A 144,179-nucleotide genomic window follows, 5' to 3' on the forward strand; every position below is an offset into this window, starting at 1 on the left:
TCCACTGCAGAGTAGAAATCTGTGCCCTGTAAGTGATGTCTAAGACCCCCTATACACTTCATGGGAGACTGACTGATTTCAGCATGTGGTCTGAAACGTCATTGTTTTGACCAGGAAATGTTCTTGGGAAAAGTCAACTCTAAAATTCCCTATCGCATGCTACCATTAAGTACCTCAGCATGAGCTGCAGCTAGTTATCTTCACCAGCTTGAATCCAAGTTAGTGTTTTCCCTGGTAGAAAGACACCCACAGTATTTTTTTTAAAGAACTGAATGGTGTTGGTTCTTTTAAGGCACCATCTTCAGGACGGTGTTGGTGCTGCTTGTAACTATCTTCTGTATTACTAGCTTTATCTGACATCCAGCTGAGTACCAGGGTGTGATTCCCACAACAGCCTGAACAGGCTGAGTCCATACCCGTCTGCCCAGGCAGCCCATTCCTTCACCTCACAAACATGTTGGCTGAGAAAAATCTTCCTTTTGAAGAATTCAAGACTCACTGTGGCAAGACAGGAAAAGTGGAGACTTCAAAGCCTTGCAGTTGTCTCAAAAACTTTTTACACATTTATTTGGAAAAAATCCGTAGATAAACTACATAAACAATCTTGAAAGGAAATTTGAAACCCATTTCTGTAAGACTAAAATTTATGCTTTCTCTCTCTAGCCCAGTCGGTTGTCATTTCTTCACTTTGCAATGTCCTGGCTACAATGGAATGGGAGTGAATGTCGTGTCCTTACTCAATGATCTATGTCCTGGGAATCCCAAGTCACCAATGAGACCTAATTTTTATCAGCTGGGAATTAGGTGCAGATGTCTCACATCAGGGGAAGATTTTTTAATGATTATGCTCTTACAAAGATACTACTTCTTCCAGCACAAAACTGTTGACAGAGTCTAATCATGATCACTTGAACACAGGTCATTCCAGCAGAAATTCCTTTATTTTATAATTAACACCCAGATACAACTGACAGACTACAGTGTCACTAGGAAATATAAATCAAAACAATATATTTTACAGGTATAATAGAGGAAATGTACTTTTCCATTAAGCAATGAAGTGAGCTGTCATGAAGAGAGCCTGTAAAATTGCAAAAGCAACATAATAGCCACAAATATCTTGCTGTCTTTCAAAGTAAATCACTTGTGTGTGTGTGTGTGTCTAAGCACGAAGATGAGTAAACTTTCTAGTATCTAATTATAAAAAAAAATTTACATGACAGAAAGCTAGAGGAGATGTTTTTGATTTAGGTTTAGTTAAATCTGAATATGAATGGATCTCTTAAAATTCTGTGACAAACAGGGTTCAGCATTGAAGCTTTTGTTTTGAAGTCAGACTGAAAAACCAACACAAGGTTTGCTTCATATGTGCATTTCCCATCTAAAGAAATTATTTTATCCAACACTGTATTTTCAACATTTTATTTGGTTTGAATTTTTTAATCTTCACAGTTTTATGATCAAGAGTATTAATACACTACTTTCAAAATACGTACATGGTGGGAGGTAAACTAAGTGCTGCAAATTGCTGGACTGATAAAGGAGATTGTTTTGATTTGCAAACTAATCGAATTTGCACTTTTCTGATGTACTTTTGTCCAAAGGCTGATTTAGTAATGAGATATCATTTGACTGCAAATCTGGAAGGAATTTTTGGGCTTATGCCGATCCTAAAGAAAGAGGAAATGCCTGTTGTAATAATTGCAAAAAATTTCTAAAACTCTCCCCAGCAGAACTGCAAACCTATTATTTTGCTCTCACACTAAGCCATTTCACAAGCTACCCAAGCCAGCAGCAAAACTCACATTGAAGAGCAGAGACATTCCTGCTGTTCTAATCACACAATAAATTTCTAGCCCTAGCTCTGAATCAGTCACAGTCTAAACTGGAGCTGAATTCAGTGAAACCAGTATTTAATTCCTGATACTGTGTTGTGTTACATTTAGTTACATTAAGTTACATTTAGCTGGGAATTCAGACATAATTCAAATTAATCAAATTCAAAATATAATTAATCGGGTACTATCATAACAAGACAGGTGCGTATGCCATTCATGGTAACAGTCATGTAAGAAATGCCAGTCCATTATCCTGTGCTGATCAGAATCAGATCATTACAAGGATATAACTATGACAACCAGTTGCTAGAAATTTAAGCTAGATGCTTAAATCTAGCAAAATATCTTAGCTACAGGAAGAAATCCAGAACTCATAACCAGAAAGTGGGATCCAGACTGGTGTGTTAGGGACCATGACTCCCAGTACAGTGGACGGGGAGAATTAGGCACTTCAGGCCTTGCCTAGAGACAGTGAATAGAAAACATAGATGATGAGATGGGTTGTATCTTCTCTCAAGAAGCAGGCAGTTCAGCCCCAAGCAAGTGGCTTTCTCCACTGGGCATTAAGACCACAAAATTATTTCTAAAATTACTATATTGAAGTTGTCAAAGATCCTTTGTTTCTCATCAAAGCATATTGGAGGAGAAATCAAAGTTTCAGCAACAATATACTGAGGTCGAAGTATTAGCCCCAGTAGTTTTATTCTTATTTATGCTGAAAGGGATTGGAATCCTGATCTTCTCCTATCCCACAAGTGTTCCACCATCAAACTACAGTCAGCCCACATGTGACTGCTGCCTTACAAATATTGCATCAGGTCCTCGGTACATAGGAACCTAGTGTACAAATGTACTTTTTAACAGCTCTCTTCAATGTTTCTGAGTGTATTTTTTTTGTTTCCCTTTCCACCAGAATAGTTAAGATCAGAAGGGCTGGTTTCAAAGATTGTCACTGCTAGGCAGATTCACGCTGATAAAGCATTTATACCATTGTTGTGTGCATCTGGAGATGTAGGAAACGTGCAGCTCAGGACAGATCTATGAATCTACACAAATAAGAGAGAGTACAGTTCTACTTTTGCTTAGCTTTAATGAGAGTTAATAAGTACAAACATCTTTTGTATGCTCAACTACAAAATTCCGTAATTTATAGTAGTTTTTCTAATATGTATTTTATTATTGCATATGTACAACAGGCTGGCTTTCAAGAATAGCCTTAAAAAGCATAAGCAACAGAGTAGTTCATCTATGACTTTTATAATGGACCATAAATGCTTCAGAAGAATGGTCTGGCGAGGGACTTCTTGACTCATGTTTTGTTCTGCAGGCTCTAAAAACAAAGAATGTGCATGTATTTAGCAATAAACTATACAGCTTTTTGTTTGAACTTTGGCTTAATTGAAATCAGTGGCAAAATTCCCTTCATTTTATGATGAACACTGTGGTATAAAATAATTCCCTTCACTATTATAAATGCACTGTTCTTTCTTCCATCCCCTGTATTCTTTAAATCTGAGTTTTATTTATATGCTGATGTTCCTGTAACTGTAAACTTAAAGAGAAAGCCTCTGTTCCTATATATCCTTGCCTTGCCTTTTGCATTTTTCTGCATGATTCCTCTTTGATCTGCCTCTGAATTTAATAATGAAATTCGACTCAATATACCTCCCACTATATATAGCTCCTGCTACATCATGTTCTGTTACCTATCATCTGACAGTGTAATTCTTGAAATCGTGCCATTTAATTTGGTCCAAGAAAATGTATCATTTCAGAAAAGGCCATGTTCATTTGACTAAGTGAATGCACATTTCTGTTTTCTTACCAAGCATTGCTGTCTGGGCAGTTTCTCATAGTGTGTGGAGGGGGACGTTTACAGCATCCTATCAGCAAAAATGGCATTTGGCAAGAATATTAACTACAATAACAGCACTCATGGTTTGGTTTCTAAATATGTTATAGTGCTGAATATTCTCATTTCCTTTCTGCGTTACCTCTGCCTACTACAAGGCTAGGAAGGTAGGCTCGCAGAATTTTTGAATTCAGATTTCACCTTCTCCTGCCATGGGACAGGAAATGAAAGCTCCTGAAGCCTGGAACCTCTGCATGAATGGAGGCCACTGTAGAGGCTCATCGTATTTCACATTTCCCTGCTGACACCCACAATGTCAGTTCTTTCTATCACTAGGAAATGCTGGACTGTTTTTGAAGATGATCACAGTTTCCACCTCTTAACTAAGGCAAAACATTTTATTTTCTGCTTTTCCAGTTTCCTAGAGACAGTGATTAATATCCCTATCAAATTACCTGATCTTTAAGAGAGTCAACAGGACTATTCCTAAGATGAGAACTATGCAGGAGGAGTAGGCAATAATGTAGACTGTTTCACCTATAAGCAAAAAACAGAAAGCAGACATGAATCAGTTATTTCTTCAGTAATAAGAATATGATTTGAAATCTCAATTGGAATGCACACATATGTAAGTTAAATTAGCTATCAGTTCTGACAAAAGTAATTAAAAGGAGAAAAAAGCCAATGGCTGGAATAACTTCCTTAACCAAAAATAATTTGCAGACTCCTTCCAGTAAATGCCAGCCCCATTAGCACTTCATATGCGTAGCACTACCTTTGCTCTATGCCAAGGGGACAGCTTGTTACTCTGATTTGTGTTTTTGGAGTATTTTCCCCATTTGTTTTAAAGTGTTAATTTAATTCCCTATATCAGAGGAGACCTGGTCCTTACTTACCTGTTAGATCTCTTATCATTTTTTACATATTGCCATAATTGCAGTACGCAGCAATACTTGACCTAGAATCAAATTAATGTAACATGGGATCTAGCACCGTGTTTCTGGGCCCTGGGCCCATGCCATTTCCTCTTTCTGTTAGGCTTCTCACCAAAAAGTCACTTAGGAGGCTTATGTGCTAAAAATTCCAACTGTTGAAAAACTGGGAGTTGTTTCAACTTTTATTTTCCAAATAAGGAGAAACTTATTTTTCTTTTTTTTCCTGAAGAAATTAATTTATCAGTTTTGATCAGATATTCTAAGGAAAAGTTTCAGTTGAGACTGTAACATACGCCCCAAGCCTGGGATAAAGAGATGCAGAGGTTAGATGATTTGACAAGAGGACTCAAAATCCAGAGCCGCAAGCATAAAGCGTGAGACCTGTTGCATTGATTCTGCCATGTTTATACAATCACATAAGTTTTATTTATATAGGAACTCAAATTCAGAGCTGTTTCCAAGCTGCTCCACCTTAGTCAGTGAAACATTAACTGAGGAAAAGATGGGGTCCTGGCCACAAATCTGGGCCACTTCTCTGGGTTGAGAAGGCCAAATTCTGATCTGTGGATCATGAGACAAGGGGGGGCACGAAATTACAAAATGGGATATAGAAATCTTTAGTTTTCTATATATATCCTTTGTTGGCAAAACTTTGTTGGCAAGTTTGTTCCTGGAGTTTTCTCCAAATCAATTAGCTACTAGTTATATGTTCTGTTAGATTTGTGCATATGCATGCACACAGACCCTAAATGAGCCATTTCTGCATACAATGCATACATGCAATGCAGGCAGTATGGAGCAGAGCAGGGGTTTGGAACTTCCTGGTTTTTATTCCCAGATGATACTTCTTCTCAAAAAGCTATTCAAAAGTCAAGTTTTCCAGTAAAAGAAAAATGAAAGCACTGATTGAACCAGCACAAAATGAACATACCTCTTAATGCAGCAAGCTACTAAAGATATGTAATGTGGTGAATTTTTGAAGGAAGAGGGGTGACGTTTATCTGAGTCTCAGTGCGAAACAGCTAACAACATACATTAAAAAACATGAGCAGTTGGCCCTCCTCTCAAGTTACATTTATTTAAAGTGGTGAGCTTTAGGAAAAGAATCGTTTCTAGGTTTTCCTTTAGGCTTCTTCCCCCCCCCCCCCCCCCCCTTTTCTGAATCTTAATTACACACTCAGTTGTTTGGTTTTTTGTATTTTTATTGTTTTTAAACTGTAGAAAGAAAGACATGCATAGACAGAAAGCCGTAGAAAAGCTGCAGGAGCAGCTGTAGAGGCAAAAGTTTCCCACTTTTTTAAGTGAAGGGTGAAGTTCATACATATTCAAGGCAAAGAGAAGTTTTTAGAGTATATCACTTCCCACAAGACTAGGAAAATTATTAGGAACAATGCTCAAGGATGGTTAAAAATGTGATAATATAATTTCACCAAAACATTGTAATATTTTTCTTTTAAAAGCTGGAAAAGCTGTTTCATTTTGATAATGCAAAACATTCTGAAATGAGTAAATGAAATTAAAACGTTCTATTTTTGCATCAAAATCTTGTAATAGGCTATGGTTCTGGTGAAGCAATTCCTGGTAAAAGAGCTGCTGATTGTAACATTTTCAGTTCTATGAGGAACACAAGAAATATGTTAATGATGAGATCATTATAGAAACCATACATTTTCTCCTACCTTCTGAGAAGTGAGGGAATTTGTATAGCTAAGACAGGGTGCAGTTTTATGCCTGAAGAGCTAATTCTTCATTTTATATACTCTTTTTTTTTTTGTGATTTAACTACCTGAATGTGCTTTTTCATCTTCCCTTAAATATATCATTGGGTGTGTGTTTCTTGATAGGCACTCTGCTCTTCTTTAAAAACACAAAGGATATTTTATAGAAATATTTACTATTAACCTATATCAAATCAGTTCTTGAAACATGAAATACTGCTAAGGCAGTTAAGAAATACAGATATGAAGTATAGTGTACATAACCTGCCTATGGCTTTACTCTTCTAAGTAACAGCTGTCACTCTTTCAGTACTTCTCTTCAATTGACTGAGGTTTGGGTTGTCTGCGGAGAAAGGGACACAAATGTATGCATGTACCACAAAGAAAGGAACATGCAGTGTCTAAAGTCTTATAAAAGGAGGTGGGTAAAATACAAGCTGTTTCCAGCTCAGTCCTGCAGAGAATGAATTGACACGAGAGTAGTCATTTCCGTTGCAAGGGGAAGGGCTGTGAGGTGCTGTGAGGGCTGCTCTGTCCCATGGTGGTGGCTTGTAGTCATGAGAAGCTTGTGGACCTTCTCACTTTGAGGCAGGTTTATAGCAGGGCCACTGCAGCTGCATGATGCATGTCTTGCCCTTCCTAGGGCGGGCTGCAAACCTCAGGGATGCAATGACTTGGGCTACAGGTACCACTGAAGCATTAGCTGGAGCTGTCTGCATAGACACAGACATTTGCAGGGCTGAAGTTCAGTGCTGTGGGCTTAGCAGCTGCAACAATTAGTGGGATTACAGTCCTGTGTCAATCTACCTGCTTATAGTGAAATCAGACAGATCAATTCCAGCTGGTGCCGAGAGGCTTCTTGGCTACTTGCAGCTTGTTGCACTTTTTTCTACATTTATAAAACAATCATTTTGACAATTGCCCTGATTTCAGCTGGGATAGAGTTAATGTGCTTCCCAGTAGCTGGTGCAGTGCTGTGTTTTGGATTTAGTATGAGAACAATGCTGATAACACACAGGTATTTTAGTTGTTGCTGAGTAGCATTTACCCTGATCAAGACTTTCCAGTCTCTCATGCTCTGCTAGTGATTAGGAGTTCGCGAAGCTGGGAGGAAGCAGAGACAGGACACCTAACCCAAACCTGCCAAAGGAGTATTCCATACCACAGCATGTCAGGACCAGTATATTAACTGGGAGGGTGTTAGGTAGGAGTGGCTGATTGGTGCTCATGGATGGGTTAGGTGTTAGTCAGCAGGTGGTGAGCAATTGTATTGTGCATATCTTGGGTTTTTTGGGATTTATTCCTCTCTATTTCCTTTGATTATTATAGTTATTATATTTTACTTTATTTCCATTATTAAACTGCTCTTATCTCAACCCACAAGTCTTACCTTTTTTTATTCCCTCGGTACTCTTCCCCAGAGGGAGTGTGCCAGCTGCATGATACTTGGTTACTGGCTGGCTTTAAATCACAACAGTGTCTCATACCTTACAAATTAAAATTTCTGGAGCTGAACTAATCTCAGTTCCCTCAGCAGCTGGTATAAGTATAGATAAACCCTGCCAATTACTTGTTTATCTAGATTCTTAGCACAGCAAAACTCCTCAGTAGGAAATATATGATAACTCTACAATTTAAGATGAAATGAGATTAATTTCAACATTTTTGGGTCAAGCCCAATTTTACTGTATCTCACAAGAACAGGATAAGAATACTGTATTTATAGCTTTCTCTTCCAGCCAAAAAATACCTTAGCTCCAAAGCCCTACGCTGATGAAAGTGAATGTTTATCTTCACACATGAATCATTTTTCAAATTAAAGTAGGGCAAGCAATCTGTTAAATTATGTGAAACTGTAGAATCATTAAGATAATTTGCATAGTTTTCAGTCAAAACCATGCTGAAAGTGCATAACTAGGTAGGCAATAACAGTATTTTTTAAGTTTGGACAATTTTTGTTTAATTTATCACTTTTGGATGTTGTTTCCAAAATGACATAAAATTCTGGCCCCATCTGAGCTTACAGCAAGTCTCATTAACTTTTATGTGCTTAGGGCTCTGCCCACATCACAGTCCTGTCAGCAGGACTGTATCAGCCCACAAGTAACTGCATTGGCCTGTACCCTGCTGGGTGTGTGAATGACTGCAAATCTAGTCAAGATTTTTACACAACCCTGTTATCATATGGTTGCACCAAAAGCTGGAATAATATTCTTCCAACTGAACAGGGTTGTATTTATTAGCCAATATATATGAATATATGCATATATGTTTAGATTTATTATTTAAAATGAAATATTCCTTTTATTGAAACAAATCTTATACAATGGCATGATTTGCAATGCCACTGAATACAATGGAGAAATCTTATTGATTTTGGACAGCAAGTGGGTTTTAGTTTGTGGTTTTGGTGTGTTGTTTTTTTATTATAAAATTGAGAAAAAGCTGAAGAAATACTGAGTTTCTTCTGATCACGCTCATCTGTAGATGGTCATTAGTGTGAATTGGTGAAGACATCATTGTGTCTTTCAATGACAAGCTAACTAAAGGATTCTTCTGAGGTTTTCTATGTAGCAACAAGACATCAGCACATTATATCTCCTGCTTTCCAAGCAGAAAATAGCCAAGAAGCAAATATCTCCAAATACCTTCACACACATAATGGCTGTATTTGACAACTTAACCATTTTGCCTCTGCACCCTGGGATTCTTCCTAGGATTTGATTTCAGTACAGATAAATATTTTGTAAAGATGATAACTCCCTTTGCAGCCTGAGTAATGCACGTTTACTAGCATGTGAATCTAGGACCCTGGGATAGATTTTTGCCAATTGGATTTATGAAACAATTTGCAATATGTTTTTTATCATCAGGTAGATACTGTGAATCAGATTCTTCTCCTTGACCTGGCTTCCTATGAGATGCTTATATATATAGCTTGGAGACTTCTCATCTAATTTACATGACAGCTCAAATAGACAGAATATTTTATGGTATGGTTCAGGCTGGTCAGCATTCTTCTTATTTTTCTAAGGCCATCCAAAATTCTGTTTAGAGTTCAAGGACAGATTTTTGGAAAGTATTCAGACCTCAGTGGGAACAGAATTAACTGGGTGCAGGCTGCTTTTTGCAAATATTTCTCTGAATCTCTAAGGGAAAGTATAATACTTTTTACCCACTGAAAGGGTCTGCAGTTAGAACTAGTTACAGGGGTGAAATATCTGACATTTTACATTTTCTCACTTAGAGCAGGATTTCTTGCATTCTAACCTGAATTATTTAACCACTGGCATCTTATTCCAGCTAAGATTCAAGCTCTCTCTGTAGCTGACAAAGAAGATGCAACACTCCCAGAAAAAACAGTCTGAAAAGGGGGGTAATTTTCCTCTGAGGGTCCCTGACTTTCTTCTCTGGCTACATAGAGCATTTGGATGACATGCATGATTCTTAAGCAATGTTAATGCTAAAATTACAGCTGATTGCTTGATTATTCACATACAAGTTTCAAGAATCCCATTCCCATGAATACTTTCCAGGTTGCTCACTTCAGCAATAGTTGAAAGATGGAGATGATAAGAAGTCCCTTCATTTTGTACTGCATAGAGAATTTGATTTATTTTTTTCACTGTTTAAGGTGTTCAGTATGTGCAGTTCTGTGAGCTAATTTGTAGTAGTGTCAGAAGTATTGTAATCTGTCCTATGCAAGGTAGAACAGGTCATTCTTCTTAGAGTTGGTATTCGAGCATTAAGCTCTCTAGTGTTCTCACTGTATAATTGGGTCCTTCAAAAGGAAATACAAAATTAATATTATTTCAACCATGAGAAAATTTGTATATTAATTCAATATATTTTAATTTTATGTCAATTGCTTACTGTAAATTCATGGAAATAAAACCAGATGCAGCTCTTTAGCCCATGTGATATCCTGATCCACAATTGCATGCCTTTCTGTTGCATGAGTAGGTAAAGTCTGATGGAGTGTAATACGAGCCCCTTCTCAAACCACTTACTGTTGCTTCCTAGTTTCATTGTTGTAACTACTACGGTACAAAAAGTCAAGAGAGATACTAGAGAAGTAGGTGTGACATCAAAGCTAACAATTTGTATTACACATTATGACTACTACTCTCTGATGACTGTACTGAGAGTCAGGCTCTGGCGGGCTTAATAGCTTAATTTTCTTCAATTACAATACAGTGATTGTGAGACATCTATTTCAAAATCACTTATCAGAGAAATTGGTTCAGTCTCATTATCTTTATTTTGTGGTTATATAAACTAAGCCAAACAGGTAGAGAGATTTTTCCACATTATGTTGAATGAAGGAGAAACAGGTAGTACTCACTTGCCTGAACCCATCCAAGGGACAGAATCTTTAGTCTTCCCTATCATACACAAGGGAATTTTTAAGAGTACTTCTATTGAAATCATGGAGTGGTTTGCCCAAACTTACCATTAATTGAAGAAGAATGGAGCTGTGCTCTGGAAAGCTTTTCTCCTGGCATTTCTGTATTTACCCAATGAAAACCTTTCTTCTTAATGGAAATTTGACCTGAATATTGGAAAGAAAATATAAATTCAAAATATTAGTTTAAAATAATAATTTAAGAGAACATTGCTTTGTGTCTTGATAAGAGTTGAAGAATGTATAAACGCAGCTATCTAAAAGCATTGTTCAATGATACTCAATGAACAAAGTGAGTGAGTGAATGACCATTCTTCCTTTCACATCTTAGTTAACCTGCCCCTGTACTTTGTCTTATGAGGGACATGCATGCTTTAAAAATATTCTCTGCCTCAAAACAGCTTAATTCTTTAACTTAAATTATTGTGGAAATCAGCACAGCAAAATAATTGGGTTCACCAAACCAATATAGAAGTGATGAGAAATGAGTAGTAGTTTCAAATAATTTCCAAAAGGCAAAATTTATTCTTCAAATGAATTGCTAGACCTCTATAAACTCTTTTGCAGAGGCCTGTCCTCTTAGTTGGCATGATTTAATCAGTGTATCTGAAAATATTTATCTTCTGTTGAAATGAAAAACAAAAAGCTTACCTAAGTAGATTAGTTTACAGACCAAGACTGTGTAGTCACTCAGATGAGCTGTAAGCTGAGAAATTTTTATTCCCTAGCTGAATGAAAACAATATAACAAAGGCTCATGTTTGTAGCCTGGAACATTGTCTAAATAACAATGGACTAAATCTCCTTGCATTGTATTTTTTCTGTGAGATCCAAAAGTAAAACAGAGTTAAAGTATTTTTGAGACTTAACTTTTTAATTTCTGTCACAAGCATTTTTGCTTATTCCTGTTGTGACACTGATCCTTCATTGGCACTGATTCATATTGTGCTTCCATCTCATATAGCAGCCAGTTATTCACACTTCCAGCCTTTTACCAAGTTTGCAGCAAACACTTATAGCAAGGCAGGATCATATATGAGTAGGAAGATGTGATGGTGGAAATGCTGCTTGCAGATCTAGAGGTAAAGATCCCTTTTCCTAGCTCTGGCTATTTACCTATTTGGAAGGACTTCAATGTTAAAAATCACCACTGTAAGAGTGAAACTTATCCAAAGTTCCCACCCAGGCCAGATGAACGAGTGAACAGAAGGGGTTGGACGAGGTCTGCAACAGAGCACTCACTCCATGTCTCTGAACTGCCATACAGATAATAGCATTTAACACTGTGCCTTGCAATGAAACCCATAATCATATTTCTCTTCAGTTTAGCTGTATTACAATTAGATATCTAGAAAAAGCAAACGCAAGATTCATGAGACTCAGCAAATGTTCAGTAGCAAAGGTGCCGATTCTTTACTCAGCCACAGGCCTAGAATCCACAAACTGTTTAACTAGCAGGAATTTATTGCACCACAGAAGCAAGCATGTTTCTGTTCTTCAATCCAAATTGGGTTAGGGAGGTTTCCATCACAAGAAAGCCAAAACATTTTATCCTGAGACTGCTTCAGGGAATGGCAAAAGCTCATGAGCAATTATTTGATTATTATGACATGAGGGTCATCTTTTTGTTTCGTAGGTAAAGAATAACTAACACAATGATGTGATCACTCATTTGGACCTTTAAATGCAGCCATAAAGCAAGCAAACAAATAAATAACATTCACCAGCAAAATCACCTCCAGTAGTCTCAAATCTAAGTGTGTTATGGTATCACTTTTCCAGGAGAGTTGTTACATGATTTTTAATATTTTCTTACAGGCTGAATTTTAGCAGTGATTAAAGGCACCACTTCAGCAAATTGATTTTAATTTCTGGGCAGAATTTGAGTGACAAGAAAAAATTTACCCTTATCCGTGGTAACATCTTGGCTGCTGAAGTTAACATGAAATTACTGCATGTTTTTAAAAGACAGCCCATCAGATGGAACTATGAAATAGTAATTTTTTTTTAACTGAAATCTTTAAATATAGTTACCTCTCCCAAGGTAGGTTGAGAATATATATAATTATGTATAGAAGATGACTGACATAAGGTGTGACGCACTAGCAAGTAGCACAAGTAGCGCAAGAGGATTTATGTAGCAAAATAGCTGGTAGAATAGAGCAAAGGTCTGAGGAAAAGAGAATACCTTGGTCTTTAATCTGGTTCATGATCTATGCCTGAATGTAGATGGAGCATTGCCGAGGTGGCAAATGAATCTTTCAGTTCAGTTTTAGGCTACAGGAGTCCAGGAACCACCCTGTGATTTAGAACTATCCTCTGATGTGGAAACACCTTGTGATGTGACCCACAGCAAAATAGGTGGTGACAAACAGGAAGTTTGTCACAAAGGCACAGTCATGGCTCAGACTAAAACGCTGATATTTGCTCCTGTTTTGCCATTCATTGCATGAACAGTTCTACCTTAAACAAAGACTTGGCAAGGACTTTTATATTTAACAAAAATAAGTAGCTGATTTAGCACATGAAAGACTGCTGGTTCTGAGAAAGCACATCCTGTTTGTCTTGAGTTAAACTGAGTGTTTTTACTAAAGGCCAGATCCTGAAGCCTCCATTCCCAGCAGCTCTTTCTTTCAGATTTGAATCATTCAAGTTATTTTCTGTGTAATAAAGTCTATTGCAAAATGTGTGTCAGCAATGCTAATATTTAGACTCTAAGAAGAAAAGAAAGAAAAAATCAACTTCGTATCTCATATTATTTATAAAAACAGTGCACCAAAGTACAACATTAATCCAATGACAGGAAGACTTTGGACTTTTCTTATCTGTGTAATTGTATAGATCTCAGAAATTATTCTTTTATTGCTATTCCAGCAAGCTCATATAATGAGACATGTAGTCAATTTTATTGATTTACTTCTAATATAAATATTTCTCAAAACCAGAGGAAAAAATCTGTATGTGTAATTTGTAATTTGGATTAAAAGAAATACAGATAAAGATCTTGCTGGAATCAGTGACAGCAACAATATAGCAAAGATTTGGTGTAAATCAGCAATTTAACACTCTTTAAAAAGAATTATTCTGTAAAGTTTTATGTGTTACTCACGTAACTCATTGAAGCAGGATTTGCTGTGAAGCATGTGGTGGAAGAGCTCACACAAAGAGTGCTCTGCAGCAGGTAAATTCTGGCAGGTACACTCCACAAGCAGCGTTGTGCCCCAGTTGCTAATGTAGGCTGCTTTGCAATCAGCATTTGCAGAACAGGGCATGTCATCCTTGATTAAAGTTTCAAGGCAAGCCTCATCATTGTAGCATTCTTTTGTCACATGTTTCCAACATTTTGACTGAAAAGCTGTGTATTTTTTCCTGGTGAAAGAAAAAGAAGTGTAAAATGACAGTTCAAAACCTCTGTGATTTCACAAAAAGACATTTAAGAATCGTCATGAAAAGAAAGTGTATTCCGGAAGTACTACTTAAGCCTTAAAGATCATGCTACTTAGTGCTAGGTGGCCTAAATTCTGCTCTGATTTGCACCTAATTGGTTTGAGCAAAATCTGCAGAATTGTAATTTCAGGAAAAACTTGGGTTTATTTAAACGATTTTGTGAATGAAATCACATTCCTACTCAGCACCTGTGGGGATTTTACCAGGGGTAAAGTGAAAACCAATGTGAATACCAACAGTCTCAGATCCTCAGAGAAGAAATGCAGATAGAGGAATTAGGCCTGCATCACAATGAAACTACACCAGGCACTGTTTTTCATTTTGTTTGTCATGAAGGAAGAATGAATATTCAACTTATTTAACATAAAATAATCCATATTCAATGCCAACTCCTCCTCCTCCTGAATGCTAATGAAATGAAAAATGCCCAAAGCTCAAGAAAAAATTAGAAGTAACTTAGCTGACCTTAAAGTTTAATTGATAGCAGAGATAGATCACAAGAACTATCTTGTTTCCCAGTTTAATAATCTCAAATTATTTCAGTTGATTTGCTCTTAGGATAGAACAAAATTGGCCTTGAATGCACCATGTATAACAATAGAAAACATCTATTAAAAGTTAATGAAGAAATCTGTAGATATTAAGGAGAAACCAATTTATCAGTTACAGTAAATATTAGGAGACAATAAAGGTAAACTTTTGTATATTGTACATTAATATATTAAAACATTTTTGCCTAATAAAATTAGGTTATTAATTTACTGTTGATATTGTGTAGTTGTTATAAGCATGTCACATGGGAAAGCATGGACTATTACAAAACCAGTTAGGACATTATCATAAATATTTTCATTACACAAGTAAAGGTTTCAAAGCAGATGCCACCTATGTGCTCATGGAATTGGTTTTATTCACCTCCTGATTTATAAATATGGCTAGCCATAATTCACAGACTAATTTTGCTAATTATATCCACTTACTTTCAGTGCCAGGAAACATTAATGTTCCCAAAATAATAGGTAATTCAGCAAGTCTCCATTATGATATTACATGTGTCCACATGCACAGAATTTGTAGCCCGGTTCTTATTGACATAAAAAGGGTCAGTTCCCATTGATGTCAGTCTGAATAGCCTGCACGTAACTGGAAGTGTCACTTGGCCTCCCGCTTTGTTGACTGAAGGTTAATTTGAGCACAGCTTGGAGGTAAAATTCAGGACTAATCCACAAGGGACCTGGTGACTACAGAGAAAGCCAAAGTGGACCAATTGACCATCCACAAATGGTGACAATTAAGTAGAATTAGGAATAAGAGCTAATCCTGTTGTGTGTTTTCTAAAAAGAAAATCAAATCTGAACACTGTGTTATTCTTCATAAGATTGCTGTTCTGTGCATTTTTCAGGGCAGCCTTTTTTCAAGTATTAGTATGCTTGAAATAAAGAGAAGATGAAAGTCGCCTGAATGGGCCAAGCTGGTTGTACAGCTGTCGGGTACAAAGGGTCAGACTCTACAGTGGAAAAGGTAATTACTTTAACCAAACAAACTTTGTCCAGTCTGCTGCACAATTTGTGCAAACTGCTAGAGGTCAAAGATGCAGACTGGCAGGTGTTATCTGAAGACAGTGGTAATGAAAATATGCAGCAGCACAGTTTGTCCATCAGAGAAGGTGTTAAGGGTCATGAAAAAGGCAGGAGAAAAGCCCACATTAGATTCCAGACCTTTCTGAAAATGAAGCTTTTCAGTTTACTGGTGGGATTAGTTGTGGAATTACTACAGTCAATGCAGATATATGTGAAGATGTCGAATACAGGTGTTGACATACAGTAGACACAGCGCAGGAAATAATTTTGTTATAGATAAGGTATATGACATAAAGATAAAAATTGTTTGATCAAATCATTATTCAAAAGCAAGATTTTTTTTTTTTGCTTACCTGCACAATTCATTCTCTTCACACATGTGGATTACATTCAGACATGATGGGGGTGGAACTGCAGTAACTGCACAGGGCTTGCCATGGAGAAGTTCTTTGGCTCTGTGGCAGGACTCATCAGGCTGGGTACAATCACAAAATATCATCATTTGGGCAACTTCAAAAGGCATGTTTTCATAGAAGAACCTTAGGGCTGCTTGACATTCGTCCATGTTGCACTTCTTATTTACTGAGCAAGCCTTAAGATACAGGGACAACTGTTTGTTACACACTTCATCTTCAACACACTCTCTGTTCACATCCAAGCAGGTGCTGTTTGCTGTGTATGCTAAAAAGAATAAGTTTTTTAAATGAAATCACAAGAAAACCTTTCTCAAGTGATGATTAGTAGTCATCCTGCATGCAACATTCCCATTAAAAACAATTTTGACTCTGATCCAGCCCTTCTAACATTGCTTCCTTTAAGACCATTGTGTGAACTTCACACTTCTTCCTTCCACCTCTTGGACCTCTTAAGCAACTCTCCTGCAAGTTTCTGCCCCTGTCAGATAAATAAGGGAGAAGAAAGTGAAAACTGGCAAGATGGGAGTGACTTCATGGTATGTAACAGTTCGTAGAAGCTAGTGTCTAGTAGATACCTGAAACTGCTGAAATCTCCACCATGCAGTCTTATGCTAGGCTATGTAATAAGTAACGGAGCAGAGAATATAAATAGCCTTTCTGTGTTTTTTAGAGCTATTTTAGGTATTTGTAGCCTATGCTATAAACCTTACAAAAAGATCTAGACAGTTCTAACCCTAAAATGTTTATGGGATAAGATTTGTTTCTGTGAATTTAACAGGATCAGGATTGTTACCTGACATTTTAAGATTCTTTTCTACCCAGTAGCTTAACTGAAAATACACTGGATTGACTCTTCAGTAATTTGAATGAAAAGTATTCATTTTAATCTCAAGACACTTTGTATACTATCTGAAAACAGAGCTAAAATGAGTTATTAGGATTCATAGGTAAATTCTGACTTACCTTGTTTAGAGAGTGCAGATAAACTCCATTGTAATTTTGTTTCTGTACTAATATTGTCTGAAACAAAAACATATGGATAGCAACCATAAGTGATAAATCATGTCTTAGCTTAGTTTTAGTTTTTAACTTTAAAGTGTTGACTGTGTTGCTGGCATAGTGCCAGTAGTAAAAATAAAGAAGAATAAAACTAACTAACTTGACAAAATAAGACCTATTAACAAATTATAAAATCACTGTAACATATATTCATAAGTTTTGGGGTGAAAACACAGTTCATCAATGGCTGCTGATAACATTCTTACATAATTATAGATCCTGTGAGTTCAAGAAGCATTTTTAGAGCTGCTCAGTGCAGAATAAAGTCAGATTTCTTGTGGCTTAAGGCCAAAGGCCTTAATGTGTTCATCAGTGCACCCAGTTTGTAAGCTCAACTAATTGCTTGTCCTGATCTAAAGTCAAGGCAATTGCTGTTAGAAAATTGTTATTGGTCTTATATTGTTTCTATTTATAGTGTAATGCTAAGAGGGATTGATTTGGATTGGGTTGTATCAAATTAACACAATGAAGAACAACCGTATCTGTGCTCAGGCTATCATTTTGCTATTACATTATTCACGTCTAAATAAGCCTCTTAAAGTTATCCTGTTTTCAATGTTAAACTGCAAATTATTAAGAAAACCTTTTTCACAAACTTGTGCGCACCACTGTTACGTATGAAAGTATTCAGACTGCTGGAATAGCACTAACCTGTGTCAGTGTCCTGATTTTTCCCATTTTCAACATCATCATCATCATAGTTGTCATCACCATCATCATCGTCATTTTCACTAGCTGCTAAAGCTTGGCTCTCTTGAGAGTATTGTAAACAATGGTTGTTAAATATTTCCTTCCATATTTTAACACATCTCATCTGAAGTGGCTCTGAGCACTTGCACTCTCCCAGCACTGTTTTCCTCAGCTCTTTCCACACTGACAAACATGCCTGGTTGACCATTGGGAGCATGCATTTTGCTGTGTCTGCCTGGCATGCTCTCTGGAAGCTCTTATACACTGAAAAGCAGTAAGAGTCGTCTTGACAGAGTTGTTTTGCAGTGCTGCAGTCGTTCTCTAATTCTTCCAGGTGTCCTTGGTCTTTGGGGTTTCTGTGTTGCCTAAAATTCAGTTCAGTATCTGATCTTGAGGAGGTTTCCAAATATTCTACACAAATGGGTACAAACAGAGATATAATCAAATAGAAGATAGATCATCATCACTGGTCAGCTCAAAACAAACTCAGGAAAAGGATAATTCTCTTAATGCAACAAAATGAATGAAATAGCCTTAGTTTCATTCTGAGCTGTATGTAAATACATAATAATTTCAGAGTCTTGCAGACTAATGAATCTTTCTCATGCTTACTGTGTCTTGTTAGCTGTATAATACAGTCTAACAATTCAGCTGCTAACAGTTGAATGAAACCCTCATTAAAATTACTGCATAATGGGATTTATCTCACATAATTTTAACCACCTACAGGTTGGACATACAATAGATAATCATTTTAATTCAGTGCATAATTTGTAAAGAGAGAATGGCAATTCCAGCAGATCATCCATTCATTACCTAAAATAGTAATTTAATTTAGGCAGGGAGAAATAAGTCCTAAAAGTATCTACAAACACCATAAGCTATCATATGTAGGTAAAACTGATACGAGCATAACTCCATCAAAACTTTCTGCTATACTGGTGAGAAATGTAATCTCAACCATTAAAAATAAAAAAATTACTTCATTTTGATAGAAGCAAAAATAACTGTTCCAATGACATCAACATCAGATTTTAGATACCCACTCTTGTTTGCAGAAAGGAGTAACAGATGAGGATGTTATTATTTCCACTGCACTGGTTCTCAACACACAACTGTTGTGGTTTAAGCCCAGCCAGCAACTCAGAACCATGCAGCCATTCACTCAGTCCCCCACCTTCCTCCCCCTGCTCCCAGAGGGATGAGGAGGAGAACAGAAAAAATGTAAGTCCCACGTGTTGAGATAAGAGCAGTCCAGTAACTAAGGTATAACGCAGATCACTGCTGCTACCACCAATAATAATAATGATAAAGGAAATAACAAGGGGAGAGAATACAACCGCTCACCACCTGCCAACCAATACCCAGCCCGACCTAAGCAGTGATCTCGCCCTTCTGGGTAACTGCTCCCAGTTTATATACTGGGCATGACGTGCTGTGATATGGAATACCTCTTTGGTCAGTTTGGGTCAGGTGTCCTGTCTCTGCTTCCTCCTAGCTTCCCCTCCTCCCTGGCAGAGCATGAGACTCAGAAAATCCTTGGTCAGGCTAAACATTACTGAGCAGCAACTAAAAACATTGGTGTTATCAGCACCGTTCCCAGGCTGAAAGTGAAAAACACAGCACTACACCAGCTACTAAGAAGGAGAAAAATGACTGCTACTGCTGAACCCAGGACAGTAACCTATAGACCCAGTAGTGCTCAGCCTCCTTGCGGCAACAAGTAGCCTTCAACACACATTGTATTTTCACTGTTGCTTTCCACTGGATTAAGTAAGAGCTTTAGAAACTGTTTTAATTCCTTACATGTATGTTACTGATTTTGTTTGGTTTAAAAAAGATATGGCATTGCTTTCTTATGCATGTTGGAGTATGCATATTATAGAAAAGAAAAAACTAATTCTCTAGATGTGAGAAATATGCAAACAAACTTAAATCCAGTTAAAATGAGGATTACAAAATTATAGAAGATTTCTTTTTGCCCTTCATAACTAAAACATTTCTAAATTAAAGCCATAATTAAAGGTTTAGTTACCTTTATCAATGCTGCACTGTTTCCCAAGCAAAGTTGTGATGCTACAGATATCATCTGAAGTGCAGGCACAGTTTTTAAATTCTGGGTATTTGTCAGTCAGGACCCGGATGATTCTATTACATCCAACAGCATCTTCTGCCTTGCATCTATTATCTAGAACTCACCATTAAAATTATAATGTTGTTAATGTTTATGAATGCTTAAGGGATATGGTTACATAAAACAATTCAATTGAAGTATAAAAAATAATGCATTGATAAGAGATGATGGTTTGAGCTTATTTTTGTATGGAAACCTGTTTGAAAGCAGATTTTAAATAATATAAATGCTGATATAATAAAGTTTCCTTCTTTTGTTTGATCTCCCCTTTGCCAAAATGCCTGTTCTCATTTCCAAATGACATAAAATCTTAAGCTTGTATCTTTTAATTTAGGTACATGAGGAACAGAGACCAAACTGAAAAGGTGCACAGGAATCAGTCTGATCTGAGGCACTGAGAAACTCAGCTTGGTCCTATGTAGAAATTAGGTGACTGGTGCAGGGACATAAATTCGCTGTACAGGTTAAGGTACTGCTAAGTACCAACAAAGTAAGAGAGAGAACATAGGAAGCCAGGCACAGGCCTGTGGTAATGGTGATGCTAACCCCATGCTGAGTGATGTCTGCTCTAGTTCAGATCCCTCACTCACATGAGGCAGGAGCCTAGAAAAGCCTGACTTTGGATATGTCCTTGGACTGCTACCTGACTTCACTCCCTAAGTTTGGCAATGACAAGAAATTTAAAGCAGTCCAAGTATATTTTGGGGTTTTTTTTTAATTTTTAAATAATGAAAATAAGAAGTTTGCACTTAAAAGAAAACATGCAGAAGCCTTAGTCTGACAGTCCAGTTTCAAGCTTATTGCTTGCATGTGCACTTAGACTCAGTGACAAAGACACACAGGCTGTCAGGTCATATTTTCCTTGTATGGGTAGTAAAGGTCATGTACTAGCTTGTGGTACAAACGTAAATAAATCAACCTTTTGCTTTATGAACTAAACGATTTTAAAAGTATTTAATTACTTATTATTGCTTAAGAAAGTTACAGGTTACTCAAGGAAGTTGCATAAGAAACAGTTTTATGCCATTTAAGAAAGTTTTATTTTGTGAAAGCCACGGTCTCCCTTGTCAAAACAGGTATACAGGTCCTCAAGCCATCACATTTCCTCTCTTTGCCCCATAGGTGTTAAGTATTTCACAATATGTAAGATAAGGTGTATGTGGCTCACAAGATCCAGGCTTGTCACGGGACAGCACGAGGTTCAGTTTTAATTACTGAGCACATATGCTATTGTCTCTGCCCTGTCAACGGTGATGTCTGGCTTCCTGCCATGCTGCTTCCCAGTGACTAGCATGGAGCAGCAGAGACCGCGTGCTCTAGTAAAACAGCAAAACTAGCACCATGTGTCACTGCTGCCATGGACAAGCTTTAATCTGATTAGAGTTTTAATGTCATTTATGTGTTGTTGACACAAATAGAAATACAAGGCAGTCTAGGTGAAGGCCTGCAAGAGGAAAGAGTGCATTTTGCCTGTGCCTGAAGGAATGAGTATCAGGTATTTCAGACTGTACATCCCACCCTGCCAACTCTAAATCCTTTTTCAGTGTATGCATTGTTCTTTTTCCAGTTGCTGTTGGTTTTGATGGTGTATTAGAATGTGCATTGCTGTAGGGTGATGTTGCAATCCATCAAGAGCTAAAGTTCCCAGCCTCTGCTCCTGCTTCACTTCTTGTATCACCAAAGGAGGAAGCCCATGGACTTGCCTTTGTCTCTCCAACCCCATCTCCAACTTGCCTTCTGCATTTTTAGTAGTAGACCCTGACCCTTAGCCCTCACATTTCTTGCTTTTGCCAGTAGCAAAGGAGCTCAGGAGATCTTCTGACAGTCATAGATATAGGACACTACCCTACTATAAAAATAGGGTGGAAAGTATGTGGTGACATGGGAAGTACGGAGACCCGTGGAGGTGGGTGTATGAATATCCTACTCTATACTTCATCAGGTGAGTAAAGGATAGTAAAAGAGTTTTGGAAGACAATTTCAGGAGGACAAATTCCAGGGGTAGAAAAAGAGCAATGAAGATCAGGAGGAGCTTGTGTAAAAGACTGTCTTCTTCAGGGTCCTGAGGACACATCAAGGGTGAAGGTGACTAGAAGTAGGAGAATAAGAAACAGAAATCCTGGTATGCAGCATCCCAGACTCACTTTGCTCATCTGTCTTCACAACACCAGCATGTTGTGGTTAGGAGTCAGGTACACACGGGCTGTGACCAGTGGCCACACTGTGAACAGTGCAGTGAACACACTGCACTGAATCACAGCAACCTACAACCAGGGGGTGAAAGGTATATTGTGAGGCTACAAAGATAAAAAGGGCATAGATAGAATCAGGTAACACATCAGATTTATGGCTTGCCCTATTATCAGTAGAAATAACCTAGTATCAGTATTAATCCGTTTGTACACTGTATTGATTCAGCTGCGATGAACAGCAGAAAATATTTTATTGCTGGTTTTCAATTATTGTTGCTTTACCATTGATTATTTCTAGGTAATATATTTCAGCTTATATCTATGCTTCCAAGGAATTTATAGAAAATGCTCTCTGACCTAATGCTTGGCAGCTATTATTCATAATCCAATTTATTTATATGTACATAGTTTATGTATGTGGGGACACAGAAGCATGACAAAGTAGAACCTGACATTTCCAGGGAGATAATCTCTGTTCTTGCACAGTGAGTTTTTCAGTCATCTCAGTGGGAATTGCATCTGAAGACTGTAAAGTACTGGGCTTTCCCCTCCAGCACTGGTGAGATGACATCCGGAGTACTGTGTTCAGTGCTGGGCTTCTGAGGACAAGAGGGATATGGGCATACTGGAGTGGCTCCTGCAAAGTGCCACAGATGTGATTAATGTAGTGGAACATCTGTCCTACCAGGGGAAGCTGAGAGAGCTGTGAATGCTCAGCCTGGAGGAGAAAAGGCTCAGGGGGTTACAAGTACACATATCCATGCATATAAATACCTGATGGGAGGAGAGTGAATAAGGCAGGGAAGACTCCTAGGTGGCATCCAGTGACAAAACAAAGAGTACAAACTGAAATACAAGTTCCATTTGAAGATTAAAAAAAACTTTTTTTAATATGGCAGTGGTCTAACAGCAGAAGAGTGCCCAGATGGGTTTTGATGCCTCCATCACTGGATACACCCAAAATCCACAGTCCTGGAAAACAAACTGCAGCTGACCCTGCCTAAGCAAGAAGCTTGAACTAGATCTCCAGAGATCACTTCCAACCTCAGTGATTCTGTTACTCTAAGAAAAAAAAAGAACTCTTCTAAATCTAATTAAAATTGTGATTCTTTAATATTCAGGTGATCTGAGTTTTTTGGCTTTTTTCGTTTTGAAACCAGATGTTTCCAGTTCTCAAAAATTAAGAAAATGTATACTAATGGTTAAATCAGAGCTCAGAAATTTCTATTTCATTTTCCTCCAAAAAGAAAGAAAAAAACCCAAAAAAACCCAGAAAACCCCAAACCTTAAGAACTTAATTCTGCACTGTTGAAACATTTTTGACATTTTCAAAATTAAAACCTTTGATTCCATCATAGTTAAATATTTCAGTCTTTTCCATCCTGACCTGGAAGCTATTATTGTTATTTTTTTTCTGTTTGGTTTGTGTTTGTGTTTGGGTTTTTTTGTGGGGTTTTTTGGTGTTTTTGTTTTTTCACCGTACATTGGCACAGAACAGGAAATGGAAGAAGGATTGGACTCAGAGGATTATGAACTGAGACACTGAAAATGCTGCTGTAGTAGCACAGAAGCAGTGATGGACAGTTTGACAGAGAAAGGAGTGACTCAGGCAGTCAGTGTTCTGTAGTGTTCCCAGATGTGTTCTAAAGAACAAAAGATGAAGGTCTTTGTAACGCACACATTTAACTTGGAGGCTCCAGCCTGCGTGACTGAATTATTGAACTCATACCACAAAGTAGGAGTATAATTATGATTTGTAGTTAGTTGTTTTTTTTTTTTTTAAATCAAGCAAAAGGAATGCTTCGTCCATTGCCTATTGCTTCCACCAAACACTTACATGCTCAGCACTGAAGGGCTTTTTGCATTACTGCAGCTCATCCATGAAGCCTTTAGACTTGCATATGTAGAGTACTCTTGACAGACAGAATAATGTTATTCACCCTCTGGAGTCATAGCACCTAATAGGCACATTTAGAATAATTTGTTCTAGACCCAACACAGTACCTAAGTGACCTCCAATGCTGGAGAGTCCTTGCCAAACGCCATTATCCTAAGGAAATATTCAAATGCAAAACCAAACAAGCAATTACAAGAAGAATTTACTTTCAGAAGGTTTCTCTGAGCCAGTAATAAATGCCATTAATATCAGTGAATAACCACATCGGACAATAAGTGAAGGAAACAGCATATTATGGGACAATGCAATAAATTCAAAGCGGAGACCGCAGAAGTCATCATGCTTGTCCACTTCATCTGTTTGCAGGGAATGATGAAGAACAGGCTACAGTACCAATTTGGATCTTTATGTCAAGTAGTGTTTGTGCTAATGGCTCTGCGAATGATGCAAGAGAAGCAAACTGGGCTTCTTACGATTCGGAGAAGCGGTTAGGTTCGAGAGAGCTCATCTTTAGGTCACTATCTTGAGCCTGAAACTGCTGCATATTCCAATACTTTTTTTTTCAAACAACAGCCATATCTTTTGAAACTGTTCCACTTCACATAAAATATTTAATAACTCAACAGAACATGAGCTGAAACCCAGTTCCTTTGTGGACTGTCATAACCATTAGGTTATCATGTATTTTTCATTTATTTGAAGTATCCAGCCATTCTGTGCAAAGCAGATACATTTCTGGAACAGGAAACACCAAGAAGGAATCCTACTCTAATTCTTTTAAATACTGCCCTGTGACTTGAGCACTTGGATTCAAATCTCTGCAACACATTGGACAGAGGCATACAGGTAGCTCATGCTGCAGGTGAATGTTCTAGCAATAGGTTATTGATCATGAAGTCAAGCAGTATCTTTTGCTGCTTGGCTTCCTACGCAGACCAAATATGAGACTGATACTAACATCAAGACAGACAGACATTCACTTTATCAACTCTGCTGCAGCTGAGCCTCAGAACAGATTATGGTATCAGGTTTTGTTCACATTGTAGCTGGTTTTGTTCAGATTATGGCAGCAGATTATGACTGGTTTTGTTCAAATAATGTCAACATAAGGGAAAGGGAGGTATATATACCTCTATCTATATGGAGATATAGATACCTCTGATTTCCAGTAACAGGGAACCTGCCTCATGGAACTAAGTTGCTAGAAATGGCAGTTATGCATCTAAAAAGCCTTCACTGCATTTATTAAGAGGACCAAGACATGGGCTAGGATAGGCTAGGCTAGGCTAAGCAAGTGACTGGGTCTGTACTGCTGCATTTTTGCATGGTACCCAGTCTGGAGCAACCCAGCTAGACTGTGGAGATAGTGTGGAGCTGGAGTCACTCCCAAAATTCAGTTCTATGAAGCCAGCACAGGGGTTAGACGGTTTATTTCTATGGATACATGCCACCCCATGATGAATTCAGTTTCAGAAAATAGTCCTTGGCCCATTTTATTTGCTAGTACTAATGCAGCCTTGATAGATCAAGGCCTTTGACATTTATCAGTCAAAAAAGTTATTACTGTCATGGTGTAATGACACTACCACACTGCACTGCCACTCTTTTTCCCCATTCCATATTCACAGCACCTGGCAAGTAAATACTTAATATTTAACAGGAAGGTATTAGGAGTATTTAAAGAGAAAGATGGTGACTGATACTCAAGACTTGTTCAAGAAGATAATAGGAAGGAGGAAGAAGATAATAGGAAGAAGATAATAGAAATGAAGGAAGGAACATTTTCATCTGAATGCCAACAGACACTAGGATGACTTTCAGATCAAACTTGTAATACGTGGTCTTCCCCCGCCTAAAACATACCTTACATTGAAATGATGCACCAAGTGTTGGGAGTGCAATAAACAGAGACAGAGACTGATCTGGTTTCACTCATGTGAGATTCTGTTTAACAATTCAAGGAGGCTTAGTCACACTGTAAGCTGCACTTTATCGTATGATCACTCTCTGCAAGTGAGTCACTGACATGTACATGCTATTCACTGATTAAGTACAATGTGCATCCCTACAACATAACTTCCTTTGTGGCATGCTTTATTTGAATATTTTCTTATTCTAATACAATATTAGAAAATTACTCTAAATAACCTCTGTATTGTTATGGGTATTGTGCAAAATCATAGAGTCACAGAATGGCCTGGTTTGGAAGGGACCTTAAGGATCATCTGGTTCCAACCCCACTGACATGGGCAGGGATACCTTCCACTAGAACAGTTTTCACAAAGCCTCATCCAACCTGGCCTTGAACACTGCCAGGGAGGGGGTAGATCAACTCCTCAGAATTATGGAAAACAAGATTGGAATCTTTTTCCAGGTGCATGCTGGTTTTGTTTGACAGGATCCCCACAAGAGCATATTTCTGATGAATTCAAGGTTCTTGAGTTGGTTCAGATTCTGAATTTGTTCATAGTCCAGAAATTTCATTTATTACCTTATTGAAGAGTCAGTGTGACTTTTAGTAGTGCAGTATTAACCACTGTCTAGGATTTCAGAAAATATCTGACTTACTGTAATTTTCTCTTCGTAATCTCACTGACTTCATTCAGTCACCACAGCAATATTATTACAAACTATGAATATGCAACCACTCAGCAATTCAGAATAAAGCTGTGCACACCATAAAGAATTACCTGAAATGTTGCAGACATCTTCAACAACATTCCAGACACTCTCACATCCATTTGCAGCATTTATACACTGCTCCCTCAGGCGAAGACAGTCAGTAGTCTGGGCAGTAGATACACTTGTAAAGTACATGAACAGCACTGAAAAAACAGAATATAATAACTATTTAATACAGTACATATTGCACTGAGATTGTTGCTTTACACTATTATAACAATCTAATTTACTGTAGTTTATCTATAGATTCAAGTGTTCTACCAAGTTACTTCTTAACAGAATGAATGTTTTCTCAGTTTCACAAATGTAAAATTAAATTTAAATTTTAAATGTTCAAAGTTGTGGTGTGGCATATTTTGTATTGGTTTTACCCTGGTGTTATAGCAACAACATATATATAAGACATCAGCCCATAGATATATAGAAATAACTGAAGTTCTGAGATTCATAATAAATTATAGAAAGGAAGATAGCATAAAATTCAAAGGAAACAGCATTTTATTTGGACTGCAATTTTTTCAAGCTAGAGACTACACAGGAATTCCTATGAATAGATCAAATGAAAGAAATTTGACAGCTACACAATTGTCAGATAACAGAGGTTTTATTTCATAGTGCAGTACTTTTCAGCCTCTTTGATTTCACTTCACAGATGCACCATTTCTTGATAGCAACCCCCACATTTATGTCTTTATCTGTTTCTCTGGGTGCAATGAACCAAAAGGCTGTGTTAATTGCATTGAAAACCTCCAAAACAGAAGACTGACATGGAGATTTCAAGGTAAAGAATTTTAAATCAGCACCACCTCTGGCTTATCAGTAGAAAATTTAATTGCCTTGCTAAGAAAAGACAGATTAGTTGGGGTTTAGCTCTTTCATCAACACTGCCATGGTAACACAATCTCTAATTTGTAACCATGTGTCTTAATTTTCCATAAAATTAAGTTTCAGACACTGATTTCAGGCCTCATGAAACTAGCTGCTGAACTCCTGATGGGTATGCTCGCTTAGGTATTGAAGGACACAGGATCTTCAGACCAAGTCTCCTTTTTTTTTTTTTCCTTATGTTCAGGTAAGTTTATATGGAATTTGAGGAATATCCAGCACTGTTTAATTCCTTAAACATCATCTGCAAGAGGCATGAAATATTCCCCCCGAACTCGTCCAGACCCTATCCAGAGAAATTAAATGTTTCCAATGATACATTTGAGAAATAAGAAATTACATATCAAATATTGCTTTTCATAACCTTAAATAGCCACTACTCTTTAGAGGTGCTGCCATCCATTCTGGAAATGTGATACACTACCTGTGATACAATAGTGCTGCTGTAGGGAACACTTTCTGGCTGCACACTTCTAAAGATGAAGCAACATTTAATACTTTATAACTGACACAGTATCTCGTGTGCCTATCAGACACACAAGAGGCCATGTATGCTTACTGTAGCTGATGCTAATCCTTCCTCAGTTGTGCATTTTTCTGCCAGTCCTCAGGTTTATTCAGGGTTGGTTGTTGTTTCAGTGATTTCCAGCCTGAAACACTGTCCTAGGGCGCATCTGTCAGTCAGCCTGAGAGACTGATCCATAGAAACAGCTCCTGTCACTTGACATTGAGGACTGTGCAGCTGGCGTATCCATAGGGACAATTTTTGGCTCACTTTGACAACATTTCAGTCCCGTCACTGTCTCCAAAAGTTCTTTCTACTTGTGAAATTACCGTTTATTTGAATGATAAAGAAAAAAAGTTGCTAAATACCTTGTGGGTGAAAAGGCAATACAAAATTAAAATTCAGGAAGATTTAAGGGATTTTGCTGGTTAACAATCTGCCAATTTTGTAGGTACTAGCACAATGGAAGATGTGGTTAGGATCCACAGCACAAAGATTCTGTGGTGTCTCCCTCCTTTCAAGACAGCTTTTGGGAAACAGTGGCTGAAAATGAATAGTCAAAGTAGGACTGGCTGAGCAGTCAGTGAGCACCTGATGCTCCTTTGTGAGGATTATTTCAGACTCTGTTTATTTCAACCCCCCCTGGAAACTGCTCACAAAAAGGAGCAGATGCTTTTGCAAAATAAAGGGCCAAGTGGCAGAATCGGTGACTGAAGCTGGCTTCTCTAGACCTAATAACATGTTATGGGTGGGCATCAAAGAACTAGTTTGTAACAGAACTTTTAGAGACATCTGTTTTGACACAAAAACACATAAATTTAGATTTCTACAGGTGTCTGTGTTTCTGTAGAGGTGCCAATTGATTCACTGGATAGGTGTAAAATTCTCCATCCTGAAAAATGTCTAAAGTGAAAAGAGGGAAAAAAGGACATTTTAGCCATTTAATTTTGCAGATTGGGAACTGAAAAATGGAGGGATTACAGTTTCTCTCTCATGAGTGCAGAATTATTATCTGGCAGATAATAATGAATAATGGGAACCAAGCTGTGGTTTCTACCCAATGGCGAGAGCTGCAAGATAGCTAGCTTTGAAAGAGAAAGGTAAACTGTAGTTGAATGAAGTTTGAACAGAGTTGAAAAGCGAAAACGGACAGCTTTATTCTAACAATGCTTAAAGGATGTTTTTAACAGAGGAATATGAGTTTATAGTAGCAGAGTGTTAAAAAGAGAAGCAGCACACATACCATGTATAGAGGGGAAAGTGTACGAAAATAAATTGAAATATACTTGTCTGGTTGTATTCTTTTCCATCAAACCCTTCTGCACGAGCTTTATTCATTTTCCCTTTTTCTCCATTCAGACCCAAAGGGACATGCCAGGAGCCCTCTGTTAAGTGGTGCTAGCACTAAACGCTTTCCACTTGTCAAACAAGTGGCTGTTATTTAAAGCAAGAATCCCATTTGTGGGTCTCCTCAGCAGTTCAACTTCTCACTGCCTGCCCTCCTCCCCTGCTGTCCCTCCCGCTTCAGGCACGCTGCCCAGAGCCAGACTGAAGATCTGCACCCAGCCGCGGGGCCCGGACGTCGCACACTGGTGTGAACCCCCGACAGGCACCTGCTCAACTCCGCCTTGAGGCTCCCGAGGGGAAAGGGGAATGGATGGAGCTGTAAGGAGAGCGGAGGGCGAACTAAGTCTCCTGGCGAGGCCAGGGCTGCAGTGTCTCCCCCCCCCCCCCCGCCTCCCGCGGCACTTACCTAGGCAGAGGAGCGTGGCAGTGGCCATGGCCAGCCGCGGCGGCTGCAGCTCCGCGCTGGGCAGCTGGCAGCAGGTGCCGGTGCGGCACCACCCCTTCAGCACCCGCAGCAGGGACAGCGCCCCGCCCGCCGGCCCGGCTGCGTCCCCACGGGGGCCCGCCGCGGTAGGAGCCGGGCCACAGGCTGCCAGCCTCCGGGGGTCGATACCGCATCTGTCTCTGCACACCTCTTTCTGTCAGGAACCGTGGATGAAGCCACCTCCCACCGCCCAGAGCTTCCCTCGCTGCCATCCCTGCACCCTTTGCTAATATTTTCCCTGTTGCCTCAAACGCTAAGCTGGACCACGTGCAGATAAGACCTGGCTCTTTGGCATTTCTTACAGTGTCTGGTTCTCCCTTTGCATTCAGCTCCCACTTGGTTTCTGGAGAAACTAACAAAGCAAGTCTTTGGCTGCTGCCTGTAATCTCTCCATAAAATGCCTTTTGCTATGTCTGTAGATCTTCTGCAAATATTTCTTAATGCATTTGAGAAGGGAATTTGTTTTCATTTCAGATGTGGAGTAGGATCGTGATCTGTTAAGGAGAGAAAGGAACTATAGAGCATGATGGACAGCAGACCAGAGGAACAAATAACTAGTCTACAATCTAGACCCATACTGTACTATGGGTTTAACTTCAGGAGTTTCAGTAAAATACACCAAAACCAGTTTGCCACACAAAAGTCAGCACCTGACTTGGGTACTAAATAAAAACTAAACTATAAAGCATACTATTATATGCCTGCTGACCTTGCTGGACACTCTCTGCTTTGCACCAGAAGGACAAGGAAATAACAGATCCCTATTGCCTAATCCATGCTACTCCTTAATTTTATTTTCACAAATTGCTTATCCCATGCACAACATTTTAATTGGATTGGTCCTTGAATACTTAAAACATAAAGATCACATAAAATTTACGGTGTAGTTAGCAGAAATAGAGATGTAGTGGGTGAAATCCTGTTCTTCTTGGTATTTTTTTGCTTAATTTTGGTTGCCTCAGCAAAATTCAGTCTTGAATATTTTTTTTATATTTTTATTTTTAACTCACAGTTTTATTTAGTTAATTTATTCTATTATTTAATTAAACTCTTAATGCCAGCATTGCAAATATGTGTCTTTTTTTTTCCCAAAAGTATGTTAAAAAAAAAAAAAAAGACTAATCCAATATATCCAACAGGCAGAGAAAAAACTTATTGTCATGTAAAAGGAATAGCTTGTGAGATGTATATAATTTTAACCGTGAGATGAATTTTAGGTTTTAAGGCTAAATTTGCCTTGGCCTAAATCTACTGCAACATGCAATGAATCTTAGAGTGACGGATGAGTTAATATTTAGTGTCCTCCCCTTCCTATAAAGCACTCTCCAGGTTAATGACATGCACCAATTTTGCTAATATGTGAGAATGAGATAGTGCCCTCTATGGAGCTGAGATGAAAAAGGGCAAAAAATGCCTTTTTTGAGATGGAGAGGGGAGAAATTGTCTTGCAGTCATTGTGACTGCAGGGTACGAGTTTATCTCGTTACTGTTACTACAGTGACAACAGGAAAGGAGAAAGAGGTCAGGATATCAGACCTCCAAGTCTGTGATATATGTTGAGAGACAAAACACCAGAATGATGGTGGCACAACAATTTGTATCTGTTGGAAGAGATATAAAAAAATATTTTGTGATTGTCTAATAATGCTACAACCAAGCAGAATCACACTTTCTACCTATCCTTAGAATTTCAAACCTTAGATAAACTCTGATAGTATCAGTTTTGTCGGAAAGATGAGCTATTTACTAAAGAAGAGCCTGGCCAGAATAAAGCCCAGAATAATTTGTCAATGAATGTTTCATATTTTATTCACATTCTCCACACAAGCAGTACTGTTAAGTTAGCTATAGCTAAAAAATCTTCCTAGGAATTTTGGAATATTTTACGTTTGGAGATCTAAGTGAAAATAACAAAGAGAACAAAAGAAAAATTTTCTCTTACAAAAGAGAAAAATATGGCCAGAACCTCCATTTCTAATATGTCACAGGAGACCTGCAGGAGCCAAAACCTGCCAATGAACTTTAGTGGTGGTGTGAACTAACACAATTTATCCCAGTGGCATTAAGGCAGCAGCAAAAAGAACACAATTTGTGTTGACATGGGGTATTCAACCCCCTCCTTTAGAAAGATGCTACTTACAGTTTTCCCATGAGTGTGATTAAAATTGCTATTCTAGCTCTTTATTACCTCGCCCAAGTTATAAAGACACTGTACCCTTCCAACCTTTATTATCTCACAGGGATCTGGGCAATACACCTGACAAGGCTGAATGTTGCTGGTTTTTCACAGCCATCCATAACATTTTATGTTTAAAAAGTACACATACTCCCCTTCTTTACTGGCAAAGATTTATCTAACCATTTACTTTCTACAATGTTGCTCTCTCTTCAAGGAAAAGCTAAAAATACATTCTCTGATAAGAAAGTACACGTTTCCAGAATTTTGACATAACTGACATTTTTCAGCAATGAGTTGAGGCAATATTTTATGGCACAATTGAACAATTATTGATAGTTATTTGGCAATTAGATTAACTTTTTTTACTTTTTCTTACTTATATAAGAAGAAAAAATAGAGGACTTTTCAAATTCCTGTCTCCCATTTCTTTAATGTTTTAATTCAGCAGCTCTTTATCCAACCATTTCAAATGATATAGAAAAATTATATCTTGTTTCACACAGTTTAAGAATATTACATTTTCTGTGGCTGAAAAGCAAAAATAGCCTCCTAGTGGTAAAGGAACTGCAATCACTATGAAATCAAATCCTACTGTTTTCTTAAAAGAGACATAGTAAAACAATTCCTTGAAATAATGGCATAATAGCTACAGTAAAAAATAAAGCTTACACATAGGAATATAGGAATTCCTATGATTTTATATTTGTTGCTTACACATTCTTTCTGTTTATGTATTTCTCTTTATTCTTTTTAATAGAAAGAATATTCTCTTTTTTCTCTTTTAATAGAAAACTTTAATATATAAACAAATGGCTGTTTTTTTTCTCTCACTTTACACCAGTGTAAACTAGGAGTAATTGGAACAATGGGAAGTAAAACAGCTGTTTGAGAAGGCTAAAGCATAAAGTGATTAAGCACTTCATAAAACTATAGCTGTCATAATAGACAGTACAACACATGACATTAGGTCAAAGCAAAACCTAGAAAAAATATTTACATAGGTTAATCAAATAACACCTTCTTTATGAACAACTGGCTTTTCAGAAACATTTGAATGCATGAGACTGTCTTCTTTCTATGTCAAATGCTTTTTAGTGAAAAACAAGTCCTCCCTTCCAGCTCAGCCTTCCTTTTGAAAAATTTGAGCTGAAATGCAAGAATAGTGCCAGAAGGAGATTGTAGCTCAGGTTTTTACACATTAGACTTTTCCTAACCAATAGGCCATGTTCTCCTAGTAGACTAACTCTCCAGTGATTCACCATCTTCATTCTTTAAGAAGAAAAATTACAATGCATGGTAGGGAGCCCCCGAACACTGTGCTTATTCCACAAACAGAATATGGGTGAGTACTCAATCTACAGAGAGAAACATTTTATTTGAATAGTTGAAAAGTCAACATTTTCTAAGCATAGAAATCTCTTAACTCTTTGTATTATTAGTATTAAATGGCATCTGAGAGAGAAATCATGAAATTAAGCAAGATAGCCAGTGTTTTATATTTTAAAGATCCTCAGTCACCTCTGGAGCAACACTTGCAGACATTACGGACTAAAATGAGCTACCGATGTTAAAATGTCCTGTCTTTCAGGGGTGCTGACACTTGTTATTCCTATTGGCCTGAGTAGGAATTTTGAGCTTATAGCACCTTAAGTTTTATTTAAGTAATTATTTTTTAGGCACTGAATTCTGAAGAAAAAAAACAGTGGCTTTTTAGTGTAATTTTATGAAAACATGTGTGACCTGCAGCACTTTGAGTTCATACCTTAGAAGCATGTCTGTGCTTAGAAAAAGTAACTTTCAATCTCCCCAAATCAATCTGAAGTGAAACTTCTATAATGAATGCATAATTTACAAGTGAATTAGCAGAAAAAGAAGTGCAAAATAATTCCAGAATATCACTAGTGCATAAGTAAGCATTCCTTGTAAATAAGTCACTCATTCATAGAAACAGGATATAAATAAATGTTTGAGACTTCTTTCAAATACTTAGAGTTCTTTATATAAGACATTTTAGAACATTCCACAGCATCTAAAATATATAAAAATAAATATCTACAGTATTTACAAAGTATGATACAATGCAAACTCTAAAAAGGCTTGTAAAGACATGTTCTTTAGCTCATACTGAGGTAAGTAGGTTTCTGTAAGACTGAGAAGAAATAGGAGAGGCAGTTGTTTTGAAGGAATCCCTTTGTCCAATAGTAGTCTGCAATACAGCTAAAACCATGTGTCAGTCTCTGGCAGTCTTACGTTTATTGAGGCAAAGTCATCCTTGCTGTAACTCCATCGAGGTAAGTTTAGTTATGCTAGGGACAAATTTGTCCCACTCATTCTCTGTGTTGCCAGTGTCTTCTGCTGAAACCTTCACAGCTTCATCTAAATTTGAAGTCATGTTCATCCCTGGTATGTGGAGCTGTAGTTCCACTGATTTCATTGGGCTAATTGCAGCTGGGATTCCTGTAAGAAAAAACAGAGATTTTAACATGATGTTTGTATCAGGTAGCTGACTGGCTCATCCTGTGATTGCCACTCTCTGCCTAGTATGCAGGTGATGATTGATTAACAAAATGATCTGGCAGAATATGTTCCAAACTGCAAATGGAAATTTTAAGTGAAGTCTAAGGGGATTCCTGATGCATAAACCTTAATCTTCTTACTTTTAAATTTTGTAATTTGTTCTACTACTTATTTAATATGCATTAATTAGTAAATTGCCCCATGGTTCCTTATCCAGATGCCACTGTGACCAGCAGAGCACTACAGCTTCCTGTAGTCAGCCATAAAATCACAGAATAGTTTGGACTGGAAACAACTTTTAGAGATCACCTAGTCCAACCCCTCCACCAAGAGCATAGGACAAGCAGTGGATAAAAAAATGATGACAGATAATAGATATAGAGTAAAACATAATCTACAGCCACACTATCATCTGTGTTTCGTGCCTGTAACCTTGCCTGTGCCATATATGTAAGAATAGAAACACTACTGGAGAAGAGCAAGCTGAATTAAGGGGAAAAAACCAAACATTCCTTTTATAGTAAGTGCAAAGAATAGACTTCTTCAGAGGTAATTTATTTAATTATTTTTAGATATGCATTTAGGAGCAGGTTAGCTGACCTTTCTCTGTTATCCATATGTAGCTTATATAGTCCAAGCCTACAGTATCTGAAATAACTTCTAGATAACAAACATTCACATCCCTAGAAGAGGAGGAATGAATCCTGTACTTGAAGTCCCTTGCAAATTTCTACTGGGATACAACATATAATGTAATGAGACAAATCAAATAATAAATTATGTAATTTTCCATCTATTCACAAAGCTACGGAATTGCACAATCATTTAAATGTTTACCCAGATTTGGGAAAGCTTGGACAATTTCTGCTTTTCATTTCAGGCTGTGTTCATTTATTTATCAACCTCTATGGGAGAAAAATCAAGAGTATCTCCCCAGCTGTTCCTGAATACACACAATAGTTCTCTCCCCCTCCAATTCCCCCTCCCCCCAATGGAAAAGAATAGAAAATGTGAGAAAATAAATGAATGTGAATTTCCTATTTAATCAGCTCAACTTACACCAGAATGCATGGTAAGCATATCATTTGAAATAGTCAAGGACGTTCAGGTATTTGTTATAAAATATACCACAGCTTAGAGAACTATCTCTGAGTAGAATATAGTTGTTTATAAACACATTGCAACTCCAAGGATAATGATTTTCATACTTTCAGGCACCTGTTCTTTATTTACTTAGGAGTCTAAAGGAAGTAGGAATCCAAATAAAGTATTTATATAAAATATTATTACCTTACACCCTCCCCAATTGCGACTCATGTTTTGAAATAAATGAGATGAAATTTTGTGTCATCAATATATTAACTGAAGTTATAGTATATTCTATAAAATATTTCTTGTAAGTTACTTTTCTTACAGTCAGTTCTTAGTTGTAAACACCCTTGTTTCATTGCACTGTGCTCAGATTCAAATAGTGTTGTCTGCACAATTAAATTTTACTTCCACAGCACCAAAAGAAACAGGGACAAGTGTACTAACAGTAGGTAATAGGGGCAGTACCATTTACTGGAAGCGTGTTTATGTTGGTCAATACAACATGTTCTGAAAGTTTTGAAACGTTGTCAAAATTGCTGATCTGGGTGGTCAGGGATTTCCGACTCTCTGTACTGGCATGACCTCTGGTGAGCCGTTCATCATGGTGACTGCGAATGCCAAAGATGCAACAAGAAAATGCTGCTTTAAATTCTTCTCTAAATTTCCCTGTCAACCACAGAAAAGACTCATGAAAAAATGTACCATAAACAGTGTTTAATCAAACTTTATAGATTAGAAAAAAGCAGCTATCTAAAGAAAAATTAACCCAAAATACCCAGATGGTCTTCTAATGCAGACTAGGAAATCACAATTTCATCATCTTGAAGAAAGACAAAAAACATATAACCTTTTTAAGAAGATACATGAGATGTGGTATGAAGCCTAAATTATTCTTAGCTAGACAGAATGGACAAATTAGAATGATTTATGAAGTCATGTCATGGATAGTCTGTTGATTAATAACATATCTAAGAAAAACAGGTAATTGAGCAATCATAGGCTTAAATGACCTGACATGTGAAATGAGAGGTCATAGCTAATTTGTATTTTATCTTGAATACCTTTTAGGAGGAGATTCAAAGTGTTCAACAGCCTATTAATCTGCTTTTGGGGATCAGAGTATGTTGTTCAGATCATCCTCACACTACACACCACAAAAAAACTATATGGGCAAATCTACAGTGAGCATCAATAGACTTTTGCCTCCCTTTATTTAGCTGTAATACCACCAGTTTAAGTTCTGATTCTGCTGTCCATAGGCAAATAAGACAAATACAAGCTAAGATAAATCTATACTGATAAGTAAACAGCACCTTAGCTAGCTCTTTGGCCTTGAACCTAGTCGGCACAGTCTGGTCATGTGAGTACCATTAAAGACTCACAGACTCCAAATCCCAATACCTGTGTATAAAATGCCAACTGGAGACAGTCCCTGGCCTGTGCTACCTCCCAGACAGTATCCAGTGAGTGTTTAGGAGAATGGCAGTTGTTTCAGACCAAAGTAATGCCAGGGACTTCTCTACCAAATTAATGGCATGGACAATCAAATTCAAGCACTTGGACTGAGGCCCTGGCACAGTTTAGTTTAGTTATAGGTAGATAGCCAGAAGGTAATGGGATACTTCAGGCAACTTGCTCCAAGAAGAAGATCTAGCTCCCACAGGAGGAGCTGGGCTGATGTTACACAGTCATTAATCTTATTTGCTATGGCTCATTACCTTCAAACTATACATTAAACTTGAATTCTAAGTAACTGTAACTTACCACTGAGGAAGTTATAAATAATAGGATTGGCTGCACTGTTTGCATACACAAGCCAGTGTGAGAACGTGAACCAGGCGTATACAGTTTCTCTGTCATCGGCATGATTAAACATCCCCAAAACCCTACAGAAAAAGGAAAGCAAACCTGAAAGACGGCAAAATTAGAAATCACATAAACTTTGGCATGTTCTAGCTCAATTTTATCTCTGATGATTTGTTTGCAGTATCACAGAAAAGCTGACAAGTGCTTGGTTTCTTGATAAAGTCCCCATCCCTCAGCCACCTGTCTTGGTGGTTTAGCACAACAGAAACCATCAGTACTTCACTTTGCAGTGGTGCAGATGCATGACTTGTCTGCTAGGTAACCAAAGTCAGCTTGTTTCAGGTAAGTCAAGAAAAGATAGTGAAAGTTGCTTTTGACCTACTCATGTCATTGAGGTTCTCAGCTCCAGGCCCACTCTCCAATAAACAAGAGCTCTGGAATTCAAAAGGCACTAAACTGGCCCCAGAACTGAGGCCATAATTGCAGCTTCTGCCCAAAGAAATCTGTTTTGCCTAGATTCCTTACACCTAACTTTTGCCATGTAAGTGAAAATCTAACTGTGGACCTACTCTGCCATTGTAGTCAAGGCAGCCTGTGTAGTTCCTCTATGGTTCAGACTGTAGGTGGCCTGAACTGCCTTCTGGAAATACTTTTTTTCTCCACATTGCCTACCAAGGGACTTGAGAACGAAAAGTACTCAAATTGTGACTCAGGAACTACCAGGACTGAGCAGGATGTATTTAAGCCTTCATATCCGATTTGAAACTATTCCGTAAAAATTAAAATGCTCCTCAAGCACCAATAAAAGGCTGGTTATTTTTTAGGATATTCAAATTTTCTGCTATATGTCATTATTTATTGGTGTTCCAGAGGGCTCATGAGATATAACTACAACAAAACCTTGCCCTGTCAGGGCCCATACAAAAAAACAAGAGTGTACGCAATTTTGTCTCAAATAAACAGGAGAGAAAAGGGTAAAAAAATAAATTCCAGGCAAACTGAAGGGTTAGCCTAAGGTCTCAAAATTGTACATGATGTGTGTTCAAACCCAGCATTTCATAGTCCTCAGAGCAAATCACAACGCTACACTCTCCTGCTGACCTTCAGCTATTGCTTTAAGTAAATACACTTCCATGGGTGCATTTACAGAAAACAAGCTGCAATCCCATGTAAATGAGAGGTTTTAATGAGGAGATAGGCTTGATAATTTTCATAAGGAAGAGCTTGCTAATAAGGGTTAAGACAAGTAATATGGATAGGTCAAATTTTCTTTTTTCCTTGCAACTGTATGCTTATCATGAAATAAATAAATTTATCCTTTAGAAGTATCTGCCAGAATAACAGGAATCTCTTAACAGAGGATTGTTTTTAGAGAGAAAGATTTACCAAGTGTTTACATTTTGGGATAAATTTTACCTTTTCAGGACATTGAGGATGCTAATTGGTAGATAGCAAAGTGCAAAAACCAGGAGGACAACCATAAGCATGCGCGCTGTTTTCCTTCTTGCACGAATCTGTTTTATTTCAGCTGCCACAGCACTAATCTTTGACTTTGTTGATTGTCCCAGCCCTCGGGGCTGTGCTGAGGACTGTAGAGGCTTCCACTTTTTCTGAACAACAGAAGAGGTTCCTGGGATCTAAGAAAGAAAAAATAAGGGACAGTGTGAAAAAGTAGCACTGTGGATAGCTATAACAAGAAAAATAGACATGTTGACATATAAAACTTAAGATTGCAGGCAGAAGCAGGGTCCTTTTATTAAATTAATTGATTTAGTTGCAAGAAACAAACCCAATTTCAGACACACCTGAAGGACTGCATAAAAATATGTTTTAAAGCAAATATAGCAATACCAAATATATAGATACTAAAATTTTCTTTACTTGCATTTGCAAATATCTTGCATTGCCTGTGCCTTCAGATTATTGTACCAGCTGTATTGCTGCAAGTATGGTGCTATGAAGTTCTACATTAAATATTTTGTCGTATGGCAGAGTAGTTTACCCAATTAATATGCTGCTAACTTAAGTACTAAACAGCTTTTTAGCAGTCCAAAACAAGGATTTAAAGCCTACATACTCTTAAGTGCCACTAAACTTCCAAATATGCAATTTAAATGACAATGAAGCAGCTAAAGAAATCACAGCTGAAGAACGGATCTCTATGCACAGCTCTTCAAACCTGAATGTATATACAGTGATGAATACAGGGGAATCCTGGAAGATTGGAAGAAGCATATCATAACACTTCAGAAGTGTGTGTGCATGTATACAGAAATATTTACAAATGTGCATTTATGTAAACACACATACATGTATTACATACATAGGATGAGAGGAAAAGGTGTCAAGTTGCAAAAGGGGAGGTTTAGATTTGATATTAGGAAAAAAATCTCTTCATGGAAAGCGTTGTCAAGCATTGGAAGAGGCTGCCCAGGGAAGTGGTTGAGTCACATTTCCTGGAGATATTTAAAAGACATGTAGATATGGTACCTAGGGACATGGCTGGACTTGATGATCTTAAGGGTCTTTTGCAACATAAATGATTCTATAGTTCTATCATTATGTATGTATAAGCATACATGTGTCAACAAAATACATATATTTGCTTTTCAGTAATGAATCAGTTATAGAGATAATTGAGGAGAATTTGTGTATTTCCAATAATTCACTAAAAGCCTACTAACTGTATCCAAACATGTACTAGAAATTGCAGTTATTTTCCTATGCATCTTTCTTCTATCCCCTCAAATTCTTATCAAGGGGTTTATAACCAGAGGAAATTTCTCCAAATGTAATAACTTGCAAAGATTGGAAGGGCATATTTCAGCTGCCAAAATGAAAATAGGTAGGGTTCCTAGTTATTAATATGAATGGGCTGTTGCATCAATGCCTTTGGACATCAGTAAATTGAAGCATACAGTATGGACTCAAAAATAGAAATTATGTATCAACACTTTCATCATAAGTCCTTTCAGTTCTATTTATTTGCTCAGAAGTTACTTTTAATCTCCTTAAAATCCACAAGAGATCATAGCCTGCTAAGTCACTACTTCCTTGCTAATAATTAAAATAAACTACTCAGAATGCTTGGTATTTGTGGCATGATCTTGTCTTCACAAAGGTTAAACATTAATTCAAAGATTGCAAAGCTTATAGTCAAAGGTCTGTTTGAAAGACACAGTCAGTAATTTCAAGAGTTATTGCACAAAATACGGTAAGGATAGCTTGTGAATCTACCTTACCTTCAGTCATGTGAAAATCTGCATGCACAACACACTCAGTTTTCAGAAACAACCTCTAGGACAAAAGTAAGGTATAGAAACCATCTACTGTTTGCTGTGTTTTTTCTGTCACATATGTCTGGGATGCTTATTGTACCTTGCAATAGGATTACTATATTTAATTGAAGTTCTGGAAAACAGCATGATTTCTTAATTGGAACTATTATCAAATAATAAGTTTATAACACTGCATTCATTTGATCTACATGACTGATTATGGCACACCTGTTGCACTTAGGAAAATGCCTGTCTGCAGACAAGTCACAGTTGATTATAGATATGCAGTGGTTTTAATTTCACTTGGTGCAGCCTCTTACCCATAGTGCTATCATTTATGCTAAGAAAAGAGATATCTGTAATTTTGTATCGTTGATAGCGCTAAGCCTGTAGCAGTATTTGTCTTTTTGCCACCAAAAAAATAAGGGATCATCTGAACTTTGTGAGCATGTGAGATGTACATGGAGAAGAAATACTGTGAAGAAAAAATAGGCCAGCTAATCAATAGGGGTGGGGGGAGAACCAACCCAACAAAACAGGTTGGTTTCCAGTCATTCAGCTTCTGCTCTGAATCTGAACCAGCGTTTTTAAGCTATGTGCAGGTTACAACTGCTTTGCATTAATTTCATGGACAGTTTGAGAGAATACGTAGATAGTAAAGAAAGTACCAAACAGAAGGTTAAGAGGGAATATGGAGAATTGGTTGCTACAGGACAGATAACTACTTAGTAATGCAGATCATTTAGAGCCTTGTTAGACTGAATTTAATTTTCAGACTGAGCAAAGCCTTTCTTTTAGTGAAGAGTCATAGAATCATAGAGTGGTTTGGGTTTGAAGGAACCTTAAAGATCATTAAGTTCCAATCCACTTGCCATGGGCAAGGCCACCTCCCGCTAAACCAGGTTGCTTAAAGCCCCATCCAACCTGGCCTTGAACAATGCCAGGTACTGGGCATCCACAACTTTGCTGGGCAACGTGTTGCAGTGCCTCACCACCTTCACACTGAAGAACTTCTTCCTAATTCACACCCCAAAAAAAAGCGTTCTCTAGCAAGCAGCACTTCAAATTGCTGGAGGGGGAAAAACCTTTCTGAAAACATTCACATCACTTTTTCCACTTCAATTCAAATGTTCTTTCTGTGCTTGCTTGCTTTGTTTTTTTTTTTTTTGTTTTGTTTTGTTTAGTATTCCCATTTTCTTTCCTGAATTTTTAATCTGAAACTTATAAAACAGATGTTCACATAAGAAACCATGCCAATTATTTGTCAATAATTCACATCAACTGCTACCAATATCATCCAGCTTCATATCAGGCAAGTCCAGTCCCACAGTTTTGTGACAGTTGGGCTTTCTAGTCTAACTTTTGTTCAAGTTGGACCTGTTTGAGCCTGAGATTTTGTAGAATGAAAAATAAAAAATTGTACAGACTACTAGAAAATGAGAAGGCCAAACCTAAGTTTTGCTTAGTTTTTTTTTGCTACAGGAGATTGTAGCAGTATAAATGAGGTCACCTAAGCTATTTTGGTAAGCATTTCAGATACAATGCAAAAGATCTTTCTTCTTCCTATAATAAATCTCTGTTGCCTTTTTCTCTCTTTCTCTCCCTCTAAGTCCTTCATAGACATGGGCAAGAAGTCTACATTCAGCCTGATTGCCTTCATTTTTTAATGCATCTCAGTGTCTATCCAAGGTGGCTGTAAGCCAGGAGTGTGACTGAACCTGGTCTCAGTGCTGTAAAAGTCCAAGTCCTGAGTGACAACATGGAGCATATAGATGACAAGGTTGTACATAGGAATCTGAGCATAGTCACAGCAGCAAACAAATAAAGCTAGTGTTAAGTGACTTACCTGGCGACACCACAGCTTTCGAAATATTTGCAAATAGGCCAACACCATAAGACACAGTGGTGCCATGTAAGTCACCAGAAAAAAGCATGTGTGATACATTTTTGGGTAAACCTCAGCTGGAAAGAGAATTCAAATAGGAAAACTGCATTTAAATACACATACATGTCAAAATTACTTTAAGCCAAGTTTTTCATACAGATTGCATGAGTTTTTAAAACATAGTAAGTTATAATGGAAGATGTATCCAATAATATTATGGGTAGGATTGATTTTTTTAATCACTTCTTTATACATTCTCTTATAAATACGCTTTTATCTCAAGCACCTCTTACATTACATTGTTTCTTTCATATCACATTATTACTTTGGGTATTAAGTCTTCAGAAGTTTTGCTTTTTATTAAATCAGTGAAAGATAGAAAATTTCAGTATCTAACAATAGCTAGTTAATTATCCAACATATTTCATCTTTGACATATTTAGCAGGTTGTATAACTCTTTAGTTTCAATTCTGCAAAGGCTATTACATATCCCTGAGTAAATTGCACAGTCACCTATAAAAAGAGAATGTAGACTACAGAACACAGGATGCTAACGGAAGGAGACAACAGACATTTCTGAAATCACTTTTCTGTGGCAGAATAAACATGATTAAGACTCAGTGATTTATTATTAAGATTTAAGAAAAAATAGAATTAATTCAGTCAAGTGCTGTAAACTGAGGAAATTTCTGCGATTATTTTTGACTCAGCTGTAACAGTAATGAGTTTGCTACCATTGTGTTCTAGTTTCCTGTGTATCTCTTTTGAAAAGACAAGTTATGAATGTTATTTGCTTAGAGACAAACATCTTACAAATGTCGCATCATAAGCTTCATCATTAGATTATAGCAGAATGTGAAGTGGGTGCCTGGAAAACTTGTTTTCACTTTTGTATCATCAAATGTAATTTGGTATTATCAAATGTTGATATCAATTATGACTTAACATTTATGGATGGCTTCAGAAAAGGAATGAACATTATGGAGACTGACAACATGAAGCAGAAGACAAACTGCACTTCCTGAGCAGTTAGACTGCATAAAAAACCTATGCCTTGCGTTTTGGCTAACGAAGGAATGTTTATGTTAATTAATAGAATTTCTGAATGTTTCAGGAAGATAAGACCTGCAATTGCAGCTCTTTATTGTATGTAGGTTTCGTAAAAAAAAAAAAAGAGGAAAAAAAAAGAGAGTTGGAGAGTTACATGAGATCAAAACATTGGTGAGCCAAACTTACTTTCTGTCTGTCAAAGGGACTGTGATTGTGGACACTATCAAACAAGGGGTCCTCAAAAGCCAGGAGAATCCCTGAGAGTTTTTTTAGACAAGGAGATACAAAGACTTAGCCCATAACTCTCATAGCAGGGAGAAGTACACCTCCCTGCTAAAATCCCTGTTAACATCATGTTAACTCCAGGTTCACCTTCAAACCCAGACTTGAGTAATATCACTCTCAGTGTTGGGCCTGAAAGTACCAGCTGGTTCACCAATCAGAAAAACTTCAGTTTCAGGGAAATAGAAAATTGCTATTATTTGCTACAGCAAAATCCAGCCTGTATTCTTTGCTAACAAAGATAATAGAGACATTGTAATTGTCATTTAACAACTTTGTTGGATCGGGGTTCAAAAAAATCCAGATGAGCAGCATTTGACTCTTTTCTTGCTCAAAAATCCTTTAGCAAACTGGATTACCAACTCTTAACTAGTAGCTGCAGCTACTACCTCTTGTCACTGTCCTTAGGGGAGGCAGACCATCTGGGGGCAGCTTTTTTATAGCAGGTGATAACCTGGCTATGTATACTGACTGATGATCTCAAACTTGTTTTTGCATTCCAGAAAATGCAGCCTCACAGCAGTCCTGTCAGACAGGGAAATACCAACATGCAAGCTTCACAGGAGGAGAGATTAAGGAGAAACTGGAGTAACATGACTTACTGGGATCACAGGAGGTCAGAGCTGTGAGTACATTCTTTCTGCTCAGAACGGGGTGCCACCTGCCTCATCAATGCTCTGCAGGCAGCCAGGCCCCTTTCAGGTAGAAGGATGGTACATATTTAAAAGGCCATCTGGAGTTTATGGCTTCCAATTTAGCATTCCAAGTAAAGTGAAACATTAAATGAGCCTAGCTATCTACAAAGAACTGATGAACCAGGTTGGAGGAAGATCCTAACACTTGCCTTTGAAGTTTAGCCACCTGGAAAGTGCCAGCTGCTAAACATCAAAGGAAACCTATCTCTCCTTCACCCAGGGCAAAGCCCTTTGTTAAACCTTTCCCTAAGAAGCATGACCCTGTTTAGCTTCTTAAGCCAAAGAAAAGCTTTAAAGCTGTTTGACAATCACAGCAGTGAGAAGGAGGAAGGGCTGGTTTGGGATACCATTCATTTATCAAGTGAGTGAGTTCCAGGCTCCTTGAATGAGAACATCAATCAGTCTATGATCCTGGTAATATATCAGCTGCCTGACTGGGACTGCTGAGCCTCTTACTGCCAAGAGGAGGAAAGTGTCTTTGCCTTCCATGGTCACTTAATGGGCTTCAGGGCAGGGAGAGATTGTTCTTAGCTGGAGTAATCATCTCTTTAAGAAGAAATTAATGATTCTCACAGCACCGGATGTCATTTTGCTGAAAAAAGGGGACAAAAAGCAAACAGATGGTCACATGGATTGGACTGGGGTGAGATCAGCATTTCCACTCAGAGCCAGTCATGCTGCATGATCACTCCATTTGATAAAGGGTGCTAAACCAAGCCTTGTTCTGTCTGCTGCAGGGGTTATTAACCAACTTTTAAACTTTCCTAAAGCTTCCTTCGTGGCACTGTGTTCCAGTCTCAGACTGTTCAATGAAGCAAGGAGGTGGAAGACTGAAACTACAGCTTCTGGATTTTTGCCAGAATTTTATTACTATACATACATATATATGTGTATACAGAAACATATGTATACAAACTGAAAACATTCCAGACTCAAAAGGTTTTGATATATGTAGCAAATTAAATATTCCCTTAAGCCATAGGTGCATAATGAAATTGGTACCCTTGACATCTTCCCTAAGAACAGGGGAAACAAACTATCAAGTTTGTTGAGCATTGGTAGAGAGTTCGCAGGTTCCCCAGTCTTAGGAAGATACCTACAATGTTTTGGAGTTTCCGACATGAAGATGCAATGCATTTGAAAGGGTATACTTGTAGAAAAAAGCTTAATAAATAGGGATGCTAGGAAGTGGATACCCCTAGTAGAGAAAATTTGATCACATGACACAGCCTTTTCCAAACTATGTTCTTATATCACAGGATTTACAGTTAGCTAATACTAAAATTACATTTTCAAACCTGACACATTATCCTAGAGCTCTCAATTAGTGACAACACCAAGCATAATTTTACTATTAGCAATATTCTGACTTCTTTCTGCATTAAAATGTCCCACAAGATTTTCCTTAAATTCTGAACACTTTAATAAACAGGATGTAAAAAACTTCATGTAATAATGCAATTTCCAGCTATTCGTTTTCCAGAATTAAGACAATATGGGTTTTGTACTATTTTATGAGCAGTCTAAGAGGAAATGGAACACAAAGTCTTCCCTTTGTTTCCATTCAACCATGTAGTTTTGGGAAAGGATTATCTCCATATTCTATCATTTGCAAAGGGGTTGGCTAATGCAGCTTGGCTAACACTCCTTTTGCAAACAGGTCTAAAAGAATGTGTTTAGCTGACTTGGACACATGGAGAGCTCATTTTAATATATGTTTCTTTTATTTTGGCACTTTATCATCAAATTCAGCACATAGCAATTACAGACTATTATAGAACTGTGGCCAGCACTGGCTCCTTAATTGAGCCTGCATAGGTCACATGTTGGACCCTTCTGCATTCCCAAATAAAATATTGTTATTAGACAGTACTCAAAATGAAAAACCCTCAGCCTAAAATTGGCAATGAATTTTATATTTAGGAATGCCAGAAGCAATTAAAAAGAAATTGAGCCCTGTTTTAGGCTGAACTATTGCTCCATTTGCAGTCACTGGCAGCTCTCCAACAGCATACTTGAAACCTTATTAGTCAGGGTGGCCACTATTTGTTCTCTGTTAAGGATCCCAAGTGTCACAGTGCTGATCAGACCTTCTTCCAGACCCTCATCAGACTTGTATGGATTTCAGCAGCTGGATCTAAGTCTGGGTAAGGTACAGTCTCCTGCTTTGGCACCTCTGGACATAACTTCCTGTTAGTCCTCCATGCACCTCATGTTTCAGTGATCCTTCATTCCCAGAGTTAGAATAGACGTCCAAAACACTTTGGAAAGTGTCATTAAGCTCTCCCTTTATGCAGTCTCAACCTTGACAGTTCACAGTTTAACATCCTTGGGACATACAGTGCAAATGATACTCCTCAAAGTTTCATTAGATGTACCCTAATTTTAGACAACATAAATTATGTGCAGTTCTAAACAAAGCAGAGAACACCCAAATATAATCCCTTTCCTCTAAACTGACTTTTCTATAGGATTTTTTCAGGATCTCTTGAGTGTTTGCAGTATCTACATTTCCACTTTCTCTTTGCAAATATAGCTCATTCATACGAATATCAATATCTTTCTCCTTCAACTTCCTCCTAGTTATTTTTATTTGCTGCTCGATATTCCCATAGTCAAAAACGGCAAAACAAAATCCAACAAAAGTTGTAAACATTTTCTTTGAAAATATTAGCTTTTTATTCCTTCTTCTGGTCTGAATTCTCACCAGCTGCCCTGTTATCCATGTTTGTTTGTCCTTCTTTTGGGGGCTTTTCAAACCCTGGTTTTCATTAGAAAAATTGAATCTTCTATGCTTTGGTCCAACTCAGTGTCCTTAGATATTTTCAGTTGAATGGAAAACTTTTGTAGCTAATGACCCTTTATTCTTTATAGTCTGAAAGGGATGTTAAGGTATGTATCTATTATATTTTATCCTCATTGATAATATATTGTTGACTATACATTTATTAGGTAATTCCATGATTTGAGCAACCTACTTTTAACTTAATGAATAAAAAGGTTCTTCTCTCAAGTTACTATGAGAATCTATTATTAGAAAGAGAAGAGGATTATTTTGTACAGATAGCTGAAATGCACCAGCACAATAGCTAGTAAAGATGGTGCATTATCATTAGAAGAATAACTCATTAAAAAGGCAGCAGGATAAAAATAGGATTCTTATCTTTAATGGAATGAAAACCTCCCTATTTCAAAAAACTTTAGTATATTTAAAAAAAAATTGTTTTCAGTTCATGCTCAATATAAATTAAAAAGAAAACCAACAAAAACAGTTTGGATTGCTTGCACTACATTTCTGAAGCCACACACAAAAAGAACTTAATTCTATGCACAACAACTTGCCTTTGTTATACTCCTTTCTACCTCTCCAAACACCCAAGTGAAGGCTCAAAGTATAACCTGAAAATCAATAGATTTCATTGGACACATACACTCCACAGGACTAGAGTCTTGCAAATATGTGGGAGGTTTTTTTTTCTTTTGTATAATGGGTGCTTCAGCTCCAGCATATCCGTGAGCTGCAACTACTTCAGTACAGCACTGAACCAGAGGCACTCTTTTAAATAGTTCCAAGGCTACCATGGAGTCTGTAGTTCCAAGCAACACTTTCTTGTTGGGAATCAGAAAGTGGCCAATGTGGATCTGGAAATTTTTCGATCACATTCCCTGATGAAATGGTCTTCTGACTGCCTGATTAATTAACCACATAATTTTCATTTCCTAGGTTGATTAAAACAGTCTTTGTTGCAGATCTAGCCCTGAAGATGAAGACATGGATAATTAGTTCTGCAGTCAAAATGAGTGGACACAAATTGTACTTGGACTGAATGCTGAGAAAGAAAATAGTCACATAAATACTGCAGCATCCAGCAGCAGACAGCAATACAAAATTGTTCACAGATGAAGAAAGAACACTAGAAGTAAAGAGCAGATGTGTTCTCTCTTATGAAACAGCAAGTACAATACTTATAAGCACTACACAGTCTTGCCCTAACCTACAGACTCACAGCACATCTGCACATCTTTGTCTGCAATGAGTGTCAGCTAGCTAATGGCCACCTCTGCCCCCTTGCCTTGTCCCAAAGGACTAACTGGGATGAGGGAGATGAAGAACAGGGAATGGGATAGCCAATGTCTTATTAATCCCCTGGTGGCCCTGCAGAGGCCAGTCAGGTGAGAAACTTCCAAAAGGGCACATGGAAGAGCCCTCAGCAGTTCAAGCTGCTTAAGGTAATTTATCACAATAATTAAATACAGGTGGCCCAGTTGCATTTTATTTTAATTGTTCACATGATTGGAATCTTCTTCTACAGAGACATCTCTTGGAAAGAATTTGATTGTTTTTAGTCTGACTTGAGCTTATTAAACAGGCATTTTTAGTTACATATTTTGGCAAACTTGGCTTTATTTTCCTGTGTGTGAATAATGGTATTACTGACGGTCATTATATCCAGTGTCAGAGTCACAGCATGTAACTCTTATGCTCTATTAGCATTGGAGTTATGCCAGGGCCCACCAGAGTTGGTCTTAACCATTTGGGGTGGTGGCTAACACCGCTTACTGTGAACAGAGACAAAAAAAGAAGTAGTTACTCCCTGGCAACCCTTATGGCTTCTTACGGCTGAATTCAAATACAGAACAAGTCAGATTAAAAGTTAATTTGGAAAAGCAGAATTATACTTCTTGGATAGAATAATTTGTAAATGATTACATTTACAAAGTTATTTAAATTATCTTGTCTATGTCAAATTTCAAATAGTAGACTGACTCGCTACCCCATATTGATGACATCTCTGTAAATTTGTAAGGACATGAAATTTATATTAAAGTCCCAAGAGAGATCTATAAAGGCAAGTCAAATATCAGCAATCAGCAAATGCAATATACCAAGGAAACAGAAATTTCTGTTCTCATGTAGTGATTTCTTAAGGGTAAATGCTGAAGTCTTTGTAAACCCTCAACATCCATTGATCACAGAATTATATAAGCCTCTGGGAAACATTAACACGGTCAAGGCACAAGCCGGCCTCATTCATTTAAACTTGGTTTCAAATGTACTTGGAGTCTTTAGCAATACAAAAGAAAATAGGATTTCACAGTATTTAAAAAATGGTAGTTCTAGGAAAGCTTATATAATTAAGAACATTTTGGTGATATATTTATACAACTTGACTGCATATTAATATAACCTGATATTTGTATTACTTAACAGCAGTACAGGTTCAGTCTTTATGGTCAATGACACACTCACCTCCCCAGTGCTCATCACACACTGTGAACAAGGTGGTTTTATTGGCTAACCCTGGGAACACACTGCTGCACTCCATAACAATAGCCTGAGGAATCATTATGATGCAGGACACAATCCAGATAATTATAATGCTGTTCCTTGCTCGCTTGGCTGTGCTTTTAAACATCAAAGGGTGACAAATTGCATACCATCGATCCAAAGCAATGCAGCTGAGTGTTAGTACAGACACAGAGACTGAAACTGTCTAAAGAAAAGGAAATATTATGTAAATGTGAATGTAATTATTTTCAGAGCTTTAAAAAATATTTATTGTAATTTTTTCCCCAGAGTTTTAAAAATTATTTGTATTTTCAACATAGTTAGCTCTTTATCTGCAATTATTAAATAGAAATTATCCCCATAAAAAGACAGAAAAATTATCCCCTTTTAAAATCACTTTTTACAGAATTACAACAGGTAACATCATCTGCCAGAATCCCACTAGAATCAATAGGACAATGAACAGATTAGGGTGCTACCCAAACTGAGTATGTATAGCAAGGTCAGATCCTGATAGAGCAAATTTATGCAAATTAGAATTTGCAAACTTCATCTAAAAAAATCCTTTTTTTCTTTGTAGCACAACTTTGTTTGTACATTTTCTGTGTTATATTTGGAAACCAGTACCACAATTTTGTCTTTTCAGTTTTCATGGGAACAATGGAAACTCAGAGTCTCATGAACAACTAGATTAACACAGACTAAATAATTTTACCTTCAATTCAGTATAGGAAATAACCTATCACTCTTTCACTCCGTACACTAGGTGATCATTTCACTTACTCTTTAGATTTTCTTCCATTAGAGGAGGAAGATTTTCCTCCATGTAGGCTTTGAAAAAACTTGTTATTTTGACTGCATTGAGCAGAGGACATACCTGCTGGAGAACTCTTGCCCTTGACAATGTGGCTCTTCAGCCTCCAGGTATCTGCTGAAAATATAAATTGTGCTGGAGGCACAGAGCAGGTCACCTGCATACATTCAGAGTTCTGCTTAATTCTTTTGATTTTATAATGACTGAAAGGCCAAGCACTTGTCATTCTAGTATGCCCAGTCAGTTCATCTAACCAGCTATTCTTGGAAAATGTATTTATCAATCATTTTGATGCAAATGATCTCATAACTAATCAAATCCACTGGTAAACAAGTGGTGGCAATTACTGCTTAAGGCAGACAATCTCATCAGCTCCCAGTGAATCTGAATAATTTGACTATTTCTAAAGAATGCAAAGTAAGTCTCTAAACACATGTGAAAGCCCAGAATCCCTTCAGATTCTCTGTCCTGGACACTTGCGTATTTCTTTAGGTTCACCCACAGAGTAAAAATGACTGTAATTCTATTTACAGACATTTTTATTGGTGTATATGCCCTATGAACTCTTAAAAAAAGATCACACACCAAAAAAAAAAAAAAAAGAAAAAGGAAAAAGAAACAGAAGAGCATCAGACAATTGTTTCAGAATGAGTATTGCCCAAGTCTAACAATCAGATGGAAAATACAGAAAAATATTCAGAAAGCATAAACATTTTCACAAGTGGACCAGTCCTTTAATCCTCAGCATGTACCCTGAGATATCTCCTTCAGTAGCAGACATAGTCTTCCATCAGCTTATCACTATTGGGAAGATGCTATTGTTTTTTATCTTCCTTGTAAAATGGGTAATGTGTATGCAAACACAGTAAAATAATACCTGTAAGTAGGGAATCACTTTGCAGAGGGGCTGCCCAAAGAACCATGTTTCTGTGATGTCCACTACTAAAGTTGCTGGAAGACAAGTAATTGTGACCAGAATGTCAGCCAGAGACAGGTTCACTATGAAATAGTTGGTAACTGTTCGCATGTGATGATTCTTCCACACTGCAATGCAAACTGAATTTGGAAAGACAAGTTAGTGAGATGGAAATGACTTAGAGAATACTTCAACAGGAGAACACTTAACTTTGCAGAATTGAGGAAATGTTTGTGTCCTTTGTTTAACACAGAATATTTTAATATGTAGTTCAGTGTAAGAACCATGTGTTTTCTTTTAGAGTGGAAATAAGAGGGTACATGTGGAGAGAATCTTAGTACACAATGAATAATTTTCCACACACCACAGCATGGGAAAAAATCTCATATATAAAGCAGCTTATTTTCCTGCTAGTTTATCTTCACAAACTACTTGCACAACTTTCTTCATGTCCATATTAATCCATTCGCTCTAGTCTATGTCAATATGCATCTACATTTGTAAAAGTTTATCTTATTCTTACAACAGTGTGATACTTCATTTGAAATGCTGTCACACGGAGTCTTGTAAGCTGTGCCAAGACAACAACAGTTTTATAATATATTTTGCTGACCATAATACATCTATTGCATCTGTAGAGATCTGTAACAGTTGTCTGGGTAACTGTGATTAAACGTAAGTAAATAAAGGTAATTTTTGCAGAATTAAGCACTACCATTTTAAGTGTGGTGTATATTTGGTGATGATTTCTATGATCAAAAGTGGCATGTAGCAGATACTTTACAACATGTACCTTTAAAGCATGTTTTATATCTTTTTCATCTTTTTCAGTTTGAAAGGCTTTCAGAAATGAGGCAAATCACTCCTTTAACATGGTTGCATTAAATTTATAAGCTAACACATTTAAAATGCCAAATGAGTCTGAGAAACTAGCCTAAAAATACATTTTTTATTAACTTTGAAAGTAAAACTCTGAGAGACTGTAGAAATCAATAGCTTTCGAATGTTTCAGATTCAGTCACCAAAAGCTCTTTAAAAACTGATGCAGAAAATTTTCCAGAAACACCACAATAAGTGTGGCAAGAAAGCAGTACAACTTATGTACATCACAGGTTCTTCTCCTGTAAACAATAATTCATCCATCATGCAAATCTGGATGAAGATTCAAAGTCTCCTTAATCTGTTGGGATACAGCACTATGCTTAATTGAGATATATTAAGCAGATCACAGAGTGCTAAAGAATAGAGTTAGAAAGGTCCTGAAGAGATTGTCCAAACCTAAGGTGGAATCAGCTAAACTATTTTCTTATTAAACTAGCTAAAGTAGCTGGAAGAAAATACACAGACTTTAAGACTCTTGAGATCAGACACTTCTTTAGATCCTAAGAAGGATGGTGTGTCTGTGTCTATCTTCCAGCTGCATGAGTTGGTCTCATAAAATGTATTATTTCATTCCACAAATCTTCTCTTGTTTAAGTCTTTAGACCAACACAACTACAGCAAGACTACCACTAAGCCATTGCTGGAAAGTTTTCATTTTAAAATCTGTTACACTTGAAGATACCATGCCTTTCTTAAATGTACTTCAGTGTTTAACTATTGTTCCTATTAAAAAAACTTAAATAACCAAACACTCTTCTAATGTCTAATCTACTTTTCATTGCTGCTATTTTATATCATCTTATTTCCCTGCACACAGGCAGGAATGATAAAGAGCTTTTCCCTGCAGCAGTGCTTCATACATGTAAAGATGGTACAACATTCCTGTTTTCTTTTCAGACTGTGTAATTTCAGAACTCTTATTTCCAGAGGAGGGGCTATATTTACACATCTAGGGATTATTTAGGACCAGGAAAGAGGAAAAGGTTAGTTGGCCTTCAGTTTCTGTAAGAGAAGGTGATTTTATCAACTACATTTTTAGGATATAGGTTTCCAAATTTCATCTAAAACTCCTGTTGTGCTACCATGGATGTTCTTTCTATCTTCTAATGTGCTGCAGACATGATACCAGATTCTGTAGTTTGCATAAATTTAATCTTTGCTACATACCTATCATGCTGTTGTAAATGCAAGTGAAATTCCCTCTGCAAAGGTCTTCACTCTTATTATACTGTTTTTGGAGAAAATCTCCCACATTATCCATTTCTTCCATTGTTTTTTTTTTTTTTTCCTGAACACAGAATTTTGTGTTCTCTTAGCTGCGGCCTCAGATATCTGACAGGCAAGGCTTATAAATCAAAAGCTAGAAGGAAACATCCATATTAATTGTATTTTCTTCCTATCTGGGTGATTTAAGTTACCTACTAAAGTAATTATTTATATAGGTTTGCATGATAATTGCAACATAACTATCCAGAGCTTTATCATTGTTACTTGGTGTATCGGTTTACTATAGTCAAAACTTGCAGTCTGATAACACAGAAGGCAGCACCTAAGAGGGAAGATAACACATTGCTGCCCCTCTGAAATGTTGTTCACAGTTGGAAATGCAATTCTGTGGGGAAAAATGCAAACAACATTTCATTTTCGATTATTTTAGCACTTAACACTAAAAGTGTAAAGGTTTTGACTTTTACTCATAACTCCATTATGTTGAGTGGACATTATGGTCCTGTCTTGTACTTAGGTAAAAGTTGGTATTAAGTGGCAATGTTTTCCTGTATTTTTTATTTCTTTTCTCAATAGGCAAAAGTTAAATAAAATGTTACTTTAAAAGTTCAGAGTTTGGATACTTTGCTCTGGTGTTATGATTTCAACAGTCCTGCATTCTACCTGATTGAAAACAATTTAGGCATTGTATTTCAACCAAGGATGTGAGTGTGTAAAGGTGCAAGGTATAAGCAGATACATGTTCTCTTTGACAAGGTTAATTCTTATTCCTGTGCTGACCTGTCTGGGGAAAGCACCTGAACATAAACATTATTTCTGGTAAAATAAATCCATTAAGTTAGTGTATGTGAGGTCAATCTGATCAGCAGCAAACTGCATCAGAAATCAATTCATAGCATTTTGCATGTTGTGTTCACAGCTTTCTACCAGTATGAGCAAATGAAACCTCAGGTATACAATGAGTTTGTGTAAAGAAGTCTCTGAGAAAAAAGTGTTTTAAAAACAAGTCCGTTAACAAGTCCGTTTCTCCCCCCCCCCCCGCTGGTCGCAGTTATTGTTTTCAACCTGCACAAGCATTGGTAATGTTTTTTCAGTGCAAGGCTAAATTGAGCTCTGAGGACCTTCTGCAAGTTATTGAATAGGACAGAATGGTATGAATGACAGGAAGTCAGTTCACTATATTCCTTCCAGACTTGGTGTCCTTCGGAGTCTACTGCACTACAAGGTTATTCAGGAGTTTTGGACAATAGCTTCAGTGATATATAAGTGGTTTAGCAGATCATTGAGAAAGATGTTCTAGCCTGTGTTTAAAACCAATTATTTTATAGGTGTGCAAAATGGTTTGGTTACACCACTGAATATATTATAACTAGTTAAGTATCAGAACAAAAGAACTATTTATACTGTCCACCCTCACTCCTTTAAATATGCATGTTCATCTCAGGTAGTTTTATACGGAAGTGGAGGCACTCAGCTCCCATATAAACCCTAAAGAAACATGCTACAGAAAGGAAGCTCCATGGAGTGGGAAATGCCATCTGCCTACCCCGAGCGAAATAGCAGAGCTGTAGCTTTCCACTCAGTTTGGAGAAGAGAAGCAAGAATGGGAAAGGTAGTAAAGATGCTCAACTCATAGTGTAGTTTACCAAAAACCACTGCAAAATCATAAAATAGGAGATGAGCCCAGAACCAGCCTTCCTGAAACACCTGGGAGACACCACAGAGTTAACAAGATGCCTGCTTAATTATGGCACAATGTAGGGGCCTAAACTGAGGTCTTCAGACCTCTGTTGAAAATCTATGAAATAGTAAAAATAGCTCTGAATAAAACCTCGATTGAACATTATATGCAAATCCTTAATGCAACCTTTGATGTTTCCAGCTATAAATGAGAATGAGGATGAAAGTGGGAAAAGTTATTAACACAGGCACTGAAGAAAAGAGAATCAGAAATTAAAAGGGGGGGGGCGGAATAGGAGAGAAACATAACTCAGAAACGTGCTCCTACTGTGCATGATTTTCCCAGCTGTTGGAGCTCTACTGGAACTTAATTGCCTGGCCAGTGTATTTATTATTTTCTGTATTTCTGCTTTTATTTTATAAACCCACTCAAAGTTACAGTTAATAACTGAAAATGAAAACACGCAGGTCAGCTTTCACAACGGGCAGCTATTTTTCTAATGGTCATTGACTAACCCGGCTCTCAAAATCCTTCATCTCACCGGAGATGCTTTCACTTCCTTCCCCCAGAAAGAAGAGCTTTAGGTAAAATGCCTGCTGTTCTTATCTCTGCCACACAGTGTCAGTAAAAGCTCGGAAACTAGTTTGAGTTACCAGGCTGATGGTGGGAAAAACTTGAGGAGGCTTCCCCCAAACGAGAGTAGTTCTGTGATAATGACGCGTGTTTCAGAACCCATCCTCCAAACATTCACGACCTCCCACACCCAGAAAGCCTCGGAGGCAAGTTCCAGCAAGGACTAAACATAAAAAATTCAAATCAAAGTTAAAACTTGAGAGAGAGGCTATTAGGAGTCCATCAAGAAAGCTTCATATACCTCATTATATCCCTGATGAAAAAACAACACTCTATTATGAAGATATGGTGCGATTGGTATTTTGCATGTATACATTTAATCCCTGTTGGTTTAGTGTCTTGAGGCATTTTAATTAGAGGCTGTAATGCCATTTATTCAATTATTCATTGTATCTCAAGCTGAATGTGAAAACAATACAAAGATTCCAGCTGGTATAAAATGTAGCTGCTTGCTTCATGGAAGATTTATGCTGTCTTGAGCATATTAAACATTGTTCTGCAGTCCTTCTGCTGGTGGACTGGAGGTTCAGCTGTCAATTTGTTTTCTACATGTCAACCCTAAATCATTTCCTTAACACTCTGGAATACTTGACAACTTCTTATTCAGTGGGTCATCTTCCAGTGTGACTTCTTGGCCAAAATAGAAACCTAATTTCCATAACCAGCAATACCTGCCATTTCCTTCTATAAATGAAAACCACTACCTCTTACCTCATTTTTGGTGAATAATAAACCCAGATGGAAGTAAACAAAGAATGATCATTTTTCACACTAAGCTTCAATGATTTAATTTTGCTTTGCTAATTCAGTATCACAACTGTTTGACTAAAATATCACAATATAGCCATCCAGCAGTCATTTGGAACTGATGTTGTGATTATAAGCGCTGGTCATTAACATCTCCAAATGCATGGGGCAGAAAGCTCCCAAAGAGCTTTACTCCTTTCACAGTATTTTGTAATCAAACAGTGATTAAAAAAAAAAAAAAAAAAGTTAAAATAGATTTGAGTTACACAATATGCCCCATCCCTGAAAGTGTTCAAGGCCAGGTTGGATGCGGCTTTAGGCAGCCTGGTCTACTGGAAGGTGTCCCTGCCCACAGTGGGGGGGGAAAGGAAGGATGGGAACCAGATGATCTTTAATGTTCCTTCCAAGCCAAACCACTCTATGATTTCATGATTCTTTATTCTCAGCCTCCTAGCCCAATCATTTCCACCTGGCAATAATTGTTTCTCCATATGGCATTCTCCCCCTTGTTTTTTGTTGATGACATTATCTACTGTGAATCATGATCTGGGTGGCAGGGTGTCAAGCAACACAATCTGACTGAAAGGAAGGCTGAGTAGATAGGTTATTTAACATTAGGAGAGACAGAACCCCTGTGGAAACACCGAATCAACACACGCTGCTGGAAGGAAAAATGCTGTCACTGAAACTACTTTCATTATGAATGATTACTGATTAAGGATTCTTCTGCTTTAACTTGAGAATCTAAAAATTAGGTGTGAAAGACTAAGCTTATTTTATTTATTTTAGGAAGGTTTTCCATGAGTCTTTCAATAACTTTATTAAACTTGATTAAACTGTAAGAAGTACTTTAACTAATTGCAGAGGATATTTAATTAAGGGGTTTTGAAACCAGCAGTGAGAACAAAAAATCTAAAACAAGATGATCTTTTCTGTGAATAGGGAGATGATATCTACTTCCTAAACTGTCCATCTCTTTCCCACTATTAAACTCTAAACTCACACATTACTTCATTTTTTACACAACTGATCTCATCTGAAAAAAAGGAGTCCAACATAAGAACAAGCTTATGTTGAAAAAAGTAACAGAAAGAATGACACAAAGACACTTTTTATACAATGTTTATTATCAAGCAAATATTAAAAAAATCATATAGCTGGTAATACCCAGCAGATAAGAAATATACTTTAATATGTGATGTGACAGCTGAAAAGGTGGACAATATTCTGGGCTGCAGACACAAAGGAATTACATAGCCACCCAGTGAGGTGACAGCTCCTCATCAACAGGACATACTAGATGTGTCAACAGATCTGAAAAAAATCATGGAAGCATGACAAAAGTAGGAGGCTAGGTCATGCTCCCTGGGTATCACACAAATATTTATATGTGTGCTGGTTTTGGCTGGGGTAGAGTTAATTTTCTTCATAGTAGCTGGTATGGGACTGTGGTTTGGATCTGTGCTGGAAACAGTGTTGATAACACAGGGATATTTTAGTTATTTCTGAGCAGTGCCTACACAGAACCAAAGCCTCTTCTGCTTCTCACTGCACCCCAACAGCTGGGAGGGGGGACAGCCAGGACCGCTGACCACAACTGTCCAAAGGGGTATAAACCAAAATATTGTAAACCATGATTTGATTTGCTGAATAACTGTCCCTTCAAGTGTTAAAAAGCCATGTGTTGTGGTTTAACCCCAGCCAGACAGCTTGTTCACTCACTCCCCCCCTTTTTGCCCTCCCCCTACTCCTGGAGGGAGGGAGAGGAGAATCGAAAAGAATGCAACTCCCACAGGTTGAGATAAGAACAGTTTAGTAACTAAGGTGTAACACAAACCACTACTGCTGCCACCAATGATAATAATGATAAGGGAAATAACAAGGGAAGAGAATACAACACCTCAGCACCAGGCAACCGACAACTCGCTCCCCCCCAGCCCGACCAAGTACCGGCCGATACCTCCTCCAACCCTGCAGTCCCTAGCCCTTCCGGGTAACCCTCTTTTACATCCTGGGCATGACGTGCTGTGGTATGAAATACGTCTTTGGTCAGTTTGGGTCAGGTGTCCTGCCTCTGTTTCCTCCCGGCTTCCCTTCTCCCTGGCAGAGCATGAGGCTCACAAAGTCCTCGGCCAAACCAAAACATCATTGTTATCAGCTCTGTTCAGGCCAAAAGTCAAAACACAGCACTGTACCAGCTACCAAGAAGGGGAAAAATGACTGCTGCTGCTGAACCCAGGACACCATGTAAGTGTAGGCTCTTAGTGACATGATTTACTGGTGACTTGGCAGTCCTTCATGATCATGTCATGTTTTCCAGCCTAGTTGATTTTATGATAACATTGAACATATGAAATCTTAAAGTATTGTGTTTAATATCAGCTTTACTGAAATGTACTAATGTGACACCATCTTCCACAAAAGACAAGAGTCTACATAAATAAAAGAGATATACAGGAACAAGTTTGCTTGAAGCAATACATTCTCTGAGATGTTTTCTAGCTACCAAGTGCTCTATTGTATGCAGGGTTTTAAAAGGACTTACAAGAACATGAGTTACTCATGTTCTCCAGCCAAACTTATATATTTAATATATTGCCTTATTATTACAGTGACAGAGAAGAATACAAGATCTATATTCTGCTTGCTGGAAAATAATCTCTACAGATTAAAATACAGACTAATAGCATGACCATCTAATTGGCGCAGGTCTCATTTTCTAACTTGTTCACATTACATAATTTTAGGCAATTATCAACCTAATGGAAATGGGAATTATTACCAGAGGATCAGTTATGATGTAAAATAAGGCTGTCCAAAATGCCAGGTTTCATCAGCTCTGGATGAAGTGCAAGGTACCATCACACAGTTTTCCTGAGCTAACTGTACTGATTATAGATTGTCTTTAAATTGTCCACCATAAACACACAAATCATTACAGGTATTAACTGGTAACCCCAGTGATCTTTGCAGAGCTGACTGTACTGAATGACCAGCTATTTCATAACCACATTGATATACTTTTTTTGTCTATCCATAGTAGCAATAAAAAGCTTACAAAATCCTTAGACACACTTTGTGTTAGAGATGGAAGGACCATAAATATAGCTGTCATACTGCACAACATTACGATAAAAAGATTTCACACTCCATTATGATTCAATTTAAACCCGCGTGACTCATTAAAATCAAGGTGTGTTTTACAGCTGAAATGCTTTGCATCTTTGAAATAATGATTCAAAATGCATCTGTCAGTGTATAATGGAGTTGCACTAGGAAAAACCTTTCCATGTTCATGCCTGTTTCTAATATAGATGAAAGAATGCCTTCTTTTTAGGCTACACAAAGAAAAACAATCTGCTATGCTAATAAAATGCTACAACAAGTATCTTGTACAGTATGCAACTTCTGAATCTATTTCATGAATCCACATTGCCAATATAATATTCCAAAACCAAGCGAAAATCCTTGCAGTCTTACTGCACTGAGAACCAGGAGACAGAACACAGCTGTCAGGGTTTAGTGCACCCCCAGCCTCTGCAACCTCTGCCCCCTCCCCAGGGGTTAGCTGTCTGTAGTGGAGGTCAGCTCTGGTACAGGGCAGCATGGAAGCTGGGTTCAAGCTGCTGGGAACAGAGCTTTCAGAGAAAGATGTGAGATGCCTCTTTTGCAGATCACTTCTTTCCCCGGGAGCTGCATTTAAGCTCAGGTTCTCACTCTTAGCTCAGGCAAAGATGACATTGCTAGCATGCGTGTGTGTTACTGATTTTGATTGTAATCCTCACCCACTGACTTGACTTTCTGGCTTTACCTCAGACCTGCTTCATCACTATGGATTTGTCTGGCAATTGCTGGGAGGTGACTGAACCCTGGTAAACATCATCAAACCTACCATGCTCTCAGGCACTGTGGGACTGTGTTGGTGAACACATTGCCCTGTCAATCATGCTGCTGTTTTCAGCTCCTGGCTCTCCTTCCCCTAGGGAACAGTCCATTCTAGCTCTTCTCTGATGGTTTCCACTTGTGAGATATACAGTAAGTAAACCAGCTGCTAACATAAACAAAACAGCAACAAAAAGGGTTTCACTTGATATGCAACACAGAACATAAACAATGCTTTACAAATAAAGAAGCATTACAAAACCTTCGTGTTTTTCTGAAAGATGGTGAACTAAAGCAGGAAGTGACAGCAGCTTTCATTTTATTTGGTAATGCCCCAAAGACATTTCTGGCTGAAGAGTACTTCACTGACCTAAGGGAAAGAAAGATGTGTTAGCCTCTCTTCAGCTCCTGACAGTGAGGGCTTTACTGGTTTTAGTGGCCTTGGAATTGTGCAGTTGCTGAATAGCTCTGCTGAATTGCTTTCCTTCTAGAATCTACTATCCTTTCCAAACATCATTCAAAACATAAAATCAATAAGTACCCAGCATATCCTGCCGCCATCAAGGCTGCATCTGTTTTGGGTCTGAATAGCAGAGCTGGTTTTCAGAGATATCACTCCAACAGCTTTGAGAATACATAAAATAAAATGGGATAAATTCTTTAGAGGTTTCACATGTTTATCAGGAGTACATCTTGAAAGTAAAATGAAACTAAAACAAAACCAGCAACAATAAACTTTGCTATTTGCTTCCTAGGTAATCTGTCAAATACATGCTGGTGTTTTCCCTTGCCACCAACCCCCGTGCCATAATGTTCTGGCATTGCAGGGGAATTCTGACTGACTGGTGACAGTTCTTCTGTAGGAGCTGCTCAATAGCCAGTCTTTAAGTGAAAGGTTATGATACATCAGATGAGAGATTTTTATCAGCAGTGCCATAGACAGAAGAAAGGAAGAAAACTGGATGGCAGAGGAATTCTAAAGTTTTACTTTCCATTTAAATGTAGCCTCAGAAGTAAGAACAATAATGCTAGTTAAAAGTAGTTACAAATTAAACAGAATATGACTCCATATGTAAAGGTATCTATTTTTTGTTTCTCTTTCAATACCTTCTAATGGGCTTTGACCTCTGAGATCAAGCACTTTTCCACTTGTTCAGATTCCAGTCCTCCTCCTTTATCACCAAATGAATTCACAGCATAATCCTGTCCTTACGATGTTAGAAGACAAGTAGCCAAAGTGCTTATTATTTTACACTGACTGAAAAAAATACTATCCAGGGACATTCTTTTTTTATCCAACTGTAAGAGCAGCCTCCAGGCAGATGCAACAGTCCTTTCTTTTAGAAGAACTCAAATGAGAGTCAACAGAATTTGTATTAACATTCAAGGCATCAAGCATCTCTTGCAGCTCACCTTCCTTCAGTCTTGGGCATTGCCCTTTTTCAGAGTTGGGTTCAATAGGTCTGCACTATCCACACTAGGCAGAATTGCCTTTTGACACAGAATGGCAAAAGAAAGTAGAACTGTCTCCCCTCTGGACTGTCTGGTCACAAAGCATACAAAGGGGACATAGTTACACATCTGGATATCGATTCGGAGAAAACTCCAGGAACAAACTCGCCAACAAAGTTTCGAGTTGACAAGCAGGTATTCTTTACTGCAGCACCGGGGGACAGGGCGCATAGCTCCTCCTACCGTGTATCACCGTACTGCTATACAGGCCATCCTTATATAGTCACTGGGCATACATACATATTCATGAGGCTACACATGAATTACATCATTTTCCAGAAAGTTCACATACAAAATTTGCATACAAATACAAAAATTGCGTAGAGAAATGTGATAGTGGTCTTTGAGGGTCATTTACTTCTCCCAACAATCTTCATAACTTCTGGCCTTGAAGCATCAGCTTAATTAACACTACAGACATAGCAATCATCCTGTCCTTCTACTTATCAGTTAGTTTAACTGTGCTCATGCTGGACATCTGCTAGTCCCAGATACTCCCCATCCCCAGGTCCTGTTTTTCTATTCTACTTTTCTTACACTTTTTTTTACTAAGGTCCTAAGGACCTAAAACTATGTCAGCTACCTTCAAGCACCACAGTTATTTTCCATTACAAAGACATCAAACTTAAGGTTACTTAGAGCTCATTACATTTTGCGCTTTTGTGCCTCCTTGTCTCAATATAAGAATCTAGAAAGAAAAGGGCATAATTTCAAATCAGCTTCATCTTTTAGCACTTTACTACATATCAGAAGGATGTGCATAACTCTCGATAGTGTTCCCCATATTATGCAAACACCAATGTACTTTAGTTGATTCTCACAATCTTACATAAATTGAGCTCATACAGTCTGTATCTTGGGTCGATAAAATGTATAAATATTGTATCATTTCCTATGTGTGTCACTTCTTATCTTTTTAAAAACGAGAAATCCATTCTAGCTATTATTCATCCGAAAGTTAAAGTGACTGTCATGCTCATATTACAAAAGGAAAGCCCTTTCAGTGCCAGACTCCCAAAGTAATCTGGATAAAATTAAATGTAATAATTTAAAATGTGATTAAATGAACTATGCCTCATCTACAGTAATCAAATAGGATTCATGAACATCATGGCACCATTTAAAAGAATACATGACTCATCCAATTCTACCAACACATGCATGTATGCCTAGACCTTAGTATTCACTTTAAAATAACAACAGCATTTGAGATAGTTGCCTATTGATAAGCATTGACTATGACTCTGGTGTTAGAACTCTACACAAAACTTTTCTTCTCCAGTCCTAAGAAAGTAAGTAAAAATCAAATGAATGCTGTTGAGCTCTATGAGTCAGACTATGAACTCTGAGGAAAGAGCCACAGTTACGTTCTGTACAGATCTCAGCCCAACCAGCAGTTACTGTAAACCAAATAATAAATAATAGAGCTATCCAGAGAAGAGTATTTCTCTGTCAATTAAATTTGGTTTCATTCTGAGTTGGAAAGATAAACAAGTACCATCAAATCGTGCAAGTAAAGAACATTTCTGAAATCTCTCACTGGTGTCCTACATGGTCTTTTAGCCTTGGAAGCCAACAGTGCTGAGGACTTTCAAGCTGGGTGCTGGCAGGTTGTGTGCACTAAGGATCTCAGCTTCTGTCAGCTCTGGGGAGGGCTGCCCTCAGTCTTTTAAATCAAGTGATCTCTGCTGTACATTTTGATTTTGATGAATGCATGTTCCTGGAGGGAAACCATCTCATTAGAAAAGTTTTGACCTATGCAAATGAGTAACTTAAATGATGACCATTTCAATTCTTTACCTCTATAAATGGAGCTAAACTTATGGAGTTGTACAGTACTAATTAATCCCTTGTGGTCTTATTCCAGTTATTAAGTGTTGCCACTGGTTAGTGTGGAATGATGATGTCAGTAACTAGAGACCTCCATACAACCTTCTGTAGTAATCTAGTTTTTTTTTATTTTTAAGTGATGTTTTTAATGCAATGTTTTCAAATAAAGAAGAAACGGGTGTTTACTCTACAGTCAACATACATTCTCCATTAACCAAGTCCGACATTTTGCACTAGCTGTACAAAAAAGTTGCAAGAGTTTCATTGCTGTGCAGTGGTAAAAATGCTTTTGGTCTTGTTTGCAAAACAGAAAGTTCTTACACTCAATGCCTATGCTTCTTCTAGTGATAGTGACTGAGTGAGGGGGAAAGCAGAACAAAGCATACTGGTCTTATCATCTGCTTTTCAGATTCCCTGAATGTTCATGTAAATATGTCCTCAAACCATCTTAAAACCTGTTTCTTTTCAGTGGCTTGCACAGAAATCTCTGGTGAGCAGCCAACATGGGCACGCAGGAGAATCATTGACAAGAAGCACTCAGATGCAATAATGGGACTTGCATTCAAATGCAGAGGCTTGCTAACAGTTTCCATTTTAGCTGGTTTGTGCTGCAGTGTATACAGTGTGTCGATTCTCCTAATTAAACTGAAAGCTAAATAGCAATGCAGACCTTGTTACATGGTACTATAAGAATTCCTGCTGTGCAGCTCACTCAAGAGCCCAGTAGATATCAATCAAAGTTCAAGTTTCTGATCCTACCCTTGTCTATTAATTAACTGTCTGAATGCTTCCATCTAGTTTATTACTAATATCTGAGGGATGTGCTGTGTCTTCCACTTGCACAGATGTTATTGCTGGGACACGAGTCTCTTAATCTCATGTGGATAAACAAATCAAAGTAAGAGGCAGAAACGTAATTTTTCAGTGCAACATAGGAAAGGGTCTTTCCTGGATGCTTAAGTGCCATTTGAATAGGCATTGAACAAAATAGACACACGCCACACATGTCCAGCAGCACTGGTCAAACATAAGCAGAGGAACACAATGCATCAGTAAGGCTAATATCATTAGCACTATTAAGGATCATACCATAAGCACTATTAGCCACTAAAATTCACTCTAGAATCACTTCTGCTCTGTTTCAACAAGGTCCATAACTAAGTCCCAGATTAACCTCGAATATGAATTTTTCAAGCAGGAGAAATTTGCCTCTCAAGAGACTATAACATGTATTGTCCTATATCAGATTTTCATTAATAGTCAAAGTTTCACAAAAATGCCTTTGGAAAAAGCATTAGACCACATCCATTTCTCTCAAAATCACATGAGCCTGCAATTAGTGCAGTAAGAGCTTTCTTGCATAAAGATGAGACAGGGTTCAACGAGCACCTGCACCTGCAGACCCCACAAACAACTTGCTGGTAAACAGAAGCAGTTTGGGTGGGTGAGGTCTGTGTAATACACAAAGGCAGTTTAAAGAGCAAACAGCTCCAGCAAAGCAGTCCAGCAAAAGCAGAGGTGGGTGGACAGCCAAATGTCAGTTTCCATAACAAGCAAAAAGACAGCACACATAAATGAAAGGAGGAATGGCTTCACATCAGCGCAGTTATTATCCCTGTTTGCAAGAACACAGAGAGGAAAGCTTCTCTCCTTGTGGCTTCAGAGTGAGGGTTAAGGGGGAGAAGTGTATACAGAGTGAGAGCTCCTACAGCTTAAGATTTGACCTTGAATCTTCAACGGCAGGAGGGCAGCTTGTTTATAGAATGGCGGAGCTGGGGCCAAACAGGTAAACACAGGTAGTTCTCCTAAGCCCCTTTGCCGAAGAGCAGAACGAAGGGCACTTTTCTCCCTAGTTTAAAGCACAGACTCTTTGCGAGGGCTATTAACTTTACATTGTCTGTCAAGCTGGCTCCTGAGCAATTGACCGAGCAAACATGCTCAAGGTTCTGAACAGCTATAATGTAACCTCTTTGGCTGAAAACTCAGTTTTGGCCAACGTGCATACTGGAGGTTTACAAGCAGTCAGTGCAACATTCCAGGAAAATAAACAAATAGCATCATCAGTCCGTTGGAAGAACAACCAGCCTGGCAAAATGTTGCCTATGGCTGCAGTCTTATGTGCGTCTTGCTCGGGAAGCCGAGAGCTGGCAGATGACAGCCCTGGCACGCATGAATCCTTCTGAAAAACATGAATGGAAGACCCGTATGGCGGGGTGGGCGCGGCAGTGCGCCACTTCGTTCATGGCAATGGCACTGATGGAAATGAACATGCAAATAGCCGTGACTCCCGCTACGTGCGTTCTCACGGCGTAAAAGGCTCCAGGCGGCCTCACCGCACTTCTGCTCATTCATAAAGGCGGAACTGATAAAGAACAAACGCCTTCCCCAGCAAACCGCAGGGGCACGGCTGCAGAAAGGAGCGCCGGTTGGTGCGGGCACGGGGCAGCACAGGCGGACACTGTGCACACGCACGTCCTCCCTACGCCGCCAGTGCCGGGAGGGAAGAGGCAGGGGCCGACACAAGCGCCTTTCCCGACGGGCCGGCCACAAAATCCCGGCGTGCGCCGGCCCGCCCGCCCGCAGTCACGCTTCGCTCGGAAAGGAGCACACCGCCCTCCGCTGCGCCTGTGCCTGCTCCCGCTTCCCACCGGCGCTGCCCTGGCCTCTCCGCCACACTCTGCCGCCGCGCACCCCCCTCCCCTCGCCTCCTTCCCGGATGAATGGGAGCTCGGAGGGGGCGGGCTCCCGGCGCCGCCTCGCTCTCTTCTTTCAATGAGAGCCCGGCAGGGCACCGCCCCGTTCCCCCCATCGCTATCCCCGCTCCGCGCCTTCAGCCCGCCTGGTGCTGAGGGGAGCAACCGCTGGTTCCCCGCACGGGGCGGGCACTGTCCCGCTCCCGTTGCCCCTTGCCGCGGCCCCGATCTCTGTCCTTTAGAAAAAAAACCGCGTTCGCCCTTCTCCGCCGAGCTGGCAGGGGCTGTGAGGAAGCAGCAGCTGAGAGGCGGAGCCGCCGGCCGGGACGGGCAGCCCGGGGGGAGTGAGGGGTGTTCAGCACCCCGGCCCGGCGGACAGGGGCGGGAGCCGGCCGGCAGCCCCAGGCTTCCCCCACCGCGTCTCTCCAGCAGGCTTCGCCGGCCGCTCTCTGCCGCCCCCACTCCCGAAGCGAGCGGCTGCCTCCGCAGCCCCTCGCAAGCGCAGGGGGAAGCGGTTTTCACGGCGTCCCGACTCAAAGGCCCCTTCCGTGCAGCCTTAACTTTCCCCCGCGGCTGGAGGCACTCGCGTTTCCAGGGGAGAAAGGGAAACCCACTCCCTGTTTCCTGCAAAACCGTGCAAACCGCACGTCGGCAACGGAGAACGGGAAGTTTGGGGGAGCGCGACTCACCCAGGACATTCCCGACGAGTGCCACGATGAAGACGACGATGTAGCCGGCTATCAGTGCCCATTCGTACTCCTTGGGATGCAAATACTCCTTCCAGAGGTACCTCAGGAACTCCTCATCGTCGTAGTCGGAGGAAGGGGTTAAAAGAGCCTCCCGCGTCTCGTTTAGCTCCGATCTGGTGGTCCAATTCCTACACGGAGGAGAACCATCCTCAGGCTGAATCCCGGACATACCTGATGGTTGGTCCGGTGGCTGGGAAGAAAACCCAAACCACAACAAACCAAACAACAGATGCTCTCAGAGCATCCGAGCTTTCTCCCGCCAGTCCATCGAGACTTGTGGTTGCCAGTGCGAAAAGCGGGGTGTGGGGAGAAAAATGACGCGGGAACTTACGGGAGCCAATGCGGGAACAGACTGGGAATCCGCGTCGTCCCCAACCATTCCTGACCAGCTTTTTTGCCGGTCGGGTAGGGGGAGCAGCCTCCGCGTGCACGGAGGCTGCTCCCCCTACCTGACCGGGGAAAAGTCTGACCAGGGTGGGTTGCATGCTTAGGGCGCCAAACTGCACCTGCCTCCGATGGAAAAGTCACGTCCGTTTTGAACAACTCTGATTTTCGTTCCTCAAAACATGCTCATGCTCCCCCCATCCCACATTTCTGCACACAAGCCCCCTACCCATCCCTGCTTCTCTCCCCTCGACCCCACTTCCCGCTCATCCACCTCTATTTCGACACTGGTTCCTCTTGGTTTCCCACCTTCTCTTGCAGAGGCACTTTAGACCTTTTTGCTTTAAATACGCTATATATTGAAGTATAGATTTTTAGATCAAAGACAGGGAAAGGCTGATGTGGAAGGAAGTACAGAGTGAAAGCCATTAAAAACCCGTGGCTAATAGGGCTGTCTCCTTTCTATGCGCCTTTGGAAGTTGAACTGGGCATAGGGCTAAACCAGAGGAATTAACCCCTGTGGGGAAATCTCTAAGGGCGCTGAACAGGCAAGCATGGGTTTCACTGGATTTGAAGATAGTGAGAGCCCACTGTAGGCTTGAGCCTAGCATGCAGACTCCCTGCTCCGAGGTTGTTTCAAATGCTCGACGTGGGGTCTCAACACAAACAACTGCCCTGTAGCTATTCTGAATTAAGCTGAGCTGGCAGAAAACAATTCAAGAGATCAGAAGTGCTAGTTAAACAGAGTAATAGTTTTCCTGGTTTGTGATCATTTCTTCTGAAGTTATTTTCATACTTTGCCCAGTGTACAGTTCCTGAAAGAGAAGGGATAGGTTTGGACCTGTCCCTCCTCGACTGAAACACCCCCCTCCTCAACTCACCCCCTTCCGATTCAGGTAAACTGTTCACTTCCTAGCTGAATAATTTAATGAGCCTGGTATAAGCACCACTTCCATTGTGAAATGGCACATCTCACTCAGTTAAGCATTTCAGTGCAGGGTCTGCAATTCTGTAGGAATGGAGGAACTATTATGGTGGGATTCTGCTTCCAACACATAAGCATGATGGAAAGGCAGATACTCATTAACCCTGTAGTGCTTAGCTTAGTACTTTATGTTCCTGAATTGCTCTTTACCAGTGTGCAGACTTCTCTACTGCCTTCAAAGTCCAATACAGCATACCTACACCATGTTTACCTGCACCTACTTCTACAGAGCTGCTCCCTCTGTTTTAGTTCCCTGTAAAATAAATAAATAAATAATAAAAAAAAAAAAAAAAAAAAAAAAAAACCAAAACACCCCAAACACCTTTCGTATTCCACAAAAGAGCCAAGTGGACTTTTAAGGCTAAATACATTAAAAAGTGAGATATACTTGGATTTACTGGTAGGATCTGCACCTATCTTACATAAACTAGAAAGTCAGACTTTGTAAGCATCATAAATAAAGATTACACACTCTGCAACTAGTGAGAATATCTAAGATTATATTAGTTGAGGTGTGAGTTTTGAGAAGTGATGTAAACTCTCCTGAGAATGCGGGAATTGTACCAGCCTACTTGGTACACGGAAAGAGACATATCTAAACAGCTTGTCACGGTCTTTGCTAGTGATGAAAAGACTTAGAGCATAACTATTTTGTGATCAGTAACAGACAACAGCAGTCATGCTTCAGCTTCATTCATATGTTAAAATGGCGGTCCATAATTCCAGTATTTGCTTTCAAGTTGCCATAAAGTCTGAAACACGTAATACATTTTTTGACAGAATGCTTTTTGTTTCCTCCCTCACTAATAGTAGGAAATTGAATTAAAAAGGTATAGACACTAAGAAACAACATGGTTTTATGAAAAATGCATCTTAGGGCTCATTATACTTTCAACAAGATTACAAGTTTGATTGATAAAGCCATATAAAATTGATTATGCAGATTGATAAGCTACATAAATTTAGTATTCCTAGAGTACTGCAAGACATTTGCTTTGATTGATACAGCACATTCAGATTGGAAGACAAGATAGCAAAAAATCAATATGGCACACATTATAAAGATTAAAAATGGGCTAACTAACAGATCTCAAAATGAGATGGAAGATGAAGAATCAGCACTGAATCTGTTTCTGTGCATTTCTACTGTCAGTTCTTGGTTCTGTTACACTCATCTTTCAATGACCTTGAAGAAGCTGGCACGTGATTCAAAGATCAGGGGTAATCAGCTAAACACATACACTCTTGTCATGAATCTGTAGCCAGAAAGCTTCATGTGATCCTTAAAGGTATAAATAAGTATAACTGTGACTACCGATTATTGTATATCGAAGTATGTGTGAAACTTGATTAGGCTAAAATATTCACCATGTACAAAACTCTGCTTACTGAGGAGATACTTTTCAAAATCGAGTCATTCTAGCCGTGCATTTTTAAACCAAGATCAAATGCCATTCTAAAAGATAAGTGCTAACTGAAAAGAGAATTAATTCAGAAATGTTGCATGATCTGAAGTATGCAAGAGGTTAGACTACATAGTCCCCTCTGGCTTTCTAACTTGCAAAAGTGAGTTAGCAAAATATATTCATGTGATGAATTTTACTGCTGATTTATCTTTTAATTATGCTATTTGCATCAAGACTAGTGTCACAGTTTAAATGTGTTCCTTTCATATGCAAGTGAACAGCAAATGCTCAAAGTATGTAATTCTTATTTTGTTAGCTGACTTTTTTTTTCAGTTCAAAACCTGTTTAATGTGATTTTACAGACATCTACAATCAAAGAGTATACTGGCTACCCAGCACTTAGAAGAAGCATAAATTCAAGGTTATATCTATTAACCATCTTATCTCAGGAGAATACTGTCTGGTAGTTTCTTCAGCTAAAAGTTTCACATATATTGATATTCTAATCTATAACTTTCACCACTAATCCAAAAATACTGAAATGAAATTACCAACACTAGAAGATGTGCCTTGTGGCTTTCAGTGCCACTTATTATATGATATTAGACTGTGTGAATATAAATCAAGCACAATTTTATGCTTTATTGCATCTGATATCTCACAGGAACTGACATTCATAGAGAACGAACCAGCCCTCTTCAGCATCCAAGTTTATCACTTTGTCAAACACATTATCTCCCTCAATAATAATTCTAGTGCAGACTTACCTTTTTTATTAATCACACAAATAGGCAGAATTTTTCATATCTTAGTCTCCAGCCTTTTCATTTTAAAATCTTTGATTCAGAGGATTAGTTCCATACTAGTCTAATAGCATATTAAATTAGGAGCTTTTTGTCAAAGGAGAACAAATTTTAAACTCTTTGCAGACTTGGGCTAAGAGGCAGCTGAGCTGGAGGGTTAAGACTCTGCTCAACATTTTAACAGGTGCTTTCATTCTTGGGAAGCAAACCACGTAACCACAGCTGCTGAAAAGAAATAGCCTCCTATATTGGCAGTAGAGATGGATTGTGTGAATATGTCCTTCCTTCCCATCTTCCTTTCATTGTTCTCATATAACAGTTTTTCTCTGTCCCCTTTCTCTCTCTTATGGAATATGCCACATGACAGTTCAATAGAAAACCCCCAGCACTACTATTTATTTATTTTAGCAATCCTGGTCCATCACGTTCTGGATTTTGACTGTGAAGCCCAGATGGTATCTTTTTCCCTGTAATGGCATTTTAATGTGGGAGTGCTGCTTCTCCAGCAGCAGCACTAAGTAGTTCCTGGGAAGCAGATAGGCTATCATCAACTAAATAGTGAAGAAGTGAAGATGGTAAATGAGCTAGTAGAGAGAAGCTGAGAGCAAGAGGGAAAGACTGATAGAAAAAAGCCAGGTTTGGAAATCTATACAGCCATAAAATTGAGTGGGGTAATAAAGATAGTAGCTACAAGGCAGTAAGGTGTAAAAGACAGAAAAGAAAAATGAATAGTGTATTTTTTTATAAAAAGAATAAATTAATCATCAAATCTTATAAATGAAAATAACAATGATCCATCACAAAATGCATTTGGAGAGCACATTTCCTTTAGGCCCCTTCTTGACTTGGCATTAATTTGGTAATAAATTACAGGTTGAAGAGGCAGAACTAGTTTTATCATGAGAGACATTATTCAAACCTGCTGTTGAATTTTTGGATCACTGGCAATATAAGAAGCACCCAGCAATCAACCTTGTTTAGCCAGCCTTAGGCATTTTTTCTCACTGTGTGCAGAAAACAGGATCCTGATCTGTAGGTTCCTGTTTGAACCTATGCAAGAGCTTGCTAAGGTCCATTAGCCAAATATAACAGGAATATCACCTATGCTGTATTGATTTACTAGCTCACTAATACCATTAAAATGAGGCAAAGCTAATAGAACTTTCTCTGTTTCTAGCAGTGATCAGATAAGAAAGATCAGAATTTTATTAGGTCAGGCCATCTTCATTATTAATATCCACCAATGCATAACATATTTGAAGTGAAGAAGTCTCATTCTAGTCTCACTCACACTACTGTAAATTAGAAATAACTTCATTCATACCAGTAGTTTTTCTGCTGCAGTACAAATTCAGATAATACACTGCGTAGTTGGGCAAATTTAGATGAACTGAAAGCAGTAAGAGAATCTGAGTCTTGGTGAAAATTATATTGTGCAACCTGCAATAGAATTGCCTGTCATCATTTCTGTATGTTACAGGTATAATTTCCAAGGCTGTAAAATTCATATTAAAAAAAACAACCCCAAATGGTACCCTGCTCCTCCATGCTTTTGCTGGACCATTTGTTTATTAGCAGCCAAGTACTAAAAGGAGTTCCGGAAAAAAAAAAAAAAAAAAGGTTTTTGATATGTGAAAATGAATGTGTTCCATCTGCAGTATTCACTCCTCCACCAGGTCTACAAACATTGAAAAGCAAATACATTTAACTATCAGGACACAGATCTAACCTCGATAGAACAAATTGCAATACACCTTTACCAAAGAGGTCTCTGAAGATGGTATGAAAGCTGAAAGGGGGATGTCTGTTAATACTTTTTTTTTTATAAATGATAATTTAAATCAGGAAAAAAGAAAAATATTTTCTTATCATGTTTATGTGAATACTGGAACTCATTGTAGAAGCCAAGGCAAATTTATTACAAGTCCATTAAGGCTGTTAAATGAAGCAGTTTGGATGCAACATTACACTCAAGAGCTCTGAAGCCAGATAAAATATGACTCCAAAATATAAACTGTATCTTAAAATTAATTTCTCTATCATCTGCTCCTGACCCATTTAGAAACAGCACAGGATCTTTGGTATGATCTGAGACATGATGCAATTAGAGTTCTGGAAGGAGCAAAGCAGAAGCAAGGAACAACCTCTATTCTGCAGAATACATTTTAAGTAGAGAAGATAGATCAAGAATAGGAAGAGAAACAGTGACAAAGATGGTTTTAAGAGGCACATCACTTCTGGTATTATGAAAGCTAAATGACACCAACCTGTATTACAGGCTATGACCTGTATTTTCTGTATTCAGGTTCACTGACCTACTGACATAAGATCAGACTAAAAGTACTATGCTGTCCTATTGTTTTCATCAGACTGGTTCTTTCTTTGTTCTTTACTCCCTCAGAAAAGCAGGTCATATTGCATGAGGTCAAAGATCCCTTTAATCAGTGACACATCTCTGATGGTGGCCAAGAAAAGATATGTAGAGGAGAACATAAGGGTAAGGCAGACTTGCAATGATACTTTCCGTCATTACAACTTCCCATCTTTGAGCAATTTGCAAGTTAGCAGCTTCCTGAGGCAAACCATTATGTCGCGTTAATAAACAGATCTTTATGGGTTTTTTTCTCAACAATTTTGCTTAATTGTTTTCTGAACCAATCTGAACATCTGGCTTCCACTGTAACTAGAAGCAATGATTTCCATTTTTTTTTACAGTGCTCCTGTTCTACCTTTAAAACTATTGCTGGATAATTTTATTTGGTTTGTTGCTCATATGTTCTAAAAACTAGAATATTTTCCCTTCCATTTTTTCCATACCACTTGTGATGCTCTTTTCATCAGTTAATTCCTTCTTGAAAGTATCTTAATTTCAGCAAGCATTTTATTTTTGTTACTCAACTGAGAGCATCAGCAGAAAGCTTTGTTACGTTTTACATTCACGTCCTTTCCTAAACCATCCATGAATACAGTGACTACACAAGTCTAATGCACATCTTTGAATCTAGTAATAAATTTTATTTTCATAAATAATTATTTTTTTGTATTGGTTGTTTGGTTTTTTGTTTGCCTTTTTTAATTCCCATGAACCTGTTATTAACCACAAGAGGACCTGCAAGATGATAATTTAGTTTCATGAAGAGTATTTCAAAGACCCTGAAAGTAGGAAATGCTGTGAAAGCACAAGTATACTTCCTAAAATTTAAGGTAAATGTAACAGATATGTGATGTGTACATTCCCTCTTCAAAACCCATGATGTTTATTTTCTATTATGCATATTTACATGCCTATACCTCAGTTACATCAAATTGCAAAGTATATAAAATCGACTTATGAGTCCAGTGTTTCAAAACACCCTACAGGCCCTATGAAAGTCTGGCTATACATTTGACACCTGTCACGTCCCATGGGTTATTTTCACCTGGAGGTTACATATTTTAGTTATTAGGTTAACAATTCAGTATTTGAATTCCTTTAGTATATGTTGTATCACCTGGGCTTGGAAAACTTTATGGACTTTTTCTCTAAATGGCAAATACTGGCATACTTTTTCCTATATAATTTGTACTTAGGAACTATGTGATGTGGGTAAGCTAGGTATACCCAGGCTTACATCCCTATTTTTAACCCTTTTCCTTCCTTTTTCCATAGCATCATGGTCATCTGTTGGCTGCTTAAGTTATCTGCAGGTTTTGCAAGCCCCCGAACTCTTCCTGTCCGAATTCTTTCTGTCTGAAAGAGTTAAATACTGTGCCAGACAGTGTCCAGTATAACATAGGCATAGCTTCCATATCCTACCAAGTATATTCCTGTCAACATCCTCATTTCAAACAACCATTCCAATTTATCTATCTTCTATTTCAGGTTTCAAACCTTTGCATAGAATCATTCATACATATGATCTTGTTTTGCTGGTTTTATTTGGTAACCTGTTTAAGTGAGACCCTATTCACTCAGCATTCAGTCCTTGCTGTCATTTGTTTGAATTTTGTTTAGTTTACCCTACATACTACATTTGAGTACAGTGTTCTGTAACTTCACTACCAGATGAATTGTATCAAATGCTGTACTTTTCAGCACATTTGCTTTCAGATCATCAGTTTAAACACTTCCCCTTAGCTATTTTTAAATTTCATCAGTCGCTTTCATTTTCTTTGGACAGACTACCTCCCTCATGTAACTTCCATTTTTCTTAAAGTTTCTCCTGTTCCTAAGTATCTGACTCTGCTCTTCTTTTTGTCACTTCTCAGACACATCAACACTCTGCACTCAATCTAGCCCAGTGTATGGTACTGAGAACATTTCTCAGTACATCTTTACTCAAAGATATAATCTGTTCTACTATTCTATAATGTGACCTCTTGAGATTTCCATTTTTATGTTGTCATAAGAAAACAAGAGAGAAGTATTTTGTCATGAGAATAGCTCACAAAGCATCAGTATAATTTGTATCTATTTCTTTGTCCACTCTTTGTTATTTTATTATTTTTTTTTTTTACGGTTTGGTTTCATATTCTGTTTATGCATTCCTATTTTCATATAGCATTTAAAGATTTTACCGCTACCTTGATAATTTATTCCATAACTACATTGTATTTTTTCTAGCTTAATACAATTGTTCAGTTAAGTAACAGGGAAGATTTTACTTTTCTCCTGTTTTTAATGAACTGCTGCATCAATATTTTTCTCAATCATTCAACAGAATTCTAATAAGAGCTTTTAAGTAGCTATACACTACTTTGCACTGCAATAAGCAGAACTTTGCAGTAATTTCTCTAAATGTTCTAAGGCTTCTTGTGGTAGAAAATCATGCTTTCTGCAACAGAAATTGAATATACCATGTAATGGCATAAAATTTTTGAAGAAAACAAAGAATTTCTTATGTGTTTTAATATGACTTCTCTTGGATTCTAATATTTCAGTCTATGGGGTGAACATGCATTGTTGTGTCAGCATAGACTGCACTGATTTGTTTTTTTTCTGCAGTTTGCTACTGTACCTATAGAATGGATATTTACTAAGAAGATAGTTAGAAGTCTGAAACCAGTGAGTGAAGAGCTTGATTGTTCAGGCTCTAAAATGATGTTGGGCCAAAAAAATAAATAAATAACACAAGTTTCCTGCAACAGAAGCACTAAAGCTAGAACTTTTAGTGGTCTTCTCCAGCTCCTCGAGTATTGAATATTCTATTCCATGTTCATCTCTGTCATTTGCATATTGCAATAAGTTTTACTTTGCCTGCCTGTGCATTAAAGAATATTGTCAGTACTGTTCATTATCCAATGTCCTATTAAACAGTGGTTGGCTCAGATATTTGCTCTATTAAACACTGTAAACCAATAATTCAACTTCCAAAAAGAGGAAAGGACAATAAAATAGCTCAAAAAATGTGAAAAATAAAAGTAAATATTAAAAAGCCTAGATACAGACCAACCTTGGACTTCAGAACTTGGGCTAGCCTGAATATCAGCGAATTAAACACATGTTTTTGTCTTTCAGTCCAAGTCACCTTGGGTTGTATGAGTCAAACCTAGCTTCAGTTGTCACGCCTGAGTATCAGTCCTTATGATCAACAGTCGACTTTCCCTTTTGTTATTTGACAGCTTTTGAGCCTCAGATTATTATATTTCTGTCTACTATTAAAATCTTCTTGTATCTATGACTTAAAATAAAGATGTATATGTACTTTGCAGGATGAGCCCGTTATCTGTGGAGGGGTGGAGGAAGAAGTAATTTAAAGTCAATCATCTCAGCTACTAATAAAGGCAGTTGTGAAAGGTTCAGACCTGTGACCAGGCATATGCAAATTTGCCCATCTATTCTGCAGGACCCCACTGGGGTTGGCAGGACACTGAACAGGCTCAGACGTGTTCATGCAGATGTGATTGTTGATTTGGACCAACAGACTAGAAACTCATCAGCACTTTCTTGTCTTTTCCTGTGTTTATAAGCAGGCTGCAAGCTGTCAGAGTCATATGTGTAAACAAGTATTGTGTAAACACATTTTTGGGTGTCAGCACTGAAAAGAAAACCACTTATTTTTCTGTGAAGCTGGAAGTGTAATGCAGTGCTTAATATGTGCTGTGTGATGAGTATGGACTTGGAGACTGTGTAGACCTACAACCTTAAAATTCTTTCAGGAATGTTTTTTTTGTGGGGGATGTCTGAGTCTATGTGCTTCTTCCACTGATCTGTAAAGATAAATAATTTATTTCATTGTTTACTATAATCAAACAAGACTTTCACTTTCTGATACTGCTAATTCTTCCAATTGGTTGCACATTTTTCATCTACTGTTATGGAAGTGCTTGCAAACAAGGCAACCTGGTCTCAGTTTCAGTTGGATCACAATTAGCCAAGATCTTCAACTAAAGATCTAAAGATCTCAGTAAAGCATGAGTAGAGATTGGAAAAGGGTTATTTGAAAAAGTATTTTTTACTTTTTTCATCCTAAGTAAGTTTTCTACCTCTCTAAATCCTTAAGCCTCCTCAGATATTCCTCACTGTATCTTCAGTGGCTTTTTTCTTCTGGATTTCACGGTATGCTAGAGATTGGAAGGGACCTCAAAAGATCATGTAGTCCAATCCCCTGCCGGAGCAGGAACACCTAGATAAGGTTACACAGGAACGTGTCCAGGCGGGTTTTGAATGTCTCCAGAGAAGGAGACTCCACAACCTCCCTGGGCAGCCTGTTCCAGTGTTCTGTCACCCTCACTGAGAAGAAATTTCTTCTCAAGTTTAAGGGGAACCTCTTGTGTTCCAGTTTGTACCCATTGCCCCTTGTCCTATCATTGTTTGCCACTGAGAAGAGCCTGGCTCCATCCTCGTGACACTCCCCCTTTATATATTTATATACACTAATAAGGTCACCCCTCAGTCTCCTCCAAACTATAGAGACCCAGCTCCCTCAGTCTTTCCTCATAAGGGAGATGCTCCACTCCCTTAATCATCTTAGTTCCCTTGCACTGGACTCTCTCCAGCAGGTCCCTGTCCTTCTTAAACTGAGGGGCCCAGAACTGGACACAATATTCCAAATGAGGTGTCACCAGGGCAGAGTAGAGGGGAAGGAGGACATCTCTCGACCTACTAACCACCCCCCTTCTAATACACCCCAGGATGCCATTGGCCTTCTTGGCCACAAGGTCACAGTGTTGGCTCATGGTCACCCTGTCGTCCACCAGGACCCCCAGGTCCCTCTCCCCTACACTGCTCTCTAACAGGTCGTTCCCCAATCTATACTGGAACCTGGGGTTGTTCCTGCCCAGATGCAGGACTCTACACTTTCCCTTGTTATATTTCATCAAGTTATTCCCTGCCCAGCTCTCCAGCCTGTCCAGGTCTCTCTGGATGGCAGCACAGCCTTCTGGCGTGTCGGCCACTCCTCCCAGCTTAGTGTCATCAGCAAACTTGCTGATAGTACACTCAATTCCCTCATCTAAATCATTGATGAATATATTAGATAATATTGGTCCCAGTACCGACCCTTGAGGCACTCCACTAGATACAGGCCTCCAACTAGACTCCGCCCCATAGACTACAACTCTCTGGCTTCTCTCCTTCAGCCAGTTCACAGTCCACCTAACTACCTGATCATCCAGACCACACTTCCTCAATTTAGCTGCAAGGATGCTGCGGGAGACTGTGTCAAACGCGTTGCTGAAGTCAAGGTAGACCACATCCACTGCACTGCCATCATCCATCCACCGTGTTATTTCCTCATAAAAGGCTACGAGATTGGTCAAGCATGACTTCCCCTTGGTGAAGCCACATTGACTGCCCCTCATAACCCTCTTATCCTTGATATGCTTTAAGATGGCGCCCGTTCATCAGTGGGCTTACATTGCTCTGGTGTTAGTTTTATCTGCCATGTATTTGAAAAAGCTCTTTCTGCTGTCCTTGACCCCTCTCACCAGATTTAATTCTAAGGAGGCCTTAGTCTTCCTAGCTGCCTTCCTACATCCTCTAGCAGCAGCCTTATATTCCTCCCAAGTGGCCAGACCCTCCTTCCATGACCTGTAAACTCTCCTCTTCCACTTGAGCATACCCAGCAATTCCCTATTTACCCATGCAGGTCTCCTGGCCCTCTTCCTTGACTTCCTACATGTCAGGAAGCTCTGATCTTGAGCTCGGAAAAAGCAATCCTTGAATGCCAACCAACTATCTTGGGCCCCTTTACCTTCAAGCAGCCTTGCCCATGGTATTTCCCCTAGCAATTGCTTGAAAAGGCCAAAGTTTGCCCTGCTGAAGTCCAGGGTTGCGATTCTACTTGCTATTCTACTGGTCCTACCACACAAGATCCTGAATTCCACCATCTCGTGGTCACTGCAACCAAGGCAGCCCTCAACCTTCACTGCTTCGACCAGACCCTCCTTGTTAGTGAGGATGAGATCCAGCAGCGCACCTCTCCTGGTTGGCTCATCCACCATTTGCATGAGGAAGTTATCATCCATACACTGGAGGAACCTCCTGGACTGCGGCTGGGGTGCTGAGTAGTCCTTCCAGCAAACATCAGGGAAGTTAAAATCCCCCACGACGACCACGGCCTGTGACTGTGAGGCCGCTCTCAGCTGCCTGTAGAAGGCCTCGTCAACTTCCTTACCCTGATCCGGTGGCCTGTAACACACACCCACAACAGTATCACCCCTGCCAGCCTGCCCCTTAATTCTCACCCAAGGACTCTCAACTCGCTCATCATATGTCCCTGGACAGAATTTGGCGCATTGTAGCTGCTCTTGCACATAAAGAGCAACCCCACCAGCCCGCCTGGCTGGCCTGTCTTCCCTGAAAAGGACATAGCCCTCCATGACTATATTCCAGTCATGTGAGCTGTCCCACCACGTCTTTGTAATTGCTACCAGGTCATAATCTCCTGATTTAACACAGGTTTCTAACTCCTCATGCTTATTTCCCATGCTGCGCGCATTGGTGTACAGACATTCCAGGGAGTGAGCCGAGCACACCGATTTCACCCTAGGATTACAGGAGGCCTCCCAGTCTTCATTAATTCTGGAGTGCTGCCCCACTGGGGCAAGCCCAGCTACAACCCCATCCCCCTTCAAATCTAGTTTAAAGCTCTCCAAATGATCCCTGATAATTCGTGCCCCAGCATCCTTTTGCCTCTGTGCGATAAACCTTTCCCACATGCCAATGTCCAGACTGGGCTCCAGGCAGACTACACACTTCCCTATGATGAGGGTCAACTCTGCATATCGGGCCCTCTGTTCCTTTCAGAATGGAATCACCTACTACAATGACCCCTTCTTTCTTTCTTATCAAAGGCAGTCTTGATGTGCGAAGTCGACCGCCTTTTCCTATGTGGCCTTGTAGGCGGGCCTTGCACCACATCCTCACCTACCTCTCCTTCAAGATCCAGGGCCTCAAACCTATTACGGAGGGACACCTGGGGAAGCAGGGCAGGAAGGGAGGAGGGCTGCCCACGACACTGAACTGGAACTTGCTTCCAACGCTCGTCGTCTTTTTGGTCCCCTACTTCCGCACAACAGCTACATGACAGGGGCTGTCTCGGGCCATCCCCCTCTGTCTGAGAGGGCAGGGGGTCCATCTCTTTTTGGGGGGTATCTCCCTGGAACCGTTCCAACTGGCACGCCAGGGAGTTACTCCACCAGTTGATCTCCCTTTCACACTCCCTTGATGGTCCTCAGCGTCTCAACCTCCTCCTTAAGTTTAGCCACCAAGCTAAGCAGATTTTCTACCTGCTCACACCTCACGCAGGTGCAATGCTGTCCTCCCTCCCCCGGCAGTAGCAGGCTTTGGCAGTCCCTGCATCCGGAGACCTGCACAGCCACGGTTTGGGCCGGGGTCTCTGTCTGAGTTGCTACAGTCCTCTTACTGCAAGCTCTCTTTCTGGAGACGACCATATTGGTCAGCAGTCTGGGGCACCAGCAACAGGGTCAGCAACACGACCTGCTTGTTCCTCCCTGCGCCTGGTGGGCAGCCACACGCTGCTGCCCTCTCAGAGGCTCTCTCAAGGCAAGGGGCAGGGGGGTGGTCGCTGTCACCATGGGAACGCCCCCTTGCACGTCAGCTGCTCTCTCGCAAGGGCTGCTGGGGCTTCAGGGATCGGGAGATGTCAGGAATCGTGATGCCTCTGCACTATCCCCTCTGATTTTCCTAATCTCTATTGAACCTCGCGGTTGCTGAAGCGTGCCGGCTGCGGGTCTAGCTGGGCTAGCTCGTATCAGCTGACTCAAGGTTTTAAAATCCATTTCTTGTGAAGCACAGCTGAGCTGTTAGCATTTTCACTGCTAGAAGGATTATATTTAATAAACTTCATGAGGATTCTATATGTTTATATGCATCATATATAGGCTGAGAAAGTTGGGGCTGTTCAGCCTCGAGAAGAGAAGGCTGCGTGGAGACCTCAGAGCAGCCTTTCGGCATCTGAAGGATGTTGGGGAGGGACTCTTCATTAGGGACTGCAGTGACAGGACAAGGGGTAATGGGTTAAAACTTAAACAGGGGAAGTTTAGATTCGTTATAATGAAGAAGTTCTTTATTGTAAGAGTGGTGAGGCACTGGAATGGGTTGCCCAGGGAAGCTGTGAATGCTCCATCCCTGGCGGTGTTCAAGGTTGGACAGTGCCTTGGGTGACATGGTTTAGTGTGAGGTGTCCCTGCCCATGGCAGGGGGGTTGGAACTAGATGATCTTAAGGTCCTTTCCAACCCTAACTGTTCTATGATTCTATGATTCTATCATAGCAAATTGCTTGCAACCACTTACTGAAAACTGTCATCAATTAAACTCAGCATCTAGTTACTAATCTGCAAATTAAATGCACAGGACTTCCTTACTATGAATGTCTCTAAAAGCATAAATTTAAGGTGCTTTAACTGAAGGAGGTGAAGGATGGCAAGTTGAGGCCCTAAATTTGTGAGTTGCATAATTTTTTTCCCTGGTGCAGTGACTGAAGTCCAGACTAAGCTCACTAAGTTCAAACTGAATGTCAGAACTTGAAAAATCTGTCCCTTCCTTTAACTGTTTTGTCTCCTTTCTGTAAATTTGCTTCCTCATTCATTTTGTGCAAAATTAACCACAGTTTGTTTTGGCTTTAGAATATCTACATACATCTACAAACATGTAAATATAGTTGCTTTGTAACCTATGTAAAGATATATGCATTTTGTTATAAGGTTTATAAATCACTTCTTATTTTCCATTCTCCTTGCCAGAGAATAAGAATGAGCAGGACCATGAGATGGAGAATCTATGCTGAATAAAGAGCAGTTATAACAGAACCCTAAATTATTAGTTACACTATTGTAAAAGTTCATTGAAGGTCTCTAATTAATATTTATGTGGAGGGAGAAAGGGCAGATTGGAAAATTATACAAGAATACGGTATCATGAAATAGATCAGTGGTGTTGTCTCATCAAGTTGGAAGTGCTAATCAATCTATCATTCAAAGAGCATAATGCAGGTTTTGAAGATCATTGTAAAGGGGTGGTGAGAATGATAAGGACAATGAGAATGCCTTTGAAAAGAAGTAGAAAAATTAGGATGTTTTACCACAGGAAACAAATCACAAAGGATGCAGTAAAAGTGTGCCAGAAAATGAACCTCAAGAGGAAATCAAATTGCCTATTTCTGTTCCTTCCAACTCATGGCAAAGAAGGAATCACCAAATGAAATTAGTAGTAGGAAATACAGAATGGATCCAACAGCTTTTCCTTCAACAAGGTAAAAATAGACTGTAGAACTCATTAAGGAAAAAAATCATCTGCCTTTTAGAAGGTCTTGTAATTCATACAGATAACAAGAGTATCCAGGCTTGTTGCTGTTCATTATAACAAAAGGTTTGTCTGAGCTTTCCTTTGTTGGACATTAGATGAGATTCCTGAAGTTTGCCATGGAAAATTACACTACTTGGTATCCTTTGCTCATAGGTTAATACTCTATGAAATCTGCTCAAAATGCAATAAGCAGCACCTTAAAGGCAGCTAAATTCTTTTTTCTCCGCAAATCAGTTTACTGTAAGTAAACAAACTGTCCCCAGAAAAATTATACACCTACTGTTGTGACAAAATAGCAGCAAAGACAGATGATTATAGTTCAACTAAATGTTTTCCAAGTCACATTACCTGTTGCAAATTTTAAAAGAAAAAAAAAAAAAAAGAAAATATATTCCTTCTTGTATAAAATGTAACCTCTGTGGATAAATAAGAAAATGGGTTTCACTTTCTATTGAAACATCAGTGCAAAAGTTGCATAAATGTACACCTAAGAACATAGACATTCCAATGCAAATTAATACCCCCAACATTTTGCCTGTGTGGTATATGCCAGCAAGATAATCTCACAGAATTCCAGTAACACAAGCACTCTTACAGTCTGGGATTTTACTCAGCTCTCCTTCTACAGAGAATATGAGTGGCTAGCATAAGTAACCTGGAAACTGTCCCAAATTACTCCTTGGTAATTCAACACATTTTCACAGGAACAGGTTTCCTATCCCAGATCCATTAGCAGAGTTTAATATTGTAGGGTAAGAGCACACTGGACAGTAAGCAGTGCTCCAGAGAAGACTGACACTGCCTCTGGTGCATCACTCCATCTCCTAGGAAACAAGTATTTAATTCATTATCAAAAACTATTCCCTCACTTTACTAGAGAGAGGTTAGAACATATTTTTCCACTGCTGGGAGGAATACACTTGAGAGGGAATACACTTTACCAGGCAACTGAAAGCCTCATTTTGCTATTAATATCACGGTAAGTAGCAATTTAGGACAGTGTTGACAATACTCTGGATGGTGTCATACTGTATTGATGTGGTGCATTATAACAGTGTACTGTGTTATCTTGTGACTTGTTCTTTCAGCCTGTAGTGCAAGGTGAGCATTTCTTACATAAAATGTTCGTTGATCATTTATTTTCATCAAATACTGCCATACTCCGTGCCCAAAGAAACATAGCTGTTTTGCTGTTCTATAAGTTGTAGAACTTTCTGTTATTCTATAATAAATTATTATTCTATGATTCTTCTAGTGACCAGTTTTTTAATTTAAATTTTGGATTTGTTCTATGAATAATGTTTTGCTGGACATTCGTTCAAAGGATTTTTTTGAGGGGGAAAAGAATTAAAAGAAATAAATTATTCACATTTCAGCAACAATACCAAACATGAGTGCTGAGGAAGTTCAAGTTTGTAACAGAATTTCTGTTATTTTTGGAAAGTTACAAGTATCTCTGCTCACTTCTCTTTGTATTTTTATTGTAAGGTAACCATTTATTAAGCACTAGCAGAATAAATATGTAAAGAAATTAAATATGAGTTATTAAAGATTAACAAAGTACTCAAAACTGGAGTACTCAAATAAAATAATTTTATTTCTAGAACAAATTGCTGTCTGAACCGACTTCTGGAAAATATGTCACACATTTAGGGATGTACCACAGAGCAATAGGTATCACCCTTTCAGATGTTCACCTCTGGTCCTTGTGTTCTGCTAAATAGCATTTGACCAGTTCTGCTCCTTAAAATGGAGGTTGACTTCCTATGAGCAAAGCCTTTAAAACCTGCTTGTCTACTTACTTGCCCCCAGAGCATCTGTCTGTATGCTTAACTGAAAACTGAAGTAATGAATACATCTTGTCTTGGAATACATCTTAGTCTTGGAACGCAGATGCAGGGACTGTGAGAATGAAGACCTTGGGCCCACTGTAGGAGAGGATCTGGTTTGAGACCATCTTAAAAACATGAATGTGCACAAGTCCATGGGACCTGATGAAATCTATCTGCAGGTCCTGAAGGAGCTGGCAAATTAAGTTGCTAAGCCGCTGGCCATCATATTTGAGAAATCATGGCAGTCAAGTGAAGGTCGCGACAACTGGAAAAGGGAAATATAACTCCCATTTTCAAGAAGGGGAAAATGGATGACCCAGGGAATTACAGACCAGTCAGTCTCACCTGTGTGCCTGGCAAAATCTTGGAGCAGATTCTCCTGGAAGGCATGCTAAGGCACATGAAAAACAGCAAGGTGCTTGGTGACAGCCAGCATGGCTTCACTAAGGGGAAATCCTGCCTGACCAATTTGGTGGCCTTCTATGATGGGGCTACAGAACTGATGGACAGCGGTTGAGCAGTTGATGTCATCTACCTGGACCTGTGCAAAGTGTTCAACACTGTCCCAAATGACATCCTTGTCTCTAAATTTGAGAGACATCTATTTGATAGGTATACCTCTCGGTGGATAAAACTGGCTGGATGGCCGCATGCAAAGAGTTGTAGTCAATGGCTCTATGTCCAGCTGGAGACCAGTAACGAGTGATGTCCCTCAGGGATAGGTATCACAGTATCACAGTATCACAGTAGGTTAGAGATTGGAAGGGACCTCAAAAGATCATCTAGTCCAATCCCCCTGCCGGAGCAGGAACACCTAGATAAGGTTACACAGGAACGTGTCCAGGCGGGTCTTGAATGTCTCCAAAGAAGGAGATTCCACAACCTCCCTGGGCAGCCTGTTCCAGTGTTCCGTCACCCTCACTGAGAAGAAGTTTCTTCTCAGGTTTAAGTGGAACCTCTTGTGCTCCAATTTGTATCCATTACCCCTTGTCCTTTCATTGTTTGCCACTGAGAAGAGCCTGGCTCCATCCTCGTGACACTCCCCCTTTATATATTTATATACACTAATAAGGTCACCCCTCAATCTCCTCTTCTCCAAACTGTAGAGACCCAGCTCCCTCAGTCTTTCCTCATAAGGGAGATGCTCCACTCCCTTAATCATCTTAGTTGCCCTGCGCTGGACTCTCTCCAGCAGGTCCCTGTCCTTTTTAAACTGAGGGGCCCAGAACTGGACACAATATTCCAGATGAGGTCTCACCAGGGCTGAGTAGAGGGGAATGAGGACCTCTCTTGACCTACTAACCACCCCCCTTCTAATACAACCCAGGATGCCATTGGCCTTCTTGGCCACAACGGCACAGTGTCGGCTCATGGTCACCCTGTCGTCCACCAGGACCCCCAGGTCCCTCTCCCCTACACTGCTCTCTAACAGGTCGTTCCCCAGCCTATACTGGAACCTGGGGTTGTTCCTGCCCAGATGCAGGACTCTACACTTTCCCTTGTTATATTTCATCAAGTTATTCCCCGCCCAGCTCTCCAGCCTGTCCAGGTCCCTCTGGATGGCAGCACAGCCTTCTGGCGTGTCGGCCACCCCTCCCAGCTTAGTGTCATCAGCAAACTTGCTGATAGTACACTCAATTCCCTCATCTAAATCGTTAATGAATATATTAAATAATACTGGTCCCAGTACCGACCCTTGAGGCACTCCACTAGATACAGGCCTCCAACTAGACTCCGCCCCATAGACTACAACTCTCTGGCTTCTCTCCTTCAGCCAGTTCACAGTCCACCTCACTACCCGATCATCCAGACCACACTTCCTCAATTTAGCCGCAAGGATGCTGTGGGAGACCGTGTCAAACGCTTTGCTGAAGTCGAGGTAGACCACATCCACCGCTCTACCATCATCCATCCACCGCGTTATTTCCTCATAAAAGGCTACAAGATTGGTCAAGCACGACTTCCCCTTGGTGAAGCCATGTTGACTGCCCCTCATAACCCTCTTATCCTTGATATGCCTTAAGATGGCACCAAGGATAAGGTGTTCCATCACTTTCCCAGGAACGGAGGTGAGGCTAACCGGTCTATAGTTACCCGGGTCCTCCTTCTTGCCCTTTTTGAAGACAGGAGTGACATTTGCTTTCCTCCAGTCCTCAGGCACCTCTCCCGTTTCCCAAGACTTGGTAAAGATGATGGAGAGCGGTCTAGCAATGACCTCAGCCAGTTCCCTCAGCACCCGCGGGTGCATCCCATCTGGACCCATGGATTTATGGATATCCAGATTGCTCAACTGGTCTTTAACCCATTCCTCATCGACTAAGGCAGACCGCTCCGTTGACCTATCTTCATCCGGGGTCTCAGCGGTACAGGGCTCTTCAGGACTGCCTCCAGCAGAGTAGACAGAGACAAAGAAGTCATTCAGTAACTCTGCCATCTCTGTATCTTCTGTCACCAGGGCACCCGTCCCGTTCATCAGCGGGCCTACATTGCCTCTGGTGTTAGTTTTACCTGCCATGTATTTGAAAAAGCTCTTTCTGCTGTCCTTGACCCCTCTCGCCAGCTTTAATTCCAAGGAGGCCTTAGCCATCCTAGCAGCTTTCCTACATCCTCTAGCAGCAGCCTTATATTCTTCCCAAGTGGCCAGCCCTTCTTTCCATGACCTGTAAACTCTCCTCTTCCACTTGAGCATACCGAGCAATTCCCTATTTAACCACGCAGGTCTCCTGACCCTCTTCCTCGAGGGTGTTGGGACCCATCTTGTTCAACATCGATCCCTGACATGGACAGTGGGATTGAGTGCGCCCTCAGCAAGTTTGCCGATGACACCAAGCTGTGTGGTTCGGTTGATACGCTGGAGGGAAGGAATGCCATCCAGAGGGACCTCAACACGCTTGTGAGGTGGGCTGATGCCAACCTGATAAAGTTTAACCATGTCAAGTGCAAGGTCCTACACCTGGGTCAGAGCAATCCCAGGCACAGCTACAGGTTGGGCAGAGAAGATATTCAGAGCAGCCCTGCAGAGAAGGACTTGGGGGTCCTGGTCGATGAGAAAATGAACATGAGCCGGGTTCAGTGTGCCTCACAGCCCAGAAAGCCAACCGTATTCTGGGCTGCATCAAAAGGAGCGTGACCAGCAGGTCCAAGGAGGTGATCCTGCCCCTCTACTCTGCTCTCGTGAGACCCCACTTGGAGTATTGTGTACAGTTCTGGTGTCCTCAACATAAAAAGGACATGGAACTGTTGGAACAAGTCCAGAGGAGGGCCATGAGGATGATCAGGGGACTGCAGCACCTCCCGTATGAAGATAGGCTGAGACAGTTGGGGCTGTTCAGCCTGGAAAAGAGAAGGCTGTGTGGTGACCTCATAGAAACCTTCCAGTATCTGAAGGGGGCCTATAGGGAAGCTGGGGAAGGACTCTTCATTAGGGACTGTAGTGGTAGGACAAGGGGTAACGGGTTAAAACTTAAACAGGGGAAGTTTAGATTGGATACAAGGAGTAAATTCTTTCCTGTAAGGGTGGTGAGGCACTGGAATGGGTTGCCCAGGGAGGTTGTGAATGCTCCATCCCTGGCAGTGTTCAAGGCCAGTTTGGACGAGGCTTTGGGTGACTTGGTTTAGTGTGAGGTGTCCCTGCCCATGGCAGGGGGGTTGGAACTTGATGATCTTAAGGTCCTTTCCAACCCTAACTATTCTATGAGTCTATGTTTCTATCTCTAATTTTAATCAAACATGGTCAGGGTCAGTTCTCTCTTCCTGAGCTAACATGTCACAGCCTAAGAACATTAATAGTACTTTGCAGTCAGCTTTGGGTCTCCTTGACTACAACTCTATTGGTACTGAGTATACAGTAAAGTAAACAAAAGCTAAGCAATGTCTGAGTATAGTTTGGAGTTTAAAACGAGGCAGGAACTATTTCCAGCAGTTTTGAAGACACCACCCATTTTCAAAGAAAAGAGATGGTCTGTGCTGACACGAGCCAGGCGGTCAACCAGTGTCACCAGAGGAAAATTCCTGGTTTCATTGTTTGTTCCTGAATCCTCCTTTTTTTTTCAGTCAGCAGAAATCTTCCTTGGTTGTCATGACTTTTTAAAGATCACAGGTGAAAGGCTGTTAATGAAAGCAATCAGCTCCTTCTGCATCACTGGGTTCATCCCATCCCATGGAGCTGAATTTGCCTAAGAGTTCCTTAACTGTATCCTTCTCTGCTATGAGTAGTGTTCATTCTCACACCTTCTGCTACTTGATGCAAGAGGCCTGAGAGCAGATCTTACCAGTAAAGACTAAGAGAAAATTTTTATTGGACAACTTTGCCTTTTCTATGCCTGTTACCACTAAGTGAGTTGTCCTGGGTTTAGCAGTAGCAGTCATTTTTTCTCCTTCTTGGTAGCTGGTGCAGTGCTCTGTTTTGACTTTTGGGCTGGGAACAAAGCTGATAAAAATGATGTTTTGGTTTGGCCAAGGACTCTGTGAGCCTCATGCTCTGCCAGGGAGGAGGGGAAGCCGGGAGGAAGCAGAGACAGGACACCTGACCCAAACTGACCAAAGCAGTATTTCATACCACAGCACATCATGCCCTGGATGTAACTAGGAGTGACCCGGAAGGGGCTAGGGGGGACTGCAGGGTTGGAGGAGGTATTGGTCGGTGCTTAGTCGGGCTGGGGGGGCAAGTTATTGATCGGCTGGTGCTGAGGTGTTGTATTCTCTTCCCTTGTTATTTCCTTTATCATTACTATTATTGGTGGTAGCAGTAGTGATTTGTGTTATATCTTAGTTACTAAACTGTTCTTATCTCAACCCGTGGGAGTTGCATTCCTTTTGATTCTCCTCTCCGTCCCTCCGAGAATAGGGGAGGGCAAGAAGGGGGGAGAAGTGAGTGGACAAGCTGTCTGGTTGGGGTTAAACCACGACACTAGTAAATGAACATTTTCCTTCTGCTGCTGCTGTGCATCAAGAAACTCTTATTTTCATTCAGTTACCACACAAGCTTCTGCTCCAGCTAACCCCTGGCTTTCCTAACTCCACCCCTACATGTTTAGGCAATATCGCTGTGTTCCCCCAAGCAGCCCATCCCCATTTTTCAATTTCTCTGTATTTTTTTCTCATTTGGCTCAACGTGATGGCAAATCTGTTTTCAGAACTGGGCAAGATAAAAATGGGTATAGTCACCTGATGTGAAAGGCTTAACCAGTATGAACACTGCTAGTACAAATGTATTTGTAATATTTTGAAGAGTTTTTAAGCTAGTTTAGGAATCATTGATTTTTCACAGCTAGCATAAAAAAGAACATTATATGTTCTCTTTGAATTATCAAAACTACATACATGCCCTTATTTTTCAACTGTGTGCAGCTGGTACTGCCAGGTGATCCAGTAGCACCCACATTTTGGGTTGATGATGGTTGTGGCCTACAACTTGCTGAAGGAGCTGAAAACTAAGCAGGGAGCTGTTGGTTACCCCTCCTGTGGATTCCAGCTGCAGATCATCCCACCCATTCTACAGGCTGCTGTGTCAATATTTATTTCGGGTTGGAACACACTTTGTTTACCTACTTAGGATGGATTTTCCTATGAAGAGGACAAATGCCTTTGATGTTTTTTGTGACAAGTGTTATACACATCATGTTTGGACTGAGTTTTTAGTTAAATGGAATCAGGCAGTGCAGGTAATAAATCATAACAGTTTTAAATCAGTAAAAGCCTGTGAAAGTTAGAAAGCCTGTCTTGTTCTTATTACAAAATGTAGAATTTAAAACAAAACCACAGTAGCCTAGAAAACATAAAGAAACAGAGTTAAAAAAATATGGTCACCTTTGAAGAGCTTATTGTGAGAACAGACAAGGAAGAAAAATGTAGGAGGTCAGACAGAAAAACAGAGATGTGTAGGCCTTTCTAATGACCCAAAGAAAATCATTCATGCTGCTGGAAATCAAAATCATGTCTCCTGATTCCAAACCTTGTATCTTACACATTGGACCTTTGCACCTCAGAGCTAAGGGACTGTGACCAGTGTATCAATGTGGTCCATTGAAAAGATGCATCCACAAGCTTGAACATTTTAATATATTCTTTAGATCTGAAAATATATTCTTCCCTTGAAGCAGTGGATCACAGCAGAGCTATGACTGTGTGCCCAGTTATTTCAGCTGTTGATCAAAGTCTCTGTTCCCTGTACTATTGAGGGTTAGACACAAGGGAGGCTGCTGGAAAAGCTTGAACAGAAGCTGCTCTTAATCAGTACCTATTAGGGTTTCTCCCAAGCTCAGTTTGACTCCTTGGAACATGGAGGAGCCACCATGTCTAGGTCAGGTGTTCTCAGAGGTGATGTTTAAACGTAACATGTCATAAATGTTGGTACAGAAACCCAATTGTGCTTCAAGGCAGGCAGCCAGCTACCATAGCCAACAGCTCACAGCCTGTTGTGGGATCTTCCATCTGAGTAAATAAGTGGTATTTATCATGAAAGTGAGGCTATGTCTATACTAATAAATTAATATACCAGACACAATTCTTTATTAATTGCATTGCTGTAACTTAACTCTCTTACTCTTCAAGACATCAAGACCCCCATGTCCAAACTGTATTTCAATTCACTAATATAACCCTAGGCACAGTCTGAATGGGTACAGCGCCTGTCCGTTAGTGCCCCCTTGAAGTTCAATGCCATTCTGAAAGAAACCCAAAGAATTATTTGTGTTTGAAGAAAGGCACGTAGCACAGGATCACACGAATGTTTCCTTGGATGCATGAGCATGACTAGACAGGTTGACTACTATAAATCTAATATATCTAGGTAGATAATATTTCTAGATAGAGTAGTCCAGTGATGTTCTTAAGAGACATAGATAGCTTAGGACCATCCTACTAATTATTCTGCTTGCTTACAGCCTCAAGGCTTGTTTAAAGCCAGAACTGCAGATGGGTCTAGTTAAGCACAAGGCATTGACTTTTCTCCCAAAAGTGCCCATAAAATGCATCTTGAAAAATCAGGAAACCGAATATCTTGGCTTAAATCCACTTGGTTTTGGATCCAGTCCAACCATTCCAGAAATTTTTCTTAGGTGACACAAGAGAAGTCATGAAGTTTCCAGGAAGCCACTGGAAAAAATTATTTTGATAGTGGTTTCAGCTATAAGGAAGGAGTACTATAATCTGTGCCATAATCCACATATTTCTTGCTTTTATATTGCTTGAGGAAATGAAGGAATGTTATCAAATTATTTGAAGGATTCTAGTTTAGCTCTTAAAAGATATGAGCTAAATAAACCAGCAGTGGGAGGTTTCACCTTATTAAGCATTGGCACAGGTGGAGATGGTGCTAATTTCAGTCATGTGCTTATTTCTAGGATATAAAACTTTAGGTGATAAAATTGGTGGAGAATATCATAAAAAATAAAAAGAAAAAAAAAACACCAGCAAAGAAATATTTCTCCTTTTTAGAGTTATTTAAACCATTCAAAAGAGATTATTTTCCCTCCTGATTGTGCATTTCAAGAAAGACACCAGAGTTCTGTTAAGTCACATCTTCAATATAAAACAGATAGCTCTAGACGCTCAAGGGTATACATGCTACATTTAACACTCTGAAATTTACTCCCCCTCACCTTCTCTAAAGCAACAGCCGACAGAGCCTGAAAAATGAGCATAATTGTATGGCAGCAAGTGACAGGCTTACATTATCTGGAGTGAATAAGAAAATAAACCCCCTATTTTTTTATTTTATGAATAATTATTTATAAAAGATGCAGCAGAGGTTACAAAAAAAAAAAAATAAAGGAAAAGGAATCCAGAGTGATTATATGTTAGGCTGACAGCAAAAAATTCACAACCCACGGTGTTTCTGTGTTAGGCAATGACATCTCTCCCTGGATTATATACAGATGCTCACCTAGACTTTAGATGAAAATTTAAGGAAATACTATCAGCTTATGGGAAGCTTACAACGTGTTTGTATTTGAGAAGAATTTGAAAGGTTTGCATCATGACGGTGGTGTGCGCATTTCAAAGAAAACACTACTCCATTCAATTTGAAAATAAATCTGTTCTATACATTAGGATCCAGGCAAGTCTCTGTACACTGTTGCTTCGCTGACAAAGATGTAACCTGACAACCTTTGAGCATATCACCAATGTAGATTTATTCTTAAGTGTTCAGTCTAGAATAGTAGAATCATAGAATCAGCTAGGTTGGAAAAGACCTTTAAGATCACCAAGTCCAACCATTACCACAGGACTGCCAAGACCACCATGAAACCATGTCACTTAGGGTCTCACCTGTGTTTTTTTAACACTCACAGGGATGGTGATTCCACCACTGCCTTGGACAGCCTCTTCCAATGCCTGAGCACTTTCCCAGTGAAGAGATTTTGCCTAATAGCCAATCTAAACCTCTCCTGGTGCAGCTTAGGCAGCATTAGGCCATTACCTCATGTTCTATCCCTTGTTACTTGTGAGAAGACACCAACCCCCACCTCACTGCAGCCTTCTTTCAGGCAGTTGTAGAGAGTGATAAGATCCCCCTCGAGCCTTCTTTTCTCCAGACTAAACAACCCCAGTTCCTTCAGTCGTTCCTCATCAGACTTGTGCTCCAGAACCTTCACCAGCTTTGTTGCCCTTCTTTGGACACACACCAGCACCTCAATGTCTGTCTTGTAGTGAGGGGCCTAGAACTGAACAGAGGATTCAAGGTGTGGCCTCACCAGTGCCAAGTACAAGGGGATGATCACTGCCCTGGACCTGCTGCCCATGCTATTTCTGATACAGGCCAGGATGTTACTGGCCTTCTTGGCTGCCTAGGCACAAGCTGTCTTATGTTCAGCCAAGAACAGGTCTTATCTTCCATTTGTACTGGCATATAGACAAATTAACTTTCAGTTTCACTGTAAATATGTAAGCAGCATCTGAGAATAATAGTTAAGTTAGCTGATAGTTAAGATGCTAGGGTTGGAGGAAAAAAGAGCTCCTGGTCTCAAGGGATCTAACTTCATTATTAGGCTAATGTTGTTTAAGTATGATAAAAAGCAACCCTTGTAATTCTCCCACTTGCAACACAATTGTATTTCAAAAAGAATATTCAGTCAGTAGCACGACTGCTAGTGTGTGCTAAGTAATTTACTTTCTCCACTGACTGACAGTCACGTATTTTTGCAGAACTGATTTCCTAGACAGCCTAGGGAGAGGTCCGTGATTTCCATTATTCATTGCTTTTTTTTGAGCCATTAGTCTGTAGACAGGAACTCTCTATGGCTGTCTCCATTTTGAGAAGAAATGAATGATAAAAATGAGGTTCTTCTTCGTACTACACACAAAGCCTTCTTTCCCTGAGTACAAGATAAATAGAACCATGCTTTTAGTTTCCTCCAGTCATCTTTTGCACCCACAGAGCTTCCTTCTTAGAACCAGATGCATGACTTCTTTTCATCCTTTTTCTTTTCATGGGTATGCATTCTACTGAACAGTCTGCACGCCTCTTCACTTCTTGTCAGTTAAAGGGAAACCTCTCATAAAGTGCACCTCAACTCTGTTGTGGCTCTGATATTTGGTTAAGTTCTTTAGGAGTTATCTTCTTAATTTTTATAGTTTTCAATCTGTGAAAGAGATTTTTACTTTTTGCATATATTTAAGATAGAAGAAGGCTGAACTAGACATTGTTTTGTTTAAACTGAGTTTATTGTTGTCTGTTGATCAAAGACCCATTTGCAGCAAGCAATGTCACCTTCTAGAACAAGAAATATCTATGTGCCTCTCATTATTTCCTATGATTAGTCATGATGCAAGAAAGCCATTGCAGGTTAGATGATAGTTAAATTCAATCAATGTTACACTGTCTGGTCATTAGAAATTCTTCTGAGGAGTGATATTTTTCTGGTGGATCAGCAATTAGCACTTTTAAAGGACCTGATAATGACCCCACTGTAGACAGTGTGAATTATACACTCAGTAAATCAACAAGAGCTGAACTCACAAGTGACATCAACTAAAAAATCATCTGATAAATTGGACTTCTCCCTGAGAGCTGAAGCCATGAAGAGTATGTCTAATTGTGTAATTCACATGGTAGTCACACTAAATATCAACCAGCTTCACAAGCTCTCTGCAGACAAACCTTGGGAAACCTGTCTGACCCTAAAGGCTGTGTAGGCATATGTTAGTGGAAGAGTAAGAATAAGAGCAATGTCTGTAGCATGCATGGAGACTAGGAAGAGTTCATTATCATGGAACTCTCCTGATCGTTGTCTCTCTTGAAAGTCAATAATGCTAGCATTCCTACCAACGTAAGATTTTCCTTTTTCTTCTAATAACTCTTTATATCTAGGTTTAAAAAATTTCCCCGTTATGTAAGTCTGTTTTTGCATCTTTTGAGATTTGGATATTTGAGTTAAAGAGCTAAAAGCTTCAGCTTAAATGTAACTGATCACAAATTTAATCTTTGAAACTAGGTCAAATTTTATTTTTATATTTTAAAAATAAGATTCTAAACCTCTATGGTAAACATCTTTTTCTCCTAACTTTTTCAGTCTAGTCACATTTTCTACTACTCACATTTTGGAACTGGCTGGTTAGAGCTGACAATATAGCATTAGACATACTTGTTTATTGCAAGCATATTATTTTCTTTAAATGTGGGTGAAGTCTGCTACTTTAGACAATTTTAATTAGCATACAAGGCAAAATATTATGCAAGATAAATGTATGGTTTATCATTAATAAACCAACTTAATACACTGTGATTATTTTATATGTATTAATTCTTTAAAATTTAAAATAACATATACAGCATACTAATAGCTGATAACTGGTTTCTCAACTTTATGTTGCAAATGCATGAAGGCTAAGAATTCTTTTGATTGACAGATTATAAAATACTGCATGTTCTTATTCCTGATCAGTTTACTGCAGCTTTTAATACTGAGATAAGAATTTGCAATCTGTTCTTCTGAATATTTTGCTTGGGTTTCATTTAGCAAATATTTCAGGCAACAAAATTTAATTGCTAGAAACAGAATGGCAGCTGAGCAAAACTAAGAGCAGAATTACTCGGAACAAATACATAAGAGAACAGAAGAGGGTGTCCACAAGTCTAAGAGGTTTTTATCATTCTTTTTGTTGGCTGTAGTTAACTTGTACTTCTGAACTGTGAGAACATAAGCAGATGAAGAAAATTGTCAATAATTTGAATGCTTTGCACAAATTTAAACATATCTATAAATGATAACGCATTTGAAAGTATCTGTGATCTGCCAGTTTCCTGAAGGTAAAGCACTACAATGAAAAACTCTTTCTTATTAAAAAAAACCACAAAAAACACAAAAAACCCAACAAAACCAACAAAAACCCCAAGAAGAAATAGATGCAAAATAAACAATTAGGAAAATATTAGAAGTATGTCCAACAGGCCTGCAAACCTTTGAACAATTTTATTCTTTAGATTTATGCTTGCCTTATCAACAGAGGTAATGCTTTGTGCTTAGCCATGCACATTTTAATATCAAGAAATTTCAAATGAAGTAAAAAGAGGAAAAAAATCGGTTCTGTGCCACCTGCAATATTTGTTTTGGACTGTATGGAGTGCACTTCCCAAAAGTGTGTCATTAACACAGCGAGATAAAGACACTGAGAGGTAGCTGGCATGGAATTATACCTATAATGTAAACAAAAAAATTAAACCAACCCAAAAAAGCAGTATCAACCATATATAGATTTATTTCTATAGGCACGGCATATAATAAAGTTGGTAAATATCTGACCTTAATGGAGAACTAAGCAATGTTTTCTGACACATATTATGCCATTTTTAATCTTTTAAACTGGCAAAGTGGCTAAATTTTAGCAAACAGCAAAAGAAAAAAGTTATAATTCTTTATTTTTTCTGACCTTTTTTTCATATTGAAAATGTATTTTTTATGTAAATGCTTCTATTTTATTCATCCGTAGGTTGGCAAATCTTTTCCATGTTAGTATTACATCAGCCCTCCTTAGGGTAAAATCTATTTCTGTGGTTTGAAATAGTTCTCTGGTATGTAGAATTTGAACCTTGTGCTTGTCTTTTATGGCATAATATCTTAAAGAACACAGATGTGAAACCTGACTCACAAAATGAAAGCAAGAAACAAATTCTATTTTCTTTTACGTTCGGACATCCTAGAAAAGCCAACAGAATGAATTACATAAGTGAAAGTAAATTTTGTCAGTAGCAAATTGTTTTAGGACAGCATTTTGACCTTGCTGAATTACAGGTGATCCCTCCTCAGACACAGCTAACACTGATGGATCATCTCACTTGGCTGACAAAGGCTCATATAGTTTCTCAAGTTCTATAGCTGGTCCCTGCAGCCAGTGTTCTACTGGGGTGCCTGTAAAAGTGGGAAGACAAGAATGGTAATAAATGGTACTGTACAAGTTACAGTATATTACGACAGTAAGATGTACACACCCCGGTTTCTAGGAAGGAGGTTCTGCTCTGGCTGTACATAACTAGACATACTTACAACATACTAAAGGCTTTCTTGTACAACATGAACATAGCTGCCAACAAACATTGTTATGTCTCCACTCTCAAGCGAGCACAGTTGTATGTATGGTTACCATTAGTAAGTGTTCTTGCTTTGGACAGTGATTTCAACAGTCAGTTGCTTATGTTACGCATCATCGCACTGCACACGTGTGACTAATGCCACACTTAAGGTCTATACAGTACAGTGGAAACAAAACAACAATGCTGAGGCAAGCTAAAGGTCCGTCATGTGTGATATTCTTCCTCAGTTGCTGTCAGCAGAGGCCTGGGAAGAACACAAGAATATAAAGAGCATATAATGATACTTTCCATAAATAATCATAGAATCATAGAATAGCTAGGGTTGGAAAGGACCTTAAGATCATCAAATTCCAACCCCTCTGCCGTGGGCATGGACACCTCCCACTAGACCAGGTTGCTCAAGGCCCTATCCAACCTAGCCTTGAAAACTGCCAGGGATGGAGCATTCAAAGCTTCCTTGGGTAGCATCTTCCAGTGTCTCACCACCCTCACAGTAAAGAACTTCTTTATATCTAATCTAAATCTTCCCCATTTAAGTTTAAACCCATCACTCCTTGTCCTGTCACTACAGTCCCTAATGAAGAGTCCCTCTCCAGCATTCTCGTAGCTCCCCTTCAGATACTGGAAGGCTGCTATGAGGTCTCCATGCAGCCTTCTCTTCTCCAGGCTGAGCAACCCCAATTTTCTCAACCTGACAAAGTCTCCCAGCTTGTATCAATTCTTGAGATAGAGTATTTGTATTCAATAACACATTGGGTTTTGTTCCATAACTTTGTCATGTAGTCATAGAATCATAGAATAGTTTGGGTTGGAAGGGACCTTAGAGATCACCTAGATCCAATCCCCCTGCCATAGGCAGGAACACATTCTAATAAGGATCTTGAGCTCCACCATTTCATGGTCACTGCAGCCACAGCTGCTCTTGAGCTTCACCTTCCTCACTAGTCCCTACTTGCTGGTGAGAACTGGCATAGCACATCTCCTTGTTGGCTCCTTTATCACTTGGAGAAGCAAGTTATCACCAACACATCCCACTAATCTCCTGGATTGCTTATGCGCTGCTATGTTCTCCCTCCAACGGATAACAGCATGGTTGAAGACCCTCATGAGGACAGGGCTTGAGAATGTGAAGCTGCTCCTGTATACAGAGGGTCTCATCCACTCTGTCTTCCTCACTGGGGGCCTTCAGCAAACCTCCACTATAATGTCAGCTGTTCTTGCTCTCCCTTTAATCCTGACCCATAAGTTTTCAGTTGGCTCCTCTTCCAGCCTCAGGCAGAGTTCCATTCAATCCAGCTGGTCATTGACATACAGTGACACCTCCTCCTCATCTACCCTGCCTGTCCTTCCTGAAGAGCCTGTATCACTCCATTCCAACACTCCAGCAGCCATAGTAGCAGGCAACTAAGCACCACCCAGCCACTACTTTTCCTTCCCATTGATGGGATGGGAGAGTAAATCTGAAAAGTGAGAAAACTCATGGGGTGAGGTGAAACCAGTTTAACAGGTAAAGCAAAAGCCATGCACATAAACAAAGGAAAACAAGGAACTTATTCACTGCTTCTATTTGGCAGGCAGGTTTTCAGCCATCTCCAGAGAGGCAGGGCTCCATCACAAGGTAACAATTACTTGGTAAGAAAACCACCACCCCTCTGCATGCCCCCAGCATTCCTTTCCTTCCTACATCCCCTCTTTCCTTCTTTTTGCAGGTTTGTATGTTGAGCATGATGCCATATAGTGTGGAATATTCCTTTGGTCAGTTGGGGTCAGCTGTCCCAGATGTGTCCCTTCTGAATTTCTTGTGTACCCCCAGCCTACATGCTAGTGAGGTGGGTTGAGAGGCAGAAAAAGCCTTGACTGTGTAAGTACTGCTCATCAATAGATAAAACATCTCTGTGTTATCAACACTGTTTCCAGCACAAATCCAAAACACAGCCCCAGACTAGCTACTATGAGGAAAATTACCCCAGCCAAAACCAGCACCACAGAGAAACCTTAACTTTGTTTAAAAGAGACTACTTTGTAGCAGGCTTTCTCTTTGACATTAAAAAGAAAGTATGGCTAGAGAGGAAGAGCAGTTACAGGTACATTGAACCTTGACTGTTCAGTGCTGGCACAATATTAGACAGAAATCATTACAGCTTAGCACATCCTTAAACTATCATTATTGCTCAGGACCTGCTTTGAATTATGCTGGGAAACACGTAATATGGTCAGCTGTCAGATAAAAAGAGCTTGATATAGTAACTGCTTCAAAGACCCTTTCAGACTTCTAAGGTTTGCCAAACTAGGTTGAAATAAATGGTCTGAGGGATTATAGGAGTTCCTGAGGAGTTTAAATTTTGAACAAAGAGACAGAAATGTATTCAATGTATGAGAACATTGACATTTCTCCTTATTTTGCTTACCTCAATGTATTTGCTGGCTCTGAGGTTTCTGCTACATATCCTGATGAGCTCACAGTAATGCTTGCTATTTTAAAGCCAAGCTCTATGTTTAGCACTACAAATGCCATTTTACATCCTTGCTGTGAAACCTTAATGTAGAATGTAGACATTTGTATCCAAAAAAGCAACCTAGAAATCTCACAGTTCAGACCTTCTCAGCTTCACTGGGCACATACCCGGGCAGTCAGAGAGTTTCCTACATAATCCTATTCAGGCAATGTACATGGTCAGAAGTATGGTGGACTTCATGGTCATGGTCATGGTCATCTTTAACTTCTTCTGTGACCTAGTTGAAGAGTGCTCAGAAAAAGGCTTAATAGCCCTAGGAGCCTGACATAAACTCTAAAATATTGAAAAAATAATTAACAGGCATTACTCGCTCTCCCCCCCACAGGATGTTTTAGGAAGTGTTTTATGACTTCAAACAAGGAGAAAATAACAGGCTTTAAAACAATGTCCCAGAGGACACTAATCTTAGCAAACATGCTTGTAAGCTTTGAAATATTGTTTAGCCTTGCCCATTTAAAAAAGATTCTTTTTTACTTCTCTCTTCCTAACATTCCTTCCATATTCATTGTGGTCACACTGCCTCCTTTCTCTACTGAGCAGTCTTTGTGAGCATGTTATGCATATTGTTTTACTGCTTCCTGATCCTTAATTAGCTACACTGGCCTTACTTGCCCCCTTCCTTCTTAAACCTTTACTGAGATCAATTTCAGCTAATGGTGGGCTCTTGACATAGAATTTTGATCAGGATCTTTATTAGGCAAAGCTTAGACTCTTTGTGTTCAGGTGTCTAGCTTAGAGACTTGATGGACTCTAACCATACTCACTGCAGCCTGTCTTTCCCTTAAACCTGGTTTTAAAAAATTTACATTAGATAGAATCATAGGATCATAGAATAGTTAGGGTTGGAAAGGACCTTAAGATCATCAAGTTCCAATCCCCCTGCTATGAGCAGGGACACCTCACAATAAACCATGGCATCCAAGGCTCTGTCCAACCTGGCCTTGAACACTGCCAGGGATGGAGCATTCACAGCCTCCCTGGGCAACCCATTCCAGTGCCTCACCACCCTAACAGGAAAGAATTTCCTCCTTATATCCAATCTAAACTCCCCCTGTCTAAGTTTTAACCCATTACCCCTTGTCCTATCACTACAGTCCCTAAAGAAGTGTCCGTCCCCAGCATCCCTATAGGCCCCCTTCAGATACTGGAAGGCTGCTATGAGGTCTCCATGCAGCCTTCTCTTTTCCAGGCTGAACAGCCCCAACTTCCTCAGCCTATCTTCATATGGGAGGTGCTGCAGTCCCCTGATCATCCTCATGGCCCTCCTCTGGACTTGTGCCAACAGTTCCACATCCTTTTTATGTTGAGTACTGCACACAGTACTCCAAGTGAGGTCTCACAAGAGCAGGATGGAAAGCAAAGGAAGGATGGAACTTGAAGCAAATTGTCAGTTCTTAAAAGTTCATAACATGGACCCAGACTGTTAGCTGCAGATTCCTTCGGGGGGGGGGAAGCTTTAGCCTTCTATTTATTTATTTTCTATTCAACTGAATCATCTTGTGATTACTTAATTTAAGTTTAGTGTCTATCATCAAATCTTTGCGAAAGCTCTGGCTTCCTTCTAGAGTTAAGTCTGAAAGACTATCTGCTCTCATAACTACATTGTTGCATCATGAGTAACGGATGTTTTAAATATTCGTCAAGGTGGAAAGTCTCAAAAAGAGCACAAATACTACAGGAATTCTCTCTTTAACAGGGTTGTGGGGGTTTTTATTTTCGCTTGAAACTGATCACATAATAGACTGTGAACATTCTCCTCAAAAATGTGCTTTTCTTTTCCGGACTGATTTTGATCCAAATAGATTCTACTTTCTACATTTAATTATTTTTATTCCTTTTATGCCTTTTTTGAAATAGCAGACATAAATCTGTTCTTAAAAGGAATATAACCTTGTCACAAGATGAAGGAAAGAAAAAGGTACATAGAAGAAAGTAATGTACTTTCTCTGCAGTTTTGTCAGTTATGTTACATTGGATTTTTGAACTTTGTGCAATGGAAATACCCATCTTATGTTTGGTCAGCCAAAAATTGGTGAAAATACCATACTGCACTTATTTTCATTCCCTCATACGTTTTGTTATATACTGGAAGAGAGAGAATTGATTTTTATTCAGCCAAATTAAACAAGGTCTCCCAGAATGGCTTTTACATCGACTGTGATCCCAAATGCAATGTGAATTGCTGTGGATTTAGAATAGCAGATCGTTAAGGAGGATCACAAACAAGTGCTATGCAAGTGTTGCTCCACTGAATAAGTTTTGTTATCAGATAGAATGCCTTGTTGCTCAGGTTTTAATTACATACTTTTAACTGACAAAATCTGGTGTACAGAGAAAAGCATAAAATAAGGCTGTAAGGGATCTCCAAAGGTTGTCTAGTCCAATATTCAGAGTTTCCTCCCAAATAGTTTGTAGGAGCAACAATTACAAGCTAAATTTGTCTATGCTAGACAATATTCATCTCCCTGGAAAAGTTTTGGAAGTTCACCAATTCATTGAAAACTGTTAGAATAAACATGGCTTATAGCTACATCACACAAGTCAGCCTAATGTAGTAGACATTGAAATCAACAAATAAACTTCATCTATTAAACTATATATTTAGAAAATCTTTCTGTTCCAAGAATTTATCGTAAGCCTATCAAGTTAATAGGTTCAAAAATTGGTATCGCTAGATATCCTAAAGAATCACTATAATATGAATACAATAAAAAAGAGATTAATACTTGTATATTTTTCAGCTGTGTTCAAATGAAATATTTTACAATTCACTTATGTGACCATGAGACCTGCTGTGCATATGAACCCTGATGTGAGCTACAGATCACAAAAATGTTTTCTAAAGGCAATCTCTATGTATATATGCCAAATTTTCAGAGAATTATAATAAATTTTGGTGATTTTAAAAATCATATCTTACATACATATGTAAGAGGTTCCATTGTACTAGTTTTGTATATTTGTGCTACTTATGTTGAAAGGGCTTTTTTTTTTTTTTTGAAGTATTTATCCAGCTCTGATGACAGCTGACAATAGTGGCAATGGGGCTTCAATCATCTGTAAAACAGGTTGTGGGATGAGTAATTTCCCATGCTGCTGGAATCCAAAAGTGGGGCTTAAAGGTGAGGTGGTAGCCTGGCAGAGGTATGGCTAAGTGTTGCACATGAGAACATGCTGCTACAACAAACACTGACTCAGACACATAAGCTGTCAGATTTATGTAACAAAAGAGAATTTAATCCCATTGTTTTGAAGGTAACCTATAAAATTTAACTCAAAATTGACCTATTACTAATGAATGGAAATTGACATAGAAAACCTGTGCTTTTGCTGTAAATATTTAATTAATATAAATAGAAATCTATGCTAAATTATGAATATTTAGGTATTAGACTTACTGAAGTCATCCTGCATTAACAGAATGGGATTGGGAAAACTAAAGAAATGGACATTTTGGTAATTGCTTTTGGTTTAATATAAAAATAAACACAAGGGAGAAGCAACACTTCTGATAGTATATATGAAGAAGAAAGCAACGAGCCAGCAGATGGATGAATCATTGCAGGGGCTCTGATAAAAATACACTGACCTCATTCTGACATTCAATCTAAACCTCAGTCTTTTGTTGTTTGTATGACTTTTTCTTTAAAATATAGAAATTAAAAACCCCAAAGTAGTAGATTGAATTTTATGTGAGGTTGTCAATATCTCTTGTCAACTGATTTGTTATCTTTACTATTAGCATATTAACTTGCAGATTACAATTTACAGAAGTTTTTTGTATCTATGCATCCTATTTATAAATTATTTAGAATAACATGTGAGTCTTCCTCCTACTGAGTTCATCCAGAAAAACAAATCTAGAAACTGGTATCTATTTAGAAAATGAAGAAATATGTTCTAAGGAGTTATGAATTGAGGTCTTGGACCTATTATTTGTCCAAGATTCCCGTGTCAATTTAAACTCTTGCATGTTAAGCCCATCATAGGAAACCTAGAACTAAGCACCACAGCTCTATGCCTCAGGATAGCTGCTAAAAACCTACAGTCAAATTGAGAAGGTGCCTAAAGATACCTGAGAAGAAACTGAAAGGATCTTAAAACCTACCCTTCTTGGAATTTTGACAATCAAGCTAGATATTAGCTGTCTGCATTAACAAGTAGGGAAGTTTACTAAGACCCAAATTCATCAAAGAAAATAGTTGATGCTGAGGATCTGACATCCACACTATAAGCATTTTGGAGGGATTTTCCGCGGGGTAGGATCGCTTGGTCCCTGTGACTGAATGCTCACTAATACTTGGAACATACCAGAAGCACACCTCCCAGTTCAGTTCCACCCAAAATGAATTCAGTTTGTGAGTGCATGATGCGAATCAAAGCACAGACAATAAAAAAACTTCAGCGACTCTCTTGCAAAGTGCATGTATGAGTGAAAACACCAGTGCAGATTCATTCTTCATCTACTGAGGAGCCACAGACTTTAGACTCTTCTTCTCAGATGAGTTATCTATATTCATTCATAGAATCACAGAATGGTTTGGGTTAGAAGGGACCTTAAAGATCATCCAGTTCCAACCTCCCTGCCATGGGCAGGGACACCTTCCACTAGACCAAGTTGCTCAAACCCCTGTTCAACCTGGCCTTGAACACTTTCAGAGGTGGGGCAGCCACAGCTTCTCTAGGCAACATGTTCCAGTGCCTCACCACCCTCATAGTAAAATTTTTTTCCCTAATATCTAATCTAAATCTACCTTCTTCAGTTTAAAGAAATTGCCCCTTGTCCTGTCACTACATGCCCTTGTAAATTCTCTAAAAGAGCTGCATGAACAATGGTGACAGTGCCTGCTCTCAGAGTAAAGGGCATGTTTTCCATATTTTAGATAACATGAAGCAGTAGTCTACATCGTCATGTTCCTCTGCTGAACTCATCTGCTCATCTTCTCTCTGATATACTCAGGTATGATTTATTTTGCCACAGTGGCCCAGGTTTACTGAAGGAGAGAAAAGTCCTTCTCTAAGACAATATCCTTTCAAAGAGGAGATCAGAGTTAAAAAAATTCCTCTTAAAGATTACAAGATTTCCCCATTCTTTGGTGATAAATGCCAATTCCTCAGTCCCAACTTAAAAGAAAATGTCAGGAAATGTATTATTGGAGTAGCTGGATCTTGGAGGCGTGTGTTAAGGAGCATTACTTGATTGCCTGCCATATGGGATTCCTCACTGGCTATAAGATTTCATTCACTGTTCTTCTGGATGCATCCTCATGCAAAGATGATACTAAGTGTCTGAGATTGGAAAAACAATAGCATGCCCCAAACAAAACAAACTAGACCCTGAAAATTTCTTATCAAAGTGACAGAGGCTTCCAGTAAGTTCAGGCACTATTAGGTCTGGGTACGCCGAGCAATGTTTTTGACTGTAGACACATATTTAAATGCTGCTTCTGAAAAAGTTGTGTAGTTTGAATGTATAAGTTATCCCTTGTGAGAATGAATGACTAGCATGAAAAATGAAGCATTATTTTATTACAAGCAATTTTCTTTGCTTGGTACTAGAACTTTTATTGCCATATATAGCACGGCAGTACGATTGAATTTTTCAGTAAGATTTCTTACCAGCAACAGATGTATAGTCAAGTATAACTTCTGTAGCTCAACTGGTAGTTAACCTTAACCTGTGGTTTAATCCAAGAAATATCATCAGAGATGTGAATTATTTCATGACCCCAAGACTGAGAACAAATACTGCAAAATCATCAGTATGTTGAATATGAACACATAATCACAACACATCTTATTCAATGATTCTATGATTCTTTAAAATATAGCAAACAGAAAATGTATTTTAAATAAAGTAGTGAAGTGTAACTTCCATGCTGCCTGACTGTAGTTTAGGAAACTACATTAGAGATCAGTCACGTTAATTTCCCATCTAGTGAAGAGGGAGTTTCTTCTGAGATTGAGTCAGGGTATGTATAAATGGGGAAGCCTGAGATTACTTTCAAGCTGTATCTCTGCTGATCAGAACCGAAGCATACATCAGGGTGCTTTAATCCTGCCTTCCTCAGGAGAGACATTAAACCATGGAGACTTGCAGTTGAGTAAGTATCTGCTGAGGAAGGCTCTAGGTAGGGCAATTAATGATGCACACACCAAGACTGGTCTAAAACAGGATCCAGATTAGGCCCTTGGTACTGTTTAGTTCTGAGTTTTGATTCAAATACAGGGTGTAGTCTCTCCTACTTCCCTTTTATTTCCTTTCTCTTTCCACAATTTTTCTCCTTCTCACCTTCTTTGTAGTGTATTGTTTGCTCCTTCAAATTCAGATCCACAGCCCTCCACTCAGGTATGGCATGGCAAATGTGGGATGGCCTACATATGGACACCATAGGGGAAGAATGAACAGATTTATACTTTTTGCCAAGGGTGATTGACACTGGCCTGGTAGTGTTAATAACGTCTCTTGCAAGATTAAGCTTACAAGGCTTGTTCAGAGAGAGGAAAGATTTCCTCTGGGTGAGTTAAGAGTAAGTCTGGATAGGTTTCTGGAGGCACTTCTTCATACACTGAGGATGGATAGAGTGCCTCTGGGAAGATTAACCTCACTTCAATGAAGTAAGACTTTTTTCCAATTACCTTCTATTTAAATATAGTAAGCTCTCCAAGTCAGGGGCTTCCTTTCATGTCTGCAAGCACCAAACATACTTGGCAGTAAGTAGGTTAAAAAGCATACTTAGCTTTTATAACGAATATCATACCATCTGACAAATCTGACTCATTGCTCTTGACTCTTTCCTTTTGATGCCAGCAAGTAATAGACATGTGGTTTGGCCAACCCATGGAATAAACTCCAAGGGTATGTGGAAGGAGATAGCATCTGCTCCTTTAAGAGTGTATGGTCAAGGACCTTCTAAATGCAAAAAGGGGATAATAAGAAAAAAAGGAAACCATAAACAAGACCATACAGAGACGCAAACCTGACAAAAGTAGTCAAGACATACCCAAAAGGAGGTGCTTATCTCTGATGTGAGTCCTACACGTAAATGACTTTGAAGGCAGCACACTGCACAGTCATCTGTGTCCATGTCATGTATGTGCCCTGTGCACCCAGCACATGTGCTCAGCTTCCCTAGTGGATGAACCTGCAAAAGGGAAAGGGGCAGCCATGTCCCTCAGCCTAGGTAGAGGCACCAAGTCTCCAGGCACTGGGCTGGGCTTCAGCAGTCAGACAGGAGGAAATCCTGAGCCAGGACTGTGGGAGATGGTGGCCACTACTAACAATCCTTAAAAATAGCTACAGCCAATTTTGTAAGACAAATTTTTTCTCATTAAATTGTCTGTTAATCTATGAAAAATAATTACCCTCCCTTTTGGAAGTAGTTTGAGAAATTAATGTCAACATTAAGGTACTCTATAAATTATGTGTATTGAAAATTACTTTTGGAATAAAGTCTGTAACCTTTCCAAGAAATATTAGTCCACATAAATTTCACATTTAGAAATAATTATACAGCTTCATATACGTAAGTGAAAATAATAAGTAATTATTTTTACAATAGATCTAATTACAAAAAGGTTTTATGGAAAATGGAAATGTCAATCTTTAATTAAGATCATGTTGGACTCAAATTCCAAAATGCCTGTTTAATCAAAAATAAATTTCCCTCAATGCAGTGTATACTGAGGATTTATAGTAAGAAATTATCACCAAAACAGGATAGTAAAAGGGAAGTTCCTATATTTTATAAGATTCATTCACTGTTTTTTCTTTTTTGTTAACATTTTGCTGCAAGGAAGTATTAAATACATTAAATGATCACATAGAATCTTAATATTTTCTTTTTCTTGTTAATTTCTATTGCAGTTTCAGAAAACAATTTTCCAGTTGTACAGGCACAAAACATCAGGAAAAAAAAAATACAAAAAATCCAGGTGTCAGGATGGTTATCTTTCTTAGTGTCCTGGACCACCTAATGTTATAGTACTAAAAAATGGAAGAGAAAGTCCCACTTTTATCACACTAAACCTTGAACATCTCAAGCAGAACAACACTCCAGATTTTCTCTGTGCTCATCTAAACCTCAACTAAAATGCAAGTGCCAAGAGATGTACAGCCATCACCTCCAACCTGTATTCTTTTACGAATGCAGCCTACTGATGTGGGATGAACTGGTGGACCAAGGATTCAAGAGTTGATCTTGGAATAAATTATTAATCTTGTCCGCTTTCTTGTTACTTGTTTCCTTATAAAATTCTATAATTTATTGGTAATTAGAGATGCACAGGTGTAGAGTACACTTACTGGCAAATGACAGAAAACTGGAGGGAGTGGCTGATACACCAGAGGGTCATGATGCCATGTGGAAGGACTTCGCAGGTGGGAGAAATGGGCTGAGTCCTGCTCTTAGGAGTGTACTGAATGCAGGGGTTTGGTATGGGGGAAGGGTCTTCAGGGGTGACCTGCATAGAAAGTGGTCAAGGACTGCCTCATGCTGGTCAGCTGGCTCCAGACAGCTCAGCAACAGAAAAAACAGCCCTTCTGTGTGACAAAAGTAGAACCAAGCTGAGATGAGTGTATAGTGCCTCTGCAATCATATGTAAGAAAAGGTAGTGACCACTAAGAGACACAAGAGAAATTCAAGGGCAAGAGGCATGCCAGAGCAGGGGAGACAGCAAAGGAAAAGAGAAAACGGAGGGAGCAGAGGCAGGAGAGACCTGCGAGCTGGAGAAACACCAAGTCTGGAGTCTGACCGTCTGGAAAGCAGCTTTGTGGAGAAAGTCCTAGGGGTCCTTGGGGATAATAAATTGACCATGAGCTGACAATACGCCTTTGCAGCAAAGGCAGCTGGTGGCATTTTGGGCTACACTTGGAAAAACATCTTGAGCAGCTGAGGAAGGGTAATACTGTTTTGTTGAGAAAGGATGAAAGCAAGTTTGATGACCTTATTTTAAGCATGCTTTTATATACTTGAGTGCTGAGTCAAAGAGTCAGCTGCAAAGGTAACTATAACCGGAGGCTCTCACTCTATAAATCGGACTGAACTCACAGAAAATGGAAAAAGAAAATAAAATAATAAAATAAAATAAAGAAACAAACCACAGACCTGTGATTTTCACTCAAGGTTTCTTGAGTGCTGTGGTCAACAGAAATACTATTTTCCTTTTATGGACAATGTTACAACCTATGACTGCCATAGCACTTTAAATTACATTGGCCTTGTGAGGAAGCAGTAATGGCAATTCCACTTCCATTGAGGAAATTGCTGTTCCTCCTTCACCAAACTAATTTGGAGAGATACTAACAACAGAACATTATGTACTTTTCGCCATTCCTTTTCTGTTCCCATCTGATGGCATTTGCTCAGAAACACATAGAAACCAATTTTCTATTAGCCCCTGCTAGTACATTAGCTATGAGATACACTAAGATAGCCACAAAAATCTTAAAGTGAATATGAAGACAAAAACTGCATAAAATGTATCACAACAGAGTATGTTTTTAGTTGTATATGTGCCTTTATTGATAAAAAAAAGAAACAGCATGGCTGCAGTTGCTGATGTTTGGCAAATAGGCCACACAGGTAGAATGATAAAAGCACTGGTTATAACCATAGACTAAATTAGATTATTTGGTGGAGGAGATTGTATTTGATATCACAAACACCACTGCAACATTCAGAAAGATATTGGAAATCCAGTCCTCATTTTTCTATTACTTCTATCATGCAAAAAAAAATGCAGCAGCTTTTAATTACATTCCACTCAGGTTACTGAACCTTTTCTTGGACGTCCAGCCTCTCAGTAACTTTCTTTGGAGAAAGGGCATGCAATCACCTGCACTGATTGCTTTCTTAGGTATCTTAGGTGCACCAATTCCAGAAAGGCCAAAGAAACTGGTTTTCACAAATCCAGTCTTTAGGGAAAGGAGCACTTTTATCCTCATCTACAGCTGTTCAAGGCACAAAAAATATGGATCATTTTGAGGTTATTAGAGATATTGGCATCTAGTCTGTCACACAGGGCCCAACATCCTTCACTGAGGCGACCAAATACTTCTTCACCTTTCACCTTGCATAACTAATTATACTGATTGGAAACAGACCCAGAGGGCATACAAGAATTGAAAACAAGGGCAGGCATCAAAGAAAAGCATGACTCAGACATTTGGGAACAAAAGCAAGAAGGTCATACTTCATCTGCAGATAAAGCTAGACTCATGAAGGATAAGAAAGGACTCCACAGGAGTGCTAGTAACAAAAGGAGATTCAGGGAAAATGTAGCACCTTTTTGATGGGGAAAAAGATCTAGTAATAGATGATACAAAAAAGGCTACAGTACTCAACACTTTTTTGTCTCAGTCTTCACAGTCATAATTGGCTTCTAGACCTTCTCATGTACAGTCTGAGATCGTAGAATAGTTTGGTTGGAAGGGACCATTAAAAGACATCTAGTCCAATCTCACCTGAAATGAACAGGGACATCTTCAATTAGGTGAGGTTTCTCAGAGCCCGGTCCAACCTGACCTTGAGTATTTCCAGGGATGGGGCACCTACCACCTCTCTGGGCAACCTGTTCCAGTGCCTCACCATGCTTATTGTAAAAAATTTCTTCCTTACATCTAGTATGAATCTAGCCCCTTTCAGTTTAAAACCATTCTCATTATCCTATCACAACCAGGCCTACTAAAAAAGTTTGTACCCATCTTTCATATAAGTCCCCTTTAAGTACTGATGTCTCCCTGAAGCCTTCTTTTCTCCAGTCTGAACAAACTCAACTCAGCCTTTTTTCATAGGAGAGGTGCTCCATCCCTCTAATAATTTTTCGGGTGCTCCTCTGGGCCTGCTCCAACAGGACTGTGTCTTTCTTGTGCTGAGGACTACAGAGCTGAATGCACTACTTCAGATGGGGTCCCACAAGAACAGAGAAGAGGGAGAGAATCCCCTCCCTTGACCTGCTGGTCACACTCCTTTTGATGCGACCCAACATATGGTTGGCTTTCTGGGCTGTGAGCACACATTGCTGGTTCATATCCAATTTTTCAGCCACCAGCACCCACAAGCCCTTCTCCACAGGACTGCTCCAAATCCATTCACACACACCGCCTCCAGCCTGTATTGATACCAGGAATTGGCTTGACCCAAGTGCAGCATTTTGCACTCGGGCTTGTTGAACCTCACAAGGGTCACATAGGCTCATTTCTTGAGTTTTTCCGGGTGTCTCTGCATGGCAGCCTGTCCCTCAGGTGTGTTAACTGCACCACATAGCTTGGTGCTGCCTGCAAACTCACTGAGATAGAGAGGGAGTGAGGGAAGCAATAGAGAAGGGGTTACTTAAGGAGGGTCATATTAGTGAGATTCATGGAGCTGTATAAGATCTATTCAAGGGTGTTGAAATAGCACACCATTGTGAGGACCTTGACTTATCATCCGCAAAAAGTAGATGACAAGTCAAGGAATTCCCTGCCAGCTGGAAAAAGTCAAATTTATGCTTATCTTCATGAGAAGTAGGAAGCATATGGGGAGCAATAGGCAAAAGAGCCTCACCTCAGGCCTTACAACAAGAAACAGCTCCTTGCAATTCATTTACAGTTACTTGAAAAACAAAAAAGTAATAAGGAACAGGCAGCCTGAATGTACCAGCTCCAAACACTGCTTAATGAACATGATTAGGGTTAGTCGGTGGTGGTAAAATAAGGGGCTTGGGGGGAGAGTTGAACTGTAGGGCTTTAATCCATATGGGTGTTAAGAAGCTTGACTACTGAAACAAAAGAAACTTTACAAAGTTCAGCAAAAAGAAGTATAAAGTTCTGCTCCTGGGGTAAAAAAACCCCACAGTAATAATAACATGTTGGGAAGTAACTGGAAGTCTAGCAGGCTGCTGAAAAGGACTTGGAGGTTACAGTGGATGTGGTATTTTAAGTGTTACAGTCATCCTACATACATACTAAGATTAAAGTGAGTCTTTCCTCTTCATGAAGTGCAGAAGAGAACAGATCATGGCTTTGGTGATCTAAATGTGAAAGATGCTTATTTGATATCTTGTATTTTTTCATTTCCTGTGAACTTTTCGTGTCATTGAACCAGTCAGTAATGTTTGTATTAACTTTAAAAAGTTGAGTTCTTACCAAAATACCAATCGCTTCTAACTTATATTTAATATACACATTAAAAAAATGGAAATTATTTTGATAAACATATTGAAACATATCTCTAAACCAGAAAATTAAATATTTCTGACATTCAAAGGTCAGCATATGCATGATATTTCTTAAAAGCCTCAGAATTCAGAAGAGAAGTTCTGGACTAGACTAAATCCCAAACTGTGCACTGTGCTACATCTGAACTATAAAAGATTTAACATTTACATAAATAAAAGCTTTTTTTCTTTATTTGTGTTTTACGAACAGCAAAACAATCTGGCAGGATGAAACATTTTCAGGTTATGAAATCATGTGACCCAGACAAATTACACTTAATGGTCTTAAAGAAAGGAATCATAGAATCATAGACTCATAGAATAGTTAGGGTTGGAAAGGACCTTAAGATCATCTAGTTCCAACCCCCCTGCCATGGGCAGGGACACCTCGCTCTAAACCATATTACCCAAGGCCTCGTCCAACCTAGCCTTGAACACTGCCAGGGATGAAGCATTCACAACCTCCCTGGGCAACCTATTCCAGTGCCTCACCACACTAACAGGAAAGAATTTCCTCCTTATATCCAATCTAAACTTCCCCTGTTTAAGTTTTAACCTGTTACCCTTGTCTTGTCAGTGCAGTTCCTAAAGAAGTGTCCATCCCCAGCACCCCTATAGGCCTGCTTCAGGTACTGGAAGGCTGCTATGAGGTCTCCACACAGCCTTCTCTTCTCCAGGCTGAACAGCCCCAACTTTCTCAGCCGATCTTCATATGGGAGGTGCTCCAGTCCCCTGATCATTCTCATGGCCCTCCTCTGGACTTGTTCCAACAGTTTCATGTCCTTTTTATGTTGAGGACACCAGAACTGCACACAATACTCCAAGTGGGGTCTCACGAGAGCAGAATAAAGGGGCAGGATCACCTCCGTCGACCAGCTGGTCACACTCCCTTCGATGCAGCCCAGGATACTGAAGCTGGCTCATGTTCATTTTCTTATTGACCAGCACCCCCAAGTCCTTCTCCACAGGGCTGCTCTGAATCTCTTCTCTGCCCAGCCTGTAGCTGTGCCTGGGATTGCTCTGACCCAGCTGTAGAACCTTGCACTTGTCATGGTTAAACTTCATGAGGTTGGCATCAGCCCACCTCACAAGCATGTTGAGGTCCTCTGAATGGCATTCCTTCCCTCCAACGTATCAACCGAACCACACAGCTTGGGGTCATCGGCAAACTTGCTGAGGGCACACTCAATCCCACTGTCCATGTCAGGGACGAAGATGAACCAGAAAGCTCTATAAACATCATGTAGTTTAATGAATGATACATTAGGAATTACTCTTTGAAAATGGAAAAAAAATCTGTAAGATGTCCGCTCATATATTTCTAATATTTAGATATGGTAAAAAGTGTAAAGCAGAACATCACTTCTAAGCAATATAATAGTTAATTTAGAGCCAGCAACAAAGTCTTGTCACATATCTGACCAGCATGGAGTGACTGACTATATATCCATACTTCAACACTTGCAAGAGGTTCAAAAGACAGTCTTAAAAGAGGGGAGATTCAGAATAAAAAAATAAGAAAAATATAAAGAGCCTTGTGATGTGCACACTTGAAAAGCACACTCTATCCAGACAGTCAGAGAGAAGTTATGGAAGTCACTTCTCCATAACAAGTAATGTGTATTTACCACAGGAAATGGAGAATTTTTTTAGTCCTACAGGCAAGAGCATGAGATAGCACAGCTGCTAGAAGTTGAAGCCAGGCTGCTTCCCTGAGGAAGAAAATTAAACACTGGAACAGTTCATCAGAAGAAGTGAGGGAACCTTAAACTCTCACAGAGATATTGAATTTCATTTTAAAAGCCAGCCATTGACCTATGTCCTGGGAGCAATCCTGTAGTTAGTGTTCAGAGCGAGCCTGCGCAGATCACCATGTAGTCCCATGGCAACACTTGAGTTAGTCTGTGCTGAGCTGCCCCAGTACAATGACATGACATATCAGACTGGGTCACAGCACTCAGAGTATGTCCTGTCATCCCCTATGCTTGGTCAGGAGCCCAATACGGGCCAATTTATCTGTAGCTCCCAGAGCAAAATAAATCCCATCTTGGAGCTACCTGCACTGTTAGTGCTAGCTCCACAGGGGTCTAGTTCTAACTTGGTTTAAACACCATTGCATTTGGGGTGTTTGAATATTACAGGCTTGTTCTGAATTTTCTCCTGTAACTGCCATTTGCATTAGTCTTTGCACAAAAGGACTTCTTAGACTGAGAAGCTCTCACTTATCTCCCACTGCATACATATCCAAAAGATAACTGATGAGCTAGTATGTTAAAAACAACCTCCCCTTCCCCACAATAAACAAATGCTTTTTCAGAATTTTTCATAACTGTTGGCAGGTAACTGAAAATACCACTACTGCAGCTGTGAAAAAGAGTTAGAATTAACACTTTAATGATTTCAAAGAAGACCTGACAGCAATAAAAAGGTATAATTAGCAATAATTTAAAGAGCAAACTGCTGTTACTAAATGTAATTCCTGAATCCAGTTCTCTCTCCTCTCTTCTGGCTTAATAAATGTTTTCTGATTGTCCAGGCCCAAGCCTCCCACCAGCCCTCAAAACATTGTGGCTGTGCTAGGATATTATTAACACCATTAGCAATCTGTTACTCAAGTTTAGGCAAACCTAGAGGTTTTGTCTGTCACAGTAAATAGCATGGATTTACTGACATTGTATAAACTAAAGGCCAGCTGACATGTACATTTCAGTTCTCATCTCCACAAAACCAGGAGCTGGATATAACTGAACTATGCTGGGAACGATATACAGTATGTGCTAACTCCTGAGCTGGGACTGGGACACTGCTATTGTGCCCAGTCATGCCAGGGACAATGCTAAGAAATTAGGGGTGAGGAAAAAAATGCCTGGGTCTGTGCACTAGCCCACTGAAAGAACTAAAATGCACATATAGAGGTAGTCAGGGTATCTCAGCAGCACAACACTAACAGCATCAATACAGCCCTACTAAACTACAGTGTTGTAAAGAAGTCCACTGTGGCTTTGGACTTACCTTCTCTTGTTGAAAGCAGAAAGCCCAAATCTAAAGTGTTGTTCAAGCTTATTAGGAGAGAAATATGTGGTATAAACATAATTATAGTGCTACCCACCTGTCTGTTTTGCCTTAGTCTTCTATTCTGTGAGTGCTGGTATAACAACATAACATCATAAAATATGAGATATCTAAAGAGCCTGATTGGTAAAAGACTATGCCAATAAACTAATTTTCAATAGCAGATGAAGCCCAAAAAGAAGAAAAAGAAACAGAAGGCTGAGCAGAGATTTCATAAGAATAGAGTCCATGTTACCTTATCAAAACCAAGAGGTGAAATATTAATTCAGTTTTGTTGCTTTATAAATAAAATAATTGCTGGAATACTGGAGATCTGGGATGTCCAGGTAACTACATGCCTAAATGAGCTGAAAAAGTGTAAAGGATTCAGCCAAAATAACTTGCAAGCAGAGTCCGAGCAAGGAGATGTGAGGGCCTTGCCACCAACTGATCAGTTCTGAAGAAGTGTTGCCTTTCAAAGGCTATGCATGTGAGGACTGCAGCTGTCATGGAATACCTCAGTAAAACAAGCCTTCCCAGAAATACAAGCATCAGGATCCCTTGGGGTGTTTGGATGCATGGCTAGTAATAGTGATGACTACATAATTTCCACTTATCAATCATTTGACAATCTACTCTGATGAAATGAAAGAAATCACCAAAGATGTCAAATTCAAATGTATAGTTCTTCAAGGCTATTTTTCATTTGTATAAATCCCGTCCCCCAAACAAATAGCTTGTTTAAATGCAGAGACGTAATGGAAGGGATTTGACAACTCTAACTTGCTTTAACTCTCACTAGAGAAAGAATGGATCTCATTGTTTGACTCCAGACCATTGCTGAAGTGCAGAAATTTCCTGCAAAGTTTGCAGCAAAAGGAATTCAAATGTACGTCAGTGTAAACACATTTTCTCAAAATCTCCCAAATCCCCAGCTTTTCAATTCATTTTAAATCCTTTTAAATTTATTGGAAGAAACTAATTTCCTGTGGATCAGAATTAATAAAATAAACCCAGAACATATTAACATGTCTGCAGTTATTTATGTTCACCTTCCCCAAAGACCAACCAGCCTATGAATGCTACAATGTTCATGGCAGGCAAAGATATAGCTCACCATCTTTGATAAAGATGAAATTCAGTGTGAGATGAAGTTGTCTATGCAGTAATTGAGTCTTACATGAAGATATCTAAATTAATAAGTATCTATAGGTGTACATCAAGTGTCTTATTTCTCATTACAATCAATGGAGGTATTGTCATTGCCACAGGGAAAGCAACTCAGCTCATCCTTCAGCAGAGACCCACAATAAAATTCATCTGCCTAGACACTGATGTCAAGCATCATTTCAGTTGGTAGATGGTCTAATATCCAGTTTCCAGCTATCTTTCCAGAAGGATGCTTGTCTCCTACGTAACCTGTGTCCCTCAGTAGGTATCCTGCACATCCCAGTGTATCTGATCTGGCACTAGGGGACTGTGCCAGTGACTCCTTTCCATATAGTTGACTTTTCCTTGCTTGGTCAATTAATGCACTCCACTGGCTGTAATGGAAACTTCAACACGTATGGCACACGTAGACACTTAAATGGGAGTCTTGAACTGCATCCTGACTCCCAGAGCTTTTATGGAAACTCTGCAGGTGACAAAAAACACGTTATACACCAGTCTATTTGCTATTAGCTGACCTGGGTAGATGAAGTATACAGTTACAGGATTTCAGGAGAAAAATTAAGACCAAGTGAAATGCAATTGTATAAATAAATGTCTTAGTTGGGATATATCCCATGCTTCAGTTTAGGCATTAGAGGGCTTCAGAAACATGGAATGAATAGAGTTGATAGAGTAGAGCAAAGTAAAATAGGTTAGGATGATTTCAGGCATCTATAGCTCCATCTATCTGCAGGGCTGGCTATAGGCCTGCCTAGGTTGCTGAAGGCCTTATTCCAGTGAGGTCTTGAAAACTTCCAAGGATGGAGAGTGCACAACCTCTTTGGGAAATCTGTTTCAAATTAAATAGAATTGCAAATAGAACTCATATACTTCATGTGCACCTTTGAGTATGTTACTTAGAGCTTAATTTTCAGAAATATGTAGGCATTGCATGCAGTTCTGAAGAGGCTGAATAGGAGGAAGGAAAGGTTTTAATCAGATATCCACAGAAAATGGAAAATTGTAAAAGAGTTTTGTGGTAAGTATCACTAATAAGATTAGTCTGGCTACTACATTTCTGTTTCAGGACAAGGGAGATGAACAACCTCACAACAGACTAAGTTATGTGAGGAAAGCAGTACAGGAGGCCTGACGCTATCTTAGCCTCCCACGCATGGTGTCCCATTCAGCTGCTCTCAAGGGATTAGATGGCAGGTAGAGAAAAGTAACGTCGGATTAAAAGAGTGAAAGAAAGGAAACAAAACAAAGCAAAAGCTCTCATGAACAATATTTAATATAAACTGAGTCTTGAACTCTTTCAACCCATTTAGCAAAGAAGGAATTATACCATAACTGGGGAGCATAAACGGACTTACAGTGAGGTCCTCCATAATGGGAATGTTTATTTTGGCATTATTATATAATACAACTGCTTCTATTTCTATTCAAGGAAAAGAACCTGCAGTTTTAAAAAGAAAAGCTACTCAGAAGACCACAGATTCAGATTTACATCTTTTATTTGTTTACCAGTACTTTAATCAGGAATATTTAGTCATCTGCAGGTGTTTTAGATCTTTTCTATTCGACAAGGACAGTGACACTTAACCACTACCAAACGGCTTTCAGATAGAGGAACAGGTATCTCCTATTTCACCATATACGTGTCATATTTAAATTTGCTCCTTTCTTAGATCAGAAAATTATACAGAAAAATGCCCCTAGTACTAAAAAGTTATAGCCTGATAAGTCAGAAAAAAACAGTATATTCACATAATGAATTGTGGGGACAGGTTCATGACCAAATAATCAGCAACTTTTGGAGTAATTCAGTCAAGTTTGAGAAACAAATTGATTTTGGCACTTTACATCATTACGTAATGGAATATTTAATTAAAAAAATAAGAAACCTGTCTAACCTTTGTATTTCCTGGCCCTAATTTAGCTAGGTCTGTTATAAAACTGTTCTTTCATGAGGGCAAATTACAATCTGTCTGGGAACTAGAAACTTTTCATTCCCACTTCAGCTGTAGAGACAGAAGCACAGTCACCATCACTTCTACTTCACTAGTGGCTGTGTGCCTAAGGAACATAGAGAACTTAAGAAACTGTAGGCCACATTCTTTTCTCTTCTGCTATAACAATTTAAAAATAAAGGAATTTTTTATTTGAAAAACTGGGGAAACTTTTGCATACAGTGTGGAAAACGTCATAACCCGTGAGAAATACATTTCTCAGACCCTTAAAATCACTCAAAAGACTTTCAATTCATTAAATCTGATATTTCCACTTTCAAGAAAAGCTACATACCTTCAGATCATATCAGAAGACATTAGTTCTTACAGTGGTAATTAACATGCATACTAGAACTACCACCAGGAAGAATATTGTTGCTTTTTACCATTTGGGATCAGTTGATTTTAACTCAAGTTTTACATGAAGTGATACAGTACTTTACTGCAGGCAATACTGATTCAATACACTGATGTTTCTTTAAAACTGTCAATTTTCAAAGCACAGAAAACATACAACTAACTGAGATACAAGAAAGCATTGCTTTTGGAGATTTTTTTCTTAACTTCATAGCTTGTTAGCTGAAGTAAATGAGGAAGAACAAAGAGAGGAAAGGAGAGTAGGATCTAGGGATATTAATAGTATAATAAATAGCATCTTTCAAAGTGAAGTTGACTGTTATTACACAAAAATAGCAGCTGGCAAACACAATCAGGACATAACACAGAATTAGTGTGGAATGGGAAACTGTTCTTCCAAAAGGCACAACATCTGTTTTCTTATTATCCATCCTCAACTACCAGCTGGAGCACAAAGGTGTTGCAGCTTGCTTCCTATCCCTTTAACTCTTCTGGCATTATAAAGGTTTGTGTATTCCTACAACTTCAGCAGTGAGTACCTACTTATTGCTGCTGTGCCTGCTTTTGTCTCCTTCAGGCTGCCTTTTAGCTTACCCAGATTGTGCCTTAGAAGCCAACAGATAGTCGAGAGGAAGGGACATTAGATGAAAAAACCTGACTAATAAAAATATTAAAAAAAAAAAAAAAAAAGAAGTGGCTTACCATGTCTTCCAACAGAAGAATGAGGGCTACAAAATGAAACCAGAGGGTGGCTGCCCACCCACCCCTCACAGAAAAAAAGAAGGTAGTTCTTATTAGTGCAGATGTAAGTTGTGAAAGTCCCTCTATGAAAGTGATGAAAAGATGTGAATGCTAAATTTCATACAGCTCAAAAAAGTTATTAGATATACCCAAGAAAGAAAGATTCAATGAATGTTAGGCTTTAATGCTCTTTTCAGTGCCCACGTAGCAGAAGTAGCAGAAGATGAAGAGCAAATACACTTCCTGTTTCTAATTTTCCACTGTAGCTGCTGCAGAGGAGACGGAATATGGCCCAACATTTCTCCAGTAAGAAGAAGGAAATGAACACTGACCAGATATGTTCTACTGAAAGCATCTCACTTCAGTGATTGCATGAATGCTGATGAACATTGAAATGAGTTTCAGCTGCCTCTTCCTGTGGAAAATATCCTGGGATCTTGTATGGGAATGACTGCATGCAACTAAATAAGCAACACTGTCTTGTGGTTCAAGCCCAGCCAGCAACCCAGAACCACAGGTTCCCATTTTGGCGAAAGATTAACTATTTAAATATCTGCATAGCACTTTCAAAATCTCTTTCAATGAAAGAAGAGAAGGCTGTGTGGAGACCTCATAGCAGCCTTCCAGTATCTGAAGGGGGCCTATAGGGATGCTGGAGAGGGACTCTTCATTAGGGACTGTAGTGATAGGACAAGGGGTAATGGGTTAAAACTTAAACAGGGGAAATTTAGATTGGATATAAGGAGGAAATTCTTTCCCGTTAGTGTGGTGAGGCACTGGAATGTGTTGCCCAGGGAGGTTGTGAATGCTCCACACCGGCAGTGTTCAAGGCCAGGTTGGACGAGGCCTTGGGTGATATGGTTTAGAGCAAGGTGTCCCTGCCCGTGGCAGGGGGGTTGGAACTTGATGATCTTAAGGTCCTTTCCAACCCTAACTATTCTATGATTCTATGATTCTAAACCTGTTTCTTCAAATATTTTGCTGAGTATTTTCAGTAAAGTTTTTAGAGTCATGGGACGGAGGCATCTAAATCTTAGCACACATTCTATCAACCAATGATTTAAACATACCTTGTGAGCTCATTCATGTCTAACAAATGGAAAAAACCCCAGATGGAAAAATACATATTTTTATACATATATATGTAAATATTAAAAAATAAGATGATTTTGCATAAATGAAAAACTATGGGTTTAAAATTACTGTTGCCCACTGAATAAATCTTTTTCTGTGGTAATTCTGGATCATTTCTTGTATATAGAGAGTTTGATGTGAGATCCTGCTTCATGAATTTAAAGGTCATGGCATCATCAGAAAAGTGATCTACAGCAATGTTTCCTAATGCCCTTGCCTTTATTATGATTTGTCCATTCTTAATATCTGTTTATCAGGTTTGTATCTTTGCTGGCTACATCATGTATTTTGAGAGCAAACATTACAAGTCACAGGATGATTCTTTGGAAATGGAAATCTGAAAGTTTGATGGATTTCCTGCCTAACAAAAAAATGTCACTAAATATCAGTTAAAAGTGATCTGGCTTTTGCTATTCAAATGTATCTGCATATTTTTATCCGTAAAATTAATCTGGCTAGAATATTTAATTTGGCCTTGATTAATGTTCCGTAACTCTCCCTTACAGAAAAGTGTGAGAGCTCTATTGTTACAGATAAGCCTAATCTCCTGAACAAACATGTAAAATGGCAATTTTGAGGAAGAAAAAAGTGGCTATTTGCTAAAAATATAAGACCATCTTAGTCTATTGTGTACCTGTATTTTTAAGGATACTGATATTAAAAGTGCATAATGTAAACTGTAAAAATGTCAGCCTCTGTAGCCTGTAAGTCAAAAACCAACAAAAATACATATTTGTACCAGTCTTAGGGAAAAAAGCGAATGAGGGAAGACAACAAAGTTATATAGTCATATATTTAATAACAAGCTACTTTTATTCTCCAGATATTGGTGGGCTGAACATTTTAAAGCAAGGCCCCTACTTACTGTTGGGTTTTGCTTGTTTGTATTTTTTTTTTGTAGGAATCAAATATTTGGCATGTAAACTGAGAGATCTAGTTAAATCCCTCCTGGTCCTTTTCTAATTGCATATTTCATCATATGATGAGGAGCGGCACTTCCAACTTTTGTTAAAAATTGCGGTGAAGTGGTATTAGTGTGCAAACACTGTTATAAACTTAGATGGTTACAGTGAGAAGACATTTAATTATGTGGTTATATGGTGGTGTCTGCAGGTTTGTGATTGAAAACAAAACAAAACCCTCGGTTTTAGCTGGGTGCTTTCATTCTGCAAAGATGCAGGGTTCTTGTTGAAAAATAGTGATAATAAAATGCCTTTGTATGTGCTTTAGAATGAAGAGTTTAAATTGCAGAAAATAAACAGATGAATAAGTTGCATGCAGAGAGTTTAGAACAGAGGCTTGATCTAGATCCCGCAGGATCTTTAAACCTTCATACTCCACAAAATGCAGTGATTAGAGTCCTCTGAAATGCTTTTAAACACATTCTGGCTGCTGCAAAGAACAGTCCTGAGGCATGAGGAACCTATGTGAATTTTATTTAGGCAATGTATAGGCACTATCAACTGTGCCCTACATACATTGCATTCAAAGCAACCACACTCTCTAGACTCTAACCTTCTATATTTAAAATATTCCTTGGATGCATACTGTTTAATCTTATTTTATCTTCTGAAGTCTACACAGAAGAATGTTATTAAAGGTCCATTATCCAATGTGCTTTTGGTCCCTCAGTGGTATTTATCCTTGTACTGTGGTATTTATGCTTGTACTGTTATCTTAGCTGTATCACTGTAAAATCTGGAAGAGCTTCAAGTAAATTAGTGCAATTATTTCTGATTAATGTTATTATCACTTATATCTAAACGTTGCTTTTAGTTACGTAAGACATTTAACTTTCCTTCATGATCTCATTTCTACATAGTGGTGAAAAGAAGCCATTATCAAAATAATGTCTTGGAGCCTTGGAACAGTCACAAGACAGAAAAGAGGTCAGAAATTGAGAGATCAATTCTGGTGACCGTGACATCTTTGCTAGTTGTAAGTAGCTCCATAAAACTCAGTGAAGTAATTGATAGCAGAATAAAGCTATTGAGTGAGAGTACTCAAATGTAGTGGAAGTACTCTGCAGTTGCATGATATAACAAACCAAAGTTCAGAAAAGTTTCTTCAGAGCTTCCAAAACATTGTGGCTTTAGGGTGACAGGATGCTTAAAGTATAACTGTAAGCAAAAGAAAAGCGAAAGCAAGAATACCATACTAGTTCTTAAAATTATACGGGTCCTTAAATACCTTTTTAACTTGGGAATTACATTTTGATTGTGTCTATACAGAAAGCATAATATGAAGAATGATAATAAATTAGGTTAGCTTAACTGATCTGGTATACAGAATGCACTAGGCAGCAGGTGGTAACATTCCTGTTTCTGCTTCTGCCTGAGTTTAGTGTCAGAAGTCATGTATTACATTGCATTAAGAGATTGAAAACTGCAGACACACCCCCAGGCTTGCAAAATACTTCCTGTAATATAGATTAGTTTACTGATATGTGAAATGAACTGGAAATGTTTTGTGGTCTTTGTTAAAGCTCAGGACAAAAAAAAAAGGTGCAAAATGAAGGCTTTGGTAAGCGGGAAAGAAGAGTGAAAGATGAACAATCAGTTGTAAAAGGAGCAGACAGTATTTGTAGGAAGAAACTGTATATTAAAGAAGTGAGCAGGAGTATTACCACAGAAGTGGGGATCAGCAATCATGACTTCATGATACACTGACTAGATTGAAACCTGTCCTGCAAAGAAGGAAAACAGTATGTTGATGGTCAGAAGACATTTACGTTCCAACATAACTACCACAAAAGTTAGGTAAAAAAACATCATTCCTTAGTACAACAGCAATTCAGCACTGGTCTGGTACAAATGTCAGAAGTGTGCTGGGCTCTGTGTCTCTGTGTGCGTGTGTGTTGAGATCCCGACACTACAGAGCTAAAATAAACTTAATAAAAATGGAAAATATAACCTCTTTGTAGGATAGAATTTGCTCTAGGTTTCTTTTCACACCAGACTTTGGCGTGATAGACTCCTATTAACTGTGAAGGAGTGGATTGCTTGCTGAGTCTGGGCCAAGTGGGAGAATGTGCTCCAGGGGCTAACTCATCTCTGACCTTTTGTGTGAGCTTGAATGAGCCATTCAGGGCCAAATTTACTTGTTGTGCTTTGTACACAGTTTCCGTTAAAATGGGTCTTTTCCCTTCAATTATGAAGGCAGAATTAATTTCCCCTTTCTCAGGAATGAATTCATTCGGTCTAAAAAAATGATTTATTTTCTATTAGCTCCATTCATCTTAACTGAGCTATTTACAGTGTAAACTTAGCTGCTGCCATGGTGGGAAAAATTGGGCTCTCTGCATTGCAGAACTCCATCCACAAAAATGATGGTAGAAATGGCAGTCTGACTCAGGGAGATGAAGCAAGACATTAGAGCCTTTAAAATGCAGTTTATAAATGAGCAAAACCGGTGGAATCTGGTAGATGCAGTAATAGTCTTTTTGTCTCCTAGATGGAGCTAAAGCACTTGTCTGCTGTACCTTGGCTTGTGGAATGAAGTGCCATGACAAGCATCATTGCCTTCTCTTACATTTCATCATTAGTATTACCTGCCATTTTATGCATTCCTCAGAACACATTTTACACAACAGTAATAAAACAAGCTTGGTCTCCTTTCTGCAAGGACAATCTTTTGTGAGTGTGAATCAGTCTAAACTTCAGGGAGCCTTTTTTTTTTTTAGTTCTCTGAAACCAGGCAGTGCTGCCCACAAGATATATGCTTCAGCAAGCACTGCCAGGTACCCAGTTCAGCTTCCTTTAAGATTGTTTGGTTTTGTTCACCCTTGTCTTCATAAAGGATAGATAAAGGTCTTCTGGCCTCAGGATAGAGACTTAGCATACTGTCTAGATGAAACTTCTTCATTGTTTATAAAGGAAAAGGTGCCACAACATCGAAAGCAAGGAATTTGAAAGTGAAATCGGAAAAACTAGAGACCATCATGATCTGAGTGTAGACAAAAAAGCAAACCAAACCTTTATTTACTTGCAAACAAACACAGCCTGAAAAACCTAGCAAAAACCCCACAAGAACAAAAGCAGCAGTGCCATTCACATATATTTAACCCATTTCTGGGAAGGTCATACAATGTCAGGGAAAGGGTATTCCTCTTTCAGAGCTCTAGCAAAACTTCAGTTAAGCCATAAGCACATATTATATATATCTCTGTGTCTATCTGTGCAATCAGTATACAGTATATAGTTTTGCACAGCCCCATTTGTGGTGAACACCCGTATTCAGTCTCTGCAGGCCCATGGTTTGGGGTGAATAGACTGAATAAAAAAGTGGAGGAGGCCTATCAGAACAACCACAGGGTGAAAGCGGAAAAAGAAGAGCCAAAAGCTCTTCACAATGTACAGAAAGAAAAAAGATTTAAACATGTATGATCAGAACATTAAAAAAATAGTAACACCATATTTAAAGAAGATTTTTTTTTCACAGTTTAAGAAGAGGAAGAGGATGAAGCGGTTGTTGGTGGCCGATGCACAAGCTGCAGCCAGAGTAAACTTGCATCTGGGAATAAAGATGCTGGCTATCTGGAAGATAAGGTAGTAAGTGAAACTGCTATAGCAAGCTGGCAAAGCAGAGTCACTGCAGAAGAGAAGGTCAGATCCTTTCCTCTGGTTTACTGGACTTCTGCATATGCTTTTGGACTCATGAAACAAACAGATGTGAAGTGCAGCCAAACAGGTACTACTGGATCTTTATCTCTGGCATCTGGCCTGTCTGCAATGCTTGTAATTTTAATGGCACTAAGTTATTGCAATATCTTATGATGGATTTTAATTATTTAATTTGTTTCTGGAGATGGCTTTTAATTATTTAATTCATGTTTGTTCCCTTATGTTGTTGCATATAATAATGCATGACACTGATCCTACAGTGACTTCTTTATTGGTGTGCCTCTTTTCCACTGTGGATCTGTATAAAGGGTCTATGTATATGATGTGGACTTTTCTCACTTCTTTGAATTAGGCAATAGTTATCTAAAATATTCATTGAAATATATTTGAATTAAAGTATATAGTGATTTTTAACTCTCTAATAAGAATGACCTCCAATACACTTGAACTAATCTACAGAGATCGGTTTAATGCAGCAGAACAGAGTGGAAATTTATTAATGTGAATATGTAAATGTAGTATATCCACTTGGTAACTAGTGGACCATATTGAAAGTCTACTGTGAGCAAATACGTAGACAAATTTGTGTAGCCAGACATCTTGTTGGACTCGTACTTCCTTCTGGGACTGCAAAAGCAATCTTTTGTTTTATTATTATATTTAAAGGCAAGGGTCTTTGTTTACCTCATCCTTCTTCTCTCCAGGTATTTTTTTCTTTTACTTATTACAGAATCTATATGCCTTAGAGGAATGAAAACTTTAAAAATACTACTTGGTATTGAAAATCAAGTATTTATGTTACAATGCGAATCATATGTTATGGAAATTGAAGTATTTGGAAATCAAGTTCCATCTTTAAATATGGCACAATACTCATGTTGTTACTACATACAGGCTTATATCAAGTTCTCACAAGACAAAATCTTCTAAACAGGTTTGAAATTCTAGAATTCTGGGCTGCATTTTTCTTTTCCTTTTTTTTTTTTTTTCTGTATCTTACTCTGAATCTGGAAAGCAATTTAAAAATAGGTTATTTCCATGGTTTTAATCCCTAACTCAGGGCATAATCCCTCCTTGAAATTCCTTATGTGAAGCTGGAGTGACTGTATGACACTTTGGTCTGATATAGTACAGCTGGTTCTATAGGCATATGTGCCTCAACCCTGCTCATTTGGATCAATGTACAGTATGTTTCCTAAAATATGTGTTTTAAATCCAGACCAGGTTGGTATCTGAAACTCTGAGGCTACAAGCCATAGAGTTTCCCTGTAAAAGTGATAACTCCAGACCTCCTAGTTGAGTGATATTATGCCACAAAATAGGCTCATGTGAAATTCAGGCTCTCTCCCACTATTTCAATGTATTTCCTTCTCCAGGCATGACCAAGTATTGCAAATATACAATCCTGATTAACAGACAAATTCCATAACAGCTCTCTTGTTTATACATTTTCAAGTCCTCTGAAACATTTCTCATCAAAGACGGAAATATCACATGCTCTATGAAACATGTCGGTGTTTTGTAACTGTGAAGTCTTTATTTTGGCATGGGACACAGTATAAAGCAGACTGAAACAAGAAGCATTGCATAGGCCTTTAAAGAATATCTACATAAGCCTTATCTTGTCATCATGCCCTGGAAAATCACTACTGAAGTCTTGGCCAGATTCTCAAACATCAAATGCAGTTCATACCACTTGGTAGACCTGGTAACACAGCAGATGATTAAAAATTGTGTAAACTGTACCCTAATGTTTACATCACTTGTCCTTCAAAAAAATCTATGCTAGTCTATACTCAGATTTTTTTTTGTTAATTTAAACTTAATTTAAGTATGTTTTAAGAAAAACATGTGCCTGACGGATTGGAATTGCATTAGTGCATTGCATTTACTGGAATTCAAACCATCTACATAAAGAAAAACTTTGTCCCTGCACTTTGACAGACCTGCCATGGACCCACTTTACACAAGGAAGAGGGAGTGTCAAGGCAGGTTGAAAGCTTAGCTAAGAAACCAAACCCATACTCTAATGTACAGCTGAGCACAGCTGAAAATGAATGCTAATTAAAATGCAATTACTTTATGACAAGATTGGCAAGTCAATTGATCATAGACAGGAAAAAACATGGAACTGATGTCTGGGATCACTGGACTATCCAGCCATAATGGCCCATGGATACAGAGCTGACTGGCTTTGGAATTACTGCAACCTTTGTGAACTGGAATCACAGAATCATCGAATGGTTTGGGTTGGAAGGGACCTTAAAGTCCAACTACCCTGGCACAGGCAGGGACACTTTCCACTATACCCTGTTGTTCAAAGCCCCATTCAACCTGGCCTTGAATACTACCAGGGATGAGGCAGCCACAGGTTCTCTGGGCAACCTGTGCTAGTGTCTCACCACCCTCATAGTAAAGAACTTCTTCCTTATATATTATCTAAATCTACCCTCTTGCAGTTTAAAGTCATTCCCCCTTGTCCTATCACAACATGCCCTTAAAAAAAATCTGCAGCAAATCCTAATGGAGGGGAAAGTAAGAAGGTATGCAGAGGCTTTTCTTCATGGCTCTTACTTGAACTGAAGTTGTAACAAATTGCCATTTAAATAAAACACCTGTTTTCATAGAAAAAAGAATTCCTCCTATGCCCTAGGACAACTCGGTTTAGCAAGACCTGCAAAGAAGAAGGTATGATCCACGGGGAAGCCAGTCTGAGAAGCAGGCCAAATAGACAGCATGCAGGGACTAATCCCACTGGGAGTGCTGGTTTTGCAGGTTAAAATGCTGCACAGTTTTACAAACTAGAAATCACTCTGGAACACAGGTATGCCTATGGAGGATAAAGATCAGAAAATTAAGTTTTAAAAAAGTAAATAATAGCATTACAGTATTAAGAATGATGCTCAGGACCCAGTAACAGTGCTAAAAATGTTTGATAAGAGAGACTGCAGAGATATAATGGGGGAGGTGTTTGTTTTATCTTTTAAAACTAAACTCAAGAATCAGGAGAGACAGTAGATATGCTGCAGAGTTGGGCAAACTGGTACCCACATTAAAAATCAAGGGTAAAATCTTGATAAGAAGAGGTTTGATTTATTTTGGGTTTTTTAGGTGAATTGGTCCAGCTTATAGGAGAGTTTGTTGAGAGAATGTAATCTTTGACTCCAAATATTAAAGAAAATTGGCAGGGAAAGATCAAAACCATGGTCAAAACTATGATGCTGATAAAACATAATAAAAATTCATCAGGTCAACAGGAAAAACATCCATGACTAGAAGACTAAAAAACTACATTGCAGCCAATAAAAAAAAAAAAGTCAAAGTGAAAATATTTTCTGATTATAACTTTTTTTGTCCCCTCTAATTTTTTAGTTTTTATTTTTTATTTGAGCTAAAGAGGGATTTTCTATCTGTGACAGGCACAGAGTGGAGTTACGTTCTGACTGAAGAAGTGCTCATGACTGTGCTTTTCAGAGTTCATGAGGGAGACAGACAACTTCATCACAAACTACTAAAGAAAAGAAGAAATCTTAAATAATGTTTGCTGAATATGAGGAAGAGAATATGAGGCCTACTTCAGTATATTTTAAAACACTGTGAAATACATTAATTAATACACTGCCTTATATTTTCATCCCTGCTGAGCAGTTCCAGGCAACTCACCCAACAAAGATGGGGGACTACAAACAATAAAACAGTTCAGATGCTAGCACTGTCCAAAACCTAAGATACATGTATCACATGGAGTTACTTTCTTCTACCAGCAAAGTGGTGCACTGTGGGTGCAAGAGTGCATCCTTAGATGACCCAGACTATAGTAGTAGCAGATTTAAGAGGTGGCAAAATGTAATGGATGCATATTTCATGACCAGAGATTACATAATGCCTGCAAAGAAATAAGACTTCTTGCATTTTGCCATGAACACCCATACAGATAAAAACATAACATGTGAAGAATACTTTGGTCACCCACAGAAGGAAACTTTTCAGACTTGAGAAATCGCTGCCTGTTTTTTTATTTCTAAATCTGTCACAACCATCTGAGGTGATCTACACTTTTAAGGTCAAGAACTACATGGTCACAATTACCAGCTACTGAGAGCTAAAACACATCAGCAAGAACTGTGATATAAGGTATTAAGCAGATTTTGCAGGGTGTATCATGCTGAAGTTTAGCATATGAATCAATGGGACACAATATTTGCCAGCAAACTCAAATGGATTTAGGTCTAAATGGGAGTCACAAAACAACTTATTGCCCCCCTTATTTCCCTAACAGCACCAGTAGTCCAAGCCATGCTGTAGATCAGCATACTGTAAGGTACTTTAAGCTTACCAGCTTTTTTCAGGTTCCTGTGGTGTGACTAATTCTAGATAGGTTTGACCCCAGGAAGTAAGAAAATGAGTCAGACTGCAATCAAATAAAGGAAGGGAAAGATGCAGGAAGACTGGATCCTGGAGGGAAGTACACAGATTGCAGGAAGGAAGAGGCTGGAAGTGCCACTGTGACACCAATTTTTGTATACAGGACTGATGGGAACCTACATGCAGCCACACCGCATTACTTAATTTAATTTTACAAGCACTGACTCCTCTGATGTTACTATTCCCTATGCAGCACAAAAACCAGGAACCACTCTGCCCACATACAGAAGTCCTGATAGTGTACAAGTCTGAGACCTGATCCCAACATAGGAAAAGACCTGGATGTGGTCAGAAGCTCATGGTCTTCATTGTGATAGAAGACAATGGTTTCAGAGGTATGGATATGAGATAAGACAATTGCTACACAATAAATACAGTGGGGATCCAGCTCAAATGGGTGTGAAGATTTGGATTTAGGCATGTATTTTCATAAGTTAATACTTTTTTGCTCAAGTGAATACAACATATAAAAAAATCCCAGATTAGCCCTAAGTGTTTTCTATAGTAATACTGTGTATGTAGGGCAGCAGGGATGTGCCAATTATGTCTAAAAAAATACTATAGCTATATTTGCCCTACTAGTAAATATGTTTCCATAAGGCTGGTACACATTACCTTCATGCATCTGTCACTATTCCAGTCCTGAAGCTAGCTCAGTCGTTGCTAGCTTGAGCTTGAACACCCCAATGTGCTGCACAAGTAGGTGCCTAACTCGCTTCCAAGACAAAATTTGCATTATGGAAACAGTTGTATTTTTCTCTTTACAAATGACTGGTACAGACTTTCTTATACCTATGTTACATAGGAAACTGCAAAAAATTGTATTCAAATGATCTAGCAAATGTATCTATTTGTCACATGAAAATGATATCGTTATGTGAAGACGATACGCCATACTCCTGTGTTGATCCATTATTGAGAAAGAATCTTCTTCCTTCCTACGTATTGCCCAATGTAGCCATTAGATTTTGAAATGTATTTAATGGAAAATATAATAGTGGACTACAGTGATCACAATGATTACCATCTTAGAAAAGGAGTTGCAAGCTATCATCTCCAATCTCTAGGCCACAGAACACCAACCTAACATGAAACTAATGGAGAAACACCTTCAGGAAACAACATCATCATCAAAAGCTCTTCATTGCTAGGCAATTTGTAGGACAGAGCAGTATTACACCATCGAAGTAGTACACTATATATGCACATTCCAACAGACCCAAATGGCATATGCTGTAACCAAATGCTGATTGTCAAGTAAGATACCATAAGAGACAGATAACAAGAAGTAGTCACATGATAGATGGATTGGATAACTTGATACTTTTAAAGAGAGATTAATTTTTATTTTGTCTTACAATTTTCCTCTGGTATAGCAGAATAATTAAAATACTTTTTATTATTTTCACTGATGCATATTGACTTAAAGGGCTCTTCTTATTACTGTAGTGGTAGTGAGAGGAAATAAGTAATTTAAGAGCCACTTTCCATTTTGGGACATGCATCTTTTCCACATCTGTGAACATTTAACTTTTCAGAATGCAGATTTTTAGATTCTTCAGTCTTTGTGGAAACTGCCACATGAATCCAGATTACTAGTTTGAAAAAAATCATATATCTTTTCTTTCGTGGCAATGCAGTTGGTGCAAGGAAAGCACAAAATGTTCTTCAAAGCCATTAGATGACTGTTAAATACTTCTGCATTGTTCTGATTCTGAAAATTTATCTCCAGACTTGAGTAAAAGAGCACTTGTTATTTCAGTGCACCTTGTACACTTTTTCTTAAGTTTCTGTTAAGAATCAGTTTTCCTTTTTGTCCACTCTACACATACTATCATATAGATGTTTCCTGTAACTTTGGAAAACAGGCATTCACAATAAAAACACCTACAGGGCACCTCAGTCCATCTGAGAAAGCCATTTATTATAATTGACAATGCTGTCTAAAACCATTATATGACATATGACAGGAGCCTTTCTTTAGGAAAATTATGGCAACAGTCAAGTAGCAATAATTAAAATGAAGTCATTAGTACTGCATATCTGAAAAGTTTTTAATTGGTCTTTTCTATCCTTTTCTGCATGACTAATTCTGACTTTTAATGGTTGTTTTTAGAATAAGACAATAATTGTTCATGAACTGTTAATGTTCTTGCTAAGAACAAAGATTTGACTCCTGAGGATATTGATCTAGGACTCTAAACACTGACTTGAGATCCAGTATTATGAACTCTTCAGTAAGTAAAAATGCTACAATCTCTAAATGCTTATTACATTGTACTTTTTTATTTTTCCTAAAATGTTTTTCAGGAGGAGGAAGAGGGAACTACTTCTGATGTTTTTGAAAATATGCTATCCTGAGAAAACATCTTTCCCATGCCACAGGAGTTAATTTCCCAAATTTACCTTAGCCTCTGAGCCTACATTAAGCTTGAATTTGCGCTCAGTTCCTTCAGTTGTTGTATTTTAGGATGTCAAAGACATCCTTTTTCACAGTAGTCTTTGCACTTTATCCTTTTGCTTTTGACATGCCATGAAAAAGGTGCACTCATTCTTCTCTAAGTAACCTAAGTTGAGAATTAGCTTCTGTCTCAAAGTATACCTCATAGGACTAGCAACTTCTATATTCTATCTACTTAATCAAAACAATCTAATATAAACTGCTATTAAAAGAATCTCCTGCTTTTACATAGAAGTTTCCTAAAGCTGATGGCATGCTATTTGAGATGCATCTGTTAGGTTAGCATATTATGGAAAGAACCATTTTTAGTGGTGATCAAATTAAACTCCAGCTATTTTCTATTGAAAGGGCATTTTGATCCATCTTCTAGTTTTCTTTCTGGAACAAAGGAAATACTGAAGAATGAGCAAAGAAGGAACTTATCTGAGACATGTATAGTATAACAAAACAAGTAAAGGAATTTAGGACTTTAGTCTGTTGTACAAGACTTCAGTTATCTCTTCTGACTGTGGTAGTATCTGAGGTAGTATCTGAGGAGCCAAAGAGAGTTGGACCACAGACAAAAAGACACACAGAGAGATAAAGGGTACATCTAAATACTCAGATAAACCAGGATTCAACCACTTTCCATTTAGTACCTCATGACCTCCCACAATTTTTTGTACACAAATGCATAAGTAGGTACATAGATTGACTCAAATCCAGAGGTCTCTGAAATTGAAAAGCTGAGAACAATCAACACCCCATCACATATCTAATATTCCCCTTTGTAAATTCATGGATCAAGCACAGCAAAAGGAGCAGATTTTCTGCCAGCAGCTACTCAAAGTCAACCTGTCACAGGCATAATAGTGGTCCTCTAGCACAAGAAAAGCAGTCAGTTGTTGCATTCAAAAACTTAAGATGGATGAGGAGGGAGAAGATAGATGAAACTGAAAACACATGTTTCCCACCCCTCCCAGTTGACCCTCACAATTTCTACAACTGGACAAAGGGAATTCTCTTACAGGAAAATAACAAATTAAGATTTTATTTTTTCGTGTTAGCTTGCTCATTGTTAAAATTATCTGAAAAATGGCTTAACAAACAAGTTGTATAATGATAAGTAGTACCCATTATCCACATTAGTATTCATTATTTCAGAGATTTTCTTTAAAAGTCACATTTGATTCTGCTATCAGTAAGATAAGAAATGTTATAGCTGCAGTCTTTGTGTTATCCTCATGACACACCTTGGCTTGAGTTTTATGGGTTTATGGCAATGAACAAAAATGAAGAACTCTACAGTGTTTATCTGTGTTGTTTCAGAAGTCTTCCTGTCATATGCTTTCTACCTTTCCTTTCTATTTGCAGAGCTGGAATGAGCTATCATACCAGATGCTTGTCTCAGATTTTTTTTTATTACTCAGAGTACAATTTGTATTAATAATACAGTTTGGGAATTATTTAATTACAATTAAAGATGATATTTACATATTCCTTTCTGAGGTAGAACTTGGGATAAGCCAACTCAAGAAAACAGCATCAGCAAAGTCAAAGATGACCTTTGGTAGGAACTAAAACTTTCAATATTCATGAAGGAATATGTGTTTTCCTGTGATGTCAGAAAATAAATTCACTTCTTTAGCAGAGCAGGCCTGCAGGCAGGGGGAGATACACGTATGACAATGAATTACATTTCCTTCATCTGCAGAAGTAAACATGCACGGAGGTAACTTAGGTCAGATTTCATACCTCATGACTTAATTGAAGGCCTGTTCTTCATTATACCCTAATCTTAGATCTATTTCCATGGAGATGCACGTTTTGAATGCATTCATCCCTGAATGACTTCCACTCCTTTGTTATTAGGCAGGTGTGCAGCATGCAAGACAGCCACCTCAGAGAAATTCTACCTGTTCACGTTGCTCCAATGAATATGAGCCATCCCTCATATTTTGCAAGCTGCTCTTTCAAGTGAGTCAACAGGGAGTATCCTTAAGCGCCCATAAACAGGAGTCTTGACTTACAGAATTCATAGTCCATATGGGGTGAACGATCTCTGTCAGCATTCTAAGAAAGTTCAGAGTAGATGAACAAAAAAACGTAATTTTAGTGAAAAATCTTTTCAGTGATTTTTTTGCTCTGCAGCCAAACCTTCCCTGCAACTATGTCAGTGTCATTAGTATGGACTTGTTCTTGATTGTTCCCCTTAGAGCTAAATATTTCATACTAAGGAGACCTCCAGGTTCCACTTTTTTTCAGAATATAGAAATCTCCTAGTCCATTTCAGGGTAGATTCAGAGAAGAAATTTTAGAGAAGATATGATCAATTTCACTTTGATATAGTTTGTATTCTCTTAACAGTTTATCTTGCAGATTAGAGATTTATTAGACTTTACTGACATTTGTAGTTGAGATCTGAACCAGGAGCTTTTAAAAGCAGTACTGTGATTCAATATGAATCACTTCATAAAAGAAATTGGAAGCTGGAATCTTAACAGCATGTACTCAATCTGCATTCAGAAATATGAAGATGCCATTACAGAGCATGCAAAATTTCCCAAGTAGAAGTGATAAAATGAAGACTCCCAGTGCACAAATGAGTCATATTTTCTCTAAGGTTGAGATGTTCACAACTAAGAAGAAAGCGAGCTGGTGAATAGATTAGCTGTAATTCAAAGAGGAACACGTGAAATAAAAGCTAGATCTGTGGAGCTCTGGTCTTTGCTCCCTTTCCAGACGTACATAATGAAAGGTGATCAAATTGAAATAGTAGCAGGTACTGCTGTGAGTGGAAGAAATGCAGAGGGAATCCTTGTTTCACCATCTGTACTCAATTACCTGGGACAAAACAGATGACTAAGGCCTAAAATTTGCCCATTGGTCCAATGGAGTCCTTCAAGGTATTCATCAGACTCACCAGTTGCTAACTGTAAGGCTTCTTAGCTTTAGTCCTATAAAGCCATCTGTCGTGGTTTAACTTGCTACATATTGCAATGGATTAAAACACAACATGCCCAGTTGCAGTTGCAACACTGCTACATATTTGACAACCATATCAGAAAATACTGAGTAGGATCTTAATTGTGGATATTAAATGATTACAACTTTACACAAAATAACAACATTAATAGCAATAAATGAACATTTATGGATTATGGCTGTGAGTAATGACTTCAGTGCAGATGATCCTGACTTACACAATGGCATGGCGAATCTGTAAAGAAAAACACATGAGACTTACGTCCAATCCCATATCACTGAAATGCAGGGATATCGCTGTGAAAGCCAGTGGATTTGTTCAGATTTAAAACTAGTGGGAGAAGAAGCAGTTTCCTCCAGATACTGTGATCATCTTTAATATGCCATATTCCTAAACACTTACTGCCTTGCAAACTCTATACAACAGCTGCAGCTACAGTTTATATAGCTTTGTACAATAGTATAATAAAATGCTTTACGTTCATTGGTTGTCTTCTTTCCTCCATAATGTTTGTAAGAGGTTTTGAAGGGTTAGCTGCACAGCTAGGAGGCAAGGAGATGAAGGGAAATATAGCCAGCTGTTGAATGAAGCATCAAGACATTAGCAGGACCATTACTTGAGGCAGTGTCCCTGCCTAAAACAACAGGAAGCATTATCTACTGGATATTAATTTTTAACAGCAGACCTTTGAAGTGACTTCAAAGACATCAGGTGATTAAAACAGACAGAAGGAGAAAAGGGAGAGCCTTTGCCATGGGAGAGGCTGGGACACAGGGAGGGACAGGCTGGGGGTTACAGACAGGAGCCTGGCCAGCTGACCCACTCTCTAGTCCTAACACCATGGGCTAACACAACACCCTGCCTCAAGGGCTGTACTATCAACTGTTTTCAGGCAACCAGTACCTGCTGGTTTCTTAGAGAAAAATGTCCTTAACTGCTGATGGTCCCCACCTCAGCAGTTAAGAACAGTAGGAGCAGCATCCCATGACTTGAACCACTCTGAGACCACAGGGTGAAAAAAGGCCCCAAGGCTCTCAGGAGTAGTAGAACAGGCTTAGGAAAGGTCGCTCGTCTACAGGAACTGCATCTGGGGCTAACTGTGACTTTTCCATGAGGGTATATTAATAAAACTCAAGCTGAGAGCAAAAATATTCTTTGAGGTAGGTGCACAACATATCTTTCACATCCCCTAAAACTTATTCTAAGACATCTTTCCACAGAGTATTCTTAACATACAGTGGAAAGCAAGCAATCATTTCCTTCTACTTCAAAAAACAAAGTTTAATGCAGCTGAAGTATTGCAGTTGGCAATTACAGAAACATTACAGATACAATTAAAGGAATTTTCTGAAGGTTTTATCCATTATCTCACAAACTCATGAAAAATCTCATTATTAGCAAGCTACCCTTCCAAAAAAAACAATGCTTAGAAATCTTAACTGCCCTAATTACTCTGTACTCTGTTGTGGCTGGAATATCAATAAGGTGCAAAGAGCCTTTCAGAGCATCTAAAACTAAATCTAAATTAATTTCATTTAACTGATGTGTCAACTAACTTATTTAATTAAAGGAGCATCTACTATTTGGAGAGAAAAAGAAAGGACTATCTTATGCAGTTCCAGCACAATGTTATTAACTACCAAGCCAGAACAACAGTGAAAACTCTAAGTACTCATTTATTATTTGATTTCCCTCATTTTGCTTGATTTTGTGCCTGACTGCATAAAAAGTTTATTTTGTTTGGGTTTTTTGTTTCTTTTTTTTTGGTGGGGGGTGTCTGCAATCAGTTTGTGGAACATCTTTGATGTTCTGTGGAGCAACAGTAGTTCACAAATCACAGGCTGAATAATGCAAAACTAAATCAGGAAACATTAAATCTGTCAAAGTAAGACTCCAGAGCAAACTTTGTACCCACAGAGATGGCTTACATAGACATGGGCTGCAGAAGACAAACAAAAGGTATAAAAAGCTCACTGCAGCTTGCATATTAAACCCAAAGGTTACCATAAATAAATACTGTGCATCCCTTGAAGATATTCTCTCAAGGAAGACAGATTGCCATACAAGAACAATAGCGACAGCTCCACATGCAGCAGCAGTTACGGCTTCAGGCATCATGCAGGGAGGGGAAAACTCAGGATTTCTACCTCTCTCCCTGCATAGTGCTTTTTTGCTTCCCGCATCACCTGGCAGGGACATGCCCAGAGCTGGTGGCTGCTGACGGGAGTGGGAATGGGACACGTCACAGTGGGCTGTTGTGCTAAAGTGCAAGTTATTAAGCGTCAAGCAGAGCCTCAGGTACGCTGGAGGGCCATGAAGCAGCCAGCTGTCTGAAGGTGCCCCAAATGACAGTGCAATGAAAGAGAGATGGGATCACAGGGTACAGGCCTAGGTGCTGGTAGGCAGCTGGAAAGGCACCTAATTTAGCCTTCCTGATAAACTAGGCTGACAGGATAATTCAGGCTGGAACGGACTTCAAGAGTTCCCTCCAGTCCAACCTCCTGCTCAAAGCAGGGTCAGTTGTGGTGCCGTGCCAGGTTACTGAGGGCTTCATCTAGCTTGAAAATACCCAAGGATGTAGATGTACAGCCACTCTGGACACCCTATTCTGCATATGGGCTGTCCTCTTGGAGAAAAAGTTTCTCCTTAGGTCTAGTCTGAGCCTCTCTTGTTTCGTCTTATATCCTTTGCCCCTTGTTCTCTTTAGTTCACACGTCTTGCTGTGTATCTACTAACCAGCAGTAACACCATTCTCTTTTGGAAAGCAAAATGAAGAGGGCTTGATTTAAGTCATGTTAAATCTCCCTTCATTAAGCTTCATGCTTAATAACTACTTTGAGTCTTTAACCTGTTCCACAAAGCAACGATACTACAGCTAGGAAGGAAACCTCTTTCCTGTCTCTTACTGGTTTTTTTTTGAGATTTGGAGAATAGATTCTAGTAAAAAAATCAAAGATGAAAAGTGAAATCTTATTAATAAAATAGCTTTCAAAGTTATATTTACAAACTCATTCCAGTCAATCATGTTTGCCTGTTGTTTATGTTTACCCTTTTGCATGTGCAGACTTACTTGAAAGCCAGTGTTCATTTTGAACTGGATGGGCTGGAATTTCCACTTCCAGAATGACAGAACACAGTGGTCAAGCTGCTTTGGAAAATCTGTCCAGATCTTTCCAAGTTAAAAAAAATCACAGAAATAGCTCACCCTGGAGGGGTAAAATGAGAAATCATACAAGAAAAAATCTTTCATTGCAGGGTATCGATACCTTCCTCCAAAAAAATTTCAGCTAAAAATCCCTGTCTAGCTGTGGCCTGGGCAGTTCATATTCAGTCCAGGTATGATCTTTGTTTTCTTTATGAAGTGATTGGATCATTGTTTTTTAAATTACCAAGATGCATGTTAAGATTCATTTATGTAATGATGTACTGATAAAGATATACATGCGTGGGAGTAATTTAATGGCATGATAACCAATGAAAACAAATAGTAAAACTGATCAGCAAAAGCCAAAAGCAGTTTGATTTTAAGTTTTTCTGGTCCCCTATAGCTACTCAGTTCAAAATGCTTTAAAGAGTGTTATAATCAGAGAGGTGCTTAGCACTTAGCACTTTGCAAAAATCTCTCACTTCTGAAGGGTTTCTTACTGGTTGACTTAAAACGCATCCGCCGACCTTAGCTGCTTCAGCAGACCCTGGGTACAATATGCAGATCTTTAACCAATATAAATTTGTTACAAAGGAGAAGGCAAGCAAAGTTTCTGATTTTGAAATATGCTCCAGACTGATGGTCATGTTTAGAGGTGCTAGCCCACCTCTTTGCAAGGGCATGTAGTACACTTATGTAGCTAAATTTAGCCTCTGGCTTACAGGAGGTATTTAAATCACTTGTTCAATTAGTGTGGCCACTCCCTCAGCACAGCTCAACAAAAACCTCCTTAAAGCATTGGGAGCTACTGGCAGAGGCTTGGTGATTAGTTTTAGATCTTTTGTGCAAATGTCAACAAGGAACTGAGCGAGCTGTGGCTGGAGATACTGGTGTCCCTGGAGACAGCTACCAGTCCTAGCCCCCATGCTCTGTCTCCCAGTGAGAGACCTGCACCCAGGTGCAGGTCAGCCCTCCTCACTGCTCAAGTCTGTCTCTTCACCAGTTGTTAACAAGGGGACCTTGAATTTGGCCCACCTGGGAGCCATTCCACAGAGGAATCTGCCTTTATCTGTGGCCAGTGTGAGGACACATGGCTGATGAGGGAGAATGGTGAAACCCTTCCTGACTCCGCTAGTCAGGTATTCTTGACCATCCTCCCTTGGTGGTTTGTCCAGAAACTTCCATCATCCTGTTCACTTCCATGGGAAGCACCAGCAGCTTGCCCGCTACCTACAGAACAGCATTAGCTTTGCTCTCAGTTCCACGAGAAGAAGCAGCCACATGCACCCCTAGGATTTGTCAGATCATTTTCCCATCTTGGAGAAAAATAGCAAGGAAAAAAAAATCAAAATCAAATAGCAGAGTGGAATTAACTTTACAAATGGTGAGCAATGTTGCTTAAAAAAGAAACAAAGTATTACCCTTTTAATGCCAAGGTAGGGTGCTTAAAGCAAAATCAAACACAGTAAGAGCACCATTGAAACTAATACAATCATTGAGGAACAAGTCACATATGTGCCTTCTTAGTTAAAATTTCAAAAAGCCAAAGGTATTTATTCAGAGCTGTACTGCTGCAAGTGCTGTAAATTACAATGACTAAAGTTAAAAGAGATTTACATAGCACAGTTGTTCCCATCTTTTTCACAAGCCTATAAAATTAGAGTGAGCCTATTCAAATAAACCAACTTGTAAGTTATAAAGTAATTTAGCCAAATGATGGAGAAACTTAAACAGCACTCTGTCCTGAAGGTTACGATGCGCATAACCGAGAAAATTTAAAAATGGATACATTAAAGGACAATTTAGGATTTCTTACTGGCTAGAAGGAAAGGAAATGAAACTGCAGCAGCCAGCTGTACAATGGGCACAGGGGAAGTGTTGTGACTTGTCCCTGGCAAGAAGCACAGAGGTAAATGGAAGCGGGTTTTGTTTGGTTTTGGGTTTTTTTGTTTTTTGCATGGGGGTCACTGTTTACTGGGAAGAGCAAAAGTGGACCAGGAACCAGATCAGCTGAGGTATCATCAGCACAGCACCCATTTTATTCACATTAATCCACATTATTAAGTCTCAAAAGCCAGCCTGGTTTCTGTCTGGCTGGGAAGTTACTGAAGCCTAGTCAATTGCCAGTATTACAGTTTTCTGGCCACTTAAGTTCTGGTTTTGCTCATCTGTGAGGGGCCTGGATCTCACTGGCAGAGACAGAATCAGCATTTCTCTCACATCTCTTAATCTTAACTGAGAAACTTTTAAAGTGTTTCAGTTGAGATTTCCTCCATTTGCTGTATTCAAGGCAGCTGGTCAGTCTACTATGCCTGGTTTGCGCGTGTCCCTGGTTGATACAGAAGACTCACACAAAGGTGAGAGAGAACCTGTAACTCCTCAGTTTTATCTCTGTGGGAGCACCACTGTTGAAGATAAGCAATCAGGTAGCAAAACAGATAAGGACAAAAAGGAGGTGCCTGTTGATTGAGAAATTTAGTCAGGGGAACAAGGAATCCTGCTTTTTGGTCATTGCATCCAGCCCTGCTTTATTTTAGCTTAGAGGACAAATGGAAGATAAAAAAATGCAGTTGCATGGCTTGCTTAGAAATCAAGTCTGAGCAGGCTATGTAAGAAATCTGTGGAAGAACAGCTAAATCTTAATCTTGTAAGCGCTAGTCCAGTGCTTCATTTGGACTTGGAACTGCCAGCTCTTGGGTGTAAATCAGCATGGAAATTGCCTCAGTGTTATTTAGATGTAGCAGTTGTGGACTCTAGTATTAGCTGCAAGTAATGCATACATTATTAACTGTGTTTTACAGCATGCAGAAACTATTAATTCCCACTACTTTTATTTTATGATTCATCTGTAGTTTTTCATCTGTCCAAGGAATCTGCACCATGTATATGAAAAAACAAACCACCAAAAGATGTTTGAAAAGCTCTGTCATCAGAGTTTTTTTCTATGCGCTTTCTTCTGGTGATTATCCTATTATGCCTGCATCATCACCGTACTGAAAGCAAATTAATTACATGTTTCCCAAGTAGCATTTCATATAATTGATTGCTAGCCAAGGCAAACCTCAAAAAAATGCTCCATTCTTAATTTTGGAAGTCAGTAAGGAACCACCTGGAAAACCCAAAGCTGTTTATTAATATACCCTGTATTCTGAGGCACTTTACTACCTTGTCACCTAAATTAAATCAATATTAAGTATTGATTTATATAATTCCATAAATATTATGTATACATACAAATATCATGCAATATAGTCATATCATATGAAGACTGCTTTTAAACCAATACGTTGGTACTGAACCTTAGAAATTGTGGATGGCTTAAATGCCAGTTTTGTAATCTCTTCTATGGTTGTCTTTACTTTTGCCAATGCAAAAGAATGGAAGTATCTGAGCAGGCTGTGAACTGTGGCACTTCAGATACTTTATCAATCTTATTATAACTGCAAATTGGTCTGTAGTTTGCACATTTCTCTGAGTTACATTATGCAGTGACACTTGCTAATTTGTACCTATAAATGCATGGGTAGCAGTATGGGGAGAGAAGAAATTTCTTTCAGGAAATGAGGGAAAACTGAAGACCAGGTCTTTTATCATGACTCTGGGTGTGAATTTTTCATCAGACCTGCTTGCGACTTCTTCAGTGCTTACAGGAACAGAGCTATTAACTCACTGTACTGATGGGGTCAGATTCCTGTTTCTTATGTCACTTTATGTTTTCCATTGGAGAAGTGTCAAATCACACCACTGGTGCCTTCTCTGGCCTCCTCAGCACTTCTCCCTGTCACAGCAGTCTGCTCCCACCTGAAATGTGACATGAAAACAATTGGTGGCAGGAGAGGCTCTTTGTTTTCCTTTTTGTGATATTCAGGAGGATGTTTCAGTTTCTCAAACAGCCCACCTGCCAGTAACAGAAATCTCACTGAGATTTCTCAGTCGTCAACATCAAGATAAAAGGTTTTGGGCCTGTATTTTCTAAATGTTTAACCTAAGAATACCTGAGCCTGAAGAGGATTGAGCTCCATACTGAAAATAAATAACTATAGGGAGAACAGGGAATACTTATGGAGTGGATAGGAGTTCATCCAGATGCTGGGAAGCACTAAAAATGCCAGGTGACGTTCCCCCTCCACTCTGCACCAAGCAATACGGTGACACAGCCTCTGCCTCCCCTTGGTCTGCTTGGCATGGGCAAACTCTGCTCTCTGCTCATGTAACATGTAGCTTTTGTAGCTGTCTGAGATCCATGTTTAAACATTAAAGACACAGGTAAGTCTGGTGCTCTGTGTGGAATGCTAGCTCAGGCTTTGCAATGTTTTTAGTTGTCACCTTATTTTGTTTGTCACTTTAAAGCACTGCAAATTTGACTTGCTGCTGGCAGGGAATTAAAATATACCAACATATATTTTGGCTGCCTCAGGCAGATGGAGGGACTAATTCCTCCTTCTCTTCTATGATTCTTTTTCCCATTTAATTAAGAGATTTATAGACGTGCATGCAAGTATTATGACATAAATACTTTGACCCACATTTCCTCTTGCATTAAAAAAAAATCCTAAAGTGTTCAAGGGCTTAATGGCTTTTGCTTCTCAAGTAAGACATTAAAAGTATTCAATTACTTGTGAAGGATCATGATAAAATATGCATCATGGTATAGTTCTTGAACTAGCTAAGATTTGCAAGCTCATATCTTTTGTATTTTGATAATTTTGGAATCCAAGGAAATCGTGGTAATGAAAAGAGTTATTTAAAGGAAGAGGATTTATTAATTAATAAAAGATGTTTGATCTTGGGAAATGATTTTTTTTAACAAAAAAGAACATACATTATTCTTGGCTAAGCTATATATTTATTAAAAATATAATCAGACTTTGTAAAATTTGCCATCTAAAAATGCTAATGCATTCCTGATGTTCTTTTGGAAATAAGCTTTCCAAGTTGTCTATGTGCCTAAAATTCAATACATTATTCCCTTGAAATGCAGACTCAGTTGTGCGACCCTGGTCTCTCGCGACATGACTAAAGGCATCCTTTGCAAGATCACACAGGTAATTTGAGACTCTAGAGGTTTAAATGTATTTCTCTCTCTCCCTTAAGAGTCAGTAACAGTTGAGCATGATGAGTCTTTTCAAGATGTGCTTGTTTGCAAAATATAAGAAGTCCAGATGCAATGCTTTAACACCTCCTCAAAAAACACCAACCCACCAACCCAACCCAACCCAATCCAAAAAATCCTGTCAGTGATTTTGAAAATGGGGCTTCGATTTCCAGATCCCTCCCATAATTTTTAACATTTTACTTCAAAGCTGAGCATGACAGATTTATAATATCTGGTATTGTTTATTTCTTTTTGTTGCTACCAGGTCAGCACAAGCAGTTATGTGTCAGACCTTATCCAAGCACATATCCCAGTGTAACGCTCACTCTTTTTGATGAGGTTTAATAGCGCTTGCTCAAGGAAATGCAAATGAAGTAAATGTCGATTGAATTCAAACTGTCAACTGTCAGCTTCCTTTACCATTAATCTCTCAAGGTTATGAGATTAACATTGTTATAAATAATTGATCTGAAAATAATTAAAACAAGTCATTGGCTTGTGAACTGAATAAAATATTGCCTGTCAACCTAAAGATTATAGACTGTAAATTTATATTTACTGAGAAAGTTGTCTCTTTTGAATTGTAGATCATTGTTGAATATATTTGGTGTCTTTTGAGCTGATCAAGCTGGAAAATAACTGTGTGGGTATGTATACATGTGTATATATATATATATAAAACCTTCAAAATAGCAACTCTGTAACAAGTGATACTACTCAGGAAAAGTGTGTTTCAGTATAGATTATGTTTTATAAACCTCACAGAGTGGTGAATTAAATAATGTGATAAATGGGGGTTTAAACCTAAGCCTGTGAAAAGTGGGTTTGAAAACCAGTGTAAGAGGTGCAGGTTGAGCTCACAGGTTTTCAGTGGAGAGCTAAAACCAATATGTAGTGCAGAAGCCCT

At 39.0% G+C, this 144,179-nt stretch overlaps 2 protein-coding genes across 3 annotated transcripts; both read right to left on the reverse strand.

Moving 5' to 3' along the window:
• Positions 1–2,688: 2,688 nt before the first annotated feature.
• Positions 2,689–26,982, reverse strand: GFRAL (GDNF family receptor alpha like). Of its 2 annotated transcripts, XM_061354939.1 has the most exons (9): positions 26,853–26,982; positions 19,975–20,127; positions 17,901–18,350; positions 17,154–17,210; positions 16,128–16,455; positions 13,857–14,116; positions 10,797–10,895; positions 4,146–4,227; positions 2,689–3,168 (listed from the first exon to the last, which is right to left on the reverse strand). In XM_061354939.1, the coding sequence occupies exons 1-9, from the start codon at positions 26,977–26,979 to the stop codon at positions 3,081–3,083; spliced, it is 1,644 nt and encodes a 547-aa protein (XP_061210923.1). In that variant the 5' UTR covers positions 26,980–26,982; the 3' UTR covers positions 2,689–3,080. The 2 variants fall into 2 exon arrangements, with proteins under 2 accessions (XP_061210923.1, XP_061210924.1); XM_061354940.1 differs by lacking the exon at positions 19,975–20,127.
• A 6,626-nt stretch (positions 26,983–33,608) lies between these two features.
• HCRTR2 (hypocretin receptor 2) lies at positions 33,609–68,033 on the reverse strand. Its single transcript, XM_061354938.1, has 8 exons — positions 67,647–68,033; positions 51,832–52,010; positions 50,102–50,345; positions 42,784–42,899; positions 39,076–39,296; positions 37,618–37,739; positions 36,319–36,519; positions 33,609–34,701 (listed from the first exon to the last, which is right to left on the reverse strand). The coding sequence occupies exons 1-8, from the start codon at positions 67,873–67,875 to the stop codon at positions 34,511–34,513; spliced, it is 1,503 nt and encodes a 500-aa protein (XP_061210922.1). The 5' UTR covers positions 67,876–68,033; the 3' UTR covers positions 33,609–34,510.
• Positions 68,034–144,179: the final 76,146 nt, after the last annotated feature.

This window comes from Neopsephotus bourkii, unplaced genomic scaffold (genome assembly GCF_033783945.1).
Source record: "Neopsephotus bourkii isolate Nb327-2 ecotype Australia unplaced genomic scaffold, CSIRO-AGI_Nbou_v1 NB_756, whole genome shotgun sequence".
NCBI lineage: Eukaryota > Metazoa > Chordata > Aves > Psittaciformes > Psittacidae > Neopsephotus > Neopsephotus bourkii.

Coding starts and splice junctions, on each gene's coding strand:
- GFRAL (XM_061354939.1), bottom strand. CDS start 26,979: ATGTACTTTACAAGTGTATCTACTGCCCAGACTACTGACTGTCTTCGC. Junction 17,211..17,900: donor AAATCAGGACACTGACACAG/GTTAGTGCTATT, acceptor TTTTTGTTTCAG/ACAATATTAGTACAGAAACA. Junction 10,896..13,856: donor ATCCTGCTTCAATGAGTTAC/GTGAGTAACACA, acceptor TCCAATATTCAG/GTCAAATTTCCATTAAGAAG.
- HCRTR2 (XM_061354938.1), bottom strand. CDS start 67,875: ATGTCCGGGATTCAGCCTGAGGATGGTTCTCCTCCGTGTAGGAATTGG. Junction 52,011..67,646: donor ACTCGTCGGGAATGTCCTGG/GTGAGTCGCGCT, acceptor TTCCAAATTCAG/TTTGCATTGCAGTGTGGAAG. Junction 50,346..51,831: donor AAGTGATTCCCTACTTACAG/GTATTATTTTAC, acceptor CCTTTTCTTTAG/ACAGTTTCAGTCTCTGTGTC.